This window comes from Eptesicus fuscus, chromosome 16, assembly GCF_027574615.1.
Source record: "Eptesicus fuscus isolate TK198812 chromosome 16, DD_ASM_mEF_20220401, whole genome shotgun sequence".
NCBI classification, from domain to species: Eukaryota; Metazoa; Chordata; class Mammalia; order Chiroptera; family Vespertilionidae; genus Eptesicus; species Eptesicus fuscus.
The window spans coordinates 11,639,696-11,756,904 of record NC_072488.1 but is presented as its reverse complement, the minus strand read 5'-3'; the positions used below and the strand labels follow the sequence as shown (position 1 = coordinate 11,756,904).

Here is a 117,209-nt window from a genome sequence, read left to right as displayed (position 1 = left end):
TATGTGGGGTGGGAGTCAAAAGGAGGAGAAGTGCATGAGGAATGAGCAGGCAAGAGTTGCTTATCTCAGGCTTCTATCTGGAGCCATTAGAGAAATGGGGGTCCTCTGGAAGAAGGGTCATGGAGCAGGGCCACAGAAGAAACAGCCCCAGCTGTATCTCGGTCACTCTCAGGATGGTGAGGCAACAGCTCCCGGGACTAGCCTGAACCTAGAGGAACATTCTGGGGGCAATACCTCCGTGGTCTTTGGGGATGAGTACTCAACCATGAATCTGGAGGTGTGAATTCTAGTCCAGGTTTTTACCACCTTGAGTGAGTCATGTCTCATGTGGGCCTTGGTCCCCTCATCGGTAAATGAAGGTGCTGGTCTCCATGACGGCAAGGCTTCATTTGAATGGGCCTGGTAGCGCTTGTTAGACTTCCAGGACATTGGTTGGTATGGCCCTTTGCCGGGACACACACCAGGCAGGCAGGGCTGTGTGGATGATGTGAAAGCTTCTTGATCGTGGTTCCCATGAGACCTTGTTCTACAGAAGGAACCACATGCGCACTGCTGTCCTCGGGACTTCAGTGCTCAGAGTTGCTTACTCTTTGTAACCCACTCAGCTGTCTGTCAGATGAGCCCTTGTTCCCGGCTGGATCACTGTTCTGAGGTGCGTGAGCCTTGACAAAGGGTGGGGGACAATATGAAGTCTAACTGGCCCCTTGGCCAGGCCACACTGTTACCCCCCCCCCCCCCCCCCCGTCCCCACCCCACCCCTTTACTGGGCTGCCTATCCTCACCACCATGGCTCCAAACCTTGTTCTTCCTCAGGGATTGGGGGTAGGCATCTATGTCTTAGAGCCCTGGCATCAGTGTTGGGAGATGGGGGCTGGGTCAGAGCGGGGCTCTGAGGCCAGGCGCCAGCGGTGGTGTGCAGACATGAGGGAAGGCCACCGTGGTGGTGTGCTCAGGCCATGGCTCTGGGAGGGGAGCGCTCAGGGGGAGCCAAGCTTTGAGACCCAGGCTGTAGCTCAGTTGAGGGAGACACAGCATGGACTTTTACCACACAAGTTTATTTAAATAAAAGTGAACACATACACAGGCTGGGTGGCCCAAGGAGGCAGGGGTGGGGGAGGTGGGTGGATGGGAGGCAGACGTACAGGAGGGTCAGGGCAGAGTCTGTGTGGTATGAACAGGCTGCGGAGGGAGTGGCTGGGGGCCTCGGGGCAGTGTTGGGCTTTGGGGCTGGGGGGAAGGGGCCCAGGGTGGGTGAGTCTGGTGCCAGGAGATCATTTTCATCCCTCGCAGGCTCCCCTCCCGCTCCCTGACCACCGAGGCCTAAGGCACCCTCTCCTTAGTCCCTCTCTTCCCTCTCCTGACATCAGCCTTCCCCTCAACTCCTGGGGAGCCAAAAGACAAAATAAATAAGAATGGTGAGTCCTGCCATGGCCCGGCAATGGGGAAGGGAGCCAAGCCAGGCACACTGCCCTGGAGCCCGTGCTGTGAGCCCTGGGGAAAGAACAGGTAAAGTGCAAGGAAAATCCAGTAAGTAAAAATATACCAATGACTTTGTCAAATATACAGCTGCTGGCTGTCAGGGGAGCAGGCGGCTGGCGGGGGCGGGGGGCGCAGCACCCTGGGAAGTGTTGGCCGAAACAGCAGAGACAACGGAAATAAATAGGGGTGGGGAGTGGGCAGGGGTCCCACCCACTGGCCAGTGCGGGGCCTCTGCCTGCCCATCTGCCCCGTCCCCTCCAGCCCCCTCGCCTGACTCCCCAATGCTGCGGCACTGACACCAAGCACCCGGCCGACGCTCTTAGGAAAGGAGTATAATGTGGGGTGGGCGTGGGGTGGGGGCGTGCAGTCAGCCAGGGCTGGAGCCGCCCTCAGTACTCGTCCTGGTCTTCTTGTTGGTGTTCCTCAATCTCATCGTCCTCAGGGGGTGCAAAGCCTTCCTGGAGGGGGGAAGGGAGAGGCCAGGGTGAGCCAGGCAGGCGGGCGGAAGTGTGGATTGTATAGGTAGCTTGGGAGCAAGGGTTCTAGTCCTCCTTTCCCTGCTAACGCTCTGTGACCCGGGGCTTGTGACTGCAGCTCGCTGTCCCCACCATCCATGTTCTCCATGTTCCTGCGGGTCCTGTCTCCTCCCGTCTTAGGGCAGGCGGGATGGGGGAGGGCCCAGTGGGCCTGGGACATTCGCGGGTGAAGGCAGAGCTCACCTCGGTGGCATAGAGAATGCCGATGATGCCCGAGATGACAGGGCTGTTCTCGCTTTCGTGTTCCTGGCAGATGAGCTCGATGTCTCGGAGTTTGCTGAAGTAGAAGTCACGCTCCTTCTCCAGCCCGTCCACTGTCAGCTTCAAATCCAACAGCTGTGGGCGAAGGTGGTGTTCAAGCCAGAGGTCCCGCCTCAGACTCCCCTTCCCACCCTGACACCCGCGGGCCTGGCTGCTGAGGCAGCTGCCCCGCCCACCCCACTCACCTGCTGGTTGAGTTCAAGGATCTGGGCATCAGTCTCATGGCCACCATTTCGGGCCGATGGGGGATTCTTCCGGAGGATGCAGGGTGGGGCCACGTTGCTCGGTCGGCCGGAGGTCTGCATGTTTTTGGGGCCTGTGGGGGACGTCCTCTGTGGAACTGCGCAGAGGAGGAAAATCGGAGGGGCCATGTGAGCCCATGGCTCAGGTGGCAGGAGACGGCCTGGTGTGACGAGTGTGCAGCAGGCCCCTGCTAAAGGCAGGTTCTCTGCCCTCCTCTCCTCTCCCATTCAGGGGCCTCTACATCTCAAGCCACGGCCACACGTGACACCACAGCAGCTGGGCAGCCCTTTGCAAGCCTGGGAGAGCAGGGACTACAGGGAACTGAGGAAGGTGAGGTGTGGGGAGGGAGGAGAGCTGGCGGCGGGAGACAGGAGGGAAACCGGGATAGGGAGCTGGGGAAGTGGGGCTGGGAGGGTTGGTGCCTCTTGTGCTGACAGCTGAAGCCCGAGGGAAAGCAGCTGGGGCAGGGTCTCGATCTAGTTCTCCTGGCAGCCCAGAGCCACTCTCCACATGGGTGACCGCAGCGTCTCGGGACGGGAGGACAGAAAAGAAACCGGACAAGCATGCTGTGGCTCTCGCTCTCTAGCTGGGGCAGCTCCCTAGGCAGAGCCGCTGCTTCTAATGCAAAGCAAGCAGGTGAGTGGGCCAGGCCCAGGCAGCGCAAACAGGAGGGCTCTGCTATGACGGGTTCAGATGCGGGCTGGGGCCCTCCTCTGCCTTTCTCTCCCTCCCCTCCCGTCCCCGAAGGCCCTATGCTTTCTTCCCTTCTCCTCTAGAACCCAGACAAAGCCTTGTTTCCAGAGGCTGTCTCTTGAGGACTTAGGACTATGGGCCTTTGGAATGGGGGGGGATGTGACCAAGCTTGGCAAAGTCCCGGCCCCGGGCGTCCAGTGGGCGGGGGCAAGAAGGATGGGTAGCGCTGGTACCAGTCCCCTGGCCTGGACGGACCTGGAGGAGGAACCATGCCACGTGCTGCCCCGTCACCTCAAGGCAAACCTGTTAGCTCATGCCACGGGAGGAAGGGCCTGGGCCTCCCACCGCCAGCTGCCACCTTGGCTGGTGCCAGTGGCTCTCCTTTTGTGGCCATCTTTGGAGCCCTCTCCTCCCTGCTGTGACTCCCCAGGTCTAAGGGGGCAGCAGGCGGCGTCATCTGAACTCCGTGATAACAGTCTCCTCGAGGCTGGCAGGGCCGGGCGGTGGCCCAGGAGGCACTCCTGGCTGGCCCGGCCCCACGCACTCCCTCCCCCAGCGTGTTACCTGCTGTGCCAATGAGTTTCTTGGATTTGTTGAAGATCTGATCACCTGGGTTAGGAGGTGGCGCTACGTCCTGGCCCTGCCGCGCCAGCAGAGGGTTGTATTCCTTTCCATCATAGTTTGCGTCAAAGAATTTCTTAAACCACTGAATAAACTCAAAATTATCTTGGAATTTTCCTTTCACTAATTTCTCTACAGGAATTATCTGAAACAGACCACATAAGCAGAGAACTTTAGCCACCTGCATGGAGGGCTGCCTTCCTCTGGGAGGGCCACTGCTCTCAGGAGAGCCAGCCCCTCCAGCTCCTCCACTTGCCCCCCCCCCCCCCCCCATGGTGCCAGGACACAGGGTGGGCTGCAGGCCCAGCCGGCCGGCCCGGGATCCAGAGACAGCCTTCCTCCAGGCACAGGAGAAACTGTGTGTGTGGGGGGGGAGTGCCGCGGTGCTGCTGCCTCCATGTGGGGTGGGGGCTGCTGGAACCAGGGGCCTGGGGCCATCGAGGCAGTCGATTGAGCAAGAGCCTTTTCTTGGGCCCTGGGGAAGGAATGAATAGGAGTACCAAGCCTCAATGGATGGATATGGTCCAGAGAGGAGGAAGGGACAGGAATGTCATGAGGAGGGATGTGAAGAATGTGGGGTTTTCCACTGTGCCTTGAGCTGGGGGACATTCCCTGGGAGAGTAGAGGGGTGGAGAGAGGCGCAGAGGGAATGGCCCTTGGCCCTGTTGGGGGGCCGTCTTCTTCCCCAAGGTCACACAGCTCCTCGGGGCCCCCGGGAGCACAGGCACCTACTTTGTCAACACCCATCTTCTTGAAAGCTGCTTGCAGCACCTTGAAGTTCTGGATGTACTCGTGCTCTAGCTTGGCCTGGAACTTCACCTTCCTCAAGTGCACGCAGCCGGGGAAGAGCATGTCCATGAACTGGCAGTAGGCCGCCCCTGAGGAGGAGCAGGGCTGACCGCGGGGTCCAGACCGCTGCCCTGCCTAGGCTGCCTGCTCTCCCTCAGCCAGCCCCTCTGCCGGCCGGCTCCCCCAAACTCCCAGCTCCTCATTTCCTCCTTGTTCTGGGGCGTGGCCAGTCCTACTCGCAGGACAGACACCGCCAGAATCCCCCAGCGTTCCAAGAATAAGAGCAATTACTACTTATTGATGCAATTATGTGCCAGCACCACAGCAAACACTACATTATGTAAACTAAACAGTGATCCTGGTGAGATAGGTGACATTATCTCCATTTTACAGACAGGGAAACTGAGGCTTAGAGAGGTGTGACTTGCCCAGGGTTGCACTACAAGAAGAGCTGAGGTTTGGACCCAGAGTGGCGAGGCTGGACCTCCTGCTGTCAGCCTCTGGCTTCACTGCCTGTTCCCACTGCCCACCGCTCCTGCAGCCCTTGCCTGTGCCCCCCCTGCTCTTCCCCATCCAAACACTGACTAGTCAGGGCTCTGCAGCTCTCCTCCTTAACCCTAATTACAAGTTACAGTCTCTGCTGTGTCTGTTTTGCCTCCCGCCTTCCCTCCAGCAGGGCCCACTTCCCTCGTCCCCAGCCTCCTACCTGAACAGAGCTGTTCTATCTTGGTATAGTTGAGGTGCAGGGAGTCATTGACCCACGCAAGCATATCATGGCGACTCAGGTTCTCACTGGTCACGGATGTGGAGTACACATTGACGGCCATACCCCAGCTGCAAAGAAAGGAGAGAGGCAAGGTCAGCACCGGGGATTCGTTCTTTAGCTGTAAGAAGAGCAGGAGCGGGATGATCCCTGGGGAAGTGAGAGGTATCCCTCCAGACAGCCTTGCATTTTCCCTCCTGGAGAGGGGACCTCTTCATTCTTTAAACATCAAATGAGCATCTCCTATATGCTAGAGGCGTGCTGAGAACTGGTGCAAAGTTCTCCTTCCGGGAGTTTACAGACAGGCAAATCCGCACACATTAGGGCACATACCAAGTTCAGGGATGGCACAAAGAGGGAGGGACCGCTTCTGCTTGGCAGGGCCAGCAAAGGTGTCCAAGTGGAGATGCGGAGTGGAAAGGAGTAGGAATTTTCCAAACATACAGAGGGATGGAGAAGGGCACTGCATCCAAGGACCAGCAAGAGCCTTTAGGCACGGCTCACTCCGGGCTCCCAGCTGCTCAGCGGAGCTGGAGAGCAGGCTTGTGTTGAGCAGGGCCCAGCGTGGTTGGCAGGGATCACGAAGAACTTTGTTTACTGGGAGGAGGAGCCTGACCTTCTGTTTAGACAATGGGAAGGTGTTTAAGCAGACACTATCCTGGGCAGATTTGTGTTTTAGAAAGCCAGCTAACCTTTGCCTGACTTCAGATCCCATATTCCTGTGGGGCCTGTGGCGTGTGGTCTGCTGGCTGACCCAGGGGCACCTATTCTGCTTGTCCAGAACCTTAAGACATGCTTCTGGCCCTAGCTGGTTTTGCTCAGTGGGTAGAGTGTCAGCCTGTGGACTGAAGGGTCCCAGGTTCGATTCCAGTCAAAGGCATATGCTGCGGTTGCAGGGTCGATCCCCAGTGTGGGGCGTGCAGGAGGCAGCCGATCAATGATTCTCTCTCATCATTAATGTTTCTATCTCTCTCTCCCTCTCCCTTCCTTTCTGAAATCAATCAATCAATATATATATTTTAAAAAAAGACATGCTTCTGCTCCTGTATTCATTATCTCCATCACTGGGCTAGAAACCTGTGGGGTCATCCTCGATAGCCCACTCCCCTCATCCTCATATCTAACCAGTCCTGCACCTCTGTCTTCCAATGGCCCTGCTCTTCTCCATCTCTCCCGCCACCTGGGGTTTATGTGGACATTCTCTGGCCAAGGCCAGCAGAAGCCTCCTGGAAGGCCTTCCAGCCTCTGGCCTCCCCAGGCCCCCCTGACACTACTGCAGTCAGAACCTGTCTAAGCGCAGCCCTGGCCACATCACTCTCCAGCTTAAAGCCCTTGCAGTCAGCAGTCACAGAGGAGACACCCAGTGGCCAAATTTGCCTGGCAGACTTGAACTCTAGCACTCACAGTGTTAGAAACATTTTTGAATTATGCCCAATATAAAGTTGGGATGCGTCACACAAACAGTTTGGGACTTCTGGCCTCCTGTAGCGATCCTGGGCCTATGCTCCCTGCACCGAACCTATGTTGGAGCTGAGCAGAGCAGAGGCGCCCGCTCTGGCCAGCCGGTGGGAGCCCCTCCCCCAATCTCCCAGCAAAGGCCAAGTGCCAGCTGTTATCACTGACATGCACTGTGAAGGGAAGAGGGAAATATTTCTTGTAACTAGACTTTATCAGAAATGGAGAAACAGAAGAGAGACGGAAGGACTATGCACTCAGAATTGGGACAGTGCGTAGTTCTGGAGTGAAGACTATTTCCCTAGGCTTACTGTGCAAAGTGTCCCTGAAGGAAGAATGCACCCAGCCCTCTTCCCTATCCAGACCTATTCTGCTGCTTTATCAAGTCTGGTCAGCAGCCAAAAGGGAATGACACGCAGCCACGCACTCCCGAGGCTTTGACCTGGGAGAGGACCTGAGCTTCTCCTGCAGAGACTTTCCAATAGGCTGGAGTGAAGCCCAAGTCATGCGTGTGCATGTATATGTGAATAACTATACATATTATACGTAACTATTCTATCATACATAATAGACCATATGTTATGTATATAACTCTATATAATACACTATCCTATATAATAAAAGCCTAATACGCTAAGTGTCTGGTCGACCAGTCGGCCGCTCAACCAATCAAAGAGTAATATGCTAATGATATGCTAAGGCTGCTCAACCACTTGCTATGACGTGCATTGACCACCAGGGGGTAGACAGTCAACCGGTTGACGAGTCACTATGATGTGCACTGACCACCAGGGGGCAGACGCTCCAGCTGGCAGGTTAGCTTGCTGCTGGGGTCTGGCCGATCAGGACTGAGCGAGACAGGCTGGACATACCCTGGAGCCCTCCCGAGGTCCCTCCCCGGCTGGCCAACCTCCCACATCCTCCCCAGCCCCGATTGTGCACTGGTGGGGTCCCTTGGCCTGGCCTGTGCCCTCTCACAATCTGGGACCCCTAGGGGAACGTCGGAGAGCCAGTTTCGGCCCGATCCCACAGGCCAGGACAAGGGACCTCACTGGTGCACGAATTCATGCACCGGGCCTCTAGTATAATATAATACACCATGTAGAATATATAGTACATCATATATATTTATACATGTATATACATACACATATATTACATACATGTAATTAAAAAAAACACTGCAGGTGATACTGGGCCCAAGCAGACCAGGGATTAGAACCACAGTCCTTACCCGATACTAGGATCAGCACCCTTGTCTCCACTCAGGACTGCCTCAGGGTCTTCAAGTGATGCCCCCTGCCCTGGCTGGGTTCATTTTGGCTCACATTTTGGCGCAGAAGAACTCCTCCAAGGCACCAGGGGTCTCAGCAAGGATCTCTGTCACACTTGTTCAAAGGTCACTAAGAAAGCAGTTCCCTCACCCCTCATGACAGGGAGGGCCGGAAGCCCTCTTAATTTCCCTCTGAAAATCTTACAGATTTGGCCCTGTAAATACAACTAAATTATGGCCAGCAGGTGGCAGCCAGGTCCTGAGCAAAGACTCGTTTAAATGTTTCCTCATCCCCCAACCCCCCTCTCCCTAGCTGCATTTAGAAAAGGAGGGCCCCTAAATTTGATCTGGTTCCCCACGGAGGAGCCTGTCTGGGTCAAAAGCTGGTAGTGCCAGGGCAGGGGGTGAGTGGAGTGCTTATTCCTGGCCAGCTCTAAGAAGGGCTGGACCAACTGGAGTGGCTTAGGATTGGGTCTGCTCTAAGATTCGGGGCTAAACTAACACAACTTCCCTATTCCCCAAAGTCACATGTTAAACTCATCCACAGGTCCAACTTTTTTTATTCGGGGCTGACTCAGGCCTAGACTCAAGCCAGACCAGCTTCCGGGGGCAGAAGTATATAAAGCATTTGCTCAAGCATTTGGCCCTAAGTGGGCAGTTGCCTCCAATTAGAGTGGAGACACAGCCTGAGAAAACTCTGAAGTTATACTCCTTACCAAGGGCTGCTTCACTTTCCCTGCGATAACAGCAGGCAACTGCCCAGAGCGGGCGGGCTCTGTTCCAAGGGCTAAATAGTGGGGTCTTCCTCCCCAGCCCCATGTTTCTACCACATTCTTTGGCACATCGCGACCCACAGGTTGAAAACCGCTAGCAGGGTCACCTAAGACCATCAGAAAACACAGATATTTACATTACGATTCATAACAGTAGCAAAATTACAGTTATGAAGTAGCAACGAAAATAATTTTATGGGTGGGGGTCACCACAACATGAGGAACTGTATTACAGGGTCGCAGCATTAGAAAGCTTGAGAACCACGGCTCTAGGGCCTTGAAAACTCCATTCAGGATTAGACTGAGGATGTGACCTTGGGAAAAGCCTGCTCTGCAGCGTCTTGACTCCTGGTACCAGGTATGCAGTCATGGGACAGAAAGGTCGAGGTTTAATCTGGTGCTTTTGCTAAATCATTTCCTCAGCCAGGGTCACGGCGCACTGACTGACAGAAAGGCTGTTATAGCTCTCATCAGGAGGGGTGGAGCGGACGGGCATTCTGCCTGAGGCCTTGCAAATGGTCATCTTGACCAAATCTCAACATGCCATGGCCGGAAGAGTTTTGAGAGACCATCCAGTTCCTTCCCAGATACATAAGACTGCACTTAGATCTAGGTTTTTATATTCCTAAAGCGTAACTAAGTCTGCATAACTCTGAAATTTCACATGTAATATTTAAGAACCTTGTCACCAGACCAAATCTAATTTTGGCTTTTTGTTTTTCAGTCTTCAGTGGAAATCTGTCTTCCACAAATATGTCTTGAAGATAATTCAGGGCCCCACAGTCTTCTTTAATTCTCTGGCCCCTAGAGGACCCCTCTGCAGTTCCCAGGCCTCTACGCTCTGCCCAGCATGGCGATGAAAGACACACCAGCTCTTTCCCTCCTGCACTGGGTGCTGGGCGTGCTGCCAGCAGGCTCTAAAGGGTGCTGCTTAGAGAATACTGGGTCTCCAGTCAGACCACTTAAGTTTCAATCCTGGCTCTACCCAATCCTAGTTGTTTGACATTGGGCCTCAGTTTCCTCATCTATAAAATGGGAACAGTAACAGTCCCCGCCTCATAGAGCTGATATGAGGATTAACTGAGCCATGTATACAAAGCACTGAGCAGAGCCTGGCACACAGTAAGTATCTGGTAAGTGTTATCTGCATTGTGGGGGCAGGCAGCGAGAGATCAAGGCACTTGTTTGAGAAGCAGGTGCCAATGCAGATCAGCTTCGGGTGTCCAAGACGCCAGTCCAGGAGGGGCTACAACTGTGCTTTTCTCTGCCCCGTCGGCCTGGAAAGAGCCACCTGGGCTTCCCGAAGGTTGGCCTGTGACCATGATACCCCGCCCCCGCCCCCCCCACCCCCCCCCCCCCGCTGCCCACCTCCAGATTTCTCTTAGATTCTACTTTGTAGATGCCATCCTACCGGCCAGGAAAACTGGAACAGGTGCTGTGGGATCAGAGGAGAGAGAACTCTGCGGAGCCTGCCAAACGTTTCCTGCTCCTGACATGGGGCTATGCCCATTGTCACTGGGCTACCCCTCCGTCCAGGCCCAGGGGAGCTAAAGTCACCTGTTTGGAAAATCTGCAAAATTGCTCTCCCTTGCCCCCTTGGATCACACATCAAGGTTATTCTGGGGTTACATGGAGGCAATGTGTGCGGGCAGGGATGAAGGGTGCTGAGGGACTGGGGGAGCCTGGCTAGCGGGTCACAAAGCCCTGGCAGACCCAGCCAATCACCTTCTTCTCATGGCTGAGCAAAGACCTGACTCATAGGGAGGCTCGGCCTCTCAGAGCTGAATTAGTCCAAGGGAGAGATGGGGCAGGTGGAGCAGTCGGGCTGGCAGGGAACCAGTATTGCCCACGCAGCACATCAGGACAGGGGGCTGGACGGTGTAGGTTCAGACGAGGACTGGAGCTTCTCCAGGGTTCTGTTCTCAGAACACTTTCAGGTCATGTAGCTCTTCCTTAAGACCCTGAATCCCACTGAGGCCCCAGACGCTGGAGTCCCGGACGTGACCTGCTGTACGATGATCTGAACTCCTAACGAGGCTTTCTCCAAGCTGGTTTGGATGTTGCTGCCATACCCCTTGTAGCTGCTGTCCAGGGAAGGAGTCCTGTGGGGAGTTCTGGCCAGACTGCTCTGTCTCCATCACTCACAGCATTAACGGAAACGCAGGAGGGGAGTGAACAGAATTCATCACTCGCTAAAATTAATCCATCTCAGTGGGGTCCATCCAGGTGGGCAGAGAGGCCGGTAAGCCTTTCTTCTTAAAGGTTCTCCGCTGGAGATCTTCAAGTTCCTCAAACATCGACTTATGTCAGCGGACTCCAGGATGGGAGCCGTCCACCAATCCCAGGTGACCAGCAGCAGCCTCCTGGTCGCCGTGCCCGTGGTAAGCGAGGTGTCATGGCAGAAGAGGTGGCTTGGCTGGCTGCAGGCTCTGCCGCTCACAGCCTGAGAGACTTTGAGCAAGTGGTTTGATATTTCCAAGCCTCAGTTTTCAGGTCTGAGAATCAGAGCGATGATAACTACTGAGCGCGGGGATGTTGGGAGGTTAGTGAGGGACCCTGTCTATGGGACCCAGAGGTTCAATATTACCCTGACTTTGGGGACTGAGCAATCTGTACAGCAGGCAGAGAATGACTCGCTTATGTGACTCACATTCTTCCCAGCACCCTGAACATCCTCCCCACAGACCTCTGCTGGGGTCCTGAGCAGGGAGAGAGTAAGGACAGGCTTGGCTTTTGGGTGTGGCCACAAAGACAGAGCCAACACTTTGGAGTTTTGCAGCCCATTTCTTTCTTTAACTAGCGCTGGCTCAAGGCCCTGTACACAACAGCTGCTCAGTAAATATTTGTTGAATGAATGAATGGATGAATGGATGGGAGAGGTTAAAGCACAGTGTGGGGTTTCAGGTGACAGGTGGGCTCGGAAAGGATGGCTGTCTGACCTCATTTCCTGTTTGTTGCCCTGAGGAGAAGGGAGGAGAGCGGAATGCTAGTTGCACTCTCTGGCCACACATCCAGACGCAGCTCGAAGCCTCTGGATGCTCAGCGAGAGATTTAAAACAGCTCTTCCTCTGAGGCAAGTAAGAGAGAAAGTGCAAGGTGCGGCCAGGTTCCTCAGAGCAGGACTTTAGGATGGTTCTGAGGACAGAACTTGTTAACCTGCTGGGAGGACTCCCGGATCAGGACTGCCTCTCAGTCCAGCTCTGTGCACCCCCATAGGGTGGGGGAGGCCCTCTCCCGCGCCTGCTCTGGGGGGTGGCTGCTGGCCCATCTGTGGCTAGCCTGAGGATGGAGAGGGAACAAGGCTGTGCCGTGTTGGGAGAGAACATTTGTTTCTATAGTCCTAATGATTCTGCTGTTTGCTTAAGGACCCTTCACGCTTCCAAAGCACGCCTGCTTCTCTGAGGGCACATGCCACTTTTTTTCCCTTTAGAATGACGCTCCTTCAGACTGTCTGGCTTACAGCTGTCATCACGCAAAGTTGTATGTTCGCCCCTCCTCCGAAGCACCTGGATTCATTGCTGCTCAGCCTACTTTTCCATGACCCAGGCTCAGCCCCTCTCTGCTCTCATAACGCCTCCCACTCACAGCCAATTCCTCTCAGAATCCTCACTTTATTTCCTTGCCTTTTAGACAGACTGCTCATACAATCCCTTAGCCTTTCCACCAGCACGTCTATTATGACGATGTCCAGAACAAGCATGACCATGTTCAGTGTTAGATTCTCTGTCCTCTCACACAGAACGCATGTCCTTCTGAACACCCCCAGGACTCTACCCGCCCTGCAGTGGGGGCGTGCATGGGAGGGGTCCCAGAAGGCTGGCCTAACTTCAGACAGCTTCTCTCCTGGTCTACATGGTGCCTGAAATCCCCACCACCAATGCCACTCTTGTGGATTACAGCATTCGTCTCCAGAAAGCCTTAGTTGTTACCTCAGTTTTGAATTTTTGAATATGAGGAAGTGAAGGCTCTGGAATTAAGAGACTTGTTCAAGCTCAAGATCAACCACTGGCAGGCCAGAGCATGGACCCAGACCTCGGAACCCAAGCCCTACACTCTTTCCGGACCATCACACTGTGCTAGGAAGAGTGATTCGATTTTGCACAGCTCCAGTGCATAATTTGCTCTGATTTAAGCCCTTGAGCATTACGAGAAGGGCAAGGACATTTCAAAGGTTTTCTTTATATTTCTCTCTCCGAATTGCAACATTCCTTTCATCGCCATCAGCAAGTGTTTATCGACCACCGACACAATGTGCTAACCACGCCATGAGGCACCACGAGGACACGGGACCATTTTAAGGCATGGGTCTTGTCCTTAAAGAGCTTTTGTTTGGTTGAAGAAAGAAGAGTAATTCATAAAACAAGAGACCCCACAGACCAGACTATATGAGGTACTGAATGGTGAAAGTACATGTGGCTTACCAGTGCTCCAGGGGAATATAAAGGATGAGTGGGGCTCAGTAGTTAGATGGCTTCTGGGGAAGTGGCACCTAATTTGGGTCTTTAGAGGTAACAGAATGTCAGAAAGCAGTGAAGAGAAAATAGGAAAGTTGGGACATGGGAAACATGTTTATTATCACTTTTATTTTTAAAAATGAGCATGAAACCAATGATTAAATCTTAGAGGAATGTTAGGGATTGCGATCAGGAGAGGAGATAGGAGAGGCAGTGGTGTCTCAGGAGCCCAGGGAGGGACCAGTCTCAAGGAGGAGGTTACCTACTCTGTTTAATGAAGTTACCAGACCTGAGACGGAGAAATGATCATTCGATTGTGCAAGAACAAATGAAGAGACACTGAGTCACTTGCTGGCGGATAAGGACACAAGCTAGACCTGCAGAGAGTCATGGAGTCCAGGTCATGAGGACGCTGAGGAGGGAAGTCAGGAGTTTGTCATCAAGGCCACTGCGTCTCCTGCAGCACGACAGGTGGGTTGGAGAGTGACTGCCTGCAAGGTGGAGAACACCTCGCGTCTTTTAGTAAAACTTTGAAATGGTACACAGATTTTACATAGGCTTGTGTTCTTTATCTTGCCATCCCAGCCCTCCTCTTTAGAATCCAGATCCTATCCTCTGTCCAAGGAGGCTCGTGAGTAAACCTCACTGTCTTTCTAAATCTTCCTACAACACTATAATGAAGAAAAAGAAAGAATGGGAAAACATTTAAATATAATGCCTTAACTAAGTTGAATGTTTTAAATATTCATTTACTATTCTGTGGTTAATCAGAATCTCTTCAGATCTTTAAAAATTTTCTTTTGAAAATTATTACTCTATTAAGGTAGGGTAGAACAGAAAAATTATTACTAAAGAATTTAAGAGACTTTAACTCACACTCACTCGTTTTTTGGAGTGTGTGTTCCAGGCACTGAGCCAGGCATGGGGCCTACGAGAAGGAATGAGGCCAGTCTGGGCCCTTGAGGAATTCACAGACTAGGGTTGGAGTAAGACAAGTGAAGAAAATAACTAAAGGGCGACATGTTACACTACAACCCACAGATGCAGGAATGGCATGCGGCTTCCTGGGTCAGGGAAGGCTTTGTAGTTTGAGTTTGGTCTTGAAGGAGAAGCTTATCAAGCAAATTAAAGAGTCAAGAGGAAAGAGGAATGGACTGGTAGGAGGAAGAGAACTACAAATAGTTCACCCCAGAATGAATGTTGGGGACAGAAGGAGATGCAGATAAAAAGGTAGATGGAGCCCAGCTGGGGTGACTCAGTGGTTGAGCATTGACTATGAACCAGGAGGTCATGGTTCGATTCCCAGCACATGCCAGGGTTTCGAGCTTAATCCCCAGTGGGGAATGTGCGGGAGGCAGCCAATCAGTGATTCTCTCTCATCATTGATGTTTCTATTTCTCCCTCTCCCTTCCTCTCTGAAATTAAAAAAATATAAATATATAAATCCAAATTACAGCAAATGAAATTACAGTGCTTAAAAACTGCATAAAATTTATAATTCTTGAGGCTTTATCTTTTCTAGTAAAAACTGAAGAGATTCCGAAGTACTGCTTGCAGAAATTAGTGCCCCTCCATATTTCTGTAAACTATTTTGAAATAATTTTAGACTCACAATTGCAAAATGGGACAAAGAATTCCCGTGAATCTCCCTCCAGCTTCCCCAGTGACGTCTTACATAACAACTGTTAAGACCAGGGAGCTGACATTGGCACATTATTAACTAAAGCTACAGACCTGATTTGGAATTCATCAGCTTTTAAATGCACTTTTTTGGTGCACAGTCTATGAAATGTTATCATATATAGATTCATGTAATCACCACCCTACTAGGACACAGAACTGTTCTGTAAGTTCCAAGAAGTTACAGAACAGTTCTGTGTAGCCCTGTGGGCTAACCCTGTGGGCTAGCCCTGTGTAGCCCACTCTAAGCCATGGTAACCACAGATCAGTTTTCCATCATTATAATTTTGTAATTTTAAGAATATTATATAAATGGAATCATAAAGCAACTTTATTTATTTAAAATTTAAATTCTTTATTGTTGAAAGTATTACATATGTCTCTCCCCCTCCCCCCCCCCCCTGCCATTGACCTCTCCCAGACCGGCCGTTCCCACCCCCTTATACTTTTTGAGATTGGCTTCTGTTTCTCTCTCAGCATAACACCTTTGAGTTCCATCCAAGTTGTTGCATGGATCAGTTCTTTTTATTGCTGAGTCATATTCCAAACAATAGTACAAGTATGAATGTGCCACTTTATCCATTCACTCAGTGAAGGACATCTGGGTGCTTCCAGTTTTCGGCGACTACAAAAAACCCAATGAGAACTTCCCTCGGTTTGTTCTTGCTTTGTCCATGGGAGTCTAGCTCTGGGCGAGATCTCTCCATATTTTCCTGTTCTTTGGAACCACAAACCTGGTAGGGGTTTTGTAGCTGGAAGGTCCAGGCATTAGGTGGGGGCTGGGTCCGAGAAGACACAGGTGCACAAGCAACTCTTTGGACGGACTGTTCCCAGAATTCTGGGTTTGTCTCAGTCTAACCCTGTCTGTGCCCCTGCAGGCCAGGTTCTTGCTTCTTACATGCATTTATGCTAACCCAGATTTGTGAGTTCATCTTCCTGGTGAGCATGCAGCTCAATTATATATCCTTATTTTGAAAGTCCTGGCATGATTTCACCAAGGAGACCTTAGAATTATAGTGGCCAATTCAGGGAGCCTTCACTATGAACAAAGTTGAGAGGCACTTTAGAACAAAAGGGACTACTTATGATAAAAGAGGACTAAGCAAAGTTAGGAGAGAATGAGCTGTTGTTCTGATTATGACTAATAAGCAGAGGTCAGCAATTATGAGCTAGAGCCTTTTAAAAAAGTTTTATTGGTACACAGACATGCTCACTCATTTACCTATTATCTATCTATGGCTGCTTTCATATTCACAACAGCAGACTTAGTAGTTTTAACTGAGACTGTATGGCTTGCAAAGCATAAAATATCTGCTCTCTGGTCCTTATAGAAATTGTATGCTGGTCCTGGCAAATCAGTATTTATGTGTGATAGGTAGTGTGACTGGGAGACACAGTAAGACCAGTATGTCTTCCTAGATGTCACAGGCAGCACCATTTTCAACGCAAAATAAGCTACAGACATGGAAAAACGGTAACGTGTCATGATGTAGCACCTGGTTGTAATTATAAACAGAGGAAGTACTTAGTACAGAATATAGAAAAAAGGATGGCGGGGGAGTAAAACTATGCTAGTGCAATTTTAACATTGTCCAACGGAGTGGCACTCTGTTTAGTAGACATTGGTATTCTGGTCACTAGGACAGTGTCTCTTCTAGTGGAGGGAGAATTAATCAAGCTTGACCACGGTGTGGATGACATACCATTTCTTAACTCTATTTGCTCTGATTTTGTGCTCGCAAAGCAAGCTCTGATTACTTTTCTGATTTTCAAGACACCACAAAATAGGGAAGAGGCATACCCCTTGCTCTATTAAATTTACCTTTTGGTACAAATGTGCCTGAGCAAATAAATGTAAGTCAGTTTTCTCAGGGCTTAGTGACCTTAAGGAGAGCTGGTCATTAAAATATCAAATCTAAAGACATGAGAGGCTAGATCCTGAACTCTGTCAATTTCCTTAGAACTTGGCACACAATAAAACAGCCAGATCATCATTACATTTCTCTCAAAGTGGGCAGATGCAAAAGTATGCTGAAATGTTGGACAGCTCCCGCCCACCAAGATTAGGGCTCCAGCCAAATCCTGGGGTATCCTGGAAGCATTCCTTTAAGTTAATGTTCTCAGTAAGTCTCTGTCTTGTGGGAGCCCACCCACTACTTAGGAAAGCATGGTTTTCAAGACTCCCATTATACTGGTAGTTCTGGCTTTCCTTTCAGACCCAACCAGTGGTCAGGACCACACTGGGCCTATAATAGTAGGATAAAGAGCCAGAACTGCCCTAATTCCAAAGTCTAGCAAACATTAGCATTGCTAAGACTGGAAAGGAGGTAGAGGGCTCACCAGCTGGTCCTCAACTGCACCCCCTCACTGGGCAGGGAGTCACACCCACATGTGAATGATCATGGCAGAGGACATTGAAACTACAACGTGAGTTCAGGGGCAGGGGCAGTGTCTTATATTTGTATTTTTAATTCCAAGGCACAGCCTGAAGTAGGTGCTTAATATTTGTTGAATTATCTGTCTTCTCTGCCCCTCAAATAATCCATCCCTGACTTCTAAAATAAGTCACTATTTTAAAAACTATCTGCCCTGGCCTTGGTAGGTCAGGTGGCTGGAGCATTCTCCTGATATGCCAAGGTTGTGGGTTCCATTCCTGGTCAGGGCACATGCAGGAATCAACCAGTGAATGCATAGATGAGTGGAGCAGCACATGGATGTTTCTCTCTCTCACTTTCTAAAACCAACCAATCAATCAATCATCTAAGAACATTACTCTGTGTGAATGAGTATATTTTTTTCCTCTAAAATATCACTTTAAAATAATGTGTTTTGCCCTAGCTGGTTTGGCTCAGTAGATAGAGCGTCGGCCTGTGGACTGAAGGGCCCTGGGTTTGATTCCGGTCAAGGGCATGTACCTCGGTTGCAGGCTCCTCCCCAACCAGGGCCCCAATTGGCGCGTGTGCAGGAGGCAACCAATCAATGTGTTTCTCTTACATTGATATGTCTCTGTCTTTCTCCCTCTCTTCTACTCTCTAAAAATCAATAGAAAAATATCCTCAGGTGAGGATTAAAAATAAGTAATAAAATAATGTTTTTTCCCAACTGGCAAACTATTCTTTATTACTATTTTTGATAAAATTATTGCTATTGCTTTTAGTTGTAAGTATAATAAATATGAACATATCTCATTCATTCTTCTCTCTTAGTTACAGGAGTAATAACAGTTTCTGATTTCCCAAAATCATGAAATTAAACCATTATACACACCAGTTTCTCAGAGGAAGTTGGCACAAAGGAAGGATGTGTGTGGGAGGTGGCGGTGAAGGTCAGGGGACCAGTTCTCACATGTGTGGACAAAGAAGGTCAAAGTGAAAAGTCCAGCATGATTTATAACTGAGTTATTTCAATAAGGGGAGGAGAGGAGGAATGCCCATTAATTTCAGTGGCATGGAGAGAACACAGACAGTTATTATCTGTGTTCCTCTGGCCTGATTAAGGATTTGAGAGTCTGATCTAGAATTGTAAGACTGGGAGTGGATGCCTAGAAGTTGCCAGAGCCTTCCAGGCAATATCATGATTGCAGAATTCTGGAGGGGCAGAGACAGAAAGGAGATACTAAGAAAACTGTGAAAATGAACCCATTACTTTTTTATTTATACAGGGCTCTACAAAGTGAATGGGGAGTTTTATTCCATTTGTAAAAAAAAGTAGGGGTTACTTGGAGCAGGCAGACAGGAATCATAACTATATAGAGACTTTTAAAAACATTCTCACCTGAGGACATGTTTATTATTATTTTTTTTTGAGAGAGAGAGAGGGAGAGAGAGAGAGAGAAACATCAATGTGAGAAACATTGATCAGTTGCCTCCCTCATACACCCTGACTGGGAATCAAACCCACAACGTAGGTAAGTGCCTTGACCAGGAATTGAACCCACAACCTTTTTGGTATACAGGATAACACTTCAATCAATCGAGGCACCCTGATGGGCTGTAGAGTAGTGACTTTTAATAAAGTGAATAGTAGCAACCCACAGACCATTTGTGCCCAGTTGCTACCCCCAAAGTTCTCTTCTCCCTAACACTGCCACCAAGCTCTTTATTTTGTGATCAAGGCTGTGGGCAGCATTGATTCAATCACCACTGTCACTTCCGTTCTGCTTTGTCCTTCAACTAGGATGACATGCCAAGTGCTGGGAAGGCTGTGCCTCAGCAGCAGACTGTCCCCAGAAGTGACCCACCAAGCCTCCCAGGCTCTGTTTTAGAGCCCATAGATTCAGTAAGTATGCACTGTGTACCCACCAGGTGTCAGGGACAGTGCTGGGCTCTGGTGACAGATGAACAGGACGAGGTCCCCACATCAAGGAGCCCACAGCTAAACTGTGAAGAGAGACATATACAAGGGCTACAACATCAATCAATTCTTCCCTGGTAATTTTTTTTTATATTTTTATTAATTTCAGAGAGGAAGGGAGAGGGAGAGATTGAAACATCAATGATGAGAGAGAATTACTGATCAGCTGCCTCCTGCACACCCCCTACTGAGGATTGAGCCTGCAATCCAGGCATGTGCCCTGACTGGGAATTGAACCAGCGGCCTTTTGGTGCATGGGTTGATGCTCAATCACTGAGCCACACCAGCCAGGCCCCTGGCAATTATTTGGTCAATTACTCTCTGGTAATTGAAGTATATAAAATAAAAAGCAAAATTTCCTGGTATCAGGTATGTGTATTTTTCAGATCTTTTAAAATACATATTCAAATTATATACATATTTGTTCCACAGTTTAAAGAAGAACAGAATAAAAGTGTAAATAGTCTGTGACTGTTCCCCACCCCCTCTAAAAATATCCTGATTACTTTTCTGATTCTCCTTGATTTAATTTGTATCGAGGAATAATTAATTTCTCTGAAGAGATTAGGGGATGTTTTGGGCAAAAGGTGATATGTGATCTGGCCTTGAAGGAAGAGTTGGAGTTCATTTAGTAGTAAGCAAAGCCAAGAGAAAATGCTTGGGATGCATGCGTGGGGGCGGGACTGAGAGGAAGAGGTGGTTCAGGGGTGGGGTCAGGCTGAGCATGTAGGAGGGTGTGGAAATACACAGCTTCTTTAGGGATCATCAGGGTCTAGTGAGGACATGCTGCTCTTCAAACTTTGATGTGCAACAGAATCACCTTGGGGATTTCTTAAAGCTGCAGCGGCTCCATCCTCTACCTTGAGATTCTGATTCAGTGAGTTGGACCCAAAGTCTTTGCTCTTAACTCACTGCTCTAGGCTGCCTCTCCTTCTATGATAGTGTGCAGTCATACCATCTTCCACACAGCAAGGCATAGGGAGGCCCATGAGTCCCCATGGGAGCAGAGTAGAAAATCCTGACATCTTGCTCTCACATAGCCATCTCATTCTTAGTCTTCTAGCATCCTCTTCTATACCAACTCTTTACTTTGTAGTTTTATATCAGCTTTCATCTGAGAAGTTCAAAGTATTTCCAACACTGAACTCATGATTGGGCAATGTGAACAGGTAACAACTTCATTTTATAGAAGAATAAATAGAGGCAACAGAGAGCTCACTTTCCTACCAGGATGAGTCAACACTGAAGCTGAAGACAGAATTCAAGGCTGCCTTTCATTCGTTCATGATATTACACACACCGCATCGCTTTCCTCATTAATTGAGGCAGCATTTGGAAAATAGCCCACACAGTGCCCAGCTCACAGCAGAGACAAGTTACTTCTCTCCTTGACTACAACCAAGCAGGGGCTGCCCAGCTGCTCTGGAGCTCAGTGGGTGTTTCGTGATGCTCTGCAAAATAGCCACCAGAAATTCCACAGAACCTTTTCTTCTAAGGGTGTCGAGAAAAACTGCAAGCCCAGCTGGCGTGGCTCAGTGATTGTTGACCTATGAACCAGGAGCTCATGGTTTGATTCCTGTTCAGGGCAATGCCCGGGTTGCGGGCTTGGTCCCCAGTGTAGAGTGTGCAGGAGGCAGCCGATCGACGATTCTCTCTCATCATTGATGTTTCTCTCTCTCTCTCTCCCCTTCCTCTCTGAAATCAATAAAAATACTTAAAAAACAAGAAAAACTTCAAAATACCATCAAAGAATGAAAGAGGCAGACAGCTCATCTTAAGGCTTCGCTTCTGTGTCAGATCGGGAGACAAGCGCTGTAATTGCACAGCTGTTTGTGAATATGTTGAGGTGGTGAAGCTGTCTGCCTGGTAGACAGCAAGAATGGAGAACAAGCCTGGGACTCTGCAGCGCACAGTGGTGCTGAGCTAGCGTACACCTCTCTCCTGGATCCAGGGGGTACAAGAGAAAGGCAGAATTCTTTTTCTGCTAACGAGTGGCAGGGTCACACTTGGCTTTGGACAAAGCCTTTGAAGCCAAGAACCTTCACTCACGTACCTCGAGAAGGAACATTCTCTAGAGCACAGGTTCTCAGAATTTTGGGTGCACATGAGTCACCTGACTGGTCCATCACTAACACAGATCCATGAACCCTCTCTCAGGAAGGGACAGTTCTGGGCTGGGGCTCAGGAGTCTGCATTTTTCATAGGCGCTCCTGGTGAGTCAGTTGTAGGACCACACTTGAGACCACCCTGCCATAAAGAACACATACCGCCCTACCTGGTTTGGCTCAGTGGATAGAGCATCGGCCGGCGGACTGAAGGGTCCCAGGTTCAATTCTGGCCAAGAGCACTTATGTAGATTGCAGGCTCCATCCCTGGCCCTGGTTGGGGTGCGTGCAGGAGGTAACCAATGTTTCTATCTCTCTCTCTCTTCCTTCCTCTCTGAAATCAATAAAAATATGTTTTTTAAAAAAAGAACCCATGTCCATTTTCCATTTACCTGCTCCTGTCCCTGTTAACCATCAGTGGCCTGTCTAGCATCAAGCTGAGTCCTGGGAAAGCATGTGCTTTTTATTTATTACAGTGCAGTTTTTCCTCATCTCCAGTCTTCTTTCCCATTGGATTCCAGAATGTCGTGACAGAGTAAAGCAACTTAGAGGGCAAATATGAAGAAACTAGAGACCCGGAGCAAGGACTCGTGCACCAGTGAGGACCCTCCCTGGCCGGCTGGCCCTGATTGGCCCAGATCAGGACTGGGCAAGCCTGGCCAGACACGCCCTGGAGTCCTCCTGCGGTCCCTCCCTACCCTGATCGTGCACCAGTGAGGTCCCTCAGCCTGGCCTGTGGGGATTGGCCGGTCTCGCCCAGTCCCGATTGGCCAGACCCCAGCAGCAAGCTAACCTACCGGTCGGAGCGTCTACCCACTGATGGTCAGTGCGTATCATAGCTACAGGTCGAATGGTTGCTTAGGCTTTTATATACATAGACTAGTGGCCCAGTGCACAAAATTCGTGCAGGTGGGGGTTCCCTCAGCCTTGCCTGACCCTCTCCAATCGGGGACCCCTTGGGGGTTGTCCGACTGCTGGTTTAGGCCCGATCCGTCTTGCAATCTGGGACCGCTGGCTCCTAACCGCTCACCTGCCTGCCTGCCTGATAGCCCCTAACTGCCTCTTCCTGCCTGCCTGATCGCCCTTATCTGCCTCTGCCTGCCTGCCTGATCGACCTTAACTGGCCTCCCCTGTCGGCCTGATCTTGCCCCCAACTTCCCTCCCCTGCCGGCCTGATCTTGTCCCCAATGACCCTCCCCGGCCAGCCTGATCTCACTCCCAACTGCCCTCTCTGCTTCGGCCCCCACCACCATGGCTTTGTCCGGAAGGAAGTCGGACATCCGGAAGATGGCCAGTTGACCTGGTCTATTTAGCATATTACCCTTTTATTTTTTTTATTTATTTATTTTTTATATATTTTATTGATTTTTTACAGAGAGGAAGAGAGAGGGATAGAGAGTTAGAAACATCGATGAGAGAGAAACATCGATCAGCTGCCTCCTGTACACACCCCACTGGGCACATGCCCTTAACCGGAATCGAACCTAGGACCCTTCAGTCCACAGGCCGATGCTCTATCCACTGAGCCAAACCGGTTTTGGCAACCCTTTTATTAGTATAGATATATTATATAGGATAGGATTGCTTAAATGGAGGGAGGTAACCTTTTTCAGCAGGAGGAGATGCTCTTGGCAGACAAAAATACATAATCCCTATATCTGGACTGATAGCCAGCCATATGCACTATACTGCCAAACAGGTCATTAAAAAATTGAACCACTTTCTTACACCTTACACCAAACAGCTGTTGCTTGCCCTTAAAACTCCCATCTTTGCAGTTCATCCAGATTAGGTTCTGATTGGTCGGTTTCTATGCCAGTCAGCATCAAAAGCTCCACCTCCAAAGCAGCCATTGGCTCCTTGCACTTCACCCAGATTAGGTTCTGACTAGTCGGTCTCTATGCCAGTCAGTGTCAAAAGCTCTGCCTCCTAGGCAGCCATTGGCTCCTCACAGTTCACCCAGATTTGGTTCTGATTGGTTGGTTTCTATGCCAGTTAGTGTGTCCAGGCCTTTCTCCAGGCCTGATCAGAGAGGCAGGGCTGATCAGCAGCCCCCCCACGGAGGCCTGGAGAGAAAGAGAGGCAATGGCTGATCAACAGCTGCCATGGAGGCTGCGGATCAGTCCCTGCCTCTCTCTCCCCAGGCCTCTCTCCAGGCCTGATCCGGAGCCCCCTCAGCAGTCAGCGTTGGGTTGCCATGTCTGCAGCAGTGGCAGTCAGTGCTGGGTCGCCACGGCAACCCAACACTGACTGCAAGACTGACTTCCAGTTGGTGGAGCCTTCGGTCATTTTGGACGTTATGGACCCTGGGTTTTTATATATTAGGATATGCTGACTTTATATATGGATACTGAAAAAAATGTCAATGAAGGGTCATAGGTATTAATGACCATTTAGTTAATTGGTTTCTTCTGCCACCATTTACTTATTTGTTTGCTTATTTATTTATATAAGATAAAGTTCATTTAGAAAGTCACAGAGGAAGAAGTGAGCCACAGAAGAAATGGGCTCAGGAAAGAAGTTACAGAGAGAGACAAGGAAAATATGCCTGGGGGTGGGGTGGGGAAAGGCATGGGCATCTCTGCAGAGAGAGCCGCCCTTTGCCCCATCCAAAAAGCAGCTAAATGTATGCAGTGTTCTTTCTTGATAATCGTATATGCAAACTTAAAAACTGAGCTAGATATTATCTCACACCATCACAGGCTGCTGAGACGCTGGAATGTCCTTGCATTAAAAATTATCCAGGAGGAGCCTTCTTTCCACCAAGTCAGGATGCTGGTCCCGTGAAAGACCCAGTGCCATCTCACCATGGCTGCTCAGACCAGCAGGCCAGGAGACACACCATGTAACAGTGGCCCTGGTTGTTGGAACCTGGCCTCCAGCAGGCCCGTCTGCCTAGGAGGTGGGAGTAGAATTGTCAAGAGAGGTGGCCCCAGTTTGGTGGGTTCTTTTTTGTCCCCTACCTTGAGCTTTATCCTCTAAACTAGAGCAAGTATCCAACAAGCTGCTTGTTTTTAAGTGAAATTCGTTAATTGGAGTTTCAGGTCTTGGTGTTATGAAAAGAGGAGCTGAAGCAGAATTAAGCCATTAATTATCTGGCAAGGTTCCAAAGCATTCACCATGGCATCTCATGTTTCATAGCGCACAGGACACCTTTGTCTAATGCCTCGTCCTAGAAATGAGTTTGAGTGGTTAGGAACACAGGCATTTCTGTCCTAATGGACTTTCCTCTGATCCCTTTATTGGCTGTCAAACCTCTTTTTAAAATTCTCCAACTTTATATTCAACCATCAAAAACTTTTCCAAAATAGGCATGAGTGTTCTCTAGTAGATAATGGTAATGTTGAGAATTAATTCTCTTTCCCAGTCCCAACTCTACTTCTTTGAAGTCAGCATGCCTTTCATCTGTAAATATGAAAATAAACATGAATAATTAATGCATCCCCATCCTCTCCAAGCAGGACGTTGTATTTACTTCTGAGGAAGAAATGATTATTTCCCAGAGCTAGAGAGTCAGGCAGAAGCAGGACGGAAACTCTGCGTTTGATGGTGATGTAGATGCAAACTGCCTCAAGCAATTCCATCTGCCTTCAAGAACAACTATTACTGGGTCGCTCCCTCCTGAGTTCTTGCCTCTTGATGGAAATGTTTCAGTGGTAGCTCTTCAGCTTCTCACCAACAGCCCCATGAACCACTTCCATCTGTTATGAAGGGAGCCATAACATCTCCCACGTGCCCTGTAACTCTCCCAGTACCGCCACTGAACTTGCCCCATTACCTCCAATCCCAGTACCAGGTATGCTTTTTGTGACTCATCCTTTGTCTCATCCCAGGGAGCTGTCTTCACAGGCACCAGCTTTATGACTGATGGCGGCAGAACATGCGCTTAAAGGCCCATTCAGCTTAGTCTGTCTGATAAGCACCAAAGGGGAGTGCTGTACAAGACCGCCCACCCCATAAACATCATCACCTCAAAAGCTTAAAGGGAGAACTTGACCTTGCCTCGCTCATATTCATATCTCTACCTTTTTAGCATGGCTGACCTTGGCCCTTCTACATTTCTGCCTAGAAGAACCTATGAGGGTAATGCATCTCATGTTTCCTACCTCTGCCTAAAGAGGCGTTCCCTTTGGTACTGCCTTTCCTACTTCAAGGACTAGCATCTCTTTGAACATGGGGATGTGGTGGACAGATCCACCATTCCTAGCCACACCTGTTAGGATTATACAGACTGTGGTAGGCTCCCAAAGATGTCCATGTTGCAATCCCTGGAACCTCTGAGTTAGTTACCTTAAATGGTAAAAGGGGCTTTGAAGATGTAATTAAAGTAAAGGAAAACTGTGATGAGAAAATTATCCTGGATTATCCAGGTGGCCTTAATGTATAAGGATCCTTATAAGAGGGAAGCAGGAGGGTCAGAAAGCAGATGTGATGATGGCAGCTGGGAGTGGGGTGATGCAAGGCCAGAGCCAGGAATGCAGGCAGCCCCAGAAGCTGGAAAGGGCAGGTCCTCCTGGAGAAACACGGCCTTGCGGACACCTTGACTTTAGCCCACTGCATTAGTCCCGGTGGCTGCTTTAATAAATTACCACCAATCGGTGACTTACCAAACAGACACTTATTCTCTCCCTGTTCTGGAGGCCAGAAGTTCAAAATCAAGGTGTCAGCAGGGCTGCACTCCCTCTGAAGGTCCTAGGGGGCAACTTCATTGCCCTTTCTTGTTTCTGGTGGCTCCAGGCATTCTCCGGTGAAAGCATCTCCCAGGGCTGAGTTCAGAACAAAGTGCCCGACATGCTATTTCAGTCTCTTGGAAACAGTGCTATGAGGCACAAAACCAAAACCAAATATAATGTCACCTGGGCAATGGGAGTGCTTTCCACATGTATTTTGTTCTGGGACTTGAACATGACTACTGGAAAAACCCTAAATGGATATGACTCTAACTTAGTTAAAAGCTGGAAGAAATGCAGTAATAATGTTCACTGTAGTAAACAGCAATGGTGGCGACTGGTTTTCCGAATGGCGGGGCTCAGGCTGGCGATCTGGTGGGAGAGCTGGAAGAGGTCTGATGCTGCAGCGGCCGTACCAGCACACACGTGAATTTGGCTGCACGTTTCCTTGGGTGGCTTTGGGACTGACTGGGCAGCACTACAGTCCACCCAAGCCAGTCTTTGGTGCCATGTTCTCATTTACTCTTTTCTACATTACCCAGTTTTTCTACAAATGAAAACTAGTAAGATCCCATGTTAGTAGAAAGAAACCATATGTTAGTATGTGTGTAGGAAAAAGTTGAAACATTCAACAAAATAGTGGCAGTGATTCTCTTTGGGGGGACACTAGAGAATCTACTCTCTGCTTTATGCACTTCTGTAATGTTTTAATTTAAAAGTATTTTTAAAGGCAATTTTGACTTACATTTGTTATCCAAAAAAGGGTTTTTTGATGACTACTATACACTAGAGGCATTAAACACACAATGCTCCTCTGAAAATAGGAGTTTTGAGACCAATTCTTAAAAATTCATGGGAAAGCTAATGTATGGATGCAAATTAGGATGTATGGATTTCTATGGTGAGAGTGAGACAAGTGATAAAACACTCTCAGGAGTGGAACGACTGAGGGCTTGGCAGCAGTTTCAGGACTTTCTTTCCAAACCCCAAATCCCACCATGGAGGAGGGACCAGAGGGGAGGCAGCTGCTACTCAAGGATGACCTGGAGGCAAAGGCTCAGCTGTTTCCCTCAGTTCGCCTCCTGCCCAACAACCCAACTGCAGCCAGTTCATGGGAAAGCATCACTCAAAAAGCTGACAGCCTGCCTCTTTGGAAAGGCTGTTAGAAGGGGCTATCAATTCCAGAAAACCAAGCTGAAAGCAATGTTTAAATTCAGATATTTCAGCTAATAGTTCTGGGAGCTCTAAAACAAGTAGTATTTCCCTCATCCCTCCCCAAGAGGTCATCTACTCCAGGCTGCAAGCGACATAATTTCCACAGGATTCCAGATGCTGGCAGAAACTTCAAAGATGAACTTTAAAGATAACAGGGCAAATTAGACCTTCTGAAATACTCCCGCCAAAGCCTGTGTTATCAATGGGTTTCCAGTGCCCTCAAGAGGCACAAGTCCTCTTGAGCTGTGACCTTCAGTACATCCGAGAACAGCTCTGGGCCACAGCAGTACCCGGCTGAGTCTTGCTAATGGAGCCTTCCAGGCCATGGGAAGTTCTTGGGGCTACAGTCAGAGGCTTGTTACAGCTGGGAAGGCACAGGGCCCTCATTCTACCTGTTGGCAGGCTGGCTAGATTCGGAAGATACCTCCGAAAGTGGTGGCAGTCAGGGTGGGGTGCTGCATGGAGCAGAGGAGTTCTGGGGTCTCCACGTGGGACCCAGCAGGCTCCTGGGTCAGGATCTAGTTGCCCACACGCAGGAGAGTGGGAATTGGGCCCTTGGAAGAGGTTACACTAGACAAGCCGACTTCCTCTTCATGTAAGAACAGATTATGTGGTTGGTTTGGTCTCTGAGTCCTGTCTCTACTTATTGGAAAGTTAACTCTGCCCAAGTGAGGCCTATTGTTTTTTATTAATCCTTATCCGAGACTAATTTTCCCATTGATTTTTAGAGAGTGGAGTCGGGAGGGGAGGAGGGGGAGAGAGAGAGAGAATGTGACATCCTCCCACATGTGCCCGGACATGTGCCAGGGTTCAAACCTGCAGCCTAGGTACACGCCCTTGACAGGGAATTGAATCTGCAACCCTTTGGTGCCCAGGTCGACGCTCTAACCAGTGAGCCAGGGCAAAGTGAGGCCTATGAATAGGGTAGGAGTCGTGGTATCCTCCTCCCCCATTTCCTCTGAGAGGAGCTGGCGTGGGCCTTCCTGGTTCCCAGTGCTACTCCTAACCTGGTCCTCTCATCCCCTGGTGATGAATGTGAGGGCTCTCTAGTCTGTTATTGCAGTCACTGTCTATTCCTGGGAACCACTTCTCTAAGGATGACAACAGCAAAATACCCCTCAGCAATCCACTCATCCAGCAATTATTTGTTGAGCCTCAACTATTTCTAGGTCTTATATCAATGTGTGAGTCAATCTTGGTCCCTGACTCACAGAACTTGTTATCTAGTGAAATGGATAATCAGTAATAAAATAATCATACAAATAAGTACTGTATATAATTATAATCACATTAAGTGCTATAGAGGAAAAATACAGGACTAGACTGTTTTGAAAGCAATAGCTTTCAACCTTTTAGTATAAAATATATTTTACATTACAATCTATACACACACACACACACACACAAACACAATACATACAGACATATATAATAAAACCAACGTTTCATTAAACAATTCTTACTCTTCTTGTGGGCAATGCCCTCTGATATATTCTGTTCTATTCATGTAAAAAATGCTGGCTACAACCCAATAAACTGATCTCACAACGAACTAATGCTTGTGATACAAAATATGAAAAACCCTGTCACGGGGGCCCCGACCTGGAGCGGGGCTGGGGTGCAGGCCATGAACACTTCCCTGAGAGAATGACATGTAAGGTTAGGAAGAATTCTCCCCAAACGGCCAGGAAACAGTGCTCCAGGCAGAGGGGACAGCATATACAAAAACTCCTCGTTTTACAGAAAAGGAAATGGGATCAAGGAGAGATGTGATTTGTCCAACATAACTCCAAGCCCAAGTCCCTAAACTCCAAGTTCAAGGTTCTTTAAAGTACTGCAGCCGATCAGTTGTAGTCTTTCCCATAGTTTCACTAATTATGGGCCAAGGGCTAATTATTCTCACCTAGCCTGACTAGGAGAAAAGAGAAAAGAACAATGGCAGGAGGCTATGTTTACAAAGGGCCCACTTAATTCTTCACGCAACACAATGCACCTTAGCTCCTACCCCACCGGGCTTGAGGCCTGTACTGCAAGCTGTTTGTTCCTTCCCGGTAGGGACTGGCAGGGAGCCACACTCCTGCTTAGTCCTGGCTTTAATGAAAAGCCATTTACAAAACGCCCCAGCAAGGTTTAGACACAGCCGCAGGGCCCGGGAAGAATGCAGAGTATTGGCCCCGCTTTTCCACCTCCCCATGTTGATGCCGCACCCGATTCCCACGTGTGTCCACCTTCCTCAGTTCCCCACCAGCCCGGTAACTGCGTGCACGGTTAGCTGGTAAATAAATGCTCCAGTTGTGCAGCATGAAGGTAACGTGAACCCGCAAGTGAGATATAGGCCACAACCAAGGGTGTCAGTCAGGGTCGGGGTAAAGTGGATGATCTAGGAGGAACTGAGAAGGAGAGGGGTCAGCGGAGGCATGAGCCTTAGGCCAAGCTTCAAAACAGGCAAGAGAGAAACAGGGCTGTGACGGAGAGTTGCTCAGTTCGTGCACTGCACGAAGCACCCAAGGAGCGGGTGAGTGAAGCTGAAATGGAACCCGAACTCCACTCACAGCTGCATGCCTGGCAGGGCTTTCTCTGCCCACAGGAAGGACCTCCACTCACAGAGGCCGGGGGCTGGCTCAGGAGGCAGCTGGTCAGAGTGGAAATGGCCAGACCCTCAACAGCACCTTGAAAAGATGACTGTCAAGCCTCGGAAGGTCGCCTCCTTGGTTTTAACCTTACTGGTGTGCGGGCAGACAAGGGCTGGGGGTTAGGCAGGCTCCCTAGTGACAGGCTGAGACCAGGCAGCCATTGGCTGACAACAGAGACACCTCCCAGTCCTGACACCTTACCCAGCCCGACTCTGTGATCCTCCTCCACCTTCACTTCTCCTTCATCAAGCCGGAGCAATCCAGACTCACCCCGGGGGCACAGCTCTACGCCCAAGATTTTAATTATTAGTTTAAAAATGTTACTGGTAACACATGTCCATGTAAAAAAAAATCCAAACATTACACAAAGATAAATACCTCTCCCACATTTTAAAATTAGAATCTTTCTCTGTCAATAACCTCCTTATTGCACATCCCTCACATTCCAACCCAGCTCTCTGTTCTCTCTGGAGCCTGTAATGAATTACTCTGCCCCCTCATTCTACTGACAACCAGCGCCTGCCTGGGATTTGTAGCTTCTTCCACTCTGACCACAGGGCCAGATGCTCCACTGCCACGGTAAATTCTGCCTCCTCAGGAACCTTGCCCCACACTTGCCAAGCAACGCCCCCATCCTGATGCTCTGTCACTCACTGCTGCTTCTCCTGGCTAGAGGACTTCAGAGACTTAGCTCGTTGTGAATTCATGGGTCCAACACAGCCCTCACCGCTGCGCAACAAGACTTTTATTCATCTCGCATACGCCCCGGCTCATTTCTCACAGTGGTTCATTCAGGCCTTCAAGACCTCACCCACACCTCAGCAAGTGGAAAGGTTTTTTCTCAGCAGGAACTCCAGTCATCCCCCCTCACTTCACACTGCAATTCAGGGGTAGCCACACCCACTCCCACCAGTCTCAGAGGAAGGGACCTCTCCCCTCCCCTGCAAAGTTACCTCTTCCCTGGCATCAACATCATTCCTATTTGCTCCCTGTCTCTCTTGCACCTGGATTATTTTCCTCAAGTCTTTTTCCCTTTCTCCTTGTTATCAGAAATCATTCCAAGTCAATACCAAACTCTTACTCTAATTGAAAGTTGGTTGGATCACCATAGAGAACAATATATAATAAGCCTATTAACAACAATGACAACTTCGAGGCAACCTAAGTGTTCATCGATGGGTGAATGGATAAAGAAGATGTGACGCATATATATGCATGTATACGTAAATATTATTCAGCCATAAAAAGAAGAAAATCTTGACATTTGTGACCACATAGATAGACCTTGAGGGTATTATGCTAAATGAAATAAGTCAGAGGAAGACAAATACCATATGATCTCACTTATATGTGGAATCTAAAAACAACCAAGTAACCCCAAACCACAAAACCCCAAAAACCAAACTCATAGATACAGAAAAAAGAATGGTGGTTGCCAGAGGTTGCAGGGGGTAGGGAGGTGGCATGGGCGAAATGGGTGAAGTGGTCGAAAGGTATAAATTATAGTTATAAAATAAATAAGTCTTGGAGATATAATGTACATTATAGTGACCACAGTTAGCAATACTAGTTAGAAAGTTGTTAAGAGAATAAATCTCAAAGGTTCTCATCACAAGAAAAAGAAGTTGGTAACTATGTGTGGTGATGGATGTTAGCTAGACTTACTGTGACCTTTTCACAGCATATAAAATATCCAATCATGATGCTGTACACCTGAAACCAGCATAATGTTATATGTCTATTACATCTCATAAAAACAACAATAATACTGTGTATGCCCTTTGCCCCTGTAATTCCACTTTGTCAGATATTTCCTGAAGAAATAACCAACAGAAGGAAAAAAAACAAACAACTTGTACAGTGTGTTTAGAACAGGGATATTTACACTTGCAAAATGTTGGAAATACCCCCATTGCCCAATACTAGATTGATGGTTAACCATACTTTGGTATCAGTACGATGGGATACCACAGAAGGAATAGGATATTTGGAGTGACAAATATATGAATTACACTGATATAGAAAATCTGAAGATGAAGCACATTTTAATACACAAACATATACATAAACAAAAATTATGCACTTATTACAATTTTATATATGTTTGCTGATAATAGAATTGTAACAATAAGAAATTTGATACTACTGCTTCTGTTTACTCTTTTTCTTCCCTTCCCTGTTGCTATTGTCTGGTGACCCCCCACTGCCTCTATTTTCTTTTTATCTGGTTCCCCCCTTAATCCTATGCAACCTGGTTTCCATCTCCAGTGTTTTTACTGGACCGATAGTGTTAGCAATCACCATGATTTTCTTCTAGATAAATCCTTAAGTCTAGTTAAACTGGTAGTACTGAAGCTCTCAATATCTTCTCTTCCCTTGGATTAAACCATCCGAACTTCCCCACATCCCTTCACTTTCTACCTAATGATGGACAATTCTCAAAGCTTATGACTTGGCGCTCTGGTCTTTGTATTCTGTGCCCAAGACCTCTGGAGAGATCCCTTTTCAGGAAAGCCATCCCTTTTGTGCTGTTGACTCCCACATCTAACGCTCCATCCCTGCCTCACCCTCAGCTTCTGGTTCTATGTGATCGAGCTACTTGGATGTCTCTAATTGTCACCTCCAGATCTTCATGTTTAAAACTAAACTCATCTTCAAACTGTCTCTTCAACTTCCTAACTTCTGTTAATGTCACCAATGTTTTCCCAAACTCAAAACCAGCTCACACTCTCAATGTGGTAAGGGCGACCTTCTCCGTCCTCATCTCACACATTCCCGCTGTCCCTCTGTGGATGCTGCGCCTTAGTGCATGGAGAGCCCTCTCTGGTGTCCTGTCTACTCATTTCCAGGGCAATCTCAGGTTCTGCTACCTTTGTGATTTCCCCCCAATTACTTCAGTTCACAGCGATTATTTTCTCAGAATCCTTCTGGAGTTAGACTCTATAGAACCAATGACACACACTACACACTGTTCTTTTCATTTCCTTTGCCTGAACTCTCTTAGGCATTTTCTGGCCTCTGGTGGGCAAGATTCTGCATCACCCTGTCCTCTCCGCTGCAGCGTGTCTCCCTCTCTGAAAGCCCTCCTGGTTCTCACAGGCTCTTGGCCACTCGTCCTTCTGGGCTGCCAAAGCACCCTTCTCACTGCTGCTGCAGTTCCATCCTCCTGTGCTGTCGTGACTTATATCATTTTGTGTTCTCCGTACTCGCCAGAATATCAGTTGAGATTCTTAAAGGCAAAGACTATGTCTATACAATAAAGCACCACAGATGTATTACTGACATCTGATGTCACATACACTAGTCATTCCACATATCCATCTTATCTTCCAAACCAGACTACCATCGCCTTTAAGTACCATGGCTTTGGATGGATGGACTTGGTGTTTCTAGGTTGTTTTTAAGTCACAGACCCACACAATACTACAGGGGTTGAATTTAGTTTCTCTTACATCCCTAGTGATGATTAATAATACAAAACAGAAAGGAATTGGAGAGTACTTATTGAGAGTATACTTAGAATAGGTCTGACAATAGTGAAGACAATATGCAAATTTACACGAATAACCTATAAACCTGGAAACTATACTTCCTGGGGAATACAAGTCTTATCAGGTCTAAAACACTGCACCTTGCTATTTTGGGGCCAGCATAACACATCTCTATTTAGCAGTGGTCCTGTCACTTACAGGTGTGAAGAGGATGCCAACACTTGGGGCTTTCAGCTGAGAACAGTACCTATCTCAAATCAGAACAGATCCGAGACTAAATCAGAGTCCCTGATAAGTGGCAATAATCTGCAGGGAAGAGGCCGGGGGTGGCGGCCGTCTGCCAAGAGTCTGGAGCTGCAGAAAAGTCTGGCTACACAGTACATATTACACCACGGGAGATAAGCCTTCGGTGAAACACTCCTCACGTGGGAAAAGATATTGCATTTCATCCAGAGGTCCGAGGCCTGTCCCCTTCACATGGCACAACACACATTAATCCAACTATGATCTTGCTGACTCGGAGCAGCTAGGATTTCATTTCTTACCAGTCAGGAAACACCATTTAAATTACAAGGTGACTAGGATAACAACACCCTCCCGAGAAGAAGATGAATGTTTCCCTGACAATCACTCTCTCGGAGCGGTGGAGGAGCGTCTCCAGCCGCCATTCCCAAAGACTGACTCACCATGACCCCAGCTGGCAGGGAAGGCCTCCGCCCCACTCGGGACAGGTGTCTGGGTAGCCAGAACCATTTGGAAGAAGAGGCAAATCCTGTTTAACAAACATCAATTGCAGCTCAGGCTGAGGTGTGTGACAGGCCATGTGGCCCTCAACTCTAAGTCCCAGACCCCAGTGCTCAGAGCTGGGCAGACTCCACCACTGGTAGAAGCAGGTACCGGTCCGCTGGACGGGGCCATTGAGGAAATGCACCATGTGTGTGTGGATGGGCAAGATGAGGTGAGAGGACAGCTGCCAGGCCAGCCCCTCCCTCACAACCAGCAGCTCCAGGCAACTGGTGTAGCAAAGAGGGAGCTGCCCAGCCTGCCCCTGCAGAGGGCTTCTGCCCATCAGGTGGTCACTAGCGGGCACCCAACCTCCTCTATCCCTGGAAGAACAAGAGCCTCTGAGCTGATGGCTGGTCAGGATACACCCAAGGGCAAAGGGAGGAAGGAGGCTGCAGCAGGCTTGGGCACAGTCTTTCAAAACAGACCGTTCAGATGGTCTCAAATAAGGCCCCTGAGACACTGGGAATCCAGAGAATTTGAAGAAATGGGAAAGGAAATCCCACCAAAAACCGCGCTGTGGTATACAGGATTTTACTGACACCTGATAAATTCTGATAAATTTAAACAGCAAAAGTTAAGAGACAAAGTAAACTATCTTAAGACACTTTCTGTTCATAAATTTTTTATATGTCATTTGCATCACAATAGATGGCTTTGGATGGATGGACTTGGTGTTTCTAGGTTGTTTTTAAGTCACAGACCCACACAATACTACATCAGGCATGCTCTCTCTCCAAAAGGAAATGAAGTAGCTCTCCAAAGAAACACCTTTGAGAAGCGTTTACCATTAATCATGACAATAGTGAAACAAAACAATCATAAAAAAGTGAATACCTTGTGATTTTCTTAGAGACTGCTCTATTACATGAAGTCTGCAAACCTCTGGTTAAAAAAATTGTAATAAAATTTATAATTGCTTAACGCAGAAAAGTGGGAAAAACACCTAACAGCACCATGAAAAAAACATTCACTTATAATCCCATTACTTAATAATAATCATTTATGACTTAAAATATGCTCTTCTAGCATCTTTTCATACTTTTCTTTATATAAATGGTATCAGCCCTAGCTGGAAGGGAGGGAGGGAGGGGGGAGAGAGAGGTATTGATTGGTTGTCTCCCACACCTGCCTGCACTTGCCCGGAACCAGGCCAGGGATGGAACCCACAACTCAGGTACGTGCCCTTGACCGGACCCTTTGGTGCTTGGGCCAATCAATGCTCTAACCACTTAGCAACACCAGCCAGGGCCTTATACAGGTATTTGTAAATACACGTCTAGTTTCTAAATATTCCCAGAATGACAATTTCTGGTCTAAGGACATGTGTCCTTTCAAGGCTTTTGATACATATTGTCAAAATTACTGAGCAGATTTGTAGCTGTTTCTTGCCCAGTTATTTTAAACATGTCACACAGTGGTATGTCTCTCCTATATGTAGAAAATAGTTACGCCCTAGCTGGTTTGGCTCAGTGGATAGAGCACCGGCCTGGGGGCTGAAGGGTCCCAGATTCAATTCCGGTCAAGGGCACGAACCTCGGTTGCAGGTTTCTCCCCGGCCCAGGCGCTGGTCAGGGTGTGTGCAGGAGGCAACCAATTGATGTGTTTCTCTCACATTGATATTTCTCTCTGTTTTTCCCTCTCTCTTCCACTCTCTCTAAAAATCAATGGAAAAATATCCTTGGGTGAGGATTAAAAAAAAAAAAAGAAATTAGTTGCAAGAAAAAAAAAAATCTTACACAGAGTTAATACACTTTAGATAGGCCAAGTCCTTATTTTCTTCAGAAAAATGAAATGTCCAGAGCTGAAAACACTAATATTATGCTAAAAAGTTGGGTGACAATACGTGGTTAGTTTAGCCAAGTTGGTAGGGCACAATGCTAGTGAGAATAATATCTAGGGCTTAGGCCAGTATTGGCCAGTCAACTCTACAGAAAGGAAAAACCATCATTGGCCAAAGCTGCCTCAACAACCTTGGCCAACTGTCACACAAATTTGTACTCTTGGCCAAAAGGGAAGATTGGGTGATGGAATGCGGATTACTCAGCAGAACCCATCTTAATTCCTGGGTATGTGAGCACATGCCCAAATGATAGGTGTGTCATCTTTCTATAATAAACAGGATGTCTGGCTAGGAAACACAACAACATATGAGACGATTAAAAGCTCAATAATACTTTAAAAAGTTGTCATAGTTTATCACTAATTCTTAAGAGAAGTGTTTAATAAACCTATTTGAAAGGTGTGCTCTACCAGCCAGGTCGGATCTAAAACACAGCCATGGTAACAGAGTCTGTCAGCATTTTGTCTGGGGTTCCTTTGAATTTCAAGCCCTCTTGATGCTAAGTAAGAGGTATGGATTTTTCATAAAGACTGTATGCTCACCCGGTTCAGCTCAGTGGATAGAGTGTTGGCCTGCAGACCGAAGGGTCACAGGTTCGATTCCGGTCAAGGGCATGTACCTTGGTTGCAGGATCCTCCCCAGGCAAGGGCCCAGGTCCGGGCACGTGCAGGAGGCAACCAATCAATGTGTTTCTCTCACATCAGTATTTGTCTCTTTTTCTCTCTCATATGGTCTGATGCCATTTTCATTAATAGTTGAAAATTAAATTAGCTTATTAGAATAGTAACGAGTACTTCAACTGGTCAAGAGAAGGAGGGAACTATTCTCAAGAAGGAAATGAGACTAAGAAGAGGTGCAGAGGTAGGAGGTCAGTGAAATATGCTGGGCTGCCAGGGAAGCAGCCACTTAGGGGGGTCCTGCCACCACTTAAGAGCCTGGTTTGATGCAAACCGGCGTGGCCTGCTCAAAGGAAGCAGTCTAACCCTAAAAGCCCCATGCATTGAAGGCTCCAAGTAAAGGCAACTGCTTCTTTTTGTGCCAAAATGCATTTACCGAAAAGCAGCCACTGCCAATTCTATTGATCTTCATTAAATTGCAAAAGCACACATGATTCTTATAACAATTCGTATATAGAAGCAAATATAAAGTAAATGAGTCTCTTTTTCCCTCTTCCACAACCAAATCCCATTTCCCAGAGGTAACCACCACTGTGTTTACTCTTTTCAGTCTTTGGATGGGTATCTTCTTGCCTCTCGAAATTTATAGAAATGTAAATCCATTTGTGTGTTCCTAACTGAATGGCCCTGGCTCCTTAATTACTTGGTAGTCTGCCCCGAGCCCATCTGGAATTGCTGCCATCCAAAATGACCTCCCTTTACGAAGACGGATAGCTCCTTTCCCTGGCCCTCCAGATCTCCTGGATGCAGAAGCCGATCTGAGCAAAGTCACGGATTAAAGCTACCCCTCTAATAGTAGAGGAAGTAAGTGCAGGCCATGTGAGCTTTATTCACAAGCAAGAGCTCAGCAGCATTTCCATTTCAAATTAAGATCACTTCCCAGACCAGCCTCCCCAGCTGGAGGGCCAACCACCCCCTCAACACACACGAACACACCAAGTCTGTGCTCTCCTAGTCCACTGCTCCCGCCCTGCCAGCCTTCCAGATCCCCAGGCCAGCTGAACGCATGGAGACAAAGGGGCATTTCATAGCCTCCTATTTTGGCAGTCGAAATAACACTGCAAGTGCCAGGTCTTCACACGACAAATAACCTCTCTGTGCGTGTCAGACACACGGAGAGGGCGGCCAGGAGACGGGGGCTGCTGCTGAACTGAAGGTCCAAGATGGATTTAAGTCACAATAGATGTTTGAAAGCGTTATTTTTTATTTTATACTTTAGTAGTAAAAAGTAGAGATTGCTGTCTCTTATTAAGCAGGTACTGTGTAAACTTTCTTTCATGTAATCCTCACAACCACCATCTAAAACAGTTATTTCCAGGATTGCAGGGAGGAAATCAGCACTCAGAGGTTCCACAACTTGCCCGGGGCCACACGGCCAGGAGGTGGAGGACTGGGGTTTGAAATCGGGTCTGTCTTCTTCCAGAGGCCAGACTGCCTCACTTTCCCAAGGTGGGATCAGAAGTGCCTATGGCTTCCAGGACTCCAGGAGGCTGCCTTCTGGAGCTGGAAGAGAATCCAGCTTCCTCCTCCCCTTGGCCCCATTCAGCCCTCTCCGAAGCCCCACAGAGGAAGTTGAGAAGACTTCACCCACCTTCACGTTTGCTTTATCTTAGATGATGCAAATTGAAAAAGGAACACCTTCCTGAAGTTGAAATGTGGAAGGAAAAATTATTACCTGTAAGGCGGCAATAATAAATGTTTAATTAGACAGTGCAGCACTGCATTTCACCTGGCTTTGCAACATCTCAGACAATAAAACAAGCCCTTGTCTACAGGGCTAATTACAGATGACTAAATTATTTTTATTAAAACCCTCTGGAATACTAAACATGAGGGATGAAGCAACATGGTATTGCAGACTAGATCTAGTCTGGAAATCTGGGTTCTAATCCTGACTCAGCCACTAATAGCCACCAATGTTTATCTGCATGGTATACACAGTTCACAGCGTTTTCACATACTTGCTATATTAGTTGGTGGCCGTGGGCAAGTCACTTAACTTTTGGTGTCTTGTGTCAAAATCTGGAAATGAGGACAATGAACTATACCCTTTGAAGTCTCCTCCACTTCTAACATGCTGAGGAGGAGGACATGCGTCTTAGGATCTGTAAACAAATCAGGGCAGAGGCATTCTGGTTTATGAAAATGATATTCTCTGTTCAGCTTCTGGGATCTTATTTGGCTAAATTCAGGTATAACTCATAAGACATTTGCTTGGTTCACTAAGCTTCTGGAGGGTACCATATTATGGCCTTGGGTTGTCGTCCCACATAGGAACTTGCCTGTGTTCAGTAGCCAACTACCATGCCTAAGTCCGGCCAATCATCTCAGATACATGGCTTGGGGGAAGGATTTGAAGAAATCCCTCCTCATAATGCATGCACTCTGAGGATGCTAACCAAGTGATGGCATCATCACACTCCCAGGAATATTATAAATATCATTCTTGCTTAGTCCTAAGACACACAAATCCCTCCCTAAAGTCTTGCCATTTACTGGCTGTTTTCATGTTCCTGAAATTAGGGTGCACCTTAGAACAACATACACAGGGTGTCCCCAAAATGTATACACACTTTAACAACTGATAGCTCAATTTTGAAAATGAAATGTATTTTAATAAACACTGCCTTTATAATTATTCAACATGTGTGTATACATTCTGAATAATTTGATCTGGTAGTGTTAAATTATTTTACCTTAAAGGTATTGGTAAATTGCTATTATCTCTTAGAATCAAGGAAATACAGTGATACAAAACCACAACATAGATTACACAGATTTAGGTTTAACTTGGTTCAAATAATGTCCCTCCCCCTGATCTTAACAATTACATTCAGTAACAACTGGATAGGCAATGTGTAAGTCATAAGTATTAGTCCTCTTTCCCAACAGTAGCAGTTTAAAAGGCAATCCATCATTATCTCATAAAACACTGGTATGGATTTCAAAGGCAAATACAACCCATATAAAAACTTCTGTGATGCTCTGAAAATGTACTATCCCACAGCAAATTGGAAAGGGAACATTTTACTTACACCCTCCTGATCTATTAGCCTTGGCACATTTTCTTGCTTCTTAATTCACAACCCTCCACCCCAGTAATACTGCTGATTCCCAAAATACACTCAACCCAGGAGGGGCAGCTCTCCGGCACAGCTGTCTGCTCCTGCCCTGCCCCGGTATTTCGGTGAACTATGTGACACAGAGAGGACCACACAGAGGAATGTCACTCTCAGGACCCACAGTTCCCATCGCCCCACGGGCAGGTGCATCCCGCCAAACCCCAGACTGGCATTCGAAACCGAAGAAACTGCACTGCTGCATGGGGGCTGTAGTTTTCCCGAACTCCATCTCTATGTTTAAAAGTAGGGCGACAGCCGTCTTTGCTACTGTAAACTAATCTGATGGGCATGGGGGTGGGGAGTGGCTCTGAGGAGGCTGCCAATAGGCCATGATTGAGCAAAGTCAAGGAGCAAAATCATTATTTATCATTATTCGCAACCCCAGAAAGTCCCCATGAGTGGGTCCTTCAGCGTGATTTTTAGGAGTGAACCATCGACTTTTTTTGCAGCCTGGAGTAAAAAGGCTCACAAAGCCTCATGTACAGTTTAACCGGCTGATATTTACATATATTTTCTAAAAGTACACTGAAATCTGGAAGCCAGAAAAAAAAAAAAAGAATCAAAGGAACTTGGCAATGAGGTGCACACTCAGTAGTTAGGAGCCCTCGAGTTGAGGCACGTTTGTTAAGAAACAATTCCTAGCTGTGGGCAACAACTCAGACTTCAGCTGGAAAAAAGAAAACAGTTTGGAATCTTCCTCTATCCCAAGATCAGGGAATGCAAGATGGGCAGGTGGATGGGTAGCAAACACAGCCCAGGGAATGGTCCAAAATGCGAGAACCCCTATCAGGTGACAGGCCCCATAAAGGCTCACAGCTGCAGGAGGCCAAGGGGTACAGGCTTCAGGTCCACACCGTGGAGAAACCTCAGTTCCTCTCTAATCTGCGCGCTATGTTAAAACCATTGCCCAAGTGGTGACCACATGGGTTTCACAGGCATTACAAGATCAAGTCTGTCACAAGCCCTCAACATACAGACAGTAAGCACTTGCTATGGAGGATACCAGGCCTGTTTCCAAACCTCACACTAAACCAGGATTGTACTACAAAAAAAAAAAAAAAAAAAAAGGGGGGGGGGCATTTTAAAGAGTACTGCGAGATGCTTATTCACAACAACACATCGGAAGCGCAGGAACTTCAGCTCCCACTCGCAATCTCCCCCTTCCCCCGCCGCTACCGCGAGCCCCTCTGCACCCGCGAAGGCAATCCTCAGAGGCCACCGTGCACTAGCCGGTGTTCACTCAACAGTAGCTGATCGCGAAGGGGCAGAACCCTTCTCCGCAAAATCTGTTCCCAAAGCCCCACAAGCTCCTAGCAGGCAGCCCGAACTGTCCAGACCTGCTCCCCACACCAGCCAGGGCAGGAGCGTGAGGGCCAGAAACCTGAGGCCGCACGGTTTGGGCAGCAAACTGTCCCTCCTCCCCCAAGTCTCCCCTCGCGCTCTCCTTGTCACTCTGTTTCTGGCACAGCCCTGGGGGCAACCAGACAGGCCGGAGGTGTCAGGCCCAAGGGGAGTAAGGAGCAGGAACGCGCTCGGACGGAAGGCAGTTTTTTTTTTGGGGGGGAGGGGGGAAATCAGTGCGGTAGCGCCGCATCCAGTGGGGAAGGACCCCCAGGTGGGTCTGGAGGGAGGGGAGGGGGAGTGGCTCGCCAAGGCCTGACCGCTGTGGCCGCAGGGAGCCCGGGCGAGAAGCACGGAGGGAGGCGGGCGGGGGGTGGACGCGGTTGGGGTGCGGGTGGAGAGGCGACGGGGGGCAGCCCGGTTCCCCTCCCCCAGCCCGGGCCCGGGCCTCCCGCTGACTCAGCCCCACGGCGTCCGTTGCCTCGGCCTCGGCCGGGACTCACAGTGCGCGAGGCGGCTCCGGAGGAGGCGGCGGGGGAGGGGACAGCGGCGGGGGGCGCTGCGGAGAGGCTGCGGCTCCAGCCGGCGGCTCCCGGGCGGAGGGTCCTAGCAGAGGCCGCCGAGGTCTCCGGCTTCAACGCACAGAGACTGCGGGGGGAAGAGAGCACTGCGCAGGCGCGATGCGGCCAACGCTGTCACTCCGGGCGGGGCGGGGCCGGGGCACCCGCCGTCTCCTAGGCAACCGGGTGGTGCAAGAAGGACAGCCCCTACTTCCACCTTGTCTTAGCAACGGCGGCGACGGCGGCGCGAGGCGGGGGGCGGCGAGAACAGTCCCTCTGGATTGCCATAGCAACAAGGAGAAGACCCAGCCTCACAAGCTTACCGCGGTACCGAGGGAACGCTCTTACCTCATCACCATAGCAACCGGAAACAGCCCCTTCCTTTTTCCCTTAGCAACAGGGTAACAATTCCTCCACGCAGTCTGTCTAATCACAGAAGGAACAACCATTTACACCTGATTCCATTAGTAGCCAGACGACGGTTTCTCACAGCTCCTGCACAGGAACAAGTGGAGAGTATTTCTTCTCTTTCAACAACGCGAGAGCTAAGGCTAGGTGTTGTTTTTTTAAATCTCCACTCTTGGTTTATGGCTTTTATCACAGCCTGTTACTCCAAACCCCAAATTCTATTTTCCTCTACCTGTATTAAACATTTCTTATCATGTCCTAGCAGAAAGTCTATACCTTTACTCTTAAATAGAGCTAAGAAAATCGTCTATACACATATTTCTTGAATTTTTTTATTAACTTTATTGTTCTCTCCCAATGCATTTGTAAACAATTCTTGCTTTTCCATCTTGCCCACTAGCTGGTTCAGATTCTACCTCCTCCTAACTAGCTCCCTCCTGGATATGTTCACTGGTGTTCCCGAATCCCCTATTCCAAGTCTGCTTTTATGGACCTCTCTAGTTCTAGAGCCCTCCTCTTCCTGTCCAAGCCTACTGTTAGTGTTGTCCTTCAGTGCCCTGCCCAGGGCTCCACTCTGCTCACCCCCTTTCTGGTTCTTTGCGCAGATGACTTCTGGCTCTCCCACCCTCAGCCCTGACTTCCATGGATGTCCTGAGGTTACCTCTGTACCCACATTCTGTAGTATTGTCCTTGGTTTACATGTCTGTCTCCCCAATCAGACTCTGTGCCCCTTGTGGGCAGGAATTCTGCCTTATCAGCTCCTTCAGCATCTAGGCACAGAATGGAACGCATTGTGGAGTTCCAATAAGTGTTTATGTAATTGAATCAAGTGAGGACAAAGATTTTCTTCAAAGATTTTTCTTTGGTCCCAAAGAAATGGGTGAAGGGGGTCAAAAGATAAAAAAGAAAAAACTAGTTTCCCATTCTTCCTCACTTTCTCTGACCTAACTGCCCCAGAGTCTCAATAAACATTTTCTTTATGGTCTTTCCATGTATTTAATCTTTTAAATACTACTTTTAAATACTACTACTATTATAACTCTCTCACTCCCTTAGCCCTCCATCTTAATGCCAAAACTCTAGTCATCTATTAATTAAGACTCTGGCATTCTCTGTACCCACATTCTCTATTTCCTGAATCCTCACCTCTAGCTGGTCTCCCAAATGTTTCTACTAAGTTAAACTGACCTCATTGGGTAGTGACCTCCTCCATGAATCCCGCCACCCTCTAGAATCAGTAAGCTGTTCGCACCTCACCATTCTATCATCTCCTAACCCAGCCCTTTTGGTGAACATCACTGGATTCTGCTGGGCTTGTTGAAATGCTGGAGATGTTGCATTCTCTTTGAATGACTCAGAAATAAGAATTCATAAGCTTAGGTCTCCCCGTCTAGCTCCCAGAATTCCATCCCAGGACTATTGGTGTCGATGGGCTCTGACTGAGCCCATTTTCCCAGGGGAGAAGGAGAAGGCAGCTGATTACAAATAGAGTAAAAAAGAGAGGGACACAGCACATGCTGACTCAAGACCCTCTCCTCCTATCCAAGGCAACTCTCAGAAAGGAGAGGGGTCCTTGTAGAGGACAATTCCCAGGACAAATCAAGGGGTTAGGAGAGTGAAAATCCATGCTACACATTTTCTTAGCCACAGAGCTGGAGAACTGAAGGTGTTCCCAACTGCATCTACAGGGCGTCTGGGTGTTACAAAGTCATGGGAAAATTTCAGACTCAGCTTACTTTGTCCATCCTGAAGTTCCAGCTCAGCTCCATGGTTATAGGTATAGACTTGGGTGGTGTAGACTACCCTGAGGAATTCTGAGAAGAGACTGTGATCCGTATAGCCCCACCCAGTCACCACCCATGGGATAGAGGACCATTCCTGCCTACCACTCATATAGGTTCTCCACATGTTAACATTTTGCCATGTGCCAGTTATCTATTTCTACAAAATAAATCACGTCACCTTAATGGTTCAAAACAACAACCATTTCATTATCTCTGTTTCTTTGGGATGGGAATTCAGGAGGCGCTCAGCTCTTTATAACTTACCTCCAGACATCACTTCTGCCATATACTATTGGTTGAGAAAAATCACAAAAGTCCACCTAACATCAAGGGGAGGGACCATAGACCCCCCACCTTTCAATGGGAAGAACGTCCAAGTCACATAATAAGAGCATGTGGACGGGAGATATTGTTGACATTTTGTCTTTGGAAAATGTGATCTGCCACGTGCTACCCTCTGACAACACTAATTCACACCCCACTCAATGCAAAATACACTCACCCCTTCCCTCAAGACCCCCAAGTCTCATCCCATAATAGCACCACCTTGAAGTCCAGGGTCTCACATCTAACTCAGGTCCGCAGGTGGATAGGGCTCCTCAGGCCCAGTTCCTTGGATATAACTCCGTGAGCGCCAGTCCGCTTGATGTGAAAACCTGTGGAGTAGAGACACACATCATTTACCCCATACGCACCTAGCATATACTAGAGGCACAGACACAGGATAACTGCTAGAGACATCATCATTTCAATAAAGGAGACAAGCAGAAGGCACACACAGCAGTTACTGTGTTGCAGCAATTCTAAAATCCAGCCAGGCACACATTGCTGCCAGGCCCTAGTGTAGAGCTTGGACTCACGGCCATTCATTTATTTCAGTGTTGACACGGATTTTCTCCCCCCTGTTGGTTATAACCCTTCTCTATGATTATTTGTTTTGATGCTCAATTTGTCACAGAGTTGGCCAGTGAAAGACACGTCAAGCTCCCGTGTCCTTTGCATTTGTCGCCACCGTTCTCCGAACATTTCCTTGCTTCCTAGCACGGGATGTTGCAGGCTTATCTTGGCCCAGCCCTGGAATTGGCCATGCACCCGGGAGCCACGGGTCCTCCTGGTTTTTTGACATGCTTTCTTTTGATCCCCCTTGCTCCCTAAACACGCCCTTAAGCAATGAAGATGTCCCGAGTTCCCATCTCGTTTTATTCTCTACTCCCTCGTTACCTCTCGCCATTGTATGTCAGCCACAAAGAGCAAGCAAGTTGACCAAGCAAGCAGTTCTGTTTCGCCGCTGAGCCTGCCTGATGGGGTCACCCTGCTTGGAGTCTCTCCTTTCCCTTCATTGAGCAAACTCCTACTCCTCCAAGACCAGCTTTAGTGTCATTTCCTCTGTGACCCCGTCTCGGGCCTCCCCCCGTAGAGTTGACACATTCTCTTTGGTACCAGGTAGGTACCTTCCTTACCCCGGTCTCCCATCGCCTTGTGTCACCGTGTTGTTCACATCTCTCTCCACTAGAGGTCCTCACACTCAAAGGCTATGTCTTAATTTACCTTTGTATTCTCAGCACCTCACGTGGGACTAAGGACAGCCAGGCAAGTTAAACACAATCTCACCTTTCTGCACTTTCTCCGGGGTGACTGGTGAAGCCAGGTGGTGGAGGGAGTATAAGAAAGTGGGTGAACTCTGGCTGGTGGGGGTTAGATTTTAGAGTGGAACAGGCGGGGCGGTCCTGCCTGGGTGTGAGGTGGAGGCAGGGAGGAGTTGTGATGCCGGTAATTGCTACCAGCAGTGTTCATTATTCATTTGAAAGCAGCTGAAAGTGGAACAGGGCACTCAAATAGGACTGATTCCTACATATAGGAAACCCTTGACATGGTTTTAAAGTTTTCAAGGACTCGTGTAGGCGATTCGTAATTTTGCCGAGGAATGAATTTTAATCACCCGACTTGCAGCCGATGAGTCCTTATCTAGAGCGTGGACCCAACCCTCCACCCTGCGGCAGCCACACTAGCACTGGGTCCAATACTTCCTGGCTATGTGACCTTGGGCGTTGGTTTTTCTCACGTGTTGTGATGGCCAAATGAGATAATGTGTGAAAACTGCCTAGCAGTGCACGATACACAGCAAACACCCAATAAATGGTAACTATCAATAATAACAGAAACTCTCACTAGGGTCAAGAGGACCCTTCTCAGTTATACCCGGTTACCTTGTATGGGAGCAAATATGCAAATTTAGAATTACAAAGGTCTTAAGACAAATCTCCTGTGAGAATTTATGATCCAGAATGAACAGCAACTCTAGACATGGCAAGACATGACCCTACTTGTTGTGGGAAACACACCAGGATGATGAGGTGGGTGGTAAAGGCTTGGATTAGCTTGGATGAGTTAGAGGTGGCCTCAGGTCCCAGGACTCTTCTCTTTCACCCCTCCCACTTTTGCATCCCTATCAGTTATTCCTGTTGCTCAGGGGGCACCAATCGTGCCTCTCTTCCTAGTGGTCACCAACTCAAACATCAAGGCCAATTCATGCAAAAGGCAGCATCAGACAGAGGTTAGGAGCATGGGTAAGGGAGCTACACAGACTTGAGTTGAAATACTAAATTTGTCACTCACTAGCTGTGGCATGCTGTTGAACTCTGCTTCTTAATAATAGTAAAACCTTCAGAGGTTAATGTAAGGATGAAATGGGGTCATGTTTTGTCAGGTGCTTAGGATAACACTGCTCATGCTGTGGGCATTCAATGAACAGCATCAGTTAGTACTTTTTATTTAAAAAGTGAGGTGTGATATTCTGTGCGCAGACCTTCCCATGACACTTTTAGAGACTGCCTGTCTCTCACAGTATTTCTCGTTTATGAAGGGGAAACTAGCATTTATTCGGCTCCTACTGACAGCCAGGCTTGAAATACATACCATTTCCTATAACATCCCTGGTCATCTCCTGAGGTTGGTATCATTTCCATAAAAAAAAATGTTTTTGTTGACTTCAGAGAGGAAGGGAGAGGGAGAGAGAGATAGAAACATCAATGATGACAGAGTAATTGATTAGCTGCCTCCTGCGTGCCCCTTTTGGGGATTGAGCCCGGAACTCAGGCACCTGCCCTGACCAGGAATTGAACTGGGAACTCCTGGTTCATAGGTCGATGCTCAACCACTGAGCCACACCGCCAGGGCTCATGTCCATTTTCACAATAAATAGCAGATACCCCGAGAGGTTAACTCACTTGTATAAGTCGCACAGCTAGTGAACATCAGAAGCAGGGTTTGAACCTAAAGCCAACACAAAACTCCAAACTTCCTCCATTACCCCATGCTTCCTATACTTTCCGTACTATCATTACTTGTCAGTGTTTCTTTTCCCCCAAATCTGTATGTGCAGGAGCTGCACTTGATTCATTTCTGTGCCACCTAACACATGCCTGGCAGACACATTAAATGGGAGGTGGGAAACTCATACAAGTAAACTAGAGTTTCCAGATACAAATACAAGATGCTGAGTTCAATTTAAATTTCAGATCATCCGCAAATAATTTTTAGTATAAGTACGACCCAGACACTATTTAAGACATAGCTACACTAGAAATACTAAAAAAAAATTATTTGTTATCTGAAATTCAAGTTTAATAGAGCATCCTATATTTTCATTTGCTAAGTTTGACAACCTTAACCTAACCCCTGAGATTGGCCCCTCGTAAGGGACAGCTTCCCCAGGGATTCTCCTGGAAGGAGAAAGGCTGCCTCGGCCCCTCATTCACGCTCCAGGCTGACCTGACCCTGAGCTGCTCTGGGGGCTGGGGTTGAAGCCATGGTAACCTAGACATACCTGTCTTTCTTGGGCCTTACCTGTTCCCCTAATTTAATCAGCTTCGCGTCTTTGAACCAAGGACGTAGCCACTGATGGGCCTACAGCGCCACCTGGAGGCTCTTGTGGGTAAGTACTCTGGTCAGGAGCCGTCTCAGGGACCCAGGATTCTGGGGAGCAAAGAAAAGCCAAACAAGGAAGAGACAGGGTAGAAGGGGAGGTAGGGGCGACACAGCTCCCCGGAACTTTCAGTTTACAGCTGCTGTTCTGGCCACCTGGGAACTGAAGGCACTCGCTCTCCCAAGGTCGAGATTGCGTAGGGCTTCACTTTCCCAAGATCCTCCGCCTCTCCAGCGGTTCCTTGCTGGTCCCAGGCCTCGCAGGTGGCGGCCCCATTTTACATTCCCACCAGCAGTGCATGGGGGTTCCGATTCTCGGCGTCCTTGCTAACACTTACTCTTATCGGACTTTTCCATTATAACTATCCTAGTGGGTGTGAAGTGAAATCTCACTGTGGTTCAGATTTGTATCTCCCTACAGACGAATGCTGTTGAGCTTCTTTCATGGACTCATTGGCTATTTGTACATCTTCTTTTGGAGAAATGTCCATTCAGATCTTTTGCCCATTTTTTAATGGAGTTATTTATCTTTTTATTATTGAGTCATAAGAGCAGTTTATGCATACCATTTCCTATAACATCCCTGGTCATTTGTATTCCAGGTACAAATCCCTTATTAGATGTATAATTTGCAAATATTTTTTTCCCCATTTTGTGGGTTGTCACTTCACTTTCTTGATAGTGAGTGTCCTTTGAAGGACAACATGTTTTAAATTTTGATGAGGTCAAATGGATCTATTTTGTTGTTGTTGCTCATGCTTTTTCTGTTATAGCTATACATTCATTGCCAAATCCAGGGTCATGAAGGTTTACTGCTATGCTTTTTCCTAAGGGTTTTATAGTGTGAGCGCTCACATGTAAGTCTTTGCTCCATTTTGAGTTAATTTTTATATATGGTATGAGGTAAAGTTCCAGTTTCATTCTTTTGCATGTAGATATCTAGTTGTCCAAACAGCATTTGTTGGAAACATTATTTTTACCCATTAAATCATCTTGGCATCTTGGTAAAAATGAAGTTGACCATAGACACTTCATTTTTTAAAATGGGTTTTCAATTCTATTCAATTGATCTGTATGTCTACCCTTAAGCCAGTACTACATAGCACTGTCTTGATTACTGTTGCTTCATAGCAGCTTTTAAAATCAGGAAGTGTGACCCCTCAACTTTATCTGCCCCCCTCTCTCTCTGTCTCTCTCTCTGCCTCTCTCTCTCTCTCTCATCTTGGGGGCAGTGGTTTACCCTGTGTCCTCTCTCCTCTCTATGGATCCAAGATCATTGTTGATTTTTCAGTCTGTTCAGTTTTTTGCCTGTTGTTAGGATAGAGGTTTCCAAACTCCTTACATGCAGAATGGGAAACTTTAAAAATATATATACTTGTATTGACTTCAGAGAGGAAGGGAGAGGAGAGAGAGATAGAAACATCAATGATGAGAGAGAATCATTGATTGGCTGCCTCCTTGCACGCTCCACACTGGGGATCGAGCCCACAACCCAGGCATGTGCCATGACAGGGAATCAAACCATGACCTCCTGGTTCATAGGTCAACGCTCAACCACTGAACCATGCTGGCCGGGCTAGACTTGGCTGGTCATAGGAAACCCTTGTCCCCACCCACTCCAGGAAGACCCATTTTCCTCACCTCCCACCACACACTACCCCTCATCTCTCAGTCATGGAAAATTTTAACTCCTGGACAGGCATATTAACAGTCTATTGGCATACATAAGGTGACCATATAATTTATTATCCAATCCAGGACATATTTGAAAGTTAAAGGCGGCACTATTAATAATTATTCTGGGGCAAGACTTAAACCAGGAGTGTCCTGGTTTGTACCTATAGGTATAAACATGCGCTTTGTAAATACACGAGGGGAAGAAAGTGAAGACCCAACTTCCATCGTAAGACACTATCAAGTGTCAGCAAAACGTTAGATCTTTTAATGTTTTATTGGAAAAGTACTAAGAGCTCTTCAAAGGTGTGATCAGCAACACTGTCAAGTAACTTAAAAAAAAAAATCCTCGTCAGGGTATGCTGTTTAATTTTTATTTTGAGAGAAAGGAAGAGAGAGATCAGTTGCCTTCTGTGTGTATGGGAGAATGCTCCAACCCACTGAGCCACACTGGCCAAGGCTCAAGTAGCTTTTTTATTAACCGAGGACTATCAGGTCTACCCTCCCCATGTTATTATGAGGTTACTTCTTCCTACCTGGGGTGTCAGGAGACTCTTCCTCCTTCACCAACTACAAGGCACTTCTTCGTGGTAGGTTGGACCTGTATATAAAAGTCAACCTGCAATTCTGAGTGAAGAAATTGAGGATGATGGTTGCCTAGCTGCTGGCTGGCTCAGATTTCCCCAAATGCAGATGATTATAATTGGCCAAGCCTTATTTCACTGCCTGTGGTCTTTTATTTCTCCATGACGACATGCATATGAAGGCATCCAGTGTCTTCCTGGGTACCTTTATTTTTCTCTTTGAACCGCCTGAAACCCGCCAAATGTGTGGTCATGTCATTTTTCATCCAAACACAGGGGACTTTTGGCAGTTGATAAAATTCTTATGTGCCCCCACGTTATGGGAATAGAGGGTAACACAGACACGCTGGCCCAGTACCATCCCAGGGACCTAGCATCCTGCCAACCAGGTAATGGTGTCCCCACCTGGCTCAGAACCTGCACAGAAGCTGTGCACACAGCTCGTTCCCTTATAACCAAGTGCTTTGCCCTGGCTGCGGGGCGCCAGTCATCGCACTTGGTCCCAGGCTGCCTTATTTGCAGGAGGATTGCTGATTTGGTGAGCGCTGGGGACGTTCCCCTGCCGCCAACCATTTCCCCACGTGACCTAAAATTCCCTCATTAGGGTTTTGTCTTTGGGGGCTCAGAAATAAGTACACGTGACTCCTTAGTACCGGAAGTGACAATTTCACGCACCCTTTAGTGGGAAACGGAGCCGATCATTCCTCCGCACACCTGGCTGAGACTTGGAGAGAAGGCAGAGGAGTCTTGATGCAGGCGATGGGGTTTGCGGGGACAGTGGGCCAATCCAAGGGTGAAGTTCTGAAGGTCCTCAGACATACTGGCCTCGGGACAACCTTTTGTCGTGGATTGTTACGAGGCCATAGTCCCATCAGCTAAGGGTTCCACGGTGTGAAGAGGGTTTCCAAAACGGTAGCCAAGAGAATAGGTGATGAAGGGGAGGTAGGGAAAGCTGTCCCCCTCTTTTATATCTAACTAGAGGCCATGTGCATGAAAATTCTGGGGCGGGGGGGGGCATCCCTCAGCCCAGCCTGCGCCCTCTCGCAGTCTGGGACCCCTTAGGGGATGTCCACCTGCCGGCTTAGGCCCACTCCCCGGGAGATTGGGCCTAAGCTGGCAGTCAGATATCCCTCTGGCAGCCCAGGAGCCCTCGGGAGATGTCTGACTAACGGGGAGCGGGCCTAAGCCATTAGTCGGACATCTTTAGTGCTACCGAGGCCTGGGAGAGGCTCCTGCCACCACCACTGCACTGGCCAGCCATGAGCCGGCTTCTGGCTGAGCGGCGCTTCCCCTCTGGGAGCACGCTGACCCTCAGGGGGCAGCTCCTGCATTGAGCACCTGTCCCCTGGTGGTCAGTGCGCCTCATAGCAACTGGTCGTTCCACCGTTAGGGTCAATTTGCACATTACCCTTTTATTATATAGGATGCTTCCCCCTGATGGTTCTCGTTTCAGAGAACTCAGCAACCTTGTCCTGGGAAATCTGGTGCCATGAACCTTGGTCTTGTTCCCACCAGGAGTCAGAACGGACAGCTGTGGGGGTCACTGCAGCTCCCATCTCAACTTTTCTGAATCTGAGTGACTCTGCTCAGGCCTCCCCGGAAGCTGCCACCTGCCAGCAGGAGTGAACAACCGAAGCCGAGTCCCCTCAGCAACGTGAGCTGTGCCTCAGCTCCTGCAGGAGAGGTCCTCCGCCAAGGCCCCCGCTTCTCTGAAGAAACACAACGGAGACCAAGTGAGAAGTAGCTACAGTTTAATACAAACCTGCACCAGAACACAACGTGTCGGGCTGTCTTGTTTTTGCCTCCAAGGGGTGGTCAAAGCACAGGACCATGTGTTGTCTTGGGGTGGACACAATCTTAGCACCATGACTTTTACAGAGGAGCGAGGGAGTCACCCGGGTGCTGGGGTGCCGGGGGCTCCATCCTGACCCCGGGCTGTGCCTGCCGCCTGGGCAGCTGGAGGGGGTGTGGGTTTCTGTGTGGTTCTGTGGTTTCTGGGTCGGTACTGGAAAAGCCCTCACTGACGGCATCGGCTTGACAGAGACCTATTGCGGACTCCTAGCACTACACACTCACACACACGCACACACAGTAGCACAATTTTCTGTAACTTAACCCCACAAACCTAGAGAGCAGCTAAGGCAAGAACAACAGTATTTATTCAGCAAGTACAAGACCAGTTTGAGAGCTGCATTCAGTGCAACCAGGAGCCAGTGGGGTTGGCGATGGAGCCGGCTGGGGCTCTGCACAGGGGCAAGGAGCGGGCGGTGGGGGCTGACCATGTACTTGGTTCCTTGAACCTCCTTCTGATTTTCATCTAGAAGCTCCTGGGCAAGGGTGGGGTCTCTGTAAGGGTCAGGGTGGCTGGAGCGGAAGGCCGACGGTGGACCACGTGAAGACGGGGTCTCCCAGAGCCCCGGGCCATGCATCTCTCAAGCGGAGGTACTCAGAGAAGGTAAAGCTTTCCTAGCCCAAGCAGGGTTCCTCTGCCCATGGGCCGCCACCCCTGCTTGGCTCTTTGGCATCTGCCCAAGGCCCGTGACCCAGCGAGGGCTGAACGAGATAACGACGATGTGCACTGTACCCAGGGGTCAGTGCCACGGCTCCCCAGGCCCGGAGCCCTCCCTACGCCTGTCCCCGTGGCTGCCGCCCTCCACCACTGCCTTTGCTGCCTCTGATCCCTGGGTTACGGTCTCTGTCCTATCAGCCCCTGAGCGAGGAAGATGAGCATGAAGGGACACGTGTAGATGTGGAGACAGCTCGAACCACATGGCCAAACCCCGGCGTGCAAGGAGTCCTGGCTCACACGGGGAATACGCATCAGTTTGCTTATGACAGAAATCTACCTACCTGTGCAAAACAAAGCAGAACGCCTACTAGGGAGTCTTCCTACTGGTTAGACTCCGTGGGATCTACAAGGGACCTCACCCCACTCTTCCTTCCCACAGCCGGGGGAGACAGCCACGCCCTTAAGGGCAGTCGTGGACACTTCCGGGGTCAGAAGGCCTCATCTTTGAAATGGAGAGAATCATACGTGCCCCCGTGGTGAGAAGCATTTGAGAGCTCGTCTATGGAAGTGCTTTGAAACATGAAAAGCACGATGTACGGGGTATGACCGCCAGCCTGAGCCCAGGAGCCACGCGCAGCCCGGGGGCGCTCAAACTGAATGTGCAACATGAAATCACTTCCCCGAGGGGAGGACAAGGCTGAACAAGGGCGGGCAGCTGGGAGGTCACCAGCCTCTAGTGTTTCCATGGAAACCTCCTGGAGCTTCGGAGGCAGGGAGGGCCCCACGGCATGTGGGAGGAGATGGAGGCCACAGCAGGGGAGGGCACGGTGCTGTCCACAGGGGACTAGAGCACAGCAATGCGGGCCCTACCGTCAGGTTCTGCTGGCCTGGCCTCCTTCCCTGCACCTCGCTAGCCACGCCCTAGTCCCGCTCCCCCTCTCATAGCAGACATCAGGCCTCTTGCCAATCACACAGGAGGAGCAGCCAGACCTTGTACGGCAGGGCGATTTACAGGAAGTTGGGTGTCTGAGAGACGGGAAACGCCTTCTTGCTCCCCAAAGGTCTCCAGGGCCAGCATCCTGAACATCCTCTCAGAATGTAGGGAACTAGACCGGGGGGAGGGGAGGGGGAAGCGATGGGAACAGGGCCTGGGATGGGGCCTGTGCAGTCTGGAAGACTCTATGGGGGGGAGAGGGCCTGTAAGTCTAGCACGCCCCCCCCCCGCCCAGCCCCAACCCGTGCCCTGGGCTGTCTGGTTGGTGCCGAGTGCAGCATCTCCTAAGGTCCACATCTACTCCTGTTGCTATGCTATGCTAGGACACAAAGCACCGTTATTTTTCACAGGATGCACAAACAAGTCAAACCAAACCACTGCGCAAACCAAACGTGCAAAAACGAAATCATGTACACGCGCCTGGCACCAGCCCTGCGCCCCGCCCGGCTCGCCCTTCTGGGCATGCCTCCCAGAGGGCGGGGTGGGGAGAAGAAGCTGCTGAAGGGCACAGAGTGTCCCAACAACACCCACACCCGGGGTGTCCCAACGGCACCCATCCAGGGCCGGAGCGGAGTCAGGAAACACGGGACATTCTGGGCACAGCTGGGCAGCGAACACCTGTCTCACTTGAGGAAGGTGACCACGGGGCCTCAGGGGACGGGGGAGGGAGTCCTTGTAGACACATCTGCCAAAGTGCTCTGGACACCTGGCGGGTCAGCCAGGGGCAGGGCACCGGAGCCCGGGCTCCCCCGAAGCCAGCCCGTGGAGGTGTGAGAGGAGGGGCTGCGCCAGGCTATGCGTTGGGCTCTGTGCATAGTGTGGGCTTCCCGGGCCCCACAGGCCAGGGCAGGAAAAGACTGCGGCAGGAGGGACACATCTCAAAGTGCCTGCTAGGTCGGCTCGAAGCACAGTGGGTCACGTGTCAGACAGGGGGAGGGCTCCGGGTCCTGGGGCCCCTCAGGTGGTGAGCTGCCCTGCCCAGCCCAGCCTCTCCTGCCCTTGCAGCGGCGCGGGAGGGTGTGCGGGCTGGTGGCAGCGGTGCATCCTCACTTGGGGGGGGCGCTGGGCAGTGCCTTTACCAAATGCCACTCGACCTGCCTCCGGGGGGAGCGAGGATCCGAGCAGAGGCTCGCTTTGGGACATGGTCATCGATCTGGGAACCTGCAGGGAAGGAAGCAGAGGGTGAGCCGGGCTGCTCTTGCCTGGGTCATAAAAGCACGGCCGCTTCTCCTGATGGAGGCTGTCAGGCCCTCGGTGGGCACGGTCTACTTTAATCCTCACAACGCCATCCCCGTTTACAGACACGGACACGGGCTCAGGGAAGTTGCGTCACTTGCTCTCTGTCACACAGCGTGTAAGTGGCAGAGCCTGGATTTGAACCAGGTCTTCCTCGTTCAGAATCTCCACGATTAACTGCCCCCCCCCCCATGCCACCTTCGCGGCTCCCACGCCTGGACATAGGGTCTCTTGCGGGCAGCTCGGACTACGGGTTGGCCCGTTAGCAAGTGGGCCTTTGTCCATCTGCCTCAGCGAGTGAGAGAGAAAAGAGGGAAGGGGCTTCGTTGTTTTGGAAAAACAAAGAACCACGCCCCGAAGGTCTCCCCGTTTTGAAATGCCAAGACTTAGTTAGAAAAGGAGGCCTGGTGCCCCAGGGGGCAGTGGGACAGTCTTCAGCCTGTCTGGTCTAAAACAGATACGGGTGGGGGCAGAGGGAGGGGGGAGGCTGCTTGATGTTGGCCAAGTCTGAGAGTTCTGCCCAGTATTGGCTCTGCCCCAAGGTGTGGGTGGGAGCAGAGGCCGCCAAAGGCCAGTGGGGGCCCTGGCTCTGGGGGCCATGCCCAGGCAGCCCTGGGAACCCACACCTTCTGGATTGGCAAGGCTGGTGCCCGCGGACACGCCACACCCCGGATCCCTTTCTGACTCCTTGCACACGTGTCCTGTCCCTGGTGGGAGTGGCAGTGGCCCTCAGGCTGAGGGAGCAGTTACCTTGGTAACGAGAGGAAGGGGAGTGGTGGAGACTCTTCCCCATAGGCTACCAGTTCCTCAAACAGGAACCACGTGACTTCTGCCTGGAGCTGCCCCCAGCACACAGCTGGGCACAGAGGTCCCTCTGGTTTAGACCTCTGCCTCTCAGGTTAGGAGGGTCTGTGTGCAGGTCTCATGTTCCCCCCACCCAGCAAAAGCCACGCTCTGTGAGGAGGGATCTTGCTCCTCTCGCTGTCCCGGGCCCAGCACAGCACCTGCAGAGCGGATGCTAGGTCTGCACGGGGCTAGTCCTGAAGGCTGTTCAGGAAGGTCCTCCCCAGTGCTGTCAGCAAAGCTGCCTGCAGGGCCGGCACTGCACCCGCTGCTTGCTCTCCCTTGCAGGCGCCACTTACGTGGCAGTGGACTTAGCACTCATCACCGGCCATGCCGAAGGGGAGGGAGGAAGAAGATGGGAAAAGCAGCATAAACCCCGCCTGCCCCTCGGCCTCCTCCCACCACCCCGCTGTGGTGGAGACGCAGGTGCCAGTCCAAGTGGCCCTTGCTCTTACCAGAGAGGCTGAAGCTGGATTCGTGAAGGTCCCTCATGCCCCCGTGTCGGGTAACGGGCCGGGTAGGAGTGTCTGCGAGCGGCGTTCCCATCTCTTTCTTCCCAGGATGCACAACGACAGCTACATCCCCCAGGTAGGGAGTGCGGTCCACTCCCTTAACCTTCAAGGTCTAGTGAAGGGAGGAGGAGGAGAAGGGAAAAGACCCCATCAGAGCCAGACACCACCACCAGAGACTCCTCGATGGCTGCCGTTCTGCTCAGGACCCAAATGACTGCCACAAAGGCTTGCTTTGCCTTGAGCACAAGGGGCGGAGAATTATTTTCTTGTGCCTTCTATAAACAGTGCACATGTGTGTGCACCCGTGCACATGTGTGTGTACATGCATGTGTGCGTGTAGGAGATGCCCACTGGCTCGCCCTCAATATTGGTGGGATCTTTCCAAGGTAGCAGGTGAACTTCTGAGATATTCAACCTGGTAGAGCACCCCTCCCCTGGAGCTTGGCATTCCCCTCACTTGCCGGGTTACCAAGAGGCCATGAACTTCTCCAGACCTGGCCTGGCCCCTTAAGTGTTGGGGGGCCCAGACTCAGCAAAGCCCACCCAGCCTACTGCAATCACAAGGGAAGCGGGGTGTCTGAGAAAGAGCAGCTCCAGGCCAAGACAGGGAACCCGTCCCTGGAGGACGGCAAGAATCCTCCCAGGACCAGCGGCCGGCTCAGCCGTGAGCAGCTCATAGTGTTCCCTCGGCTCCGGGGACACGGGGGACCCTTGCGATACATTTACTCCGTTCCAGGTGCCTCCTCCCTACTGTTCCTGTCCCCAAAGTGACCACTCCCGGCGACAGGACGCGGCGGGGAAATAGAGTGAGAACGTCTTTGAGATTTAGAACAATCATATGAGCTGCCCCAACAGGGGCCTTCGACCTCCTCCCACCCATCCTCTTCCCCACCCTCACCTTACCTTTTCTCTCTGGACCAGCTTCTTGTAGACGGTGTCTGGGAAGGACCTCAGGGGGCAGAACTTGCCGGTGCCCTCCGCGCACATGAAGACACCGTTCTCATACACCACCCGCCCCCGGCTGATGGTGACCAGCGGCACGCCATGGCAGCGCATGTTCTCGTACAGGTTGAAGTCTCCTCCCTGCACCTGGGTGCTGGCCGAGATGGTCCTGGTGGGGAAGAAGTGGTGGAAGAGGGAGCTCTGAGGAGAGGCAAAGACGCCACAGCTCAATGGGAACGGAAGGTGCTCAGAGGGAAGGGCTGATGTTCAGAGGGAAGGGGTGATGCTCAGAGGGAAGGGGTGATGCTCAGTGGGAAGGGGTGATGCTCAGAGGGAAGGGGTGATGCTCAGAGGGAAGGGGTGATGCTCAGTGGGAAGGGGTGATGCTCAGAGGGCAGGGGTGATGCTCAGAGGGAAGGGGTGATGCTCAGGTGGAAGAGGTGATGCTCAGAGGGAAGGGGTGATGCTCAGAGGGAAGAGGTGATGCTCAGGGGGAAGGGCTGATGCTCAGTGGGAAGAGGTGATGCTCAGTGGGAAGAGGTGATGCTCAGAGGGAAGGGGTGATGCTCAGAGGGAAGGGCTGATGCTCAGAGGGAAGGGGTGATGCTCAGAGGGAAGGGATGATGCTCAGAGGGAAGGGGTGATGCTCAGAGGGAAGGGGTGATGCTCAGAGGGAAGAGGTGATGCTCAGTGGGAAGAGGTGATGCTCAGAGGGAAGGGGTGATGCTCAGAGGGAAGGGGTGATGCTCAGAGGGAGGGGGTGATGCTCAGAGGGAGGGGGTGATGCTCAGAGGGAAGAGGTTATGCTCAGAGGGAAGAGGTGATGCTCAGGGGGAAGGGGTGATGCTCAGAGGGAAGGGGTGATGCTCAGGGGGAAGGGGTGATGCTCAGAGGGAAGGGGTGATGCTCAGGGGGAAGGGGTGATGCTCAGGGGGAAGGGGTGATGCTCAGAGGGAAGGGGTGATGCTCAGGGGGAAGAGGTGATGCTCAGAGGGAAGGGGTGATGCTCAGGGGGAAGAGGTGATGCTCAGAGGGAAGAGGTGATGCTCAGAGGGAAGGGGTGATGCTCAGGGGGAAGGGGTGATGCTCAGAGGGAAGGGGTGATGCTCAGGGGGAAGGGGTGATGCTCAGAGGGAAGGGGTGATGCTCAGAGGGAAGGGGTGATGCTCAGGGGGAAGAGGTGATGCTCAGAGGGAAGAGGTGATGCTCAGGGGGAAGGGGTGATGCTCAGAGGGAAGGGGTGATGCTCAGAGGGAAGGGGTGATGCTCAGAGGGAAGGGGTGATGCTCAGAGGGAAGGGGTGATGCTCAGAGGGAAGGGGTGATGCTCAGGGGGAAGAGGTGATGCTCAGAGGGAAGAGGTGATGCTCAGTGGGAAGGGGTGATGCTCAGAGGGAAGGGGTGATGCTCAGAGGGAAGGGGTGATGCTCAGAGGGAAGGGGTGATGCTCAGTGGGAAGGGGTGATGCTCAGAGGGAAGGGGTGATGCTCAGTGGGAAGGGGTGATGCTCAGAGGGAAGGGGTGATGCTCAGAGGGAAGGGGTGATGCTCAGAGGGAAGAGGTGATGCTCAGTGGGAAGGGGTGATGCTCAGTGGGAAGGGGTGATGCTCAGAGGGAAGGGGTGATGCTCAGAGGGAAGGGGTGATGCTCAGAGGGAAGGGGTGATGCTCAGTGGGAAGAGGTGATGCTCAGGGGGAAGGGGTGATGCTCAGAGGGAAGGGGTGATGCTCAGGGGGAAGGGGTGATGCTCAGAGGGAAGGGGTGATGCTCAGAGGGAAGAGGTGATGCTCAGAGGGAAGGGGTGAAGCTCAGAGGGAAGCGGTGATGCTCAGAGGGAAGGGTAGGTGCTCAAAGGGAAGGAAAGATCCCCAAAGGCTTGTGGTTATGGGCTGAATTGTGTTCCCCAAATTTATATGTTGAAGTCTTAATACCCAGTACCTCAGAATGTAACTGTATTTGGCCTTTAAACATCTAATTACAATGAGGTCATATGGGTAGACCCTAGTCCAGTGGTCGGCAAACTCATTAGTCAACAGAGCCAAATATCAACAGTTACAACGATTGAAATTTCTTTTGAGAGCCAAATTTTTTAAACTTAAACTTCTTCTAACGCCACTTCTTCAAAATAGACTTGCCCAGGCCGTGGTATTTTGTGGAAGAGCCACACTCAAGGCGCCAAAGAGCCGCATGTGGCTCGCGAGCCACAGTTTGCCGACCACGGCCCTAGTCCAACCTGACCGGTGTCCTTATACGAAAAGAAAATGGAGACACCAGGAGGACACCCAGAGGAAACACCATGGGAGGAGGGAGAAGACGGCCATCGGCAAGCCAAGGAGAGAGGCCTCAGGATGCATCCACCCTGCCGACACCTCCATCCGACTTCTAGCCTCCAGAACTGTGAGGAGACAGATTTCTGCCGTGCCAGCCCCCCAGGCTGCGGCATGTTTTAAAGCAGTCCCAGCACACTCGTACACTGGGCTAACCTCTAGGGGGTCTTTCACCGACAGCCGGCCCATCACAGAGACAGGGACCAGCCCCTGGCGCCAGGATGCAGAACAGGGCTCCTCCAGGGCCCTGACGGAGGGCAGTGTGGGGACCGTGGCACAGGGATGTGGTGGTGCCCGGCGTGGGCTTTCTTTCACTTTCATCTTCCCGCACATTTCTGCCTACCCTGCTCACTGCCAGCTTGTGTGCCTAGAAAAGTGCCCGCCCAACAAATGCAGGGGTGGGCCAGGGTGGGCTTACAGTTGTGAGCACGCTAAACACAGAGTTCTATTATTAATTAATTAATCATTGCCTTGCTTATTAGTATTAACCTACTTTTGCCACCCCTGTATTTGGTGACTGAATGAAATTTAATATTAAAAACACGATTCCCATCTGCCCACATCTTCAAGTGAAAATGATGCCCTACATCCTGCTGATCACTCCCGACACGCTTCATTCACGCATTCAACACGCGCTCACTGACGCCGCGGGTGCCAGCGCGGGGCGCTCCAGGAACCGCCCGCAGTGAGAGGAGCAGAGGATGGAGGAGGCGGGGACGGAGTGCTAGGCCGTCTGTCCGGTTCGGCCACGTACTAGCTACATGATGCGGGGATCCCTCTGCTCTCTGGCCTTAGGGAAAGGAAATAAGAACCCCAGGCTTGAGTGCTTCTCGGGGCTGCGAGCCCAATCCAATGAGACAATGGATGGGCAGCCGCTTTGAAACACTGTCAAGCGCTGTGCAGGCGGAGCTGGTCACTGCCGTGTCCCCCGGGCCGGACTCGGGGAGGCCAGAAACTAGTCATTAGGTTGAACACGCCTCAGGGCACACTCCTCTCTGCTAGAAGGAGTGCAGAGAGGCTGTGCTTTTGGGATTCTGTGACACAAGCTCCTTACACCCCAGCCCCAGCCCCAGCCCCAGCCCCGGAGACCGGCAGAGGTTTACTTTGTGGCTTCGGGGTCCCACACCACCACGTCGGCGTCGGCTCCCGGGATGATGCGGCCCTTGCGGGGATACAGGTTGAGGATCTTCGCCGCATTGGAGCTGGTGACGGCCACAAAGCGGTTCTCATCCATCTTTCCTCCGACCTGAAACACGGCAGAATGTCAAGTCGACCAGGCCCGGGGGCGCCTCCAGCCCCTAGGCACCCCTGGCTCTGGCCCGTGGCCTTCCAGTCGGTCAGAACCATGGTGCGGAGGCGGACAGCACCACGGGCACCGTTTCATGTGACCAACCTGCGCGGCTTGGTTCCAGGCACTCGCTCACGTCTTTCTCCTTCACCCAGCAGCAGTGAGCGGGCCCTTGTTCCAAACGGCCGCCTCCCTGGTGGAAATCTACCCCCCGATGGTGAACCCAGCTCTGCTCGGGTGCCCACCAGGGAGGAGTCAGGAGCCGCCCTCATCACAGAGGGTCATGCATTCTGGGCTCTGGAAAGGCATCTTCTTACCCCACCCACCCACCCACCCACCCACCCAAGACAGCACCGTGGACTCTCTTCAGAGAAGATTCCCGAGCCACTGCCTGGGTCCTTCCTGAGCGGATGCTTAGTCTTTTTTTTTTTTTTTAATATATCTATATCTATATCTATATCTATCTATCTATCTATCTATCTATCTCTATATATATTTATTTATTATTTTTAAAAAAAATTTCTTTATTGATTAAGGTATTACATATGTGTCCTTATTCCCCCATTACTCCCCACCCTCCCATTCATGCCCTTACCCCCCTGTTGTCTGTGTCCATTGATTAGGCTTATATATATTTTTATTGATTTCAGAGAGGAAGGGAGAGATAGAGAGAGATAGAAACATCAATGATGAGAGAGAATCATTGATCGGCTGCCTCCTGCATGCCCCCTACTGGGGATCGAGCCTGCAACCCGGGCACGTGCCCTGACCGGGAATCGAACCGTGACCTCCTGGTTCCTAGGTCGATGCTCAACCACTGAGCCATGCCGTCTGGGCTGATGCTTAGTCTCGAGGACGCCAGACCTCCTTGGGCTCTGACCCTCCTGCATCTGGCCTGTGAGAGGGCCAGACCAGTAACACACATTCTCCACGGGCAGACCTGGTGGGCGGTGTTCTCACAAGTCCCAGCCCCTGTCTTGGTTGAAAAGTAACCGAACAAAATATATCAAGAGCCTTAACAGGCTCACTTCCCTTGGCCCAGACATCCTCTTCTAGGGATTAACTAGAAAGGCTGACACACACTCACGAACAGAGGTTCCCGCAGCCTCGTTTCTAAGTGCTAGAACCTGAAACAGCCGGAAGTTTCAAACATCGGGAAAGGAAGAACTGAAGTAGGGTACTTCCACGGGAGAAAACATTTAGCCATGAAAAAAGATGTTTTTAAAGAACTTTTCCTGATATGGGAAGCCACTCAAGATACGGTCTATGAAAAACAAGGAATGAATCCAGTTATTAAAATAACGTACAGTACACCATAGAACTAGGAGGAAACATACTATAATATTAAGTTTAATTTCTCGGTGTAGAATTATGGGAAAAATTTTTTTCTAATACTCTTCTGTATTTTTCTAATTTCTATACTAGGCCGTATTACCTTTCTGATCAGGGGGGGAAAAAAAAGATATTTTTGGTTCTGTTTTTGAGTGGAACAAGGAGCTGTGGTTGATCCGGCCCTCCTCAGGGTGAAACTCCCACTTAGACCAGAGCGGGGAAGGGCCCCCCAAGAACATACCACGCCTCTCTCCCAGATGACGCTCATGCGGTCCTGCACGCCGCTCACTCCATGCGGGATCTTGGTGAAGTCCTCCTTGCCCATGGCCTTCTGCTTCGTGGTGAAAGGCCGGTGGTCTGACGCCACGATGTTCAGAGTGTCACTGGGTGGAGAGAAAGACGTGACCAGTGAAGGGAAGCAGGCCAGGGTCCCGGAGGGTGGTGACAGGTACAGGAAAAGGTCTTCGCTTGAGAACCAGGCAAAGCTGCTTTCAATCTCAGCTCTGCTATTTAGTAGGTGTCTGACCTCTAACGAGTTACTTGAACTGTGAGAACCTCAGTTTACTCATCTGCAGAATGGGAATAGATAGGTGCTGCGTGTGGCAGACCATCATGGTCACGGGAGACATCGAGGGTCTTCGGGATGTTGACTTTTAAGAGTTAAGATAGTGGGAAGAGAAAAATTAAACGTAAGAGTTTAGCTAAAGTAGAGGGTGGAGATAGTTTGACTACCATGGAACCATATGCAAACCCCCTCTCAGCTCCTTCCTCACCCCACACCAGTCCCTGCTGGCCACAAGCATGTGCTTGGTAAAGCACACAAGTTCAACATTCAGCCTCACAAAGGACTCAAAGCCATAGCCTTCCCTGGATGTGGGGGCTCTGACGGCCCAGAGGGGAAAGGAGGGACAAGACAGAAGATCAGTTTGTCTTAATAAGCCAGCAATGGCATGCAAGTCAATTGGTTCACTGTCACTGCCATCCATGACCATCCACCTCCTGAGCCAGCTGAGACCTCGGGGCAGAGACGACAGCGAGAGAATACATATGGTGGCAAACTCCCTGCCTAGAAGAGGCAGATAGCTGGCCTTTGTTCAGAGATCTCTGTAGGCCTCAGAGATGGTGAAGGGCAGAGGAGACAGAATGCCTACGTCACCCAGGCCAGGGCAACCTCAGGGGAAACATCCTAGGACAGTGGTCGGCAAACTCATTAGTCAACAGAGCCAAATATCAACAGTACAACGATTGAAATTTCTTTTGAGAGCCAAATTTTTTAAACTTAAACTTCTTCTAACGCCACTTCTTCAAAATAGACTCGCCCAGGCCGTGGTATTTTGTGGAAGAGCCACACCCAAGGGGCCAAAGAGCCGCATGTGGCTCTTGAGCCGCAGTTTGCCAACCACGGTCCTAGGAGGGCAGGGAAGGGCCTGAATGGAGCATGGGTTTCACGTGGGAGAGGGGGGCAACTGCTGGGACCACACACTGGGGACCCGAGAGCCTGATTTTACTTGTGGAAGACACCACAGCTTTGTGCATGCGGACCCTCTAAGATGCCCGCTTAAGAAGGGGATTCTGGCCCTGACCGGTTTGGCTCAGTGCATAGAGTGTCGGCCTGTGGACTCAAGGGTCCCAGGTTCGATTCCAGTCAAGAGCATGTACCTTGGTTGTGGGAACATCCCCAGTAGGGGGTGTGCAGGAGGCAGCTGATCGATGTTTCTAACTCTCTATCCCTCTCCCTTCCTCTCTGTAAAAAATCAATAAAATTATATAAAAAAAAAAAAAGAGAAAAGAAGGGGATTCTGGGAGCAGAGAAAAGTTATTTCCCTGGTGAAGGGGCATGTGCTTAAGGCTCTCAGCCGTTCCGGGTCAGGTGCATAGAGGGCTTTCTCCTCTGGGGCCTGGGGGGCTCATCGGTCACAGCTCTCGCCACATGACTGAGACCCTCGGCCAAATCCACAGGGAGATAGATGGCTTAGCTCTGGAGAAGGTCACAAAAGCAAAACCATCCTTTGGGCACAATGAAATCAAACAAGGTCAGACTTGGGGCCACTACGCCATCACCTTAAGGGCCTACAGATCCCTGGAATGGCCCTGAGCCAAGGACAGGATATGGGGCTGCGATGGTCCTGCTAACAGGTCTTACTTGGCCAGCAGGCTCATGAGGTAGGTTGAGGTGTTGGTGTCCAGTCTCAGGGGAGGCACTGTGACGTAGGCGGCAGCATGGGACCAGTCCTGGTGGTAGTAGTGCAGGCCTGTCAGCGTGGCATGCGCAGTGGTGGTCTCGGCCAGCACCACCCTCCCTGGAAGAAGGAGAAGGGTCGAGCCATAACGAGGAAGCCAGTGAACCCGAGGGATCGTTCGTCTGGGCCTCTCATTTGACAGGTGATGGAGGTGAAGTCAGAGAGGAAGGGACTTGCCTAAGCCCACTCGATATTCGAGAGCACAGCTGGGTTCAAGGCCAGAGCGCTCCCCATCCCCACGCTGGCTGCGGGCAAGGGGAACAGGAGGCAGAGTCACCGGGGCGGGGCAGCACTGATGGCTGTGAACGCCACGCTAAGGGGCAGTCCAGACTTTTCTGAGCAGGCAGGTGCCGCGAGCACCTTGAGGGGATCGCTGGGTGTGGGGTCCACAGCCGGGGCTAGAGGGCAGGGAGATGGAGGTGGGTCGTCAAGAGGCAGAGCAGTGGGAAGGCTAGAAGCCCTTGTTCCTGATTTATACGCCGTTTCCAGGACCTCGCTGGCACCCTGAGCCTGGCTGGCACTGTAAGCAAGTACAGCGTCTTCAGGTATTGCCAGTTGCTTAGCAACAGGAGTCACAACAGGTGCCCAGGGCTCATGCACAGGTTCCAGGTGGCTACAGGGGAAGTTGGGCCCGCACACTGTTACTTCTCTAAGGACATCCCAGGCATCCCCTGAAATGCCCATTGGAACTGGTCCAGGATTGCATGTTGGTTACCAAGGCAACCACTAATAAAATCCAAGAAGCCAAAAAGATGCCAATTAACGAGTCAACTGAAAACTTGAAAATGTTTGCCCGACCCAGAGAGGCGACAGGTACCTCTGTAGAGCTGTTACGCATACAGATGTGCAGAGGAACTGTGGTTCTAAAGGACCGAGCCGAGGCGAGCGCGGGGTGCTGCTGGGGAAGACAGCTGGAGAAGAGGAAGGGCAGGCGCAGGCCGGGCCTCAGAAGCCGGGGGGGCCCCGGTGTGCATGGACCCGGCGGGCCCCCTCTGGCGCCAATCCTACCACACGAGCTCTGTCCATCCCAGCTCAAGGACTCACCTTGCATCTTAGCAGCGGCGATAACATCACCGGCCGAGATGCTGGACACGTTGACCAGGTAGATTGGACAGTGAGTCTAAACATGGAAACATGGTGGAAGGATAGCATCAACCCCATAAACCTAACAAGTACCAACATCACCCCCCGACATCACCTCGGCCAAATCAAACCCTGGGCCCGGCCCCTCCCCCTGCTCGCTCAGCCCCACCCTTGGGTGCTGCTGGTCTGACGCTGGGAACGCAGGCCTGGCAGCCAGGAGGCAAGCTGCAGGGGAAACGCATGATGCAGAGAGGGGCAGGCAGCACCCTGAGCCAGAGCCCAGCAGGGGAACGTGGGGCAAGATGTCGAGAGCTGAACCTCACATTTTCTACCAACGGACAAAAGGCTCCTTATAACTTAGAGCAAGGGTCTGTAGGAATGACCATGTCCACTCAGTGCTGGGGTCCTGTGAGCCAGGCATGATGCTGGTCCCCAGGACAGAACAGCGCTCCACTGCCCAGGCTGGTTTCTGATCCCAGAGTTGAGAATGGACTTGGGGCGGGTGGGGGGTCTCTTACCCTGTTTGCAATGGTGATGACTCGGTGAGTGGCTTCAGCTTCCAGCTGTTAGGAACGAAGGGCAGGAAGAAAACAAGCTTCACCCTCTCTCCCAAGCAAGCCCACCTCCTAGCGGGCGTGCTGGCGTGCCTGACACAGAGCCAGGGGGGCAGCCGCACCCACAGGCTGGCCTGGGGGCAAGCCCTGGGCAGGGGCACCGGGCTCCAGCCACCTCTGCTCACCCCGAGAGAATCCTAGGACTTGGTGGGCGCATCCTTGGGGGATGCTACGTGGGGCTTAATGAAAAGGCCATGAAACAAAAGCAAACGAAAGCCTGGAGTTGCATCTCTCCCTGTTTTCTGGCGTATTCTCTCCACAGCCACCTCAGCGCTGTAGCAAAGGAGTGATATGGATCGATTTCAAGCTGGAAATTAGCCTAGATCAGCGTTTCTGAACGTCCGTACCATTGACATTTTGGGCTGGAGAAGTCTTTGTGGTGGGGAGCTGTCCGGGGTTGGTAGGCTCTTTAGCAGCATCCCTTGCCTCTACCTACTAGATGCCCGTAGCGCCCCACCGCTCCGTTGATATAATAAAAAATATCTCTAGCCCGGCTGGTGTGGCTCAGCAGTTGAGTGTGAACCCAGGAAACAAGAGGTTGCAGGTTCAATTCCCGGTCAGGGCACATGCCCGGGTTGTGAGCTCGATCCCCAGGAAGGGTTCGTGCAGGAGGCAGCTGATCGATGATGTTCCTCTCACATCGATGTTCCTATCTCTCTATCCTTCTCCCTTCCTCTATCTCTAAAAATCAATAAAAACATTAAAAATACCAACTCTTTTTTTTTTTTTTAAAGTCTCTACACATTGACAAATGTCTGCTGGGGAGCAAAATCGCCCTTGATGTAAACCCAGGACCCTCTCCTTTAGCCAACAGACGAGGACGATGGTAATTTTTGCTATTGCTACGACTGCAGTCAAAACTTTGCCCTTCCCCTCGCGTAACTCAACCAAGTCCACTCCTGTGCCCCCCACCCGGCCCCCGTTCTCACAGGCACAGCGCTTACTTGGCTGAGTCTGGTGCATCTTTCTTGACCGATTCTTAAGTGTCAAAACAGGAGCTATATTCAAGGACTCGGACAGACAGGGACAGACCCAGGGGAGGAGTAAGGTGGGACCCCTCCCCCAAGCTGACCCACTAGGGCTGACTTTGTTCCTGTCTGATGGAAGGACCATCACACTCTGCCTCCAGAGCCTCATCCCTCAAGGCCTCCCCATCGATCCCTCATGGACATCCAACCGCCACTCTGCACTTAAGGCTTTGAAGAAATGGAAAACAGCTTTCCCCTCACAAATGGTCAGGGATGTCTGAACAGGGTCATAGGGCAAGAAGGCATTATCTGTCTAATGTGGTCCCTCTAGAGCAGAATTCTTTATCCGGGGACCCTGGGGGATTTGTATTGACGTCCTGCAAAACTATACAAGGGCAAAAGCAGAGGGCAGAAGAGCAGGGCTCTTAATTAGCATCTCAGCGAGCAGCGAGGTAACGAGGGGGAAAGAGCATGGACCTCGCGCTTCGGTGGGAAGGGTCCAAAGTTTTCCTCACATGCTCAGAGGGATCTCATCCCAAATGCTGAGTCACCACCGTCTAGTCTGAAATTTCTTCTAACACCCAAAGAAACACACCTTTCCTGTCTGTCTCTTCTCTCCCGACTCAGTTTTGGCTCAAGCAACCCCCGGTGCTCACATTGTCTCCCTCGGATCCTTGAGATCAGAACCAAAGGAGGCCAAGCCGGCCTCAGCCCGGGGGAAGCGGCTCCCGGAGACGCTTCCCCGTGGCACTTCGCCCCCGGAGAAAGTGCGGCAGCGCAGCTCACGTTTACTGGTGGCTGCGAATCTCAGGGCAGACCTTGACAAAGGGCACGCAGGCGTCTTCCTCACCTCTTCTGGACGGCTGATCTCAATTCCTTCCGGGCCCGTGATCCCCAAATCTAGCGCCTCCTTAGCACCCTGAAAAAGAGCGAAAGAAGGAACATTGAGAGAATCATGGCGACACCAAAAAAATACTGGGCCCAAGGGACAGTGCACGACGCCAGACACAGCCGCTCAGATAGGCCTGCTCCCCTCCCCACGTCTGTAAATCCACCTTCTGCAGAGTGCAGAGCAGGCCTCCTCTTCAGGAGGCTCTCCGCAGTCCCACTTCGCAATAATTGGAAATATCTTTTCCTCTTAAAAATACCAGAGGACAAGCCTGGGACACCAGAGGCAAGCACTGCTGATCTGAACGCCAGAATTTCCCTGCCGGAAAGCTCATCAAAATATTTCTTAGCGCTGCTCCCGATTCCGTTGCTACACTGGAATTTTAACATAGTGTGAGAATGGAGACATCGTTTAAGACTCAGAAACCCCTCTGGACTATAAAGAGAGATTTGTTTTTTTCACAGACAGTAGGAACGTTTGAATTTTCTGACAAAGATTTGTCGTCAGGGGTGTTACCATCTCACACTTTCTTCTACGCCTTGTTTCATCTGAACCTTGTGGGACAGAGGTGGGTGGTCAGGAATCAACCTGAGGACTGGCGCCCTGGCCCCCCCCCGCCACGTGCTACCGCCTTGCCTCGGCCACGAGCTCCCCGTTTTCAGCATGGACGCGGGCGATCGCCCCGATGTCTCTGCAAGCGTGCAGCACTTGGTACAGCTCACTGTCCCGAAGCATATACAAGTCCTTGTAGGTCATGAACATCTGGAACGAGTTGACCCCCTTCTCTCTCACCAGGGTCTCCATTTCTGCTTTCACCTGGAGAGCAAAATGCAAAGGCAATGCCACGTGAGCACAGATGCCCAAGAGGCTGCCTGGCTGATGTGCTTTGAATATTGTCAAGCATGACACAAATATAGAGACTATATTGTTACCTCCTAGGCGTGTTTCTCCTACCACATAGGCTGTTCTGTGTTTCTGACTTCAAATCAGCCTTATTGGTAAACACACTAATAACTTTTACTCTATGGCCTAGTCCCCTTAACCCAAAAATGGTGTTAAAAGAAGGCACAGTAATGCTAAAAATCAGAGACCCTAAGGTAACTCTAATTTAGGTACAAAGCTATGTGAATAAGGAGATTCAGCCCAACATTATTTATATTAGGAAAAAATGGAACACTGGTCTGATGAGAGGAAAGCAAGTTGAGTTTTATTCATTTGACAGAATGTTAGGCGGCCACCTCCATCGATGGTCATGAAGATCGTGCAGGCAAACAGACAATGCTCACGCTTCAGCAAAAGAGTTACCATGCAAAAAGCATGTATGAAAAAAAAAAAGACTGGAAGGAAAAAAGCTAAACAACAAATAGTGATTGTGTTGGGGTGACCCGATTATGGGCTTTCTTTCTTTTCTAATTTTAAAACCTGTAGTTGGAAATAAAATTTGATTATTGGAAAAACAAGTTTAAAATTCTAGATGCATGGAGGTCGCCACAACCTCTGGGAGGGCTGCTCTGACCTCAGCGTTGCTGAGAACTGACTGTGCCCTTTGTTCCAGGCTGACGCTGGAGAGGCGACGGAGGAAGCTTCTGGCATTTGGGGCAGTTACGACAGTGGTGGGAGGGGTGTCCCACACCTGCGGGCGAGTTCCACACCCCAGCTGCCTCCCACCAAGTGGCCCCTCTGCCTAAAAGAGCCTTTTCTCTTCTTTTGGGATCCCCCTGTTACCTTGGGTGCCCACCAGGTGATGCCCACGTGGAGGGCGTAGTCACAGCAGACCTTGGGGTCGGCCAGCCCCCGGCACTTCTCATAGGCTTCCACCAGGGAGGTCTCCTTGTCAGGCAGGACGTGGCCGATGATCATGGTGGTCCCTCCAACCAGCGCTGCCTGAGGAAGATGGAAAAAGCAGTCTCGTCACGTCTCTTCCCGCACCCACGTCTCTGACCTGGGGAGGCACGGGGTCCTCGGGTGGGCATCCAGGACACCCACAGACCCTACCTCCCAAGAGGCGGTGAGGCCCGGATGCAGCGATGTCTGGGAAGCTGTGAGCTGCCTGAAGGCACAGGGGCCAGTGTGTGACCATCTTTACCGTGGATCCAGCACACAACCCTGCTTCTTCCTCATCCTGGGTTGCAGCTCCGAGCTTTGGAAAAGCCACTTAGTGTGTTACCCCAGCCTCGGCCAACCCCGGTTTCCCAATGAGAAGACCCCGTCACACAATTTTTTGGCCAACTTGAATATACAGAGGACACAACCAAATATCGATAGATAATATATGATATGATATAATACAAATGATGATCAAATGTTTATACTATTTATTAATGTAGTTGTACATACATATTTAAACCCTAATAAATAAAAGGTTAGTTTGGGTATATCGTTTCGTTTTACTCTCTCACGTTTCTATTCAAAGTTTTCACACGCTTCTTCAACATCGGGGCCTTTGTCTTCAGTTTTCCACGCACGTGAACTTCATTCCCCTCTCTCTGTTTGAGATAGAGCACTTCTTAGGTCCCTGTATAAATTATCAGTGAAAATTTGTCCTGTTCATAATCTCCACAACATACCACTTGAAAAAGAAATCTTAAAAATCCTCACTTGCAATCACAAAGCATAGTTCCAGGAATAATGACTAAACCTGTATTAAAGATCCCCCCATTCCCCACCCCTCCTCCCCCAACACACCTTTCTAAAAAACCAAATTTGGTCCGGCGAGTTCCACGAGCTTCCGAAACCAGTACCGACCAAAGTCTGTTCCAGGCTAATGTGCTGTTCTCAAACAAAACTTTATTAAAATTAAAATAATTGAGACAGGATCTTATGAGAGATTTTGTGAGGACTCTGATGATATTAGGTGACTCTCTTTTTTCTGGTGGGTAAAAAGTCCCTCTCTTTGGGTCCTTACAGTGATTTGGAGTCAGACCCAAGTTCCGGCCCCCACTCTGCCACCTCCCAGCTGGACAACCTCAGGTTACTTAACCTCTCTAAGGTGCGGATTCTTTTCCTACATGCGGGGGGTAGCTTCCTTCCCGGATAGCTGTGAGAGTCAACGGAAACCTCACTTATAAAATAGACTTGTCGCCCTAGCTGGTTTGGCTCAGTGGATAGAGCATCGGCCTGCAGACTGAAGGGTCCCAGGTTCGATTCCGGCCAAGGGCACATGCCTGGGTTGCGGGCTCGATCCCCAGTGGGGGGCGTGCAGGAGGCAGCCGATCAATGATTCATCATTGATGTTTCTATCTCTCTCTGAAATCAATAAAGAAATATATATATATTTTAAAAAAGGACTGCTTTAAAAAATAAAATAAATAAAATGGACTTGTAAAGTCTTGTCCTACCTAATGTGTGTGTGTAATCATTCAGAATAGCTGTTTGTCTTCTGTAGGGGAAAAGGCAGCACAAGGAAATAGTCTTAATGATTCATGCTTCCCTATTCAGTTCAATCTTTGATCACAAATCAGAAATATCGCTGGGGAATAAGGATCCCCCCCCCAAAAAAAATTAGTTCAATGGCCAAACAACAATTAAAATGAGAATTCTTGCAACATTGATTTTCCATGCAGATTCTGGTGGGTGGGTTGCCATGGGAAACTCAGGGGTCTGACTTCATGCATGGCTTAAAGTGGCCGACAGAGGGCGCAGTTCAGCGGCCCACAGGGAGGACCGGTGATGGGGGCGGCGGGAAGCGGGGAGAAGGCAGAGCAGCAGATTGCGGCGCTGCTCGCTGGCTTCTCTTTCTCATTTGCTGGATTGTGCCAGGCTGATTCATCCTCGTAGCAGGTGGCTGGCTGTACTCTGTGTATTTCCCCCTGAGATGCATTTCTTGCTTTTACACATGGACATGGAGGTGTCTGATGCATTGTTTCATTTTCTGTGGTTCCAGATTGCTTTCTTTGCTCCGCGCCCTGCACCGCCCCCGCCTCACCCCCCCCCCCCCCCGCATCCCAGTATGATGGTGGCCTTGGGTAGAAAAAAGGGAACCTGGGAAGGGAGTGTGATAAGAATGTTCTTAAATCTGTGGGTACTGGAGCAAGAGTGGAAAAGGAGGTCCGCGTACCAAATCTAAGTGACAGATCTAGCCAACAACTGGCACACAGAATACGGCACATCCTCCTACTCGGACAAGCTTATTGTCATAATGACCAAGAAGGCCAGGCCTGCTTTTAGAAGTCTCGGAGACCTTGCATTTCTGAGCTACGCTGCAGGGGACGTTGGCCTCTGTGCTTGCCCCAGCCCACACGCCCTGGCCCATACATGATTCATCCTGCAGCCCACAGGTCTCAGCTCTGCTCACCCACTGCAAACCAGGCCCTCGGCCCTCGACGTGCACATGCTGGTGGTCTGGCCCCCAGGAGGAGAGACTCAGGCTGTGGTCTAGAGGTGGGATAGTGGGCTCTGGACAGACAGGGCCCCTCTTGCCGGGGTCTAAGGATGATCACTGAAAGGTTCTGGAAGGAGGTGGGAGCATCCAGTGGTGGGCCTGACTTTCCCGCTTACTGTGGTAACCCAGGGCACCTGTGTGCCTGCTCTGCACCTCATTCTCAGGGGCCTGGAGAGGATCTACAAGCTGGGAGGGCACACATAAACATTGCAATAATTATTCCTGCTAAATGGTACCCTGGCCTCAAAATAAGAGTTTAACGGAATCAGCAAATACTGCCCCAGCTGCAGGTTGGAGCACTTGTTTCCTCTCAGGCAAGAGACACAGAGCTGGCTCTTGAAAGATGCCCAGTTCCTACCCCCGGGCTGATGCTGACAAGCTCAGTCTCCTCGGGAATGTGATATCACAGATGTGACAGACTCTTTTACTGTCATCCCCCACAGAACGGCCGTGCAGAAGCCCACAGCCGAGCACCACCCAGTCCTGCTCCTCGGGCTTTCGAAAGGATTATGTTTAGGAACATATGACTGCTGCATGTTCACAACTGTTTTTATGCAGAAAGGGTGTTGGTTAAGCAAGCGGTGGCGCTTCAAGGGGCGTCAACAGAAGCGATGCTCACGGAGGCCAAGTCATCGCGTGGGAAAAGGAGGATGTCATAATGAGTGAAAAAGGCAGAATTCAGTGTGCATCCAAGATGCTTAGAACTATGCTAAACAAAGGAAAAAAATGGAAGGAAATACACCAAAAGATTAACCATGACCATTTTGGGTGATAAGATTCTGAGTAATGAATTTTTTTCTAATTTTCTGAATTTTATTTAATAGGATACATTACTTTTATAATATACTAGAGGCCTGGTGCACAGATTAGTGCACCGGTGGGGGTCTCTTGGCCTGGCCTGTGGAGATCGGGCAGAAACTGGCAGGTGCACGGATTCATCCAGGGCATGTCTGGCCCGTCTTGCTCAGTCCCGATCAGCCAGACTCCAGCAGCAAGCTAACCTACTGGTCAGAGCGTCTGCCCCCTGGTAGTCAGTGCACGTCATAGTGACCAGTCGAACAAACGGTCGGACACTTAGCATATTAGGCTTTTATTATATAGGATATTTTAAAATAAATTTAGAGGAAGCTAAAACTATTTAAAATTTAGTTAACCATACTTATGTGTTTTAAATATTTTATTTAAAATGAAATAACATTTTTGCTGTATTTACCTTAGATACTTTTTTATAAAAAAGTGAAATAAAATATTCCCAATATAACTGAAGCCCTCCATCCTACTCCCATGCCTCTCCCCCGAGGCTGATAAAAATTTCACCATCATGTTTTTACGCTTTAAAATTTTATGCTTTTATATTTGTTTTATAAATTTTAAAATATATACAAATATCCTAATATATAAAAACCCTGGGTCGTAACGACCAGTAATGACTGGAGGCTGACCAATCAGAAGTCAGTGCTGGCCCAGCCCCCAAGCAAGTGGTAAGGGGCAATAAGGCAGGCAGGCAGAGGTGTTAGGGGTGATCAGGTAGGCAGACCAGTGGTTAGGGGTGATCAGGCAGGCAGGCCAGCGGTTAGGGGTGATCAGGTAGGCAAACCAGTGGTTAGGGGTGATCAGGTAGGTAGACCAGTGGTTAGGGGTGATCAGGTGGGCAGGCAGAGTGGTTAGGGGTGATCAGGTAGGCAGACTAGCGGTTAGGGGTGATCAGGTAGGCAGACCAGCGGTTAGGGGTGATCAGGTAGGTAGGCGAGCAGTTAAGGGTGATCAGGTAGGCAGACGGCCCCTTGCAGGGCTAGCCTCGCCCCCCAGCAAAGAAAGAGGGAGGCCCAGGCCAGCCAAGCCATTGCACCCCAGCCTGTCACCTACAGAGGGAGGCCACCGGTGGCAGGGGAGGGGGGGGCAGTGCTGCACAGATGGCAAGCAGTGGCAGCGGCAGGGGTTGGGCCAGCTGCCTGCAGCCCGGGGAAGGAAAGCCCCAATAAGCCCTGATCTCAGGCCAGGCCTAAGGACCCTACCTGAGGGATCCCGGGTTGTGAGAGGGTGCAGGCCAGGCTGAGGGACCCCCCCCCCCCCCGCAGTGCACGAATTTTCGTGCACTGGGCCTCTAGTATACAAATAATATCGTATTGCCCGTATCCATTTGCAACTTGCTTTTTAAATTCAACACCATTAAGAATTTATTTATGTAGATTTATTTCGTTCATTTTAATTCATTGTATGAGCACCCCTCCAGGTATGTACTCATTTCTGAGTTCTTGACATTTGCTGCTCCACACGTGGCTGGAGCATCCTCAAGTACACTTGAGTGGTCCCTGGATTCAGGGTATGTTGCCAGGAAGTGGAATAGCAGCTTCGTGACAGTGAACATCTCTGATTACTCCAGTCACGGCCAGGGAACAGGTAACTAACTCACTGGAGCCTCCTGGAGCCTGGTGGCTGACCAGAAGTGCCCATCTACCAACCCAAGGCGTTACTGTTCATTTACATAAACTGCTGTCCAGCCATTGTGTCTGGGGGACTTCACATTTCTCACTATTAAGTTCATATGGACATTAGGACATTACTTTAACCAATAGACACAGCACCATCACACATCTGGCAGGAAACACAATTTTACTATTTCAAAGGGTTCCCATCATTTTGTTTTTGACATTTACGATGTACTGCTGACTAAATCAGGATTTATTTGATGCCCAGTAACATTGCCCCCCCGTTTGCTCCCTAAGAAAACTGGGTACACTTACAGGCAAATCCGTTTTATAACACAGTTTCCAGCTCACACTTGGCAGGAACTTGTGCTGAAGGCAGCCTGAACCTGCTACAAGTTCGATCTTTATGCTCTGGGAGTTACCAGACCACGGCGGGACACACGGAGTCTCCACACGGACAGGGACCTGCTTGGCAAGCTGGAAAGAGTTTTCCGATATGACTTATTTGCCAAGATCGCGGTATTGGAGGAAACAACGTACTGACCCTTCCTGGCTTTGCCAGGACACAGATCTTCGGAGAGTCGCTGTCTTACCAGCTTACACACTGCTGCAGCTCTCGCTGTTTGCCGAGTTCCCAGTAGCAATGGTTTTTCTCTCTATCCCACTCCACCCCATTCTCCCTGAAAGAAAAGTTCTCTTGCTCCGAGGCCAAGAACCAATAGGTCAAGGCACAAACTTCGTGTTCTGTTGCTGAGAGGGCATTCGGGCCAGAGCTAATCCTGGGGGCTTTTCATTGGGGATGGGGCGGGACTTCCTGGAGCACAGCAGCTCCGTGACACGTGCACATCTCGGATTATCCGACCTTTTCATACCTGCGCACGGAAAAGGGGTGTGTTTTGGGAAGGGGGTGTGATTGGAATTAGGACAGCAGGATCTGCTACCATCTAGATGTGTAGATTAAGGGCGACTCAGTCTCTAACGGGTACACGAGGGCACGGAGACTAGACGGACAGATACGTGGATGCGCTTTGCAAACTGAGTGCAGTGCTAACCTTTCTGCCTCTGGAATGCGGCTGGGGAAGCCATCATTTGTTCAGATGGATCTGCTTCCCCTGGAATTGCTGAACCACTTTCCTTTCTTTTTAAATTAAAGTTAGCGTCCATCTTTTACTCACTCACACGCTCAAAGTACGAGAGAGAAGAAAACAGCAGCTCAGTGGTTTCTCTCTTGCTCTTCACCTTCAGGGATCTGTCAGCTGCTTACTGACCCTCTGGAAAGCCAGCTCTTTTTTTTTTTTAATTAAAAAGATTTTATTTATTTTTTTTAGGAAAGCCAGCTTTTAAGTACCACCAGACCTTGGGATATGAAAAACTCCCCCCAAAGAAGGACTTGAACACTTCAGCAAGTGAGAAGATGCATGTATGTACTTAGAACCACGCCTGGACTCAGTAAACAGCCCTCCCACCCCCAACTGGCCCACCCCATCCTGAAACACAAGCCCACCGGCAGGGCCAGCCTCATGGGCGTGTGGCCTGTGCAGTCCCATGGGCCCTTGCACCTACTAGTTGAAGGGCTCCATGCTTAGTTTAGCGCTCTGCTGTTGCCATCTTCAAATTCTCAATAATAATTTTTTAACAAGGAGTCCCACATTTGTATCAGCTACACTGGCCTGATCTAGGGAGACCGGGCTCTTAGCAGGCTGACACTGGGCTTCACTACAAATTCAGCCCGCTCACCCTGGGGGCTCAGGACGCCGACCCTCTCTCTCATAATTCCCTTCCAGGCTGCTTCAATGCAGACCCCCACCTCATCCTCTGCTGGAGTCTCCCCAACACCTTCCATCACATACCCATTTTCTTTGAAAACCACAAACAAACAAACACACTGAACCCCCACCGACCCCCAAGCTTTTCTCCAGGGCATCTGCGTGATCAGTTCCCCGGGCCATCCTTTCTGTCTGTCTTGCTACATACAGCTCTCCAGCGTTTTCTGGACCCATAATGTCAGCCCGTTGAGCTCATCCTGCAGCTGGCTGGTTTTCTCCAGGTTGTACATTTGCCATTCACTGCACCCCTAAACTTCCTTTCACTGTCCTCTCCTAGGGTGCACAGCCTCTGCTACATCATCGAGGACACAGTCCTGACCTCGCAATGCTCTCACTCTAAGCACCCGTTCCCAAGATTCACACTTCACTCTGAACTTTCTACAGAGGAAACAGGCAACATTCAATCCACAATGCACTTTGGGAAAGGGACATTTTACCACACTTACTCTCCCTGTCATTTAAAGGCACATTATATATTTAAAGGCAAAAATAGTACAGTGACGAGAATTATACTTTAAGGAAAGCAGATTTAGGTTTAAATCCCAGCTCCGTCACTTACTGGCTATAAGACCTTGGGCAAGCTGTTTAATCTTCATTTCCTGACTTGTAAAGTGGGATAATAATACATCCCTCATGGGATTACTGTGAGAATTAAAGAAGATAATGCGTGGAAATCCCCTCACACAGTGCTTGCACATAGTAGGAGCCCAAGAAATCGTAGTGATTTATAATACTATGATAACATCTAATCTAATAATAGACAAATATGCAAATTGACCGCACCTTCGCTACACCTAAGCCATGCCCACCAGCCAAGCCACGCCCACCAACCAATCAGGACGAGTATGCAAATTACCACAACAAAGATGGCGGCTAATTTGCATATCAAGACAGTGTCGAAAGAAGCCAAGAGCTGCAGAAGGGAGTAAAGCTTCGAAGAAGCAAGCAAGCCAGGGGGGAGGAGAAGGGAGGAGTGGAGGCGGGGCCGGGGGCGAAGGGAAACGCAGGCGGGCTGGAGGAGAAGGCGGGATGGGCGACAAGGGCGGAGTGGAGGCAGGGTAGAGTGCAGCTGGAAATCCTATTGCAGGATTTTTCCTGCAACGGGAACGCTAGTAGTTAATAAATAAGCATAATTTGTAGGTAGCACTAATGTACCATCTATTATGTGTATCAAATGCTCCAGATCAAGCATGTCAAACTCGTGGCCCACAATGAATATATTTGCGGCCCAGACAATGTAACGGTGTGTAAGAAACGTTTTAATAAAAATTTTGAAACTTAATTTTTACAATATCCTGTTATACATAATTATTAATAATGAACTACAACTTTCGCTAATGACTGATGACTATAATCATGTTGCATTCATTTCCCTTACGCGCCTTACGCGCTGGCACACCATTTCTCTCCACTAATACTAGCAGCGAATATTTTAGCAGAGGATGGCCACATCATTAGTCTTGAACTGACTTGCTTGGTGTGCGTAACAGGAAATATTTTGCTCTCGGAGAACAAGAAAAATAGGTTTATTTGCGCCAAACCGGTCAGGGCGTATTTGCATTACACTTATTAATTTGTGCAGTTATTCAGTGTCTGGTAAGTTAATGTTCAAGAAAAAAAATATTAATTTTTATTAAAATGCTCTATTTCATGTGAACGATGACTCATTTATTTCAGCCCTTTGTATTCAGCACGTCTCTATCGAAACAAACCCACGTTTCTATGGAAACTGAAGCTTTTGCTTTTTTTGTGGCCCACATACACTTACACCTTGTTTATTTGGCCCGTGTGAGCCTTTGAGTTTGACATGCTTGCTCCAGGTGCAGTGAGAAAGGTAAGTACCTTGAGGGAGATTAGGAGCCCGGTTAGCAAACAGGACAAGACAAAAGTTCATTTTTAATAGAAGTAACTTCAGAATAAAGTGAGGATACAGGCATCACAAGATAATATTCCTCAATGAGGATGACCCTCAAAAGAAGAGCAGAGGAGGGGAAGGCCCCCTCCGGATGGGGAGGCTGAGAGCCGCACGGAGGGGATGAGGTAGCACCGTGGGCTAGGCGATCACGTGGGAAAGCTGGGGGCACGGCGGGGGGACCAAGACTAGACCTGCTTGGTTTTGGCCGAGGCAGCTCTGATTAGGACCAAACTGGGTGAACCTGATGAACTCGGATCCCATCTGGTCGGCAACGATGAGCAACTTGTGTGTGTGGAGGTGATGGTCCTGAGGGAGCTCAGGGAGTGTGGGGGTAGAAGGACGCTGGCCACACCCCACCCTGGACATGTCTGTAGTGACAGCAGGCTTCTGGGCGGAGGGGGACGTGGAAACCAGACTTTGGAACGTTACTCTGGCTGCGGATGCAAGCTGAGCTGCAGTGCTGGGGCGATGGACCTGGATTTCAGGGATGGGATGGGAGGACAGGTGTGAAACCTGTTTCTTGGAAGAAGCAGGGTTTGATGACAGAAGAAGAGGCGATGTAAATAATGGGGGAAGTACTACACGGTGTGGCTGAAAAAAACAATATTAGGAGAGAAACAATCACATTTAGGAGGGAAGAAAAATTTTGGACATCTTAAGAGAGCTGATTGAGGGACGTTCAAATAGAGATGAAAATCTCTACTTATAACCAACATCCACTGAGCACTTACTCTGTGCCTGTTTAATATTCACAACAGCCCTCTACAATAGGTGTATTATTATCTCCTTTAGCAGATGAGCACTCTGAGGGTTGGAGGGACACCTCTTCCCATCCATTCAGGAGGGGGGCGAGTAGGGAGATGATCAGAGGTGACATGGAGGACAAATGAGGGTGCCCAGTCCCGCAGTCCGGACTTCTTAGCAAAACAGGAAATAATGCCAATATTTCCTGTTTTGCTGAGGTTTGGGAAAATCAGGAGTGTTGGAGGATTGGTCTGAGCTAAGATGAGGTTTGGGAAAACCCTACGGGAGAGGCACTACAGAATCAAGAAGAAAGGGCTGGAGTGAACATGCCATTGTAACGGGCTATCTCTGTAAGGCCAGGAGCAGGGGCAGAGAATGCAGGCTGGGGTGCCGAGGGAGTGGGAACAATGGGGCCAGAGATGGCCGACCCAGGGGTCCAGGCAGAGTCCAGCATAGCCAAAAAGCGGGGAGGGGTCCCGGGCAGGCCCAGAGTTTGGCAGGGGCTTAGAGTGACATTTGCATTTGTAAGTTAGTCAGAAATGCAGTTCGATTCTCTGACGGTGTATGGGGACAGGATGCTCTGGAGCAGGGGTCCTCAAACTTTTTAAACAGGGGGCCAGTTCACTGTCCCTTAGACCATTGGAGGGCCGGACTATAGTTTAAAAAAAACTATGAACAAATTCCTATGCACACTGCACATATCTTATTTTGAAGTAAAAAAAAACCAAAATGGCAAAAACACCTGCATGAGGATGCCTGCTCTGGAGGGAGAAGCCTGACTTGGGAGCCTGGAGGCCTGGGTCGAGTTCTGGCTGCCTCACCGAGGAGTCTTTGGTCCTGGGCAAGTGAGCGCTGGCTTGGGAGGATGGGGTGCCATTCCCGGGAGGAGGGTTCCCTGGGAACCCTGAGAGAGGCGTCGCGTTCTGGTGGACGTGCTGAGCTTGGGGGATGTGCACAGAGCTGTCTAAGCTGTAGCTATGCAGGTGGAGTCCTGGGTACCAGATGAGGTAGAGAGAGGTGGGTGAAAGGAGAAGGCAAATTGGGATAAGACCCTGAGAAGCAGTCACGTGTCGGGAAGATTAGGACACAGATAAAACCAGGAAGGAAGCTGGGAAGGAACAGCCAAGAGGTAGGAGGAAGGCCAGGCTGGGATGGGGTTATGAAAGCCAAGCAAACCCTCCTACCAAGGCCGGAAACCTGGCTCTCTGGCTCCCAGAGAGGTGAGCTGTTCCAGAGTTCAGGTGCAGGCCTCCCAGGAAACCCGGGTCCCCCTCCCGACAGGTGCATAATCCCGGGCGGCTTTCGGGTCTCAAGGACGGTGAGCACACGCGCTCAGAAAGCCCTGATCTAAGCCTGCTTGGCTCCTGCCCAACAGGCAGGCCCTGGGACCTCACCCCCAGGGGCACTTTTTGTTGTTGTTAATCCTCACGGAGGATATTTTCCCATTGATTTTTAGAGAGAGTGGGAGGGAGGGGGAGAGACACACAGAGAGAGAAACATCGATGTGAGAGAGACACATCGATTGTTGACCTTCCGCACGCCCCCATCAGGGCCAGGAATCGAGCCTGCAACCAAGGCACGTGCCCTAGACCGGAATCAAACCCGGGACCCTTCAGTCCATGGGCCGACGTGCTATCCACTGAGCCAAACCGGCTAGGGCCAGGGTGGCTTTTCTCCCCTAGCCTATCGCTGGTCATGCGGTTTCGACCCCTGACCTTCCCTCCCTAGAGATGACATCTAAGCCTCAGTTGTATTTCAGCTCCAGGCCCAAAATAGCAGCAAAACCAGCCTCTGCTGACCTCAGGACCAGCTGCATGGGATAATGACCCCCCCCCCCCCCCGCCCTGTGCCGGCCTGTCAGTCAGTGGAGACCACAACCTGAAAGGATACACCTGGAAAACTGCTGAATATTCTACTGAGATCTTCCCCTGGGACCTCCCCTGACGTCTCCACCCTTAGACCCTTAGGACTGAGGACCCAGAGCGCTCCCCTCCCCCCACCCCCACCCCCAGCACCACCACGCCTTTCCCTTTCCCTTTCCCTTTCCCTTCCCCTCCCCCAAAAGGCGCAGTACCATTACCTTCCTCACTCCCAAGCTCCGAGGGCCCTTCCTTTACCTCTATAACGCATTTCCTAAGCCCATTTCTTCTAGAAATTACTTTTTTTAACCTCTATGATTTTATAAATAAATAAATGTTCTCTTATCCTCTTCCTCCCACCACCCCACCCCACCCCCCCAAAAAAAAAAGAACAGGCCAGACTGCCACCTGCAGGGAGCAGCTGGGGTCATGCAGGGTCACAAGGGCTCCTGCCTCCTTCCCTGGTCACAAACTCCTAAATACAAAGGGGAGCTGGCTCTCACCGGCCCAGCCAGGAAAGGCTAATTTCAGAGGATCCACAGCAAGGGATGGTTCCTGGGACCCAGATACGCTCACCTGGGAGGGGCCTAGAAACTTCTGGATGAAACCAGACCCAGAGGGACTCGCCTGGAAGGTTGCAAACCAGCCCCCGTGCACGAAGGGCTGCAGGAGTGGGTCATCCGCACAGCAGAAGACTTCCCTCGTCGAATCGTCACAAACACCATATGCAGCACATGTTCATCATCTCGGTTTTTCAGAGATGAGCCAAGACTGGATCTAGGTATTTTTACCCCAAATCCCCCACTTTTCTGTAATACTGGGAACAGATCTGATATGCTGAAATAGTAACTAAGCACAGAAACTCAGAGCCTGGGGGCACCCCACCCCAGCTTCCGGGTCTCCCAGAGGGTGTGCTTAAAATAGATAACGGATGAGGAATTACATGCATTGGCTCTAACATGTCTCCTTTTGGAACTAGGAATATATGAATACCAACTGTGGGAGGAATGTAAAAACATGCACGGTTTTCACGGCACATTTTCATGCTTAAGACTTTCCCTTTAGCCAGGCCGGTGTGGCTCAGTGGTTGAGCATCGACCCAGGAAACAGGAGGACTGGGCTTGATTCCTGGTCAGGGCACATGCCTTGGTTGCAGGCTCGATCCTGGGTAGGGGGCGTGCAGGAGGTAGCCCATCAATGATTCTCTCTCATCATTGATGTTTCTATCCCTCTCCCCTTCTCCCTTCCTCTCTCTGAAGTCAATAAAAACATACCATATTTTCCGGCATATAAGACGACTTTTTAACCCAGGAAAATCTTCTATACGCCCAGTCATCTTATACACCGGAAAATACGGTATATATTTTTTAAAAAGACAGAAAAAAGACAGTCCCTTTAAACTCTTTTTAAAAAATATATATATTTTATTGATTTTTTTTTTTTTATAGAGGAAGGAAGAGGGATAGAGAGAAACATTGATGAGAGAGAAACATCGATCAGCTGCCTCCTGCACACCCCCTACTGGGATGTGCCTGCAACCAAGGTACATGCCCTTGACCGGAATCGAACCTGGAACCCTTGAGTCCACAGGCTGACGCTTTATCCACTGAGCCAAACCGGTTAGGGCTAAACTCTTGAATTGTGTTCATTCCCAGACATGGCAGACCAGCGTGTCCCAGGGAGACAGAAGCAGCCTCGCAGCAAAAGGTGACAGCACTCTCTCCCGGAAGCTCAGACCACGGTGGCAGTGAGCGCATGCGCTGAACTCACTTGCAGGAGAGAAAGTCACCTTTACTGACGGCCTACTATGTGCAAATTAGATAACTTTTATTATCTGATTCGATCCTCAAAATGACTCTGCAATTGAAAGCAAGGACTCGGAGAGTTGCACACCCATGTTCATAGCAGCATTATTCAAAAATAGCCAAAAGGTGGAAGCAACGCAAGTGTCCATCAGTGGATAAACAAAACGTGGTCTCTCCACACAGTGGAAGATTATCCAGCCTTCAAAGGGAGGAAATCCTGACATGTGCTACAGCAGGATGAACTGCAGGACATCGTGCTGAAGGAATAAGCAGTCACAAATGGACACATACCATAGGATTCCACGTACACGAGCCGTCAGTTCGTAGAGACAGAAAGGAGAGTGCCGGTTGCCAGGTGCGGGGGTGGGGGGAGGGCGGGGAATGGAAGTTAGTGTGAGCAGGTGAGGCGCTTCAGCTGGAGAAATGAAAAAGTTCTGGACAGAAGCAAACCAAAAAAAAAAGAAAAAAAAAAGAAAAAGTTCTGGAGATGGATTCGTGTGGTGACTACATTGAATGCACTCAGTGCCTCTGTGAACTGTGCACTTGAAAATGATTAAAATGGTACATTTGATCACAGTAACATTTTAACAAATATTATTCTGTAGGGTGCAGGTTACTCTCCTCCGTTTACAGATAAGAAAACTGAGGCTGAGGAAGTCAGACAGCCAGACTGAATGAGGGCCCATCGGAGTCTGCAGCCCCCAGGTTTCCTTTGCTTCGGCCGCCCCTTCTAGAGCTCAAGCCCTGGCCTGACTGAGGGGCTCCTGGCTCCAAGAGTCCCTTGTCAAAAAAAACCCCCCAAAAACAAACACAAGTGAGTTCAGAAACAGAGAGGTAGGTGTGGCCTGGGCTCGAATTACAGGGCTAACTCTGAGAATTGTGCCAACATCAAAAATTATGAAATTTGGAGCTCCAGGCTTCCTCTCTAATCCAGAATGATTATCTTCACTGCCGAGCATCCAATTTAAATTCATTGTGTTTAATACAAAGCCGCAGCACAGAGCCGGCTGTCTCCCGACATGCAGTTACCATGGAGACCGGAGATGATCCTCAAAGGGAGCTGTGGCAGAAATACATGGCTGCCAGCTTCTGAGAAGCCCAGGGAAACCATTCTAAACTAGAGGCGCTCAGAGGGGCCCTTTGTCACCCTCCTCCTTAGCAAAGCCCCTTCGAGTCCCAAAGTGGGCACGTTGGCCACACCCCCCTTTATGAAAAGTCCAGGCTGCCCGCAGATGCCAGCGGGGAGGGATTTATCAGCAATCCAGAAATGAGCCACATGTAACCCCACTTGCTCGTCTTCCCTCTGAGAGTCCCTCATTTTGGTCTCAAAGCTGAGCGACAACAGTGCCATTGAACTGCTGGGGAGCCTGCCTGAGGCCCCCCTGGACACTGGCCTGGAGGAATGGGGGCTGAACTGGCAGGTGGGCGGGCAGACCTGTCCCAGTACTTCTTAGCTGGGCAAGTGATTTCACTTCCTGAGACTCAGCTTCCTGGGGCCCTGGGAAAGGAAGGATAAGACCTGCCTGAGGGGCTTCAACGGTCAAAATCAGGGTACAATGGATAACGGGAGTGCTCTGACCAGCGGGCCTGAGGTCCAGGCCGGAAGGGCAGGGGATGGGAGCTCAAGGGTAGGTCCCCTGGAGAGCCACGTGCCGCCGGGTGCCACCTGGGGGCCGGGGGTCCTGGACCCTTCGGGAGCTCAACAAGCTCCGTTTCCCACACAGCAGGAAAATCATCCTTCGATGGGCCACTGAGTCTGGAGATCGGAAGCCAGGCCGCTTTCCCAAACATGAACTCTGGAGTGTCGTAAGCCTGCAAAGTGAGTCAGGGCACCAAACCAGAAAAGAGAAGCTGCAGCCCAGGCGTGGCGGTAACCAAGGACACCGAGAAGAACGGAGACCTAACGGAAGGGAACAGATCAGTGGCTACCTGGGGCGGGGAAGGATTACAAGGGCCACAAAGAAACTTTTGGGGGTGACGGATATGCTTATTATTAATGGTGATGCTTCCCAGTGTACACATATGGCAAAACATACCAACCTACACACTTTTAAAATGAGCGACTTAAAAAATAAAATAAAATGAGCAGCTTATTCTATGTCAATTACACCTTAATCAATTTGCTGGGGGGGGGGGGCGGGGGAGGACGGGCAGGAGTAACACAGAGATTAAAAAAATAAAAAGGTGGCTTCCTAGGTTACTTAATCATGACCTCCCTTCTACACATACTCTTCCCAAGAATAGAATTCCCCACCATATATCAAATTTAATTTAATTTTAAAATATTAATTTAGAATACCGTGGAGAGTTTCGATCTAAATAGGAAAGTTATTTATGGATTAGGGGTTGGATTCATTCATCTCTAATGGTATTTCCAGCTCTAGAATTCTGTGTATTAGTGAGGGTGCGTGTGCGAACGTGTGACTATGAGTATGTGAAAGTGTCTAAGTGTGTGAATGTGTGTGTGTAGTATGACAGGTAGATAATGGTTAATAAGAAAGTTCTCACTATAGTTGGGCCATAGTTGTATCTTCATATAGTCATTAATTAAGAATCCTATAGCTCCCAATTTTTAAATAGCAAGAGATAAAAAAGGATCAGAAGGAGGAAAAATGGTTGGCTGCCCTGACAACCTGAGGGAACCAGGAGGCAGGAGCCACCAGGAGGACAAGGTAAGGTGTCTGCCGTCCATGTCTACCTGTCAACAAACCACTCTAAGACCCTTCCCTTTAGCCAGGAATATGGAAAACCTCAGTGAGGCTTGGGGGAAGAGGTATTTCCAACTGAGACTTTTGAAGCTTTCTCTAAGGCCATATTCAAATATTTCTTGAAATATGAAAAAAATGTGCAAGCTTTAAGAAAAAGAAAAAAATTGGAAAAAAACATATAATTCATGTACTATATGCATCACTGAAGTATACATCCAGTAGGTAATGTGTTCCCTTTCTTCCTTTTTTTCTTTTTTTAAACGCTAAAGGAGGAGAGTATAAAAGCAGAACTCCTTGTATGAACTATGAATGGTTTCCAAGGTGCTTGGGGTCTATCACAGAGGGCGAGTTTATTTCTATTTTGAACCAAAGGTTTTAAAACACAACAACCTCTCTGTAGATAAGTTCTTTGCAAATACCCTTTATTGTAAGGATCAAGGAGCTGCTGGGGCACCGTAGGAGATTTTTTCCCCCAGTACTAGATGTGAAAAATTTGTAAGAAACGATAGATCTCCTCTCTTCCATTTGTTCTAAGAAGGGTCCGCCTGGCCTACATTTTGGCCTGCCAATTAATGAAGATGCAGAAGGAACGTTGCCAGCAAGGTCTCGTTCAGCAAGATGACTGATTTGAAGCAGGGCACCTTTAAGTAGCCCTGGTGCCTGCCGAGTTTACGACTGGCTGTTTCTGCTGTCAAGAGGATGAGAGACACGTAACTAGAATTCATCATCATCACGATTAGATTCCATTTGAAATCTAAAACACACAGTCAGCCCTAAGCATGGAAATGGAGCCCTGGGTGTCGTCCCAGGCACCCAGAGGTCGCTTGTTCGATTCCTGGTCAGGGCACAAGCCTGGGTTGCAGGCTTGATCCCCATTGGGGGAGGCAGCTGATCAACGTTTCTCTCTCTCTCCATGTTCCTTGCTCTTTCTCAAAAAGAATCAATAAAACATATTTTTTTAAAAAGTGAAACGGAATCCAATTTTTTTGGTTTCTATTTGATGCTTCCACCCCAGGCCTGGCCTCTCTGTCTTCCAGTCTCTTAGGTTATTTGATGCACCATCAAGACGTCACAGACTGTCTGTCCAGCTCTCGGGTTTCAGGAACCCCTGAGTGGCGTGGTGAAAAGGGCATCAGACTGAGAAACTTGCATTCTGGTCCAATTACCTCTGGGATTTGGGGCAACTCATTCATCCTCCTATCAATCCATCAATGAGAGGATGGGACTAGATTTCTAAGGTCCCTTCCAGCTTTTTACAGATACGCATGAACTTGGGAACATCAATTAATGAGCAAGGTGATATGAGTCTGGATCCCAATAAGCAGGAAATGTCATTTTATTGATTTCAGAGAGAAAGGGACAGGGAGAGAGAATTATTGATCCACTGCCTCCTGCACGCTCCCTACTGGGGATCGAGCCTGGGCATGTGCCCTGACCGGGAATTGAACCGTAACCTCCTGGTTCATGGGTTGAGGCTCAACCACTGAGCCACACCGGCCGGGCAAGAAATGCTATTACAGAGCTTTATAAAAGACTTAAGACATTTTAAGCCAGAATTAAACAGAAACGGACAGAACACTGGAGTCAAGCTACAAGAAGGAAGTGAGAAGCACTTAAACGCTTAATTCCAAGAGAGCACATTTCAAAGGCAAACCACACACAGGATGAATGGGGCCTTGGTCAGGATGTTGGCAGGTGGGGCACCAAAGGGAACTCATGTATGTCCTAGCCTATCATCCTCAGGACTCCTCGGCAGTGGGAGGAGTGTCAGGACCCGCCCGGGGGCTGGGATGTGACAGGCCACCCTAGCTTACTGACGCCATGGGACATTCCCTGGGCAGATCCCAGGCTGGCTAAGCACCCTTCTGGTTAGCATTTGGCTTCCATGGCAGGTTGACGACAAGAATAGATGTCCTGCTGCTACTGCTTCTGAGTTAGCGGGAGGCCGTCGCTGGGGCCAGATGGCTCTGGCACAGACAGGAGGGAATCTCTGGGCCATCAAGGAAGAGGGAGGGACCCAGCCGGACTTGTGTTGAAGGACGCCTCTACCACAGCCAACTCCTCTCTCCCTGATGGTTCCTATGGGGCATGGGCAGAAGGGCAGAACACAGGGCCAGGGAAACATAGCAAGTCCTGTGTGGGGTGGGGTTCGGGAGCCCAGTGATGGGACCCCGGAATGTAAGTAGGAGAGAAGGAAGTAAAGAAGACTGGCAAGGGCAAGGCAGCCCCAGCTTTCGAAAGGGGTTCAGTTGTCAGCCCTGGCACGTACGGTGAGGGCCAGTTAGGTGACAGAAGTAACAGCCAGGACAACGTGCCATTCAAAACAGCCGAGAAAGTTCCTTAGTCACGTGCCTGCCGGTGTGAGAATCATCCAAGATGCTTTAAAAAATACAATGGGGAGAGGCCTGGACACTAGTATTATTTAAGTGAAAACCCCCCAAATAGTTCTAACTTGTAATTTGCTGCCAAGGGTTGAACACCACTGGCCTAGACCAGGGGTGGGGAGCGTCCGGCCCTCAGGCCACATAAGGCCTGTGAAATCTTTGGTGAAATCATTTAGTCTGGTCCTGCCAAGGCCTCAGGGGTGCGTTAATTAAATGTTGGCCAAATATAGCAGGCTAATTTTGTATGGCCCATGAATGATGTTATAAATATCCAAATGGCCCTTGGCAGAAAAAAGGTTCCCTATCCCTAGCCTACACAGTGGTTATTGATATATTTTTGGAGGAGCAGGAACAGAAAAGGCATCTAGGAAGGTCTTTATTCTATTGTCCATTCCCCCCCCCCCCGCACCCCAACATCTTAGTGAAGGGGTTGTGCCAGCAGTTTAAAAAGCCTTCTTCTGATATTCCCAACTGGCCAGGGAGAGCCATTGGTGGGGTGCACTGACATTTTTATTGTGTAATATATATTTTTTAATAATTTTTTTTTAAAAATATATTTTATTGATTTTTACAGGGAGGAAGGGAGAGGGATAGAGAGCTAGAAACGTCGATGAGAGAGAAACATCGACCAGCTGCCTCCTGCACACCCCCCACTGGGGATGTGCCCGCAACCAAGGTATATGCCCTTGACCGGAATCGAACCCGGGACCTTCCAGTCCGCAGGCCGACGCTCTATCCACTGAGCCAAACCGGTTTCGGCATTTTTTAATAATTTTTTAATTGATTTTTTATAGAGAGGAAGGGAGAAGGATAGAGAGTTAGAAACATTGATGAGAGAGAAACATTGATCAGCTGCCTCCTGCACACCTCCTGCTGGGGATGTGCCCGCAACCAAGGTACATGCCCTTGGCTGGAATCGAACCTGGGACCCTTCAGTCCGCAGGCCGATGCTCTATCCACTGAGCCAAACCGGCCAGGGCTATTGTGTAATATTAGCTATACACTAAAGAATAAGTATAACTCACAAGTCAGGCAGAAGAAGAAGAAAAGGCCCCATGGCCACCTGGAATCCTAGACCTTTATTAACCCAGTTGCTGTTACTGGTTCTCTCTCCTCCCCGCATCCCCTCGCCTCCCCACAGGAGATAACCCCTGTCCTCAGTGGAGTCTGCAATATTAACGACCAGGTCCTCCTGGCAGTCTGGAAACCCAGGTACTGGCCTTGGGGAGGGCGGGGCCTAAAGGTTGGGAGGGGGTGGGGTGTGGGGAGGAGGATCAAGTGACCAGCTGTGAGCATGAGACCGCAGAGCCAGGGGAGCCAGGCAGAGCTTGTCACAGCCTCTGACAGAGGCAAAGGCGGGCGAGGCGTTTGTTAAAGACGCGCCGGAGAAATCCCTTTAGACCCAGGACAATGGAGTCCCAGATGCTTTCAGAAAGGCCAGGCTTTCAACGGTCTTGTTTTCCCAGCCCTGGCTGCTGCTGCCAAACTGACAAGCCCGCCAGAGCATAGTGGGTGCGGAGTTCAAGGCCCCACGGATCTGTCGGACAAGAACAAAAAGGTGCAACTTGATCTCTCTTTTTCCTCTTGGGCGAATCACTCGGGGGAGCTTTTCCTTGGGATTATTATTCCATTATAAACCCAGATGCTTAACGTGAACCCACTGCTGCCTTTCTTAGAAGGTACGGAGCAGGCCAGTGGCAATGGATCAGGGTGCAGACTGTGCAAGAGCCACAGGCCGTGTGAATAATTAAACCCACACGTCCCGGGAGCAGCACTGCAACAGGAGAGCGCTTTCTCTCCCCAGGAGATGGTCAGGAACGAGAGGAAAGAGGAAGCCAAAATATCCAGTAGGTAGGAGCACCACTGTGGAGGGGAAGTCCTGGGAGGGAGGGGAGGTCCTGGGAAGGAGGGAGACGGGACAGGAAGCCAGTTCTTGGGAGGATGGGAGGCCACAGGCAGGACTCTGGAAAGGGTCTACTGCAGGGGTCCAGGGGTCCAGGGAGGACTGCCTTTCTCAGTATGAGCTGGGCGACAAGGACAAGGCACAATCTTGTTTAGGGGGTGGATATAACCAAAGGGTCTGTTAGGTGACACCACCAGCCAGGGTGGCTCAGGGTCTATGGACCCTTAAATTCCCCACAACGAGGGCCTGGCCTCGAGCGGGCGCCTGAGGTAGCCCGAGCCTGCAGGAATGGGAGAGCTGGGGCCTGGGATCACGCAGGGGCTTTCATGCGATTTCCAGAGGCAGCGGCTCCCCTGGATGAGAGGCCTGGAAAAGATCAAGAGCTGCCCACCACCTTGCACAGAGCTGCACGTGGAGAGGTCCTCCCGGGCTCTAAAGAGCTAACGGCTCTCCGGGGGAAAAGCTGTCACTCCCGGCTAACGAGGCCTGGCAGACGACAGTGTGAAAACAGGACAAAGAAGGCCGGCCCGCCTTCCGAGAGGCCGGGAAACAGAGTGGTGACGGTGTGGCATCCGGCCCCGGACCGAAGGTCTCCCAGGCGGGGAAAGGAACCAGAGAGCTGTAATTTTTGGTGCAAGGCCCGAGCATACTACAGAATGGGCCCCACCATGGACCCGTCTGGGTATCAGCGTTATGTTGATGGCAAATACTGGGACCTCTCTTACCTGACGGCTGGGAGTCACGCTGTTACAACCAGTTCGGAAAATGATTTGGCGAAAGCTGAGCATGCGTTACCCTATGACCCAGCAATCCCACTCCTAGGAACGTGCCCGACAGACATGTGTGCGGACACGTCTGCCAGAAGACAGGGGTGAGAATGCCCAGGGCAACAGTGTTGGTCATCGCCTCAAACGAGCAGCTACTCACGGGTGAGCGCGATAGGTGGTCTATCATCCCGGGGGTCGCTATAAAGTAACGAAAGGAAATGATTCACAACAACGTGGGCGCATTTCGCAAAAACAACGTTGAGCAAAAGAAGCCAACCCAAGGGTACCATACCGCCTGGTTTCATTTTCACCAGGAGTCAAAACCAATGGATGGTAAATATACTAAACACCATTGACGCCTGCACTTTATTTTGGTCGCCACAGTGGCTCCCTTGAGAGCTCTCTTCCCAGAAATAGAAGAGGCCGAAGCGGAAGGCGCTCTCGGCACAGAGGGGCATTACCTTGGTCCCGTGGTAGAAGTCATCCACGCACGTGGCGTTCATGAAGGTCTGGTGGAAGTGGGTGCTGGTGTCGATGCCTCCAGGGATCACCAGCTTCCCAGTGGCATCGATCACCTTGGCCCCGCCGGGGATCATGAGCTCCCGGCCCACCTGCTGGATGGCGCCGTTCTCGATGTAGACGTCAGCCTCGTGGGTGCAGTCATCGTTCACCACCTTGCCTCCCTTGATGAGAATCCGCACACTGGCTGAATTGGCAAGCATGTTCCTAGGGAAGGCGCGAGGGGGACATTGGTCAAGGTCAAAGTCCCTTTCCACTGTCACCAAGCTCCCGTCCCTTCCCATTCGAGCTCAAAGTCAACGGGCAGAGTTAGGTGAGTAGGGACGAGGAGGAAGTGTCTCCACAGCCTGAGGACATCGGTCCTTATAGCCAATAGATTCTATGGTCCTACAGATGGGGGTCACTGACCTCTTAGCGGGACTTACTGGGGATCACAACACAGTGGGCAGTCAGGGTGCAGTCGGGGCCCAAAGCAACCTCAGTGTTCACCTTCCTGAAATGCGTGTAGGCTCTAAAGCCTCTTCATAGCTACTATCTCATTTTATTCCAGAGAAAACCCGAGGGCTGGCATTTTACAGATGAGAAGGCTAAAACTGCCAAGTAAGGAATTTATGGCTAGAAGTAGCTGAGTCAAACCCAGATGTCTCGTCCGAAGAATGTCCCCACTGCGCCACATGAAGATATCAGAGAGTCCTGGGCCGGGTCTCAGAGAGCCGAATTCTCCAAGCCTCACAGCTGTTTCATTCACATCATTCTTCAGATGGATTCTGCTTCAGTTCACCCTCCTGTATTTGCCTCAAAAAGCCCACTACTCAGCTGGGTTGCACACTGATAAGCTCATCTAAGGAGCTTTTGAAAAGTACCTCTGCTCAAGCCCCACCCCCAGAGATTCAAATTTATTTGATCCAGACTGCGTCCCCAGAATCCATATTTTTTTAAAGCTAGAGAATTTCCTCAAAGCCACACCCCTAGTTTGTAACAGAGTAAGGATTGAGAGCCAGACTGTTGTCTTCAGAGCTATTGTGGACTGAATGTTTATGTTCTCCCAAATTTCCAGTGTGGCTGTATTTGGAGCTGGAGCCTCTAAGGAAGTTTTTAAGGTTAATTAAGGTCATAAGGGTGGGGCCCTGATGGGACTGGATTAGTGTCCTCATAAGAAGAGACACTAGAATGCTCTCCCCTCCCTACTTCTGCGCACTATGCACGTGCACAGAAGGCCATGTGAGTACACAGAGAGAAGATGGCCATCTACCAGCCAGGAAAAGAGTCCTCACTAGAATCCACCATACCGGCACCTCGATTCAGACTTCCAGCCTTCAGAACTGTGGGAAAATAAATTTCTGTTGTTTAAGCCCCCTTGCTGTTGACGGTTGACATTCATTATGCTTCTTACCTCCCTAGTAACCTCATTAGTGCTTCATTCCTACACCTTTCTCTGCTAGTCTGTTCTAAACCAAAGGAAAGATGTTACTGGAATCTTTTCCCACAGAGTGTCTGTGTCCCAGTGTGTAAACAGAACAGAGGGAGGTGGGTGGGGAGGTACCTTGGACCTCTTAGGAGAGTCCCCCCAAAGGGGAAGAACTTGAGCACAGTTGTTAAAATATGTGCTTTTAAGCATCGCACAAGCCACGGGCTATGACTGCCTTTCCCTCTGCTCTGGTTGGGACAGCATATTTCAGAGAATATTCTATTCCGTGGCCACGGTCTAGAGAGGGTCAGTGTCAGTTTTACTAATTTATGATGCTTCAAGTTACCCATTTTACTCTAAAATGCGATGTAGCCAGTGAGCCAATATCTGGCCCACTGGCTAACTTCATGCTACGGACTAAATGTTTATGTCCCCCTTCACCAGGGGTCCTCAAACTTTTTAAACGGGGGGCCAGTTCACTGTCCCTCAGACCGTTGGAGGGCCGGACTAGAGTTTAAAAAAAACTATGAACAAATTCCTATGCACACTGCACATATCTTATTTTGAAGTAAAAAAACAAAACGGCCGAAACCGGTTTGGCTCAGTGGATAGAGCGTCGGTCTGTGGACTGAAAGGTCCCAGGTTCGATTCCGGTCAAGGGCATGTACATCGGTTGCGGGCACATCCCCGGTGGGGGTTGTGCAGGAGGCAGCTGGTCGATGTTTCTCTATCATCGACGTTTCTAGCTCTCTATCCCTCTCCCTTCCTCTTTGTAAAAAATCAATAAAATATATTAAAAAAAACAAAAACAAAACAAAACGGCAAAAACACCCGCATGTGGCCCGCGGGCCGTAGTCTGAGGACGCCTGCCCTTCACATTCACACGTTGGAGCCCTGATCCCATTGTGATGATATTTGAAGATGGGATCTTTGGGAGGTACTTAGGTCATGAGGGTGGGCCCTCATACATGGGATTAGTGCCCTTATAAGAAGAGACATGAGAGCTCTCTCTCTCTCCACCATATGAGGACACAGAGAGCAGATGACTGCAAGGAAGTTCTCACCAGGGACTACACTGGCGGGCGCCTTGATCTTGGACAGCCCAGCCTTCAGAACCGTGAGGAATGAGTTTCTGTTGTTTAAGCCACAGAGTCTATGGTATTATTAGAGCAGCTCAAGCTGCCTGAGATACCACATTAGACAGAAATGAACATTATAATCAAATCATCATGAAGTAACGACTGGGCCCTAAAATAAATGCCACCGCCTTTAAAGACTTCTGGCAATATTGCACATTCCTATTTGTTTAACCAAAAGCGTTTGATCATCCAGCTATTTTGTCTACGAAAATGAAAGAATTCAAACCACATGTCTGTCCTCCCAGGCAAAAATGGAAAATATGCCAGATAGTTAAGTGCTATTAGAAAAAATAAATCAGAGATTATGGAATCCCAGAGCCGAAGAGCTTCATCCAGTCTACCCTTCGGTCGGTTGGACTTCACTGACAGTGACCTTGAATCAAAGGGAACCAATGTAGGGTGGTGTTATGGGTGATGTGATGCTGCAAATATCAGGGTCTTAAAAATTTTACCATTTATTCAGGGAAGCAATGATGCCTTCCATAGCAAGATGGTGGGTACATTGGATATGCCAAGACTTATCCAGCTGTACACGTCTTGCTTCCCCCAGTTTCCTGATTCTGTGGCCTGGGTTCCTTATGTTCCCAAACCGGTGAGAAGTTGGTGATGTGCCAGCTAGGAAAACGGGGACTTCTGAAGGGTGTGGGTCGAGGGAGTAACACTCTAACCTGGGAGTGCAGTCTTTCACGAGAGCGCCTCTTCACGTTTAAAATACCAGCAGTGACAGTTATTGCTATCTGCCATCCAATCACTGTTTTGCTGGATAACAGGAAACTTCCCGCTCCGCCACCCCCTGCCCTTTTCACTGCGGGGGAGCAGCTCCGATGCTTAAGGGCACGGGGGCATCCTGCCGAGGGGGGTCAGGCTCCTGCAGCTGCGGCTTCTCATTCATGAAATGCACACACCTCTCACTCCTGGAAGGCGCCCGGGGTTAGCCCTGCCAAGGAAATGACAACCCCGACACTGGGTTCTGGAGTCGCCTGCTGCTGTCATCACCTCCCACAGCTCCCCTGCGCCTGCGGGGAGGTGCGAGACGCGCGGAGCCTGCACAGTCCGTCCCCCAGCAGCTCAGCCGGAGGACACGGGGGCTCGGCACGGACACACGGGGCCAGCGTGGGGCAAAGATGACACTTGTTGCATAAAGACTTAACGTTAATCCGATAGGGACTGGTGGGAGGCATACACTTCTTCTTGTTAACAGGCATTGGTTTAAGACTCACATTCATTTTTTTTTTTGTAGAATCCACAGAAAATGTGTGATTTTACAAACCGTCCCTGTGATATCAAGGAACATGGGAGACAAGAGCTACACAACTGCCCTGTGACATGAAGGACCTGTGGCATTTAGGCCAATCCTAATGGCAACTGGGGCGTGGGGGTGGGGTGGGGGTGTGTGCGGGTCCTTAACAGGCTAAGATCAAGTAAGAGGTTTTAATCCCCGGGCTTCATCTGACCTGGCCCGGCCCAGTGCGGCTGGGCTTAGCGAGCAAACACCACCAGTGCGCTGGGGGCAAAGGCGAGATTCCAAAGGATTAGCCAGGAGAGGGTGGCAAGAAGCGGAGCGCAGACCACTTGTCCGACCAGATTAGCGAGGAGAGACAGGGCAGTTGTCGGCAGACAGAGCGGAGAGTGTCCAAGAGTGTGGGACAGGCTGCTCTCTGTGGTGACACAGGCCACACACGCATCGAGGCAGCAAACTAGCTCCGTTAGGTGCCCACTCCACCACTGCGGTCAGGAGCCTCTGCATTTGAGGCTCAGGGAGGCCGAGCACTGGCGAACAGCAGTAAGTGCGAGCTCACTCCTCCTGCCCGGGCCCTGGAGCAGGGCAGAGGGGGGTGTGCACACACCGGAGACGAGAATTCCTGGCTCCTGACTGGAGCCTGAGCCAGAGAACACCAGGCCTTTCGTGACCAGTGGAGTCACCATCACTCGCCCTCCCCCGGCTGACCCCCTGGCAGATTCCTCTGCCTGCTGTGCTTTCCACGCTCCCACCAGCTGTCTCCAGGCCCCGGAAGGAATTCCATCGCCTCCCTAGTAAGGGTGGCAGCTGTGGATCAAGGGCTTGCAGTGCCCAGAGGGGCTGTTTCCTAGAACCACAGCCAAAGGGCAGAGGGGCCAGCACCCACTCCCGGAGGAGGGGGGCAAGGGCTCTCCTAGTCTGAGACCCACATCCTCAGATGTGGGGGCGGGGAAAGTCACAAAAAGGGGAAGAGAATGAGTTTCCCTAATTATGAAAGTATCACAAACCTGGGCTACCCCATGAAGTCCAGGCTTGGGGAAGAAATTGTGCGGGGAAATAAGACTACATTTTTTTTTTTCCTTGTGAACTGAAAATGAGTAGGAACTACAGCCACCACCAACATCTGGCAAACAATTGAGGGAAAGAGGGAAGACACCAAATCGTAAATACGGTATCATTCCATTCATATAACATTAAAAATCAAATGAAGTATAGTGTTTAGGCAGAGAATGGTAGAACCATGAAGAAAAACTGGGTTCCATCAAAACCAAGGACATGATTAGGAGAGAAGTCAGGAAATGGTTATGGGGGCGGGGTGGGGGGGGGGGCTGAGTTTAGAGAGGGGTGCCTGTGCGGGAAGCTGTTTAAAAGCTGCATATACTCTAGTCTATCTGTGAGGGGGAGATTACACAGGTTTTCGCTTTACATTATGCTTTAAACTCTACATATACACTGAGTGGCCAGATTATTATGATCTCTGAACGCATAATAAACTGGCCATTCAGTGTGTGTGTGTGTGTGTGTGTGTGTGTGTGTGTGTGTATTAGAGCAGGGGTCCTCAAACTTTTTAAACAGGGGGCCAGTTCACTGTCCCTCAGACCGTTGGAGGGCCGGACTATAGTTTAAAAAAAAACTATGAACAAATTCCTATGCACACTGCACATATCTTATTTTGAAATAAAAAAACAAAACGGCAAAAACACCTGCATGTGGCCCGCGGGCTGTAGTTTGAGGACGCCTGTATTAGAGGCTCGGTGCATGAATTCGTGCATGGGTGGGGTCCGGCCAGCCTGGCCAGGGGGAGGGGACATGGGCGGTTGGCCGGCCTGCCTGCTGGTCGAACTCCTGGTTGAGGGGACAATATGCATATTTGCCTTTTATTATATAGGATGTACACTGAGTGGCCAGATTATTATGCGTTCAGAGATCATAATCATCTGGCCACTCAGTGTATCTTTTCTGCACTTTTCTGGATGTATCTCTAGAGCATCCAGAGCCGGGGGATGAGACACGAATTGGGGGCTGGTCTTCCTGCTTCTTTCCCTGGCCCAGGCGGACGGAAGGCTGGGAGAGCGGAGACTGCGGTAACCCAGACGAGGTAACCCCGTGGGTTCATTAGAAGGTGCCATAGAATAGAAAAGGCAGGAACAGCCTGGCCAAGTTAAAAACAAACAAACAAACAAACAAACAACTGCATACCAGCAAACAAAAATGGTATGTCAAGTATTATGGCAACCATGTGAAAACATGGACACAAAAAACAGACTAGATGGAAACAAACAACAGGGTTTGTGCTATGGGATTATAGGTAATTCCCTCCTCCAATTTTTCAAACTTTCTATATAAGATTCTATGGAGTTTATAATGAAAAACGAATATGGCCATTTAAAACCACGTACATACGTTTATATTGTTTAGAAAAAAAATTGAATTAAGGGGAGAACTTGCCCCTCTTCTGCTTAGGAAGTCTTGCCTTCATCTGCAGCCTCCTGGGAGATTTCCTAAAGGGACTGGGCTGTAGGACAAACCCGTCTTCTTCCCTATTTTGACTTAAACAGATTTCTCTGCGATGACAGACTCCTGCAGCGGTACCAGGCAGTCCCTCTTGTACTTAAAATGTGCTTCTAGCTCTCTCTCCCAAATGCAATGCTTTTGCCCGTCACGGGTTTTACACAATGACGCTTCTGCCCAATCAGTGATACCCCCCTTCTGTGCCTGCTTCTGCCAGCTGTCTCCTCATGGGCCCGACCGACTCAGCTCCATCACCGAGACAAACAGGCATTTTTACTCCAATCCAAATTCCTGGAGCCTGAGAAGCAATCGCATCCGTGTTTGTGGAAACTCACGAGAAATGGAACCCAGTTTTGAAGAGATAGGTCCAAGGTGGGTGAGCCCCTGCGGCTAGATCATTCCCTCGCCGGAGACAAACTCACTCGGGGGAGGCAGCCCGGCTCACGCAGGAAGCACTGTGCCAAGGGGCCGAGGGGGCACTCACAGGAGACTGAAGAAGGACTGTGGGTGAAAATGTCCAACTGCCCTCCCGTGGGGCAGCGATGCCACGTGCCTGATGGCGTCTGCCTTGCAGAGGCCTGTTTTGGGGAGCAGTGACCGGGAGTGGGTGGGAACACAGAAGATTCGAGGGGACTCTGAGGAGGAAGTGGGATGGGTGATGGGTAGGCCAGAGCCTCCAGCACCAAGCTTGGCTTTGCCCCTCTAGCTGTGTGACGGTGGGCACATCCGTAACCGCCCCAAGCCCGTCTTCTCAGCTGCGAGGTGGGCACCATCAGCCAATCCTTGCTGTTAAACTCTATGTCTCAGGCTCACACACAATGTCATGTACACCGAGTGGCCAGATGATGATGAGCTCTGAACGCATAATAATCTGGCCACTCAGTGTATATCCTATATAATAAAAGGCAAATATGCAAATTGTCCCCTCGGCCAGGAGTTCCACCAGCAGGCAGGCCGGCCAACCGCCCATGTCCCCTCCCCCTGGCCAGGCTGGCCGGACCCCCCACCCATGCACGAATTTCATGCACCAGGCCTCTAACATACATACACACACACACACACACACACACACACACACACACACACACACTGAGTGGCCAGATTATTATGCGTTCAGAGATCATAATAATCCGGCCACTCGGTGTACATCTTACAACAACCTCAGAGATAATTAGCCGTTGTTGTCCCCGTGCTGTGGCTGCGGAGGCTGTGGGTGGGGATTCACACCACTGGACGGAAACCCCCCGAGAGCAGAGCCGAGGCCTCATTCCTTCCTTCCAAGGGCTCCCTCAGAGGGGACCCCTTACACGCTGGTTGAAGGAGGAGGGTTGATCGGATGAGATGGTGGCGTAAAAGCACTCTGTGCTAAGCCATAGCAACGGGCTGTTCGTGATGAGAAGGAAGGCTTCTCAAGAGTTCTGTGCTGCCCTAACCGGTTTGGCTCAGTGGATAGAGCATTGGCCTGTGGACTCAAGGGTCCCAGGTTCGATTCTGGTCGGGGACATGTACCTTGGTTGCGGGCACATACCCAGTGGGAGTGTGCAGGAGGCAGCTGATCGATGTTTCTCTGTCATCGATGTTTCTAACTCTCTGTCCCTCTCCCTTTCTCTGTGTAAAAAATTAATAAAATATATTTTAAAAAAAAGTTCTGTGCTGGTCGGGAGGGTGTTTGATGCAAAGTCTGGGGCAGAAGACCAAAGCAGGCATTCTCTGGGAGGAAAAGAGGACAGGAGGCAGACATGAGCAAGTATGGTTGGGGATGGCAAGTAGACTAAATATATATATACATAAATGAGGTGAGACAGATGAGGAAGCAGCTTGGAGAGCCAGGGTGTGAAGTCAAGGAGGGCAGAGCAAGAGGCGCAGGCTTCTGAGTGAGGCCTGAGGGCCCAGGACAGCCTGGAGAATCCAGAGCGTGAGATGCTGAGTATGGCGGGGGGACGAGACATGATTTGGGGGCTGGTCTTCCTGCTTCTTTACCTGGCCCAGGGTGACGGCAGGCAGGGGGGGCAGAGACCGCGGTAACCCAGGTGTGCGGTTGTCCTGGGTTACGTAGAAGGTGCCATACACTAGAAAAGGCAGGGGCAGAGCTGGGAAAGGCCTGAACGCTGGAGCGTCTCTGGAGGGAAGGAAAGAGACTGGGGACAACGTCAGAATGGCAGCATGGGCAAATGGGACAGAGCACAGACTGGTGCGGGCAGATGGAGACCAGCTGTCAGGGACGCCCGTGGTCTGTGGAAACCCAGTAATAAAACGGATTTCAGCTTCTCTCTCCAGGAATCCTTTAGATCAGCCAGAAGATGGTAACTGACCCACTCCCCCCAGGTAAGGAGGTGACCAGAGAACACTTACCGAGCGTCAGGGGCCGTGAAGGCTCTAACACCTGGCACTCAGTGGAAACCACCGCACAACTGCCCTTGGAGGGGATGCGCTCTTTCCCCTTGATGGATGGAGGGGAGGACTACCCAAGGTCATACAGCTTTATGGACAGAAACAGGAGCAGGAGTAATCCTAAACACCAAATAACATCAGAATCGGAAGACCTGGACAAGCCAATGGGCTAACATTTGACGTGTTCGTGTGTTGAACATTTATGAGACATTGCAAACAAAATACTCCAGCCCTGTCCATTCTACCTGCTGAATCTGTTTCTTATCAAAGCCTCTGCTCAGACCCTGATCCTCTACTGAACTACGACGTCCCTGTTACCTGGGCACTTCCCATTGGTCTCCAAGCCGCTACACTCCAGCACAGTGAGCTGGCTAAGATGCAAATCGGATCGCAGAGGCAGGCTTGGCACCTACTGCACGGCACTGTACTACGTGCCAGAAGCTGCGCCAATCCCCAGGAACTCACAAGCTTGAAGCGGAAAGAAATACATAGACAACAATTTCAACGTGAGTGAAGAGAAGGGCCGTGTGGGTCCCAGGAGGCACTGACTGTGATGGAGGACTGCTTTTCGGAGGGAGTGCCTTTGAGGTGAATGAGTCTTGAGGGTTGATTAGGAGTTCACCCGGGGGTGGGGAGACACCAGGCGAGGGCCTTCTAGACAGGAGCCAGCAGTGTGATCTAGCTCGCGCCCTCAGCACTGGTACATTTGATGTGGGAGGGACATGCTGAGAGAGTGGGCTGGCTGCTGAGTGCGGATGGAAGGCTTGCTGGCATGGCAAGCAAACAAATGACCTCATTAGGTTTGCCTTTTAGGGGGGAAAAAAGTATAAAGTACTAAAAAAACAACAACAACATAGAAAGATATGTTTATAAATGCTGGGTGGGATACGCTTTTCTTAGCATAATCCAAAGCTGGACATCACAGAAGATGTGAGTGATTTAGACATGACGATACAACAATGAAAAACTGTGATGTAACAAAAGAGACCGCAAACTGCTTTTAATAAGGAAAAGTAAAAATGGGTATGACGTGTTTGCAACGTATAACCGGGGATTAATACCTGTAATATGCAAGAGCACACGTAAATCTTAAGAGAAAGACCAATAAATATTTCAATAGGAAAAAATAGGCATAGGATGCAAATAGGCAACCAGGAGAGTTCGGGAGGGGAGGGCACAAATAGCTAATAAGCGAATGAAAAGAGGCTCCTCTTTATTAATGGTTACAGAAACGCGAATGAAAACAAGGAGATGACATTTTTTCTCCTATCACAACAGCACAGGGCAAAGGGAGCACGTGAGGAAAGCATGCACTCCATTCCACTATTAGCAGGAGCCGACACTGGCAAACCCTTCCCAAAGGATATCTGAGAAGCTGGGTGACAACGAAAAATGTGCATTCCCATCGGAGAGCTTCTCCTCAGGAAACCATCGGACACTGCACAAAAATGGATTACGTGTGTGTGTTGTTGCATTGTGCATAAGAGCACATAGTCTGAGAACAAGCTGGAGGTCTGCCAAGATGAGGACTGTTTAAATAAACAAGGGGATAGCCAGGAGCAGAAGGCCGTGCCCCCCTAAGAGGTTGAGGTGGACGTCGAAGTATCACGGGGCAGGCTCCCCATGACATAGACGTGAAGGACGTCGCTCACAGAAAGGACTCGTGGCACGCGCACCGACTTCTGCCATTAGGTGTGTTCGTAAATATCTATGAAAACTCGCTGAAATATAAATGAGCTTTTTGTATGAAACACTGGGAAGGTTATTCACTGAACGATTGACGGCGGTTGTCTCAAAAAGAGTCACAGCCAGACTCAATCTCTCCAAGCCGTGTGACTGTAAAAGTATTTCTCTAATAAACCAGCTGTGGAATCGACAGCAGCCCTGGCCAAGGCGGCAGCCGCCGTGGAGTAGACTCAGAGAAAATCTGTGCCAGGGCAGGCAGTTCGCCTGCCAGTTAACATCTCCACCATTCACCTGTACGTCTAATGGCCTACTGGATCGCTCTACTCTGATGTCTCACTGGCCCTTCAAACGCATTCCATCTCAAACTAAGCTCGTCACACTCTGTCTCCACCTGGCTCCCCTTCCTGTGCCCCCCACCTTAGTGAAAGACGCTCCGACCCCCCACCCTGGGAGCAAGCCAGCACGAAGGACATCATCTTCAGCGAGGAGAGCACATGACTGACAGGGCCACCTGCACCAATGACAGGGCCACCTGCACCGGCAATAGCGACGGCCCCCTTCCTCCCTGCTATTCGCCGGGGCCCCAGGCAACACAGAATCTTCTCAAATGGCTGCAAACGAAGAGCAGAACACCCTTTAACGTGTCCATCTGGCTGCAGCTTTCCTTGAATGAATAGCTGGAGAGATGGAGCAATTGATTGTTTAGGGTTCAAAGGCTTTTTCTGAGAGTTAAGTCTGAAAAAAAATGGAGATACCTTCATCTACTTAAATAAAAAGAGGTAATGAGCCTTTCCTTGGAGCCCTTGCTGGGCTGTGGAGCACCTGCTGAACAACTGCCAACAAAAGAGATGAATGCGTCTCCATCTCTTGAACACAAGTAAAGGGGAGTGATGGGAAGTCTGCCTGCCTGCCCATCTAATTCACGCTGAATGCCAGCATTTCCTCCTCACCGGCGCTTGCTAGGTGGAGCTGGAACTGATGACAGACACCTAATTATTTTAATAAATACAATTAATTCCCCTCCAGTTCCCAGAAGGGCTGGCCAGATTCCCTCCCTTCCCAGCCCCTGGCAGCCTCCTCCCTACCTCCAGCCCAGGCCAAAGACCGATCCCTGAAGGCAAGTCTAAAGACTAGATTCCAACACACGGAGACTCCAGGTCAGAACACGGGATGCTGGACAAGCCCTTGCTGTGCTCCAGCGCTTCTGCTCCGGAGGGTCAGACCCCAGATTCCACATCAGTGCCTGATCCCCTGTGCCCAAGCCCCAGGAGGTGAAGGGCCTGCTCTCCGTCTCATTTCCAGGAGGTTGGCACACCCTTCCTTGTTGTTGCCTATCACCTTCTCCAGGGAGTCGATGCCTGTCCATCTGGGTCTGAGGCCCCTCCCCCTGTTGGCACACTCTCCTGACATCAACTGCCTCCTCTCACCCCCTGTGCCCACACTCCTGCCACTGTGCTCTACCTGCCCGTTTTCTGCCAAATGCCTGCCTGGGTCCCCTGCCAGCTGTGGTCTCTGCTGTCCTGGGTCCTTTTGCTCAGTGGAATGAATTCCTCCAGTGTCTGTGACTAGCTGAACCCTCACCTCACCCGCTCCAGTCCCAGCCCTTCCCAATCTGCACGGTTCTGTTGCAGTTCATTGTGACCCATTGCTTTTCTGAGAATTGGCAGAATGAGGCAGCGTATCATATGAACGCACATTTATCTCATCATAGCATACGTGATACCCTGAAGAGCAAATCTAGTGACTAACAACATGTGAAGAGATGTTCAGCCTCTCCAGCAATCAAGGAAAGGCAGATGAAAGTCACCAGGAAGGAGCACTTCACATCCATCAGCGTGGCAACCGTTCCAGGGTGGTACCGGACACTGGCAGGTTGGGAGTGGTTGGTGGGCGATGCTGATGGAAATGTGCATTCCATGGTTTTGGAAAACAGCCCGAAAAGACTTCTATTCAAGTTTTAAAAAGGTCGCTGAGTCAGCAACTCCACTCCTAGGACTCCATCCGTAGAAATAAAAGCACAAGAACATGAGAAACATGCAGAGAGAGGGCCACTGTAGCACTGCTGGTATGGCAAACAGACAAACAACTGGAAACAAACTAATACCCATCAAAGGGGAGCGGCTGGACATCCTGTGGTACCATCCAGAGGAAAACTGTTCATCTCCTCACAGCACGCCTGACACTAACCAGCTGGAGTCAGCGCAGACCCTCCCCGGCCAAAGGCTCTGCCCCACGGGACTGCTCTCACGGCAGGTGCCTAGGTTGTCACTTCGACTTCCTACCAGCCAACCATCAATCGGAGGCTCCCACGATCCTTCCTTGAATTTGATAATTTGCTAGAACAGCCCACAAAGCCCAGAGAAACACTTTACTTACTATTACTGGGTAAAACTCAGGGACAGCCTAAGGGAAGGGATGCACAGGGCACGGTCTGGGGAAGGGACCTGGAACTACACCCTCCCCGGGTGCACCACCCTCCCAGCACCTGGATGTGTTCGCCAACCTAGAAGCCCCCCAAACCCCTTAGGGTCCTTATGGGGGTTCCAGGACATGGGCATAACCGAATCATTGGCCAGTAGTGACTTATTCAATCCCCAGCGCTTTTCCTCTCCCCAGAGGTGGGGTGGGTGGTAGGGAGTGGGGTTGATGGTAGGGAGTGGGGCTGAAAGTTGCAACTCTAATCACCAAGTTGGTTCCCTTGGCAACCAGCTCCCATCCTTGGAGACACACCTTATTAGCACAAACCCAGGTATGGTTGAAAGGGGCTTATTATGAATAAGAAAAGACACTCCAATCACTCAGGAAATTACAAGCATTTTAGGAGGGGTGCCAGAAGCCTGGAGCTCTTTCTGGAAGTGGATCTGTAAAAATTATGTGAGCATATGGACAAGGGTTTGATGAAAAAGTAAAAATCACATTAGCTGTATTGGGAAAATGGTCTATAGGTGGTTTTATAATTGATTACATATCAGATAATATTTATACATTTTTTTAAATATATTTTTTATTGATATTTTACAGAGAGGGATAGAGAGTTAGAAACATCAATGAGAGAGAAACATCGATCAGCTGCCTCTTGCACACCCACCACTGGGGATGTGCCCACAACCAAGGTACATGCCCTTGACCGGAATCGAACCCGGGACCCTTGAGTCCGCAGGCCGACGCTCTATCCACTGAGCCACACCGGTTTCGGCAATATTTATACATTTTAAAGTGTAAAATTAAGTCCTAGATAACAAAAGTGCTTAGGGGACTCACAATTCCAGCCGTAAATCTAGGTTTTAAAGCCATGACACATCTGATGTCACTCACCTGCTTGTTTGAGGACCGATACCAAACATGGCAGGACAGGTGACAGGAGAAAACTCTTTCTCAGGAGCAACCTGGGCTGTTCATGGGCTCATCAGGACAACTCAGCCACGTGAGGAACTCATGGCTGCCTTGTCACGCTCCTCTGGTGGCACAGGTTTCACTCCCCGCATCCTATAGTTATGCCTAATCCTGCCCTTGGTTTGCCTTAGCCGTCTTTATTATCGCCATCTTTCCTGGGCCAACAATGAAGCCATGGAGATGGGATGGGCTTGCCTTCTATCCACACTCTGAGGTTGATTGTGCATATCTTTGTGCCTCATCTGTATTGTTTGTCAGTAGCTACAGATCTTTTTTTCCATTATAACCCAGTTGTAAAAGTCATGTGCATTTTACCTCTTTTTAGAAAGCCACAAAAAAATGGGATATATGCTATAATTTGAATTACCAACTAAGAAATATGAACTTTCATCTCATGGTAAAATTGCATAACATGAAATGAACCTAAAGCAGTCATATTTTAGTGCAAAAAAATTAAAATTTAAAAGCTACCAAGACTACATTATAAAATTTCCAAAAGCCTCCTAATATTTAAATCAAAAAAGGGGGGATAGTAGAAGAATATCATGTAAGGAAAAATATCCTGTAAATAAATTACATCTAGGAAATTTTTACTTTAGAAAATTAACTTTCATTTGTAATGCTAACAGCAAGACACCCATGTAAAACATACATGGTGTCAAAACAAGCCAAAGAAAAATCGTTTGGGCAAAAAATGAAAAAGGATCGCAAGTCAAATTTATAGAAAAGATTCCTTTATTAACTTTTGGTCGAGAATATGTTTGTATATTTTCAGAAAACAACTCCAAGACCATGTGGATTCCTGCAACAGAGAGGAATTGACAGGACTACCCCAGCCATGAAGACAGAAGAGAACAGTCCAGAGATGGAAGATGCTGACGACAACTCGCCATACTAGCAGTCAGCAGCTGTGCATCACTGCAGGTTGCTCAGGACCAAACCAGAGAGGGTCGGACCTGCATTACCACCATCTGTCCACCATCCAGAACTGAAATATCATTGCTGACATGTACACATAAGGAACTGTTTGACACTGAAATTGGGACTCAAAAGAACTGTTGACCCAGAAAGAAACTCACTACAGACTGATTCATTTGCCTCTCAGCATAACCATTATTGCTTGTCTCATTTTCGGTTCTTATAAGTGTATTTCTAGTAGCACTTGATCTCACTCATCTAGGGGAAATAATGAACAACATAGACTGATGAACAAGAACAGACCCAGAGACAAGGAGGCATGGATCAGACTGTCGGACCTCAGAGGGAAGGTAGGGGAGGGTGGGGATAAGGGGGAGAGATCAACCAAAGGACTTGTGTGCCTGCATATGAGCCTAACCAGTGGTTAAGGACAACAGGGGGGTGGGGGCATGCGTGGGGAGGGGCTTGGGATGGGAATGGGGGGATGAGGACAAATATGTGATACCTTAATCAATAAAGAAATTAAAAAAAAAGAAAGAAATATGAACTTTGTGATTCCAACCTGATACTTTTCAGGACTTCTTTTAGGCCACAGAACTTATACAATTCAAATTTGCTATTTGACCCAATATAAGAAATACAAAATAGTTAACAGAATAAAAGTCACTTGTTAATCTTGTTCAAGGCAGACAGAACATTCCTGGAATGATCTTTAGACCCAGGTTGCAACTATAATCTGATTCTCATCTTTTCCTTAAGAAACAGGAGTAAAGAAATTGCTATAGCAAGACTAAGGCCGAAGCACAACCATTTAAAATGTTCATTTCAGCTACCGTGGAGTCAGACAGCGCTTAAAGTTCTGCTTTTTGCTGAAGAATAAGAGTTTGAAACCAATCTCTGATCAAGCCACATATTCTACCAGCCTTTAGGGTTTCTTTTTAAAAAAATATATATTTTATTGATTTTTTTACAGAGAGGAAGGGAGAGGGATAGAGAGTTAGAAACATCGATGAGAGAGAAACATCAATCAGCTGCCTCCTGCACACCAGCTACTGGGGATGTGCCTGCAACCAAGTGACTTGACCGGAATTGAACCTGGGACCCTTGAGTCTGCAGGCTGACGCTCTATCCACTGAGCCAAACCTATTAGGGCTAGGGTTTCTAAAAATAGTTTAATCACATCATGGCATACTCAGAATATCTTTCTTTTTTTAAAAAAAATTCACCATTAATCTTACTATTTCGTATGGTCTACTAAACCACAACATATGAATACCCTTGACCCAGCAATTCCATTGCTAAGTACATCCCCAACAGAAACACACATATGTTCACCAAAAGACATGTATTAGAATGTTCACAATAGCAATATTCATGGTAACATTCCAAACTGGGACCTCCTCAAATACCCATTAACAACATAATGGGTAAGTAAATCATGGTACAGTTACACAATGAAATGCTATACAGCAATGAAAATGACCGAATTAAGTGCAACAAATGTAACATTGAGAAAGAAGAAAAAAAAAAGCCACGTATGCAAGAGTACTCCACTCTATAATTCCATTTGTAAAAAGCTCAAAAACAGGCAACGCTGATCTATACTGTAAGAAGTCAGGATAGTGGTTAGTGACCTTGGAGGAAGAGTAAGGACTGGGAGGGGTTTTGCCAGCTTTTGTATATTGGTAATCTGTTTCTTGATCTGGTGCTGATCACACAGATATCTTAGTTTTTGAAAATTTATTTATTTATATTTTATTGATTTTTACAGAGAGGAATGGAGAGGGATAGAAAGTTAGAAACATCGATGAGAGAGAAACATCAATCAGCTGCCTCCTGCACACCCCCTACTGGGGATGTGCCTGCAACCAAGGTACATGCCCTTGACCGGAATTGAACCTGGGACCCTTGAGTCCGCAGGCTGACACTCTATCCACTGAGCCAAACCAGCTAGAGCTGAAAATTTATTAAGCTACACATTTGTGATTTTTGTATATTTTTCTGTATATGTTATACTTCTTCACTAAAAGTTAATTTTTAATTTATTTTAAAAATACACCCATGTCCCCCCACAAAGTCACCATTTTATGTATCTATTGCCCACATATTGGTAACATGGCAAATTTAAAACAACCAGTCCAAGCAACTGCATTAAAGTCGAGTTTCCCATGTGTTGGAAACAGGAGCAAAAGGACCTTGAATGACAACACGGGGGCTGTGTTTGAATCTTTGTAAGAGAATGGACATATTGATCCACAACAACAGAACTGGCTGGAGTGGTAAAAAGAAGAAAGGAGGCGGCTCTTCCATGAATGGTGCATCCTGCTCCGCAGAAGGACAAAGGGCAGGGCAGGGCCGGACAAAAGCAGGCGGAATAAAGACCCAAGGCCTGAGGAATCAGAGCGAACCCATGGCGGACTTGAAATCAACAAAGGAGCTGTCTGTACATGGACGCCGAAATGACACAGCGATGGTGTGACCGAGTGCTGGGCACTGCTCAAGTGTGGGAGACACACTGGCAAGGAGTCGCGGTGGTGACAGACCCAAACATCTTCCATGAGCCAATGAAAACGGACAGATGTTGGGGCGTGGGGAGTGACGTAGGGCTCAATTCAAAATCAGATAGTCTCCATTTTTCAATGAAATCTAGTCGTTCATAAAACCTGTACATCACTCGGGGAAAACGATTTTAAATTTATATGGGGAGCCAGAGGTCTCAATGCCTGGGAAATCTTATAAAATATCACCTAAATCCTTCAGTTGCTCCTTCTTTCAATATTACCTATTGAACACTTACTTGGAACAATATTTTGTGCTAGAAGCTACATGGATGAAGAAAGAGGTTCAAATTCTATTTGAAACTAGGTGAGGAGGACCATTCTGTAATGGGATAGCCCGTTACTAAATTATCTTAGTTTATTGTAAATCTTAGACCCAGCATGTAAGCTTCTTAGCTTGGGGTAGTGTTTAAAAGTGTGGGCCCCATGATGGTTGGTTTTTGTGCATCAACTTGGCTAAGCTATAGCACCCAGTTGTCATCTGTAAGTGTTGCTGTGAATGTATTTTGTAGATGTGGTTAGCATCTACAATCAGTTGACTTCCTTGATGATGTGGTTGGGCCTCATCCAATCGGTTGAAAGGCCTTAAGAGAAAAAGTGAGGTTTCCCTGGGGAAGAAGAAACTCTGTCTTAAGACCTCAGCATACCCCCCGCTGCCCTATGCATGTCAGACTTGCCAGCCCCCATCATCACATAAGCCAATCCTGATTGGTTGGGTTTCTCTGGGCCTAAACAGGCAGTCGGACATCCCTCTCACAATCCAGGACTGCTGGCTCCCAACTGCTCGCCTGCCTGCCTTCCTGATTGCCCTAACCGCTTCTGCCTGCCAGCCTGATCACCCCCTAACTGCTCTCCTGCCAGCCTGGTCCCCCCTAACTGCCCTCCCCTGCAGGCCTGGTCACCCCCAACTGCTCTCCCCTATAGGCCTGGGTCCCCCCCAACTGCCCTTCCCTGCAGGCCCGGTCGCCCCCAGCTTCCCTCCTCTGCCGGCCTGGTCATCCTTAACTGCCTTCCCCTGCAGGCTTGCCAGCCCCCATCATCACATAAGCCAATCCTGATTGGTTGGGTTTCTCTGGGGAACCCCAATTTATACCAACTCTAAGCAGACTCCTGGGTTTGAAGCTTGGCTCTGCCACTTCTCCAGCTGGGTGTGATTTCTGTTACTTCACCTGTAAAATGGGGATAATACTAGTACCTAACTCAAGGGAAGCAGAACAACCCCTAGCACACAGTAAGTACTTTAAAAATGTTTGTTAAATAAGTAATTCTGAGCGTACTTCTCAGCTGGAAAACTTGAGATCAAATATTTGCCATCAACCAAACGTGATCGCTTTTTCCCACACCAAGAACAGAACAGCCCAGGACAAACAGCGCCTCAGCAGCCACAGAGCAGGAGCAGGTGGGACACCAGGCCGACCCTTACACATGGGGATAATTTGGCAAAGCTGGGGCCAGAGCACTTCTGGAACATTCTTACCTCTGCAAGCTCTCAGCTGCTATGAACAGCTGTGCTTAGAGGCTCAGGCTCAGCACAGAGCTATTCCTACTATTTGCGAAAGTGGGAGCTTCCGAAAGGGGTCCTCGTCCTTCTCTCTGTTCCCACTGTTGATACCCACAGCAGCCTGCCAGGCCCCTTGGCATGGAAGACTGGGAAATCCAAATGTATTTGTGAACACACATTCTGGGGGGAGAGTCTGAAGATGATGGTGATAACTCACATTCATTGAGCACTTACTAAGTGCCAGACACTGCCCTTGGGGCTAACTCATATATGCTAACTCATATGATCTCTATGGTACGGACCAAGAAACAGTCCCCGAGAGAAAGGAACCTAACCTCAGGATAGACAAACAGGACGTGGCAGAGTTGGCATTTGACCCAGGCTTTCTGGCTCAGACCCTCCCTCCCTCCCGTGCACACCGCTTCTGAGCCTGGATTGTGAGGAGGGGGTCCGGGTGGGAGAGGGCACAGGCCCAGGCACAAGCACCAAACAGCTGTGATTGATGGAAGGGCGTGAGGGGGTCAGGGAATGCAACAGCTAAGTCAACTTATTTTAAATGAACAAGTTTTAAAAATGGAAATAGAACAAATCACAAGTAATATCCCACCATGAATTTCTTTTGGTAAAGTATATGTTGTGTCTGCTTTTATAGGTAAACATTAAAGTTCATTAAAGATTCATAGCATCATATTTGAACCTTTGATCTTCACATAAAAAATTTAAGACAAAGCAATCTTGAGATGATTTCTCTTTTATTTTATTTATTTATTTATTATATATTTTATTGATTTTTTACAGAGAGGAAGAGAGAGGGATAGAGAGTTAGAAACATCGATGAGAGAGAAACATCGATCAGCTGCCTCCTGCACACCCCCCACTGGGGATGTGCCCGCAACCAAGGTACATGCCCTTAACTGGAATCGAACCTGGGACCTTTCAGTCTGCAGGCCGACGCTCTATCCACTGAGCCAAACCAGTTTTGGCGAGATGATTTCTCATTTATTTACTAGCCGTGCAATAATATCAAACACCTCCCTACTTATTATTCTCATTTGATTTCATGAAGCCACCTCCTTCCCACAGGTGTTCACATGGCAAAGGTTTTCTGTGTTATTGTTCTCCTGCAGGATCCAGTGACCGAGCCTTAGAGGACTATTCTGAAATACTTTTTTAAAGTTCGGAAAACAAAAATGTATGCATCGGATGAGATTCTATCTGAATCTGGTTAATTTTTACACGAGAAAGATAGATTGGGTCTTGGACACTCTTTTCTAATAACACCGACTTCTCGGGCTCTCAATGTGTATCTAAATCCTAATTTCCCCGAGATTTGTCCACAGTTGTGATGGCCGTTGGCCTACAGTTCCTGGAGCTAATGCAGGATCAGGCTGAATCCTAGCAGCTATTGGGGGAAAACTCTCAGATGTCCATGGCAGAGAGAGGCCAGAGAGAAGAAGGGGTACCACAGATGAAGTGACCACCAAGTCCCCTAACCCAATTGTGGCCAGTTGTGTCAACTTGCCTTGCTGTGGAACTGCTTCTAGAGGTGAAAACATGCAGTGCACTGGGAATAGGAAACTATTCTGGTTACATCTGCATCCGGGAGAGGTTATGCTGAAAACGGCCCGGTCATGACCCATGAACAACTTGCCAAGGTCTCCAGGCTCCTGGGGATGGGAATTAGGAATGGCACCCCAGGATTCTGGGGACATAAAGTCCGTTCTCGGGCCACCTGCCTCTCCCCTCTGGGCTCTGTCTCCCAGGCATTGTCACAGGAGGTGGGAGGGGAAAGCTGCTTTTCTCTCCACCTTCCCTGTAGAAATGGGCTGGTCATACTGGCATTCCTCATCTATGAACTCCCCACCATGAGGAAAAGATTGGGTGAGATGTTCACACAGCGCCTTACTAGGATTATACTTAAAAATTATATATATATATATATATATATATATATATATATATATATATACTCTTGCCCTAGCCAGTTTTGCTCAGTGTATAGACCATTGGACCTATGGACTGAAGGGTCCCAGGTTCGATTCCGGTCAAGGGCACATGCCCGGGTTGTGGGCTCAATCCCCAGTAGGGGCATGCAGGAGGCAGTCAATCCATGATTCTCTCACATCATTGATGTTTCTATCTCTCTCTCTCCTTCTCCCTTCCTCTCTGAAATCAATAAAATAATAAAAATAAAACTTTTTTTTTTTTTTAGAGAGAGAAGAGGAAGGAGGGAGGGGAGAGAAATATCAATTTCTTGTTCCACTTATTTGTGCGTTCATTGGTTGATTCTTGTATGCGCCCTGACCCGGGATCGAACCCAAAACCTTGGCATATCGGCCAGGGCAGGATTATACTCTTAAACAAATGCATAAAATTCTTTAAAAAAAAAAACAAACACAAAAAAACAAGGAAACATCCCCTGCTAAAACTTTTGCTCTTGGGTAATGGCATGAAAACACATTTCCCATTGGCGTTTTCCCACAAGAAAAACCTTCAGTGTCAGATTTCTAGTTTTCTTATATTGGGATACCTGGTTTCCACGAACTCGGATATAGGCAGATCTGTTCATTTAGTTAAAAACGTACAATGAGCAACATTCCAGCTAGTCCTTTCAGTAGTTTCACAAATTCTGAGAACCATTTTTTCAAAGCACCATCCTTTTTTTTTTTTTTAAAATACGTTTCCATTCATTTTAGAGTGAGAGGAAGGGAGAGGGAGAGAAAGAGAGAAATACTGATGAGAGGGAGAAACATCCGCTGGCTGCCTCCTGCAAACCCCCCACCGGGGACTGAGCCTGCAACCTGGGCAGGTGCCCTGACCAGGAATCGAACTGGCGACCTCTCCTGCATGGGACCACGCTCAACCAGCTGAGCCACACGGGACAGGGCAAAGCACCATCCTTTTAAACCAGCAAGATGAAGCCTACTGCTGCTGTCCTGTGGCCACTTGGCACAACCCAGGCAAGAGACCCTCATGTTACCAACTACCATACACTGTGGGCAAGAACCAACGTCATTGTCACAGCCCCTCACCACCTGCACCAACTGGTTCAGAAAGAAGATCTTGAGGTTTCGAGGCTGGGTTAAGAGGCCAAAAGAGGCATCAGATCACTTCATGGCAAATATAAGTCACACCGATTAGTCCTTCAGTGCTGTCTTTTAGCCGAGCTGCCTCCACTGTGGCATAAAAATGCTTTTGCCTTGCTCTTGCTATTTTAATGAACGACAGAAATGATAAACCTTATGCTAACGAATCTCCTGTAATATCAGCTACACAGTGATCCAAGAAAACCTGTAAAACAAAATTCTGTTGTTTTTTTTTTTGTCTGTCATTTCACCCCTCAAGACACCGCAGCCTGACATAAAGGGCGCTGAGCCGGGTGCGAGACTGCGCGCATGGAGAGCTCTGCTGGACCCTTGTTTTGTGTTTCCCAAGCTGTTCGTCTGCTTTCCCCTGGGCAAGCGGCCACCTCCGACCACAGAGCCGTCCCTGTCTTAGGTCAGCGGACAATATGGGCGGAATCCGCCAAGGACGGAGGGATGCTGGCCTGGGTGTGGTCCTGGCAGAGAGAAGCGCGGTCCCCGGCGGCGGGCTCCACGACCAGGAGCCCCACCCCCGGCGCGGAACCTGCACGGCCGCTGCGCCCTACGTTACCCCAATCCACACCCGCCCTGGCTGCCCTGTGAACACACGGCACCCTCCGAAGAAAACAAAGCCAGGGGCCCGGGGAGCCCGCTCCACACCCAGGCGACCTCCAGGTCGCTACGCCACGTCTCAGCCGTCGGTCAGCCGCGCGGGGGCCGGCGACGGTGCCGCAACCCGAAGCGGCGGCAAAGCCCGGAGCGGCGGCCGTCTGGCTGCCCCGCCACGCGCGACTCCCTCCCAGGCCAACGGCGGGGCTTGGTGCCCCGGCTCGTGCCCGGAGGCGGGTCCGGGAGCATTTTCTGCAGCAGAAAACTGCACACGAGTTCCGGGGGGGCTGATGCGTCGTCGGGCGGGCGGAGGCCAGGGCCGGCTATTGTTCTCCCGGTCGCCCCGGCGGGAGACGGCCCCCACTCCGCCTCCCTGGCAGCATCTGCCACGAGACCGAGCCTTTCGGCTCCGCGAAGAAAAGGGTGTGCCCGCCGCGCCGCGGAGGATCACAGACCCCCACGGAGCCCTCGCGGGCCCGGGTCGGCCGGGAGACAAAGCTCCCGGCGGGGGCAGACCCGTCCGGGTCCAGATCCGCGTCTGTAGAGCCGCGCCCAGCCGACCACCTGGACCTCCAGGGCCCGCGCCTGGAGTGAGGGTCCGCCGCCCCAAGCCCCGCCTCCTAGCTGCCTGCCCCGCCCTTCCCCAGAGACCCCCCTCCCCCGTACCCACGGGCCTCCTCCTCCCTCGCGTCCACCCACAAACCTAGACGGTCCCCGCCCTCCAGCATCGCCCCTCGCGGCCTCCCTCTCCACCAGCCCCAGCCTCGCCTCGCCCGGCGCCACCGGCATCCAGCTCCCTCCCTCCCTCCCTCCTCCAACCCGCCCTCCGCCCCCTCGTCTTTCCACCCCAAACCCCGGTCTCCACGTCTCCCTCCTCCCAGACCAGGCACCTGTCCCCACCCAGCTCTTCCATCTCCCCATCTTTGCTCCAACAGTGGCCTCGCCCCCGCCCCTCCTCCTCATCGCAGCTTCTCTCCAGCTCGGCCTCCTGCCCCGACCCACGCCCGGGGCGTCGCGGTCCCGCGCCCGCCGAGCTCAGAGCTGCGGGCAGGGCTCCCGCGCAGGGCTCGGACGCAGGGATCCGGCTCGGCGCCCGCCCCGGCCCGGCAGCGGCAGAGGAGAGGCAGGCGGCCTTTGTGGTGCAGGCAGGTGCCTCGGAGGCGGCAGGCGAGCGGCCCTCAGGCGTCCGCTCCGCTAGCCAGACGGGTGCAAAAGGCGGCCGGGTCCAGTCCGGGCTCGGCAAAGCCCATCTCGAAGGCGAGAAGGACGGAGGGTGTGTGTGTGGGTGGGGGCTGGGGCAGGACCAGCCGGCCGCCGGAGAAGCCCCCACCCAGCCTCCCAGCCTCCCACTGCGCCTGGACCAGCGAGGCTGGGCGCCTACCGTGTCCCGGGAGTGAAACCCTTTCGACCGTGCCGCCTCTTCACTCCAATTCTTTGTAATCCCACGAGCACCCATTAAACGCCTACTGTGAACAAGGCACCGCACGGCGCTCTGTGGTCGCACAACAAGGACCGGATTCGGGCCCCAGTTTGGCCCCGATAGCCGCCCACCACCCCAACTCCTCCTCTCCCCACGTCCCCTGCAGCCGGGCCCCTCGGCGCACACCAGTCCCCGCCCTTTTGTGAGCCTCCCAGAGAAACAGAGGTCGTGAGATGGACGCCCCAGGCCGGGGAGAACGAGCCCCCCGCCCGCCCGCCCCGCCGTCACCCCCGCCATCACCCACTCTTCCAGGATGCGGCGGCTGCAGGGGTCCGTGCGATCGCCCGTCTCTCGCAGGTCTCGCCGCGGCGCCGGAGCTGCGGGTGCCCGGGGCGGCGGCGGCTACACGCGCGCTCGCTGGAGAGCTGCCGTGGCGCGCCGGGCGCTGGAGTCCCCGAGCCCTGAGCGGGGGGAGGGGCGGTGGGTGGGGGCTGGAGGCGACCTCGGCCAATCACGGATCCCACGGCTCCGCCCCAGTGCCCCCCACCTCGCTCTAGCAGGTTAGGGGGGGGCGGGGACAGGCGGTGCCCGGCATCTTCTGCGACGCGCACACGGCCGCCGCCTTGGGACTACAACTCCCGACAGGCCCTGCTGCAGGACCCGGGTCCGAGAGGGGACAGAGGGCGAGGCGCGGAATCCGCTGCCAATGGCCCCTCGTGACCTGCGCCGCGCTCCTTTGGGTTTCCATGGTGACTCCCGACCGTTCACAAAGCACAGGCTGCCAGACTCGCTGATGCACCGGTCCCCTGGGAGGACTCCGCGGCGGTCCCGAGGGCAGACCGCCTCCCCTCCCCCTGCAGGACCCCACCCGAGGGGCTGAGACAATGCCCTGCGGCCTCTCCCGCGCGGCTGCAGGCCCTGCCCCTCGCTGCTGCAGGCCGGGCTGGAGCCTCCCGGTTCCTGCCCAGACCCAGACCGACGCCTTCGAAGGGGACACTCGGCGGGATCCCAGGACAGAGAGGGCAGGGGCTGTCATCATGGGGAAATGTCCTCACGTACAAAGTGGACGGCCACTCCGGGCCCCCTACGTTCGCGTCTCCCCTCTGTTGTGGCTCGAACCCGAGCTCACTCTTGTTGGCGCTTGGCTAGGGCTTCTCCATCCAGAGCTCCCAGGTCCAGCCGCCGTCCTATTTCTGAAACCCCTTATTCGGGGGACGGCGAAGCCGCTGCACATGCTTTATAACCCATTTACATTTGCTTCACCTGTATCTTCACGCTTTAAATGTGCACTTAATTTAGCAAACACGCAACTCTAAAAAAAAAAGGGGGGGATCATTACGCCTTCGTACCATCTCCTGATCCCCTCTCAAGCCTTTATCGTGTGTTATTTTATGTATTTGTAATAATAGCTTACATACAGTTTAGTAATTTGCCTCTTTTGACTTAACGTCACTCCAGAAGCACTGCCATTGATACGGTGTTGAAGTGCAGCGCGGAGTCCTTGCTTCCAACTCCATCCCGCGTTCCCGTTCTTCCCGTTCCCGGGGACTCACCTGCTGCTGCGGAAGCCCCTACCCTGCGGCCCGGGAGGGGTGGGAGTGAGGGAGACCCGGCTGCAGCTGCACAGCCCCAGAGGAGGATTCCTCGGCGGGATATTTTCAAACAAAACCAGGTCTCGCTACTCTGGAGGGTGTTCCCTCCCCTCAGCAAAATCTACCCGGCGCTGGCCCGCAGAGCCCGCCGAAGCGAGGTGCCCTGGGCCACTTTCCTTGCGGTCCTTTGCGGTGGGCTCAGGACCTGGACCAGGCCAGGCTGGCACTTGGGGGGTTCACTTCTGGATTACCTCCATTGAGTTTCCACATCTCCTGGGAGGAAGGTTTACTTCTCTGCCCTCCTCCAAGCATGAGCTTATGCAGGGAGCCCCCAAATGAGCCAGGGGCCCACTCCAACAGTACCCCCGGTCCAGGCTCGGCAAACCCCAACTTAAAGGGGAGCCTGGGATGTGGCTGTGAAAACTTGGGGGGCATGACTCGTCCTTTCCCCCACTACTCCAGGTTGGGGCACTGACCTATGGATTCCTCCAGGCAGCTTGGGGAGGCAGAGTGGAGCCCAGGTCCGCGCCTCACAGCAGCTTCCTCAGTGCCGTGCT

General features: G+C 50.2%; 2 protein-coding genes across 5 annotated transcripts; both read right to left on the bottom strand.

Moving 5' to 3' along the window:
• Window positions 1–1,796: 1,796 nt before the first annotated feature.
• Window positions 1,797–41,901, bottom strand: MAPRE3 (microtubule associated protein RP/EB family member 3). Of its 4 annotated transcripts, none has more exons than XM_008162334.3 (7): window positions 41,757–41,901; window positions 5,329–5,456; window positions 4,566–4,711; window positions 3,777–3,978; window positions 2,462–2,616; window positions 2,199–2,351; window positions 1,797–1,937 (listed from the first exon to the last, which is right to left on the bottom strand). In XM_008162334.3, the coding sequence occupies exons 2-7, from the start codon at window positions 5,447–5,449 to the stop codon at window positions 1,869–1,871; spliced, it is 846 nt and encodes a 281-aa protein (XP_008160556.1). In that variant the 5' UTR covers window positions 5,450–5,456; window positions 41,757–41,901; the 3' UTR covers window positions 1,797–1,868. The 4 variants fall into 4 exon arrangements, with proteins under 4 accessions (XP_008160556.1, XP_027996061.1, XP_054584126.1 ...); XM_028140260.2 differs by lacking the exon at window positions 41,757–41,901 and adding an exon at window positions 10,298–10,542; XM_054728151.1 differs by lacking the exon at window positions 41,757–41,901 and adding an exon at window positions 10,444–10,538.
• A 12,741-nt stretch (window positions 41,902–54,642) lies between these two features.
• Window positions 54,643–115,467, bottom strand: DPYSL5 (dihydropyrimidinase like 5). Its single transcript, XM_008162335.3, has 13 exons — window positions 115,365–115,467; window positions 91,146–91,410; window positions 69,689–69,847; window positions 68,600–68,779; window positions 67,925–67,993; window positions 66,011–66,055; window positions 65,454–65,529; window positions 64,313–64,469; window positions 62,411–62,552; window positions 60,653–60,795; window positions 57,185–57,392; window positions 56,225–56,393; window positions 54,643–54,851 (listed from the first exon to the last, which is right to left on the bottom strand). Exons 2-13 carry the CDS (start codon window positions 91,404–91,406, stop codon window positions 54,766–54,768), a joined length of 1,695 nt encoding a protein of 564 aa, XP_008160557.1. The 5' UTR covers window positions 91,407–91,410; window positions 115,365–115,467; the 3' UTR covers window positions 54,643–54,765.
• Window positions 115,468–117,209: the final 1,742 nt, after the last annotated feature.

Coding starts and splice junctions, on each gene's coding strand:
- MAPRE3 (XM_008162334.3), bottom strand. CDS start 5,449: ATGGCCGTCAATGTGTACTCCACATCCGTGACCAGTGAGAACCTGAGT. Junction 3,979..4,565: donor AGAAGATGGGTGTTGACAAA/GTAGGTGCCTGT, acceptor GGTCTGTTTCAG/ATAATTCCTGTAGAGAAATT. Junction 2,617..3,776: donor GAAACTCATTGGCACAGCAG/GTAACACGCTGG, acceptor TCCTCTGCGCAG/TTCCACAGAGGACGTCCCCC.
- DPYSL5 (XM_008162335.3), bottom strand. CDS start 91,406: ATGCTTGCCAATTCAGCCAGTGTGCGGATTCTCATCAAGGGAGGCAAG. Junction 67,994..68,599: donor ACGGGGAGCTCGTGGCCGAG/GCAAGGCGGTAG, acceptor GCTCTTTTTCAG/GGTGCTAAGGAGGCGCTAGA. Junction 56,394..57,184: donor AGCTGGTCCAGAGAGAAAAG/GTAAGGTGAGGG, acceptor TCCCTTCACTAG/ACCTTGAAGGTTAAGGGAGT.